General features: G+C 39.4%; 2 protein-coding genes across 5 annotated transcripts; both read left to right on the top strand.

Moving 5' to 3' along the window:
• Positions 1–22,992: 22,992 nt before the first annotated feature.
• CHST9 (carbohydrate sulfotransferase 9) lies at positions 22,993–110,346 on the top strand. Of its 3 annotated transcripts, none has more exons than XM_090138335.1 (5): positions 22,993–23,144; positions 24,059–24,106; positions 29,776–29,982; positions 92,924–92,961; positions 108,857–110,346. In XM_090138335.1, exons 3-5 carry the CDS (start codon positions 29,883–29,885, stop codon positions 109,952–109,954), a joined length of 1,236 nt encoding a protein of 411 aa, XP_089994461.1. In that variant the 5' UTR covers positions 22,993–23,144; positions 24,059–24,106; positions 29,776–29,882; the 3' UTR covers positions 109,955–110,346. The 3 variants fall into 3 exon arrangements, with proteins under 3 accessions (XP_089994461.1, XP_089994460.1, XP_089994462.1); XM_090138334.1 differs by lacking the exon at positions 22,993–23,144 and adding an exon at positions 23,237–23,368; XM_090138336.1 differs by lacking the exons at positions 22,993–23,144; positions 24,059–24,106; positions 92,924–92,961 and having other exon boundaries at positions 29,880–29,982.
• Positions 110,347–127,062: 16,716 nt separating this feature from the next.
• AQP4 (aquaporin 4) lies at positions 127,063–137,019 on the top strand. Of its 2 annotated transcripts, none has more exons than XM_090137497.1 (5): positions 127,063–127,272; positions 131,580–131,994; positions 132,903–133,067; positions 133,954–134,034; positions 136,520–137,019. In XM_090137497.1, exons 1-5 carry the CDS (start codon positions 127,205–127,207, stop codon positions 136,796–136,798), a joined length of 1,008 nt encoding a protein of 335 aa, XP_089993623.1. In that variant the 5' UTR covers positions 127,063–127,204; the 3' UTR covers positions 136,799–137,019. The 2 variants fall into 2 exon arrangements, with proteins under 2 accessions (XP_089993623.1, XP_089993624.1); XM_090137498.1 differs by lacking the exon at positions 127,063–127,272 and adding an exon at positions 127,323–127,441.
• The last annotated feature ends 7,160 nt before the right edge of the window (positions 137,020–144,179 follow it).

Raw genomic sequence — 144,179 nt, 5'->3', positions numbered from 1 at the left:
TGACTCTCTATTGCTTTTGGGACAAACCAGTGTGCCTAAGGGAGCCTTCTCAACATAAATTACAAGAAATTAAAGACTTGCATACACCCCAGTAGAAACAACATCTCATAAACTTTACCAAGTGCTCTCTGATCATTTTCCTTTAGGCAGATAGGAGGTCAAGCTGATATCAGTTAATCTTAGACTGCAGCTGTATGTTGGGTAGTGTTCGTGAAACCCTTGAAATTCCTCTTTCTTTTTCTAGCTGCAGCCATTCATCCTTAACAGCTGACATGTAATGCTAATGAAATAATGCTGGGAAAATGGATTAGGAAATATTCAGATTTTTATTTATGGAGACTTATTATAGCAGGTAGGTCAAAATACTGGTTAACCAATAAATTAAAAAAAAAAAAAATCCAATGGTTGAAACTATCAGGGAGTGATGGTTTTGTAGATTGAGTCATTTGCTGGAAGTATTATTGTGGTTGGCTTCCGTTTTATGCTAGACAGTGTAATTGGTAGAAAATAAAACTATATATATACACAAACATACATATATAGAGAGTTGGGTTTTTTTGCCTCCAGCAAGTAAGAATTTGGCCAGTCCTGTTGCTACCTGAGAGAAAAGTTTCACTGATATCACTGTAGCGTGACTTTCCTGTGATTTGTACTGAGCTAGAATATAACAAATGTATGTTCAGCATGGTGCACAAAAGGAGTATGCACACAGAAAAAAAAAGGTTAATTTTTCATATGTATTGCAAAATTCAAAGCAAAATTAACCTTAAAAACTCAGGCAATGGCATTCCCTAAACCTCTCACTGTTCCTGTGTACAGCAAGCAGAGGCTCTGAAATAATTTTATTTTCCAACACTCACAATTCATTCTGACTATAAAATGCATACCCAAAAAATACTGTTAACAGGACCTAATTTCAGTTGCAGAGTTAAAAAACAGTAGCTTTAGAAATGCTCAGACAACCATATTTCTGGTTCCTGCAATGGACAGTAGGAAAGGAAAAGCGATGGTATGGACAACAGAAACTATGTTTTGGATTCAGGAGGTGAGTATTTTGAGGTACGTCTTCTCCAGCACTTTGCTCGTGATCAGTGCAGAACAGCAGTGCCACACCAGCATTTGTGTGAACACAGAATGTTTGTTTCCTTATTCTTCTGACATGCAGTCAAGACCTGAAGAACATTAAATTATTTATTTATGTATTTTAAGATGATAGATAACCTGGCAAACTTAAAACCAGAATTTTTCAGTCACCAGAGCTCATTTCCTCTGCCTCACTGTGTGTCAATCCTACTTTGTCACCAGGACCTGATCAAAGCCATGGGGGTCAGAGAGCTTTGTGAGGAACAGTTGTTTCTGGACACCTAAGGATAGGCTGGACGCTAGGTGTATTAAATCCTGTAAATAAACATTGCAAGTGATAGCTCATCTACTATGAACTGAATAAACAAGATGGAGAAGAGCTAATAATACTGTCCTCATGCAGACTTGTAGAGCTGAGATACACTAATGACTAAATGACTTCCCTCAAGACACAGCAGTTAGAAACTGAATTTCAACATCCTCAACCTCCTTTCTGTCTTTTAACACCCTGTCTTGCAGAAGAATCAACAGTTTATGGGCTGGTTCAACCCAGTTCCATGAGTAATGGGGTGGAGGGATTTCGCAAATCTGCGCCTCCAGAAAAGGGAAAGAGGGACCCCAAAAATAACTAAAAACTTTAACTCCCAGTGCACTACGTGATGTTATGTTGTGGAATACCGATAACCAAAAATCATAAAACCATGACAGAATCACCGACTTACTCCTGCGGTGGTGATGTGGCATGTTGACACGTGAGGCCTGACGGGCCAATCTTCCTGAGGACAGGTACTGCACTGGTGCACTGCGAGGGAAGGTGGGTTGGGGCTCTGACAGAGTGGGTGCTGATAAAAGGGATTGGATTGAAAGCTTCATGGCAGCTATGAGGTGAGGAGAAAAGGGAAAGTTTATAACTGGGGAGAGGGGAGGGTGGAACTCAGTTGATAAATATAAATTTAAGGCATATTTAAAAGCTGAGTAAGCAAGCTGAACTTTCCCTGGGGCTAATTGCTATAATGGCATGTTAAATAAAACCTTTCTAAACTTGGCTGTACCATAGGAACACTATTTAATAATGAAGTGCTCATGGACAAGTTCTCCCAAATATCAGGCAGAAACAGGCTTTTATTTAACATGAACTGCAGTATACATTTTTTTCTAACTAGGTTGTGTGGCCATCACAAACCAGATCATTTCTTTTCCTGCCACCCTCACAGCTGCCTTCTCCTTTTGCTGTTCTGGTTAGCAATGAATAAAAACCCTGTTTCTTCTCTTCACTTTTTTGTATAGTTCTCTGATAGATACAGAGATGTTCTTTGTCCTTTACTGAGCAGTTGGTAACTCAGGATGTTTCTTTTCCAATATGCATGTGCTGAAGAAAAAGCAAAGCTGCTGGAAAATTGAAGATATGAAACAGTAGTTTCCACTGTCAAGCCTCTCAAACAAATGTATTTCAGCTGATGAGCTTGTACCTCAAATAAGTCTGAGCAAAAGAAGAAGAAAAACAGCGACAGAAGAGTACAAGATCTTTCTAAAATTAAAACATTTATGTCTGAGAAGTTTCTCCCAGACTTTGTATATAGAAACAGCTAGATATAGCCATGGATTTCCTGGTATGCTTATGATACAGGCAAGTGACTCTGAAAAGTAGTTCAAGGATTCAATTGGATTGCAATTGGAAAATATTTCAGAATGTCATCTAGGTGTTTGACAGTTTCTGCCCCCAGATAGGCTGGAAACAGTGCCAGTATCCATTCTATTTCTGCAGTACTTGGAGCATTCCTCCTTCTTTTTCCATTAACTAGGAAAAATGACCTCATAGATGACTGAAAGACTAGTAGTAAAATTCTGAAATCTTTCTAAATGTTTCCCTTTTGAAGGAAAAGAAAATGATGGACTTTATGAGAAACCTCTATGTGTGAGTTGCAGATACACTCCAGTAGAAGGAGGTTTGTTGTATCTGATTCATCCCTATTCCACTTCTCTTCTGTGCTTTTTGTGCTAGTGTAGAGCAATAGAGTGTAGACCAAGGAGATCTGCTTTTGAAATGCAACCTCACAACAGCACATGATGTTATCATACTGGTGTAACCTTGCACCATTTAATGTTTAAAGATGCTCATTCTTCAAGTATTACGCAAAATTAGGAATATATATATCCACTGTGTGAAAAGGTGACTTATATATCGGTAGGTTTTTCAAGAAGCATACACAACACTTTATTTTCATAAAACATTTATTTTGAGTGTCTTCAGTACAGAAATAAAAGTATAAGATTCTTCTAAGTCTTAGAATAATGAGTTTACATATTAGGGAATCTATTTGGTAGAAATCAATATCTTTTCATTTCATCTAGGGAGGAATAATATTAGACACTTGTTGGTTCTTGGCATTCGTAACACTCTGCTTGTAAAGGGAAACAAAAAATTTTACAGCGACTTCCAAGGCAATGTATTATTAGATCTTAATACTTAACTGCATTTCCTCGCAAACATTGATTTATTGTTGTTATTGCTATGACTGCATCCAGGTGGTCTTATAGTTTAAAACAAATGTTCAATTAAACTGATATTAAAAAATAATACTTTGTTTATTTGTGTCTGCCTAGGTCCTGGACTCAGATGCAAGTCATTTGTTTTTTCTTCAGAAATGGAAAACTCAACTTCCTCTTATGAACTCAGCTGCTAATGACCACAGAGTGATAGAACGTGAATCTTCTTCTAGCCAAGAGGTTTTGCTGAGAGTGATGCTTAAGGTCTTTGGTATCTGCTCAGTGGCATGGGAGACATCCTATTTTACACTGCCATGCACATCCCAGAAAAGTGCCATAACTACCAAGCTTTGTTTGGGGTGGGCTGGGGAACAAGAAAGGAGAATAAAGCAGAGGAGCTGGAGTAAGATGTCCAACTCTAAATGTTCTCAAAATGTCACACACTGTTGCCCAGTAGTTTGAATGTTCCTTTCTGAGTTGAATTGATGAGAATTAAGGTATTAAGACTTTCTGTTCCTCCTGCCAGCAGGGGCTATAGCCAATGGATAATTGGTTCTACATGTACTCCAACCAGAAATTCTTTCCACTTTGAAACTGTAGATATGCTATTGTTGAGAGCTTTTTTTAACAAACCGATTCTTCTTTTTGAGAAATGGTTCCTCCTAAACATTCCTAGCCAGCCCCACTCTATATTTGCTAAAGACAGGACTTCAAATACATTTTTACATCATTATTGTTGTCTTCTTTTTTATTTTTCTGTTGACCTTTTATTCTGTCTGTTCCAATGCCAGAATTACAAAGGCCATGTGATCTGAGTGTAACAGTGTCCCACCTAGGACATATTTAGAGAACATCAGGTCCATGGTTTCCCAGTATCAAATATATGCAGATTTTTTGCTGTCCATTTTGGCTCTTGGGAATTAGTCATTCTACACATTTTTTACAGCTGATGATCATGAGCAGGAGCTTTGTCCAAGAAATGATCAGTTAAGCTCGCTTTGGATATGTAGTCTTTGAATGACAACACTGCTCAGGTATACATTTACTGCATGCTGTGTTTTATCTGCTAGTGCATCTCCACTAACATTGAAGGGCAGTGGGAGCCTTTGCAGAATGAAACTGTGCAAACTGTGTATTTTGTTCTTACTGTGGGGATATCCTCTGCTTATAGACTGCATCCTGTAGTACCACAGCTGGACACTTAGTGGTCCATGAGCAGGGATGGGTTGTACAGAACTGGACTGATCCTTCCCGCTGCCTCATGGGCAGCCCCATCAGTCACTCCCGCTCATAGGTCTGGGGCCAAGCTTGCAGATGGCTGGAGTACATTGTTCTGCCTGGAAGGGACTTGCAGAGTTAACTTTACTCAAGAGAAAATTATGCCAGATCCTTGCCTTTGAAGATTTCGGTAAACTTCTTTTTCAGGGAAAAAGAGTTGCCAACTGGGATTTTTTGTGAGTTTTCTGTTTTTCAAAGATCTTTGTGAGAGGGGCTTGGTTAAGGGCATTGCTAGGGGAAACCAATTATAATTTTCAAATAAGTTAGACTTAAATAAACATTTAATTAAACTGAGACCAGCTCTTTCAGCCATTGCCTATCTTCTCCTTTTTATAGAGTTGGGGAGTTCTGGGAAATTCCTGATGCTACACATTTTTTGACAGTGTCAGCTAACTCTTCAAACCAACTTTGAGTACCTCCTTTTCCTTTCCCTTCCTTCCCTCCTCACTCCTTTTTGTAGACACCTTAATCTACATTTTAGTCAATTTATTTTCCATTTTCCCTCCATTTCTTGCAATCTACAATTTTCTTCTAAGTTCTCCTTCTTTGCTCTTTACTCCATGGTCTCTTTTCATTGCTTTTCTTTTCCACTCCCTCTTTTCCCTACTCAGCTGAAACTCATTCACGAACTGGGTTATCTCCCCAGGATCCTCTCCCTAGTGATGGATAGGAATATTCAAAATCTTAGCAGCTGTCAGTCAGATGGGCTGACTATCCCCTTCCTGATTTGCATCATCCTTCTCCAAAGGTCTTTTCACCTTTGATGGCAGCAGAAGCTGTATGTGGGCTGGAAAGAGGTGAAATGAAAAAGGAAGATATTTTTGTCACTTGTTGAGAAGCACAAAATGGCTGCAGGGTGTGGGGAGGTGGCAGAGGAGGGGGCCACATTCCAGGTGACATACAGCATACAATGATGTGTTCCTATTGAGGTACTGTAATGCTGGTTTTATGGCATTGTCAGCATTACAGCCACGATAGAGCAGGCGGCATTATATGCTGAGTATGAATCTTTGCAGTTATTAAAAACTATAAATATCTTCTATAAAAGTGAAGGGAAAATATTGGCCACATGATGTTTTTCTTTCAAAAACATCCAACCAATCCTAGTTTGCCCGGGTTTAAAGTTCCTTTTTCCTCCAATATATTTTGATTTCACATTATCTTGCTTTTCCTTTGCCTTTTTCTTTTCCTCAAGGGCTTCCAAAGGTTAAGTGTACTTGCATGGCATGACATGATTAAGGAGCACAATATTGCACTGAGATAAAGTAAATGTAAACAGTACTATCATCTTTATTTTGCAGAGGGACAAAGAAGGTACTGCACAGTAACTTGTGATGTTGGCTGATATTAGGCATGCATTAATACACTAAACTGACTTTTTTTTATAGATCTTCAACCATACAAGTTTAACAGACGTGGGCAGCAAATACACAGGCCTACTAACTACAAACAAATGAGCTAGGCATAACTTTGTTCATTCCTATAGCTTTGTGAAAATTATGGCATTATTTGCAAAATAAAAAATAATAATTAAAATAACTCAGCAAAAAAAAAAAAAAAGTGTTAAAAAAAATGTGACCAGATTCTTACACACAACTCCTCTGCAGGCTTTTGCTCAGACATATTTTTCTCTTGCTCTATGCCAAACATAAAACATGATTTTTCTTTTCTATTTCAAAGTATGCAAGTTGTTAAACAAAATCCTGTAAACTTGGCCTGTCAGCTTTAACTTCTAGGCTTTATAACTTATAAATTTAGTTTGTCATAAATCTCAACATTCACTGTTCTTTTACTGTAATTAAAGTCTTGAAGGCATTTTGCTTTGCGTCTTCAGGTATTCTGTGAAGACCTACCACTTTTTCCCCTACCAATTCATTCTCAAGTGTAGAGGGTCTTTTAAAATTTTCACAATGTAGAAAAGTTATTCCAGCAAGATTCAGCAGACTGAGGATTCAGTGACAGTCTATATTAATTTGGTTCAGGTGAGAAGGTGTTTTCATGATAGCCAGCCTGCTTATAAATTCTGTTTCAGCCATGAGCAGACTTTTTAGACTAGAGGCATTTCAAAAGTGAAGAAAATATTTAGATCTTACTGAAAATAAACAATTTCTAGACTTCAAGACAAAAATGTAAAAGCATCTTCAAAGCAGTGGTAGATTTCTCTTCTGGTTAATGTTCTTGGATAGAACTGGAAAGATAAGACATACTAGAGATAACACTCAATGTCTGTCAATTAGTGGATTTGATAACGATGCTCTGAATTTTGGAAAGCAAACAGTTGCTTTGTTAGAGATTTGGTTGCAAAAACCTTTCTCTTCATTTTCATACAGACACAAAGGTTCTTAAAAAAAAACAAATTGATGATATATCAGTATGATAATATATGTTTAGTTATAAAGAAAACAAAACACAATACTCTTCATGAATCTTCACACCACTGCTCCTATATATCTCCCATCCTTTTGACAAGGACTAAATTCCACTGTCTGTTAAAATACAAAAGGTAATGTGGTTTAAAAACTTTATAAAGAACAAGACACAGAGCATAACTTGTGTTTCTCAGTTTCAAAAGTAAATTGATCTACAATCAGTGTGGGGATTTCAGTCACATTCACAGCTTGTCAATTGAATGAAAGCAATTATTTCAATTTTCTCTGCTTTCTAGATACTATTAAAGTACAGATTCAGTGTTCTGTAAATGGAATCAAATTATTTATTATACCTATTAATATACATATGAATTATCTTGAATTGCACACATCGGTTATTGAGCAGTTTAAATGAATCACTAAATACATAATAAATTGCATTATTTTCCTGCCTATGGAAAATAATCCAGTGCTCAACATTTACCAAACTACAGAAATTTGACACACTAAGCATGTCTGAAAGCATCTCTCCTGTCTGATCAAATCACGACAGTAGTGATGCAATCATGTAAAACATTTCCTCCTAGTTCAAATTTTCATAATATCCTGCTAGATATTGTATACGTCATGTCCATCATTTGGAGGGGATGATTTCCTTGCAGGACATGAACAAAAGACATTTCTTCTGTATTTAGTGATAAAGGTATTCTCACAAAATCTACTTCTTGCTATTAGGATTTCACGTGTGCGAGTAAAGAGTAGTAACCTTAAAGTATTTCTAAAACTCTAAATGACTTCCCCAGTGTAAGGAATTAACAGCTAATGGGATTTGCTATGTCTTACAATATGAATAAATATATGGAGCTTTTTCTGGGGAATTAGATCTTGTAAGCCATGTGTTTCTCTGATTTTTATATCTTTCATGCTTGTCATAAAAACTCAGAGAATATTATACCTACCTCTGAGGACAGGTTTTCTTTATCTCTTAAATATCTACATTCATATTTCACTTACAGCACTTTTGAAAAACATTGCCTTCAGCTATCTGAGAGCTGAAGCCTTCTTTGCAGCTACAGCAGAGGAGCAGCTGCAATAGCAGTAGTAGAAGTTTGCATTCCAATCCTCCTCATCAGAAAAACCATACGCCAAAGCCCCCCACCCTATTCCTTAATTTTGATGTGCCTTCCAAATATGTTAATGATACTGTTATTTCCGGAAACAGTGGTTTTAGACTATGAGCACTGTTAATTTGTTTTTACAAACTGTTTTTATCTAATAACAACTTCACTAGTTGCCGAACTGCACTATATTTGCACTGAGTTCTGATGACCAACCGCAAAGCATCTCAGATGATGCTCACATGACTCTAAGTCTCTGTCCTTAAAAGAAAAAGGTAATGTTGTCTAAGTTCTGGCTTAAGCACGTGTGTTGGTGGCAGATGTTCTTGGCAATTGTTAAATGAGCTCCAGATGGCAGCTTAGAAGTTTGACCTTAAACATTTTCTAACCTTCAGCTGTAATTTTTAAATGAAGAAAAGTGTAGATGCATAGCTTGTTCAGTTTTTCTCCTGGAGTCAGACAGAAGATAGGATGATGAGGTTCATCAAGAAGATGGATGATGATATTATCTTGTCTTGAATTCATCGCAAGTGAAGTTTGAAGGAATCATCTGTTCACCATTACTGAAAAAAAAAAAAAAAAAAAAAAAGATTTTAAGGGGAAAGAAACAGTCCAGTAATAGTGTTTTTTTTAGTTCCCATAAAAAATAAAGCAAAACAACTTTCTGTTTGAATCTTTTTCTCACTGTCTGATAAAATATTATCTACTTATGCAGATTGCTTTCTTTCAGGCTGTCCAGAGTAAACCCTAACTCAGTGTGTTTATCCTAAAAGGGAAAAAACCATTCAGCTTTCAGGTTTCAATAACTCTTTTAATTTGCTTTCTCCTTCAAGAGATGATGTACATATCTTTAGATCATTTACTACTCTTGGTAGAGAGCAGTAAATTTACTACTTTTATCGGACAGTTTGCCGGAGACCATAAGGAAGTTCATCTTCATGAAAAGCTTTATAATTTAGAAAATAACATACAGAATCATCCTTCTTGCTCACTGGAATTGTTCTCTACAAATGCAGAGAAAAAGAAGGATAACTCATTATTCACTTCCCAATCGGAAAAGAAAATGACCTGTTGTTGCAGTAAAACTTAGGCTTGCCACTTCCAGAATGGGTATTTGTGTAAGTGGATGATTTTGAATGCACAGTAGAAATGTGCAGTGAAATCACGGTTCATTTTTTTCTCCATTTCTTTCTTTTTGTTCATGCACACCCACCACTGTACCATTTACTCTGAAAATTATACCTCTGAAGGTGCATTCCTTTCACCAGAGAGCAGGTACAAGCTTGCCTTGAAGGTCCAGCAGTGCAGGGCAGGAGCCAGACACCTTTGCAGCATGAGGTGAGGACGCAGCACATCGCGGCTGGGCTCTGCACATCCTGCTTCTCTCTCATGGCAGAGAAGGTGGGAGAGGACAGGACCATGCCTATGTCTCACCCTGACACCAGCTTGAAACTACTGTGTCCAGAAACTTAGATATAGTTACAATAATAAAAGCAACAGATATGATCTGCACCTCTAGAGACCTTGTCACTTCAACCAAATTTAACACCAGAACTGCTGCACCCAAAATAATGCCCTGTAGATGAAAGATAATGAAACCTAAAGAAGGCCTGCAAGTAGGGCTTGAGCTTTCAGTTGTAAAAGCTTCTTTTGAATGAAAAGATCTCTAAAAATATTATTATGGGAATATTTGAAGGTTGCCATTGATCATATATTTGATCTATTGATAATTCAAGAAAATAAGATCTAATAACATATCTTATTAAAGCTGATGAATGTAATCAACAGCTTTCAGCCTGACTGGATATTGAATGCTCTTTTATATAGCAATAACTCAAAGCAGTAGGAAGCCATTTCTCTGAGGAAATGCAAATAAAATGGTGAAACCAAATAGGATTCCCTCGAGCTAATTGTAAACCAGTTGGGCTGCGATATTGATTTATGCAAATACCTATATCCATATCAGGCAGAAAGAATGACAAATAGAGAGACCCTGGGAACAGCAGGAAGGCTTGGTGACAGTCAAGACATTGTCACACTGGGCAGCACTACTATGTGGAGCATCACTGAATGTGAGGGGGATTCTGCCTCATTTTGCTGGTTGGTATAACCAGTACTAATATGACTTGGCATGTATTACATATATTTTGGAGAGGGCAGATGCAAGATTTTCTTGACTTTGGTGTAATATACAGAAGTGATTGAATTTCTGCTTGAAAATACTAACTTTTGTAATTTGAACAATGCTTACAGGCACAGGGTTTAGTTAGATGGTCCTGTGTGGAGCCAGGAGTTGGACTTGATGATCCTTGTGGGTCTCTTCCAACTCAGGATATACTATGATTCTATGATTCTAATGGATTTAATCACAGTTTGCTACAGATAGACTCACAACTGTGTTTAAACAAACTAAACCAACCGACCTTTTCTTCCTGTTCTCCAAGAGCTGTCATGAAGCAGAATCCATGGCCAGTTGCTTGCTCTGGGTGAGTGCAATATGAGCTGAGGGCAAGCACTGCCTGTGCAATAGGAAGAAAGAAGTTTCTTTCTATTTCAGTATGCTGAAATACTGATGGGAGTTTTTGCATTGATAGTCATGATGAATTCATTAAGTGTAATTTGAAACCAGCCTGGTACAAAATTGTCCAGAAGTCTGTTAAAATCGATGTAATTATGGAGTGAGTAATTAGAATTCAATCAGCGGGGAAAGCTGCTGATTCCTAAGACAGAGAAATCAATATATAGTTTGGCAGAAATCATAAATCGTGATGGTTACATTCTGTAAAATTAGGAGGCAACTTGTTTTATACTTTCAAGATTACCAATTAATTACATCTTTCACTTACATTCCCTCTTTGCGTCTCTACCCAGCACACACAGATCTCCCATAGCTATAATAATTCTGAGGTTTTTTATATGTTGACCATGGAAATTTGGATCATGTAAGCAATTTTTATGTTCTGATCAATTTGGGAAAAATGTCAATTTAAAACAAAGAGGTAGAGATGGAGGCAAATTTCTTCATGCAAACTGAAAATTCAGGCACAGTGTTCTAATACTTATGATAACCTTTAAAGTAAATATAAAGACTTAGTCTGAGGATGTCATCTCACAAAAGTCATTCCATTGGCATTTCAGGGACTCGGAGTCTGGCATATACTAAAACTGCATAAGGTTCTGTAACTGACTTAGTAGTGTGGAGGCAATATCTAAAATGCTTACCACCCCATGGTAGGAAATAGGGTGAAAGAAAGGCATTCAAAATTAAGTATGAAGTATGCAACTTGCATATGGCCATCTGAGGTTTCAGGGAAACATTGTTGAGAAACATATGACAGAGTAAAGTTTTGGCACAAAAATCTTTTTTTTTTTTTTTTAATAAGAATCCTACTTAAAAGCAAAGCAAAAATATGAAATTATGGGCAAATATATTGTACTGCCTGTCTTGAACCACCTCATCAAAGATGAGCATTAACAACTATAATGAAGGTATTAAAGGAAACATGAAATAATGTGCAAACAATTTGTGCTACCTATCTTAAGCCATTTCATCAAAGAAGAGTGTTAATAATTTGAGGAGGCATTCTGAGTAAGGCCTGACAATTTTAGCTTCTGAAATTCAGCTCTTGAGCATTATAGAAAACAAGCAAGCAAACAACTTTCTGGAAAAAATAAGCAGAAAAGAGATGAGAAAAGAGAGGGACAGGCTGCATGTTGACCTAAAAAAAAAAACAACACTAAATAATAGATTTTATTTCTGTGATCTAAAGGCGATCCTCAGTTCATCTGCACACAGTCTTGGTGATAGAGCAAAATATCCATTTCTCAATTCTGCAAGCTGAGTTTAGTGGCTTCTCCATCTATTGAGCTATAGAAGCAGGCAGAGGCCATGCATACTCTGCTGCTGAGTATTACTCCAATCCCACGTAGAGTGCAAGGTTGCAATTGCAAGCAGTAACCTTGTTTTCAGCTGCCTGCCTGGAGATTTGTAGCAGGGACCCCCAGAGCAAGGCAATATTTTGTAGCTGGGCACTACCATCACTGCACACAAAGAAAAGGGAAACAAAGCAACGGTGACAAGTGGGTTCAGTGTTTCTGTCTTGGGCAGGCCCCAGTCTTGCTTTTCTTTATGCCAGAGTATTGAGCATCACTTTGCAGCTCATCGGTCTCCCGTTCAGGTCGACTGGGTGACTGGGCGCTGGTCTGGGGAATCACAGGAAGTTATTGCTGATCCCAGGGTGCTCTGACTTGGCATTAAAAGTAAAGCATTTTAATAATCTAGTGAAAGTCTCAGTCTTACACATTTCTTCAGCTCTGCAGAGAAGCTCTTAAACACTTTATGAGTCTCTGCCATTTAATATTATGCTAGATAGGCTCAGCTTGCAAAAGAGAAGGTACATTGGCACCAGACTTTCTTTTCTTTATCACTGCTAAATATCAGGCTGACAAGACTGATCGTCTTCCCTGATTGCTTCCTTCATGTTTTATTAGAACATGTTCCTGCATTCATTCAGATATTTAATTTCACTATTGATGGTTGCTTCCTAACACATAAACAATTCTGTCTTGGGTTGAAAAAAGTTTATACGATGTCCAATAATTGCCTTAAGTGAAAGCAACCACAGTTACTAGCTCAATGCATTCCTCGAGGTTACTGGACTCAAGAGCATTTTCAACTACTAATTGTTTTTCTGCTTGTTCCTTTGTTTTTCCCTTGGTCTGATAATTAATTTCTTCATTCCTTCCTCAGGTTTTCATGTTCACACACTAATTTTCTTCCTCAAGCTCCTGAAATGCTTTTATGTTCCTTGGCCTCAGGATAGAACCACTACCCTCCTGAGCATACACCAGCCTCTTAGGTGGGGCTCTGCTAAACGAGCTGACCCTGGAGCTGCCCCATCAGCTTCAGCAGAATCCTGGCAGAGATATACAGTTGTGGGGTTGGCTCTCACACTATTTACAGATAAAATATCCTTCCCCCACACATTACTTGATCAAGGTCTGATATGTGTAATGGGAAACTCTAGGCTCATTAACACCATCTTCCAGACAGCTTCTGCTCCTTCAGAGACAGCCTGAGGAACTGCTTTTTTTTTTTGCTTTTTTCTTTTTTTTCTTTCTTTTTTTTTTTTTTTCTTCTGTTTGAACAAGGGACTGACAACAGCCAAAGGTTATTTCTAAATAATCATAGCATCACCAGGACTTACACTCCTCCTGAGAAACAGTCCTGGAAGAAACAGATAAAGATCTAGATGTGCTCAAATGGAAGAAAATAGTGGCTGTTGGATGCTCTGTGAAAACAATGTGACCCAGCTTCTATGAATATGGAATAGGATGCTGGATGGGGTGGTGAGTGTGAACCACAGCCATCATTGCCTCCACGATTCTCAGTCCAAAGTTTTTGGCAGTATGACCATGAGAGTTACTCATGCTCATGCAGGAGAACATGGACACACCAGAACAAAACCTACTACTGTCATATGATTACCCACAGTCATCTCTCACTCTCCCAGTAAACTGCTACTACTACTGTCATGTTCCCCATGTTTCGCAACAGCCATATGTAAATACTTGATTTACAGTGGAAATCACAATTGTGACATTTGTTGATCCACATTAGTATAAGATTAATATTTCAAATTCAAGTGTGTATATTGGTTTTCCTGGAAAACAGGTTATTTCTTATCTCATTTAGAGGAAAATTTCATGTTCTGAAGTACCAGTCTTCATGGGCCTGTTGACAAGAAGAGAGCAATCCTGTGTGAATATTCAACTTGCCCATTTATCCGGAGCTACTGTACATGAAATGGATGGAGAACTAATTTTGTCTGTATACATGGAGATATTAAAATCCCTGTAGTTGATATTGAAGATTTCCTGTTAAATTATTCCATCTTCTGGTGATGGAGACGCTAGAGGTAATGGTGGCAGTTCTGGCTCACTAATACTAGGACTGGGTAAAAAAAAAGAGCTTCCTGAAGCAGAAAGCGTGATTGTAACAGTGCAGAAATGAAAAAGGATGCTCAGGGACAAGTGTAATACCTGAAAGGTGTTGTAATTCACTTACTGAAAATGACCAGGTTTCATACTACCAACATCTTCTTAAAGGATTGCATTTAGTCTTCTTTGACAGCTTAAGGTCTCTTTTTCTATATAATGTAATCTTTACAGGCAGCTGCCAGAGAATGCAGGATAATGAAGGCAGGTGCTGAATACAAGATACATTTCTGTCATAAGGTGAATTCCATACATATTTTTGAAGTTGATTCAACCTTTGCAAAACATGATCTGATGTAGCTAAATGAGAAGCCCCATTTTGCTGGTAGGGTGGCAGAAAGGAAACTTAATCTATAGCCTGCAGCCGCAGCATTGTATTGGAGCATAAGCATACACTTGCTAGGGACAAGGTGACCCGAACAAATGCTTATAAGTCTTTTCCTCCAGTCTTCAGTGGGGAACATCTTACCTTATATTCAAAACCATATGTTAGAATTATGTTTGCAAGCAGTCAGAAAGAAAAGACGAACTGAAATCAAACTACCCCGATTCATTTGGTAACTGTCACTAATTCCTTTAAAAAACTTCTGTTCCCTACACAAACTCACACACACCACATAAATTGGCAGTTGGTGCGAGTAAGACTGGTGATTCAGTGGGAGCCTGAATTGTTCTCTCTTCTTAGTCCCTGCTGATGATTTTGGGAGAGTTCTCTGTAAAATCTGTTGTCTCACAGCTGGCAGCTGGCTGGCTACTCCACTGGGGCAAGAGGATGTAACAGTTATTTTTCTTGAAGTCCTATGGTGCAGGAGGAGCAATCACAGGTGCAAATTCCAAAGTGGCCCAGGCTGTGGATACAACAGGAGCCAAGTTTCATGTTGTGGAGCTCTGGGCTTTTAGGTTAATAAATCCAAACTGCAAACAGAGAATGTATTTGGTTCTGAAATTTAAAATGAATGGACCTTCTGACAGCAAGGTACCAGTGGGATTTGCCAATAAAGCTTTCCCTGTGAGCTACTTATCAAATGGGATTTTTTACAACAGACAATTGTGAAAATCCTGATTATTTCCATTTGTTTTGTTTTGAACTCACAGCTTGGCAGTCAGTCTTATGACATTGACAGAAGCAGCAAGTGGATACCTAGCATGAGTTTGAAGTTAGTGAAGGAGAGTAGGAAAAATAAATAAAAATTCCTGATATTTTAATTCACTCCTATAAATTCAAATTGTTGATGTAATCTCAGTTCTCTTTGGTTGACCTTCAAATTCAAAACAGATTCACAGACAAATACAAATAAGTAGAAAGTGTATGCAACATCATGTATATATATAGAAAACATGTTGATCTTAATATGTATGATTAAAAACAGGTGTAAGGTAGATGTAGTTGGAAAACATGGACAGTGGTAATATACAAATCACAGAATGGCTTGGGCTGGAAAGGATCTTAAAGATCATCTGGTTCCAACTCTCAGATATTTGGTTAAGGATGCTAAGTGTATGTGGGGCCCAATTTTCTTGTCTAACACTCAAATAAAAAATCTTCAACCTCTACTCAACAGAAACTTTGCAGTTTATAAACAATACAGTAAATAATTGCATCTGGTTTAGTTCTACATGTACTGTCAAATATTTGCCACTATGAATGTAAAGCTTTCTTAAACAATGTGTTTTGTACCTAAGCATTTAGCTTTAAAGGGATAATTATGAAGCAGGGCATTTGTTTGTAAAACAAACAACAGAATAACAGACTGCTTTGTTTATTCTTTAGCTGTTTTCTCATAGTAATTATGATAATCCTGAAAATAACAAACTAACAAAAATACTTATGCTTTTCCATTTCCAAAATCAATGAAATTTCCAAGCATGTTTAATAAAATAGATAAAATAAACAAAACCGATCATTGCATTTCAGATCTGGTGTCTACTAGGAAAGTCAGTCAAGAACATGCTACAGTTCCACTGATAGCTAGCAAATGTTTAATTGTGCACATGGGTATTTTTCCTTCATAAAGATGAATGCTAAAATTATTTTAGATTCTCTTGTGAATAGGATTATAAATCGTGTTTTCCTTTCCAGATGTGACACAACAGTCTGTAGCAATGGAGAATGCTCCTGTGGAAGGTCATGATGTTTCAAGTTAATTATCACGTATTCTTAAATTTCATTCCAAAGACATTAGAAACAAAATCTTACGATATTGACTGGAAAAGGTAAGCTCAGTAATCAGAAGTCTGAAGAAAAACTTGACTAGGAGAATGGGTCATTGAAAACATCCTTGGCAAAACCACATTTGTTCAGTAGGTGACAATGAGACAAAATCAGAAAGACGGTGGCTTGCACTGAATTCATTAATAAGACAAATCCATTGCAGAATTCAACCATAGGCTAAAGGATGACTGCTTCTCCATTAGAGAAACAATCTGGAGAAACTATGCAGTGGTTTCCTTCATAAGAAGCAGTATTTCAACATGCAGTAGATTACCACAAAGAAGCTAATGTGCTTTCTGTGTCCTTTGGAGACAGAATGAGAAGAAAAGGACATGAAATCAGTATGGGAAAATTATGTTAGTTGCAAATAAAATTTTCCTTTTTAGGAAAAGCCTTCCTCAAAAACTTAATTAGTAGAGAGAGAGATAAGCTACAACCTGGAGAGCATTATTTATATACAGCTGATCTGAACTGAGCCAAGGGAAATTACCAGGAAACCTGTGAGATCTACTAAGATTTTATGATCCTTGAGCATCAGCATGTTGTTCACTTGTGCTTTCTTTCACAGCATTCTGCAGCAGTGGAGCCCAGAGGCAGGAAATATGGCTATGAATACATGTCAGGAGGGAAACTCCTGAGGTTAGAGAACTTTCTGCCATCATCCCTGCTTCCAGAATAGCTCCAACCCAGTTCCCAATCTGAGCTGAAACAGCTCTTTCCAGATCTCCTCCACTCCTAAGAGCGCAACATTAGAAGCATATTTAGTTCTCTCTGACTTCTCTTCCTTAGAGTGCACAAAGTTATGGAAAGCTTGATTAAACTACTATGAAGCTACAGAGCTTAATTGCCCATGCATGCTGCTGACACTCTAATCCATCTAGTCTCCCACTCTTAACTAAAAGCATTCTCAGAACCAGGAGCACACATAATTCCAAACAACGATTCAGCTAGGAGGAGAGATAAGAATACGAGACACGCAGCTTTATTCAGCACCACATGGTGGTCAACCCCACCAAATACTGCCAACAGACCGAGCAACGTTAGCATAGTAATTAGTCCAAAAGATTATAGCTATAAGAAAATGGCCCACCAGAGCAATCACTGTTGTCTCAGAGTAATATCTCCATCTAACAAAGCCAGCTGTGAGAATATTTTTGGCAGAATTCAGACAACAATAGGTCCCTCTAGGTTATACCCTCTCAAAACCATTTTTTCTGTTTGTTTGTTTAATACTTATCCCAATTTAGAGCAAAAAGGTAGCCTGTGATGAGTAATTACATTGCTTCCAAATCTTAGGCTAGCATGTATCCTACTCTAGTACAGTATATTTGCTCTAGTTTTCCCTAGGTAGCTCCTCTTTGAGAAGGTGCAAAAGCATAGGACGGTACTGACACTTGATCACATATGATTCAGTATATTATATACATATATACATATATATTTTTAATATACATATATATACATATATATAAAACCTGTAGTTCTCTTTCTGTCCCTCTCTTACTATACAGTATCTGGTTGTCAATCTACCTAGTCTTTGTTCTACTTTCCAACTTCATTTGCCCCAGAACTTCTCAGTGACTTTTTTTCCCTGACATGTGAATAGTGTAATGTCATAGTTTGTGCAATGCTTGAATCCAGGCTGTCAGAATGAGTTCAGAATCTGTCCATTGGTCCGAATGAGCAATGCAAACTTTCAACATATGATACAATGCCAACATTGGTTAAGTAAATTATATAGTGTTTTATTTCATTCAATCTTCCTTTATCAATGCTTCAGCTGCCAGACTGTCATGTCACTGTACTTATTATTATCCCAGGTATTCTAGGAGGCTTAGGATGAAAAAGGAACAATAACATGGGAATTACATGTCTGATGTCGTGGTGTCCTGTTTCAACAGACTGTGAATCACTTTGGAGACATACTTAGCTGCATGTATCAGTTTGCTTCTCTGTCGATTTATGTAGACAGCTTGTCAACAGATGTTGAATCAGTGCAGAACTTTCTACTACCAAAAATGCTGTTGGGAGATACAGAATTTCGTCTGTCTCACATTTAGGCCATGTCAAGTGACCAGAGCTTAATATTTAGATTTTACTTCTCCGATATTAGGTAATTATGGAGAAGATAATGAAATATTCCTAAGAGGGTTTTTTTTTAAATCTGCGTAATATCTAAGAACAGCCACTTGTAGCTAAGAAATATAGATTCCACAGTGAAGATGGTCACTAACTTTTACTGTTCCATCAGCCAAAATTTAAAGAAAAGCATGAAGAATATATATTTTAAGATCTTTACAAAGGCACTTAAATCAAACAGTTTAAAAATTCCCTATTAATTATGCGTGAACACCAAAATACCAATAACTGAAACACCACAGTCACTGTCCAAAAGGCCTGGAAAAGCTGCTGTCTCTTGGAATCCCCTCACAAAAGTGATGCTTTTCAGAGGAACTTCCTCCTTTTACAAACTTCATTTGAACAGAAAACCTTCTGATGCTTGATTAAGGACTTTATTCCTTCATTTGTAGTCTGTGGTTCAGTAGTAGGGAGAAGTAATTTTTACTGAAACCTGACCTCCTGATTTTCAGATGGGATATCCAACAATACCGCATAAAATAGCTCAAGTAGGATTGGACCACAGGAAGTCTGTAATTCAACCTCCAGCACAAGACTGGGTCAGCTATGAGGTCAGGCCAGGCTGCTCAGGGCTTTATCTAGTCTTGACTTGAAAACTTGCAAGGATAGAGCCTGCAAAACTGGATATACTTTGATCTGAATTGTAAATGTATCATATAACACGAAAACATATGCACACCCTGCTCACCAGTGCTAGCACAAGGGGAGTAAAAAAATGGGAGCTACTCTTAACTTTCCTAGACATGCCTGTAACTGGAAGCCTTCAGTAGCTTTTTAAATACAGAACACATTTCCTTTTTATTAAAAAAAATAAAAAAATTAAAAAAAAAAAATCAATTTTCAGGACATCCCGAAGCATTTTCCAGCTGTGCAGCACTTGGCAGGGTAGTAGCTGCCATTTGAAGAACATTTTAGAATTAGGGTAAGGTAATGGACTAACCTTCAATAAAAAGATTGCGACTACTGTTTTCTTTTGGCCTTTGAGGCAGGAGCCCATCATACTTAAAGAGTTTCTCTGGTAACTCACTTTAGTGTTTAAGTAGAGACATTTTTGGTTTCCAGAGACTTCAAAAAAATCAAACTTTTTTAATAGCTGAAGAACAGGCAATTTGAATTGCCTAGTATTTTGAATGAGCACACAACTTGCTTTGAAAGGTTTTATTAATTGCCCCAGTATAGCAGTTATGAGCAAATGAATTTTATACCAAGCTGCTATCAGGTTTTTGGTTTTTTCTAAAGAAACAAGTAGATGTCCCATTGTAATACTTTGCAGAGGCAAATTTTAGTCTCATAACCAAGAAATAAAGAATGTTGTAGGTGGTATATTTCTAGCTAATTAGTTGAAAATTAAAACAGCTCAAAGAATTAAAATAGAACTACTTGCAGGACGGCTTGTGCCCCAGAGCAAAAGACACCTTCATTATGATAAAATGCTTTTAATCTTCAAACGTTTCTCTAATCAGCTCAGTGTTGATATACAGCCCACACCACTGAAACAGACAGTGCTGACGTGGCATACCCTGAAATTCACTGTGGTAAGTGATAGTGGTACTTGGAACGAATTTGCCTAATCTAGAAATCTCCAAAGGTCTAATCCTTCCTCTTAGGAAAAAGATCAGGCCAAACAGGCACAAATTTTTTCACATCTGCTGCCTAAGTAATGGATTTTATATTAAAGTCTTCTTAAAAATAAGAATCAGTGACTTCTGACTCTTTGAAATTTGTATATCTGGGAGGCTGAGTTGGCTTTGCTGAAAACTTCGAAAAATGCCAACTGGAAAACTGGGCTGCATGGAAGGCTGAGTTAGAGTGAAGGTTTGCTCGGCAGCTCACAGCAGTGGAACACCTAGTTTCTGTTCCACATGGCAGTGGGATATGTCCCAAATACCCACAAGGGATTTGGGGCAGCTCCTGAAGTGTGGGAAGGATGTGTAACTGTAAGCTGACCCCACACCAAGCTTTCCTCCACGGCTGTCACTGCTGAGCTGAAAACATGGAAAATGTGCTTAAAGAGCCTAAATTGGTCTTACTGTAAAGATGCTTTTATTTCAGCAACAGGACTTGTAATTTTCAGCAGGTTTCATTTTCAGTTCAGGACCTGTTATTTCTTTTCTGTAACTGCGCTGACTACTCACGTTACTGTGAGTAAGCACCACCACCCCGCCACCATCTCACTGCTATCAGAAGATGACTTTGCTACTTTAACCACTGAGCTCCTGAGTGCAGGAAACGTGCCTAGAAGAAGCATGCAGAAGCCTGACAAGAGTAGGTTTTCTGATGCAGGTGCTGGCTCCGTACCAGCTCAACTGACTCAGACAGACAGCCGCCACCCTTTTGTGATTCCTTTCTTTTTTGCTATGCGTCAGGCTTCAGAAGGTGCCGATTACATTTATGTAGTTAATGAGTTTCCTAATCCAGTGTCTAATTTCACCTGCATGTTGAATTTTTAATCTTGTAAAGATGCTTCAATCCACAGTTGGAATATGCCCTCTGTACTGGAAGAACCTGTAGTGGAAAAAGTCATATATAAAGTAAACATACTTTTTTTTTTTTTTTTTTTTACTGAGTTGTAAAATGAGATTTGGATTTATCCCAAGGCATTTAATTTATTCCTTTAACTGAAAAAAAAACCCAAAAACACCACCAAGACATCCGATACTTTCAGTGTTATATATAACTTTAATCGGTTGATGGGTACAGCCAATCTGATCAACTTGAAGAAATATGCTTTCAGTGTGTATTTATTGAGTGAAATTAAATCTACAACACTCAGAAGACTAATCTGTATATCCTTATGAGAAGCTTCAGTGACCTTTATTGCAACCTTCGGAGCATATTACCTCAGGAAACTAAAATTCAGGAGGCATGTTGTTTTTCTCTAAAATCTTGCTGGCCACAAGAGACTAACAGGTGTAGAATTTTAATCCGAGGTTGTATTTTTTGTCAGGGCATGTGCTTGCCGTTGTGTTGCATTCCTGCCAGGCTGTCTAAAAGGGGAAATGTGCTCTACTTATGGGAATTAGCAAGAAATGAGCATTTTATGCCATTAAATTAATTTCCATTCCTTCTTCTCTGTTTATCTGTACCAGGGAGAGAGGCAGGCTGCAGGTGTGGCAGTGTAAGCAACTGTCTTTACTCAACACAACTTTAATACTGGATCCATGGCCGCCTTTAAAGAATAAGAAGGAAATATCATTGCTCTCTGGGTTTGCTCTCAGCTGCTAACCTCTATAATGAACCCAAACTGGGCAGATCCTTAAGTTAAATAAAAATGTACAGTATCTCAAGTGAGGCTTTATGTAATCACACCATCCAGACTAAGCAGAAGCAGGCTGGTTTACTGTCTGGATTGGAAACCCATAAGGAATAACTCACCGCACAGGTCTTGGCTGCCTTTGGCTGCTTCAGATTCTGGAGCACTTTTCTATGAACATGTGTTATCCCCAGTGTCTGAGCTCTGGTTTGGGGTAATTACACTCTGCTTAGTTTAGTGCCTCCTGGATACAAGAGCAGCATGCAGCTCTTTCTTTACTGCCCCTTCTGAACCACTGTCTTGAGCTGGTTGGCAAAGTTCAGCTTTCACACCAAAGGGTGTGCTTGGCTGGTTAGAAAAGTCATTACGAGATGGTTTGCTATCTGTTAGGATAAAAGGTGCTGTGTAAAAATGTGAAATTATGTGACTGTTAAACCAAGAAAGGGCTTATGCAGTAAGAAAATGGTGGGGCAGTAACTCAAGGAGCGTTCCAGAGGCAAACACTGGAGTAATTCTAGATAGCACTGCAGCAAAAAGCCTAAAAGGGAGAGAGATGGATAAAAGTGGTTTGAGAACAGCTCTGGAAAGCCAAAGCTCCTCTGTGCTTACCCAATTGCTAGCAGGAACTAGAGAATGTCCTTAAAGAAATGTAAGCAAAGCAGTGCATCTGTTAAATACACAACATTATTGATCTACACGTCTGGACTACTGCAACAATAAGCTGATAATGTTTGCAAAGCACAAAGTGTTAGTAAACTCAATTATTTTTCTCTGTCACCCTGTTTCCCATAGGTGACAGTAAAGTTTGTATGTCGGAATCCTTCCTGCTTCGGTAGCTAATTCCAGCTATGACTTGCCTCTGCCTGGCAGTGTATTTGCTGGCACTGGGAGAGTCTACCTCTGGATGTGTAACAGCAAACAAAACCTGTTAGCAAACCGCTTAATCTCATAGGCGTTCTGAGGCTGGAAAGATGAGAAGCTCTCCGCGTAATGACACGGGCTTTGCAGACACTGGCAGCAGGGCAGGCGGACGAGCAAACGCTAAATTTACCTGCCCCCGCACGGATCAACCGCAAAGCGCTTTTGAGTTTCCCCTTTAGGCGAGGACCGGAGTCCACCCAGCCCCAAAGTTTGGAGGTGAAACTTCACGCCTCGCTGCAGACACACCTCCAAGAACTCCCATCCCGCGGCACCGCTGAGGCGGGCAGGTAAGGGGTTGCCGCGGGGGCGGGCCGGCCGGGGAGTGGCGGGGCGGGGCGGGGCGGGCGGCGGCCTCCGCCCCGGGCGGTGGCGCGGGTGGACTTGTTGGGGGTTTTACTCCCAGCCCCAGCGAGCGGTGGCTCTTCTCTCGCGTTGCTTTCGCTGCCGCCCAGCCCCGGGGTGTTGGGCGTTTCACCGACGGGTGCGGGAGGAGTGTGGCGGTCGGAGCTCGGTATGTTTTTACCTGGGGGGATTGCGGTGGCCCGGGGCAGACGGCTTGTTTCATCCGCTACTGGTTTTTTCGTGGAATGCCGTCTTTCCGTAGCGAGGGCTCTCGCTCGCGGGACCAGCCGCCGTGGGCTGTCTCTTCACGGGGAGAGGGAGGGTTGCGGATCGCTGTAGGAGCCCGAAGCTCTGGAGCGTACCCTGAAGTTTAGCGGAAACCTATTACTCTTCAACGGAGCGTTCTGCAGGAGAAGCAACTTTTCTGCTGACTCCTTTTCCTCCCCGCAGTGGTCACACAACAAAAAATAGGGAATTCAGGGCATATCTGTTACATTAAAAAAAAAAAAAAAAAAAAAAGTCTGTTATGTCGTCTGTGCGTTTTCAAGGAGTGAATTGAGTGATTGGGACAGACAGGCTGCAAGTCTCTTTGGCACGCTGGTAACACTTTGGTTCACTGCAGTCAATAAATAAGAATTCATAATTTCATTGCATGAGAGTGGGGGCGGGGGGGGGAAGAAAGAAAAAAGAAAGAAAAAAGGAAAAAAAAAAAAAGAAAGAAAGAAAGATTGTTGAAACAAGATCAATTTTATCTTCCCCATCTTAAGAGGGGAGGAAAAAGTTCATCTTGAGCCCTTCTAGAATCCCTGGAGTCATCAAGTTGCTGCCTCACAAGCCCTGATTCTGTTTAACTTTCCAGGTGACTTTCATGGGTCTGTGCACTGACTTCAGGCTGTACGGGTAAGAGGTAAGTGTGCCAAACTTGTCTTTGTGTGCTCAGGAATAGTTGTGTCCCCCAGTCTTGACTGGGAGCTGTTAGGAAAAACAAGCTCTTTTCTTTTTTTGCAAGGAGAAAGTGTCCTGATCTATAGAATGAAACCACTGACAGTGAACGTTTGGTAAACTGGTAAAATTCCAAACCCACTGTTATCAATACTACTGGAGTATCTTCTCTGTTCTTCATAAGCAAACAAAATGTTTCATGAAGCCAGTAAGCTAATCTACACGCTCGCAGGTAGGACAGGTTATCTGTCATAAACAAAAAGCTTTGTGTTAGTTTCCTGTATGAAGAAAATTAATACAACTGCAGTAAAATAACCTGCAAAGGAGCTATCTGCATAGTTACTTTGTGGGTTAAATTGGTATGGTCTGAAGTTCAAGAGGACTTATGATTGATGAGTAGGACCAGTAAGTAACTGTATTGCTGCGTGAGCTCAGAAGTAGTGCAGGTACCATGGACTGGTTTCAGTCACCTGATGTTATTACCGTGGAGCAATTTAATGGCTTCAGAAACCAATACATGCCCTGGTAGTTAAAATGAGACATGTTATATGCACTGCTTTGTTAAGAGATTTTTCTTTGGCAAAATATTAAAGAGGTAATGAGAAAATGGTTTAAATACACTAAGATGGCCAAATCAAATGCAGAACTTATTTACTGTGCCATGTTCCTCATTTTGTATAACATTCTATTCTATAAAATGCATTAATAAAATGTAATTACTATAACAGCACTGAAGTTTGCTATGTAACAAGGGAGAATGAAGTAGAAAAATGTTAAATATGTGTGGCTTGAGTGGTGGGAAGTAGCTCTGGTGATGCTGATTTTTGGAATTGCTGATTGTTCTTGAAACTTCAGTTGTAAAGGTTTCCTTTCTGTTTTTTAGAAGGGCTTTATTGTTTCTGGATTTTCGGTGGGTGAGGGAAGGATGCACACTTTAAGCAGTTTTCATCTTTGATAAGAAGTCCCTATGCATTCTTATGCAGAAGATTTCATTATATACATTTCAGAGGCATATTTTATATGACAGATTCCATTATTTTTCTTGTGGCACTCGATAACAAAATTATCTTAACCTGATTTGTGAGGTTGCTAGGTAGTAATCTTCTGTTATTGCTAGTTGTAAAGTCGTGCAGGCCAGATGGTGTCTTCAGTTACACTTAGACACAGCCTTCCTATCAGTGGCTCTGGAAGTTAAGGGGTTGCTGAAGTGTCAGCAGTACCAGTGGGCCTAGGCAGAGCGTCTCCCTCTGCAATGCCAGTCACTGAAACACAGGCTGCCATGAGGGGAGAGAGAAATTCATTGCTGCACTGCCCCTCTGTTTAGACCCTGTAATGAGGCCTGCTGGATATTTAACCTTTTTCTGTTTCCCAGCAGATTCCTATGGATCGGAAGGGCAACGTTATGGATTTTTTTCATTCCTGCACATTTGCCCAGTAGCACTGAGTTTTATTGTCTTGATCTGGTTACACAGTTAATCCAAGCTTCTGTAAAGACTTCGACTTCACCCAGCTATAATACTCTGCGTAACTTCTTGGAGAGAGAGAGAAGAGCAAATGCTGAATATTTATTCCTAGTAGCCTCTGGGATAAACTAAAATTGAGGAGTAGTGCTGCCTGATACAAGGAACTATGCAAGCATTGTCAAGAGCTGAGGCTGTACCTTGTGTTGTGAAGCCAGATGAATGGGGTGTGGGGAGTGGAAAGGTGATCCTAGAGGATGTGTGTGAAGTACACACACAAGTTAACATGAGAAGTGAGGGAGGAGGGGGAGCAGTGAAGTGAGAAGATACCCTCATCTCCTTTTGCTGACTGTGCTGAAAGCAGCCTGGGCGGGTGTCCAGCAGGAAGTTCCTTGGTGCAAAATTTTCCTGTCACGATGCTCCATGGAAAAGTGTTGCTGTTTGGGGGTGGAAAGGAAAGAGGAAAGAAGAAAATGTGGGTGGGCTGTGAAGGGTTGTGCCTTTGTGTGCTCTTTCTTGTTTTCCTTTTATTAATTCAGGTGTGCCTAAGGAGATGCTGAGTGGGTGGGAATTTGTGGTAACCCGCAGTAGTATAAATGCTTTGACCACAAAAAGGAGCATCTAGCTTTTTACCAGTTTTTGGCTGGTTAACTAGCCACTGATTTGATGATCTTTTTCAGGTGAAGGGAAAAAGAAAATGGAGGGGAATTAAAAAAGATAAATCATTTGTGAGGCAATCTATTATTTCTGTGTCTCTGATTTCAGAACCATGTGATGGTGGGTGGAATAGTGGCCAGGTAGTACTAAGTTAGCCAAATGTACTGTGACCAATGCTGCTGGCATTGATCTGGAATAGCAGAGAGCTACTTGAGTGCTGGAGATGCCTCACTTCATCTACAGGCGTTTGCTTGCCAGGTGGAGCAAAGTGGATGATGTAAGAAGCATGCCAAAACAGGGAAATGAACTCTTCCTCTTTTTTGAGTGTTTGTGTTGGCCACATACAGGAATTTGTACCTTTCAGCTGGACTTGAAACATGAAAGGGAAAAGTGCAGAGATCTTACATTAAGGGTTTCAGGAATCCAACTTCCATTAAATTTGACAATAGAAGTAAGAAATTCAGCCTCAGAAGTGATTGCCTATAAGCTTACCAATTTTATTTTTTTTTTAATTTTTGCTGCAAAGAAATGTGTTGCCACCAGAGATGTGTAGTTGCTGTGCTGCCTTCCCTGTCTCTGTACAGCAATTAAAAAGGGTATGTATCAAGTTATCTCAAACAGTCAGAACATCCATAAAATGTTGCCCTGTGGAAATTCAAGCTAAGAGGTAGTACGTACATTGGGGTCCACACTTCCAAAAGAGGTAGGAAGTGACTAAGCTAAAGTAAGAGTCAATGTTAGCATAGGAGAAAAGGACACAGCTGTTTCTTAGGCTGGAGTAAGCATCCTACCCACCAGGTCAAGCTGTCATCCAGTAGAGCCAGGACTAGGAGTGAAGGAAGTAAGATCTACAGCCTCACTGGGATACCAGAGCTTCTTGTGGACAGGACTAATCTCTTTTGAAAATACTTATGTTGAAAGTAATTGTTTGTTGCTCTCTTACAGCCACAGGGGAGCATTCATCTTGATGAAAGAATATTTGCAGATATTCTCTCTTTGCCAGGATGCTGGGGAGTGTTATCCATGACCGTGGTTTTTTAATTCTGAAGGAGCAAATTTGTCAGAGATGTGTGGCCATTTTTCAAGTTCTACTAGTAGACTTTTAGATACAGCCTTCTTTAATGCTGCTATAATTTTTTCACGTATGAGTTACAAATCACTGTATTAAATAAATTAAACTGCTTATTCAAGCTGAAAGACCTTCGAAATACTGTGAGGTAGCAGAATAGCTTTAAATTGTGTGGATTTGATATGTTTCTAACCAATGCTGAAATAAGTATTCTTATTTAAAGGTAGTCTTAAAACTTAGACAATGTGAACCAATTCTACAGTTTTATATAAATAAATTGAACTAATTGCAAATAGCATGAAAACTTGATACAAAGATAATTACAATGACTGATAGTGGAGTAAACTATCTACAGAGTGATTTCTTTTTCTTTCTGTGCTTACCTTTCCTTTGTAGTGTGTATGTGTATATACACAATATATAGAGATAGTTACATATAAAAGTGTTTTACAAATTTTTATCCTCTAAAAACAGAAACTACCCTAGACGAAAAACATCTATTTTTATTTTTAACAGATTAATAGTTTGGTACTGCTCCTGATTTTTTTTTTTTTTTTACGGTGCATCCAAATGTTAATAATGCATGGTTTGCAGGTGGTGCTGCATTCAGCTGTGATTGTAGTGGATTTCCACTTTTAGGTACCTGCAGTCTATTTTTTCTTTCAAAGACACTCATTCAGACCTACAGGTCCTACTTCTTCTCCCCCCCCCCCCCCTCCCCATCCAGATGCTGTCAATGTCCTGTTACAGGAACAACACATTTCTTGTCTATAGAAAAACAGAAGGGTTTTGTATTTCTTGTTCTTTTAACTGAAGGCTCTTAAAGCATTGCTTATTGCTGGGAAATCACTTCCTCATCAGCAGAGTGATTTCTGAAGGTGTGTAAGCAGTGTAGTTGCTACAGGACTGATACCAGGTAGAAAAGTTGGGAGTAAAGACCTGGGTAAACCTAAATGAGGATGACTGCAGGTCTGAGAATGCTGAGGGTGCTGTAGGAAGAGGTCAGAGTGGTACCAGCTAAAGAAGAGTGGATTGGAAGGAGGCTCCACTACTACCACTTTTTCCAAAAGCATTTGACAAATAATTCCCTAAAGAATTTTCTTTGCTTTTGCCCAGTTTTCATTACTTCCTTCAAATACATATGTGTATTGTAATAGTTGCAAACCAGTTTATTATGTGGAGAAAATTGCATCTCTGCAGAAGGAAGATGGAAAGAACTGTATGGAATAAAGCAACTATGAACTTGCCTGCAATGTCCCAGGTTCAAACAAAGTACTGTGACTATACAAAAAAAAAAAACAAACAACCTTCATACAGAGCATTTATGTTCTCTTAATGCCTAGCTATCTGTCTTATACAGGAAAATCGTATGTAAAGTGATATATACTTGGGGCTTTGATTTACTTTCTGCAGGCATGTTTCTGCTTTGCAAAATACTGTATAATTTTAATGGCAGAATTGGAAGGAGAGGAAATACTCTGTGAAGTTGTGAATGCTGTTTTGCTCTTTCTGAAATCCTTTGTCTCTAAGAAAACATAGTTAACCATCTTTATTCAGCAGCCATTTTTAATGGGAGGCCCAGCCATTATAGACGTGACAGTGCTGAGTAACTTAGAACTAGGAACTTTTTTTTTTGTGGAATGCACCATACTCTTACATTTCAGAATAACTATTAAGTGCCCATATTTTATTTTTCTGTTTATTTGAATGTACTTGTGCTTTAGTTCTTTTAATATTTGTCTATTTCCAGTATTTTTTCAGTATCTCATCTTCATTTAGAAGCTCTAGGTTTTTCATTATGTTATTTGTAATTTACTGCATACTTCTATCAGATATTTACATTACAAGAGTGTCCTATTGTGTTGAATTTCAATTTATTTTTACTTCCTGCTTTGCAGCCTAATTTTAACAACTGCTCTTGAGCTTCTAGTAACCTGTTTTCAAACTAAACATGTTCTGATTCAAGTTAATGAGTTGCCTCTGATATTCTGCAGTGCCTTCTATATTCTATTATAAAACTGAGTTTATGGCCCTTTTGTATCAGGCATACAGGATTAGCTAAATTACTTCTTCTTGGCAAGATCATGTTTCCAATGAAGTGAGTGGCAAGAATCGGGTACCTGAGTCTTCTGTATGTCATATAATATAGCTGGGTGAAAAGCTAATCAATTAATTTCCCAGGCATCTCATCAGGGCATTAACTCCCTCCATTACAGCAACCGATGATGACGAGCAGTGTGGAGGTGGAACGGTGGCCGCAGGCACTTTGAGAATTCTGCTTGAATCCCATATGGGGTAGAAATATTGTCAGGAACATCAACAAAAACCTACGTGTTGGAAATAATAGTTTGTAAGAGCTGCAGCTTGTATACAGTGTGCTGTTTACAGAGTCTTTGGTGGAGAATGACGGTGTAACATAAGAACTGACTGCATATGTTATTATTCCAGGTCAGAGTCTGGAGAAGGCACTGAAGAAGATGCAGGCACACTGAGGACTGCAGAAAAATGAGCCATGCATTTTTCTGAAAGCTGAGAAGTAGCCCTCTGTTAGGGTCATGAACCTACGACAAGTCTTTGTGTCGCTACTGATGTTTGGAGTAGCTGGTCTACTCCTCTTCATGTATCTGCAGGCCTGGACTGAAGAACAGAATACAGGTACAGTAAGCTTCTGGGTTGTGGGTTTCTTGTGGTGTTTTTTTTTGGTTTGTTTGTTTGTTTGATTGTTTTTGATAAAGTGATTGCATCCATGGCTTAAAAAGGTGTTTGGGAAGTCCGTTAAGTAAGTGTGGGCAACTCAAAGAAATCCCCCCTGTGTGGCAGTAGAATGACATTGACAGATTTGTTTTAATAACTGTATTTGATACATACATGATAAGAGGCCCTAGGAACCTAATCGTATCTGCTTCATTTGCAAAAAATAAGTGTTATGAAAGCACATTGTGTGTATTTGAAGCCAAGCAAGTCCACTTCTGAAGTAGTTTTATTTAATGATTTTGTGGATGTGTGCTTTTTATACATTTATGTTGTGTGGAAAAGCACTACTCTAGTGTGAACAAAAATGGTAACAACATCCCAGCGTTGTTATTGCTAGAGATAGTTAGATCCTGGATTTGTGAGCTTTTGTCATATGTCACATCAGAGTCATGTTGCAACTTCAGCTAAATGTGTATTGGTACAGGATCTGCATTACGTTACTCTGTTGACTTTCTGTCAGCTTTCTCCTCAGCCTCCAGTACATGCTCAGTTAATCTAAAGTAAACACCCTTGAAGTGTATATAGGGTGGATATTTGTAACATCCTCATCACCCACTGTTTTGCTTTGCCAGTACACCTCTGTTGTAGCACAACATGATGTACTTGTTTTTCTTTCTTCTCCCTCCCTAAAAATGTGGTCTGTTCCCAGCTAGTTAAGAAGTACTGCTTATTATGTCCTCTTGCTTCTATTGCTTAACTTCTATTTCCTCTGTAAAAAAATCTTTCTTTAAAATATTCAGATAATATTGTGAAGAGAGATGTTCATAGAATCACATTAGTCTTTTGGTTTCATTGATCTGTTTTTTTATCCAGCATGAGCTGGTAGGCTCTGGTAAGGTAATTCTGCTTTAGTTCAGGGAAGGATAGCAGGGGATTTCTAGTGCATTATTCCTGCAGTTACTTGATGTTGATCTTGAGCATTTCAACTCAGTGCAGTAGTCACAATTTTGTTCACTTCTTAATGTTTCTGGGCTGATCATAAAACCATTAAATATCCTGAGTTGGAGGGAATTCTCATAGATCAGTGAGTCTGTGGAGGACCACCCAAAATTCAAACCCTATGTCTGAGAGCACTGTCCAAGCGCTTAAACTCTGGCAGCTTGGTGCTGTGACTACTGCCTTCAGGAGCCTGTTCCATGCTCACCACCCTGTTGGTGAAGAACCTTTTTCTAACCCCCATCCTAAACCTCCTCTGACACAGCTTCATGCCATTCCCTTGGGTCCAATTGCTGTCACCAGAGAGCAGAGCTGCCCCTCCATTCCGTTCATGAGGAGCAGCAGGTTTCGAAGAGGCTTCTCCTCAGCCTCCTCTTTCTAGACTGAACAAATCAGCCTCCACTTATCTTGCCCTCCAGACCCTTCAGCATCTTTGTGCCTTCCTTCAGATGTTCTGTAATAGTTTTATGTCCTTATACTGTGACATGCTGACCTGTACCCAGTGCTTGAAGTGAGGCCACGCAACACAGAGCTGAACAATGCTTTCCCTCACCCACTTGCGGTGCTGAGCCTAATGCACCCCAAGATGTGGTTGGCACTTTAGGCTGCTAGAGCACACTGCTGACTTGGGCTCAGCTTGCTGTCAGCCAGAACTCCTAGATCCCGTTCCATGCGGATGATCACCAACCTCTCATCCCCCAGTCTGTATGTAAATCCAGGATTGCCATGTCCCAGATGTAGAATCCAGCACTTGCTCTTACTGAACTTCATGCAGTTGGTGATTGCCCAACCCCCAAATCTGTCAAGTGCAGGGCCTCGCTACTCTGAGGAGAGTCTACATCTCCCAGTTCAGTATTGTCCACAAACTTACTTAGCATGCATGTTAGTCCTGCATCAAAATAATTGATGAAAAGTTAAAGAGATCTGGCCGCAGAAAAGAACCCTGTGAAACCCACTAGTGTATTTACAAGCTTATTTTAACAAGACTGTTAGAAGTAGTATGGGATCTCTTTGGAAACGCTCCCATGTAATCGAGTGTTGACAAGTGTTGACAGAAGCAGACCTTACGGAGCGAGTCTTCCTTGGAAAATCTGTGCTGTTCTTGAGAATGTTAATGGCAGACATCTTTGCTTTCAAGGTAGTTCAGGAATGTAGATGATGTCTGTAGATTATTGATTTATTTACTTGCTGACATTCTTTACATTCCTTCCATCTTTTGTCCTGTAGTTAACCTTTCTTTCTGTGGTGTGCTTGCTATTACTATTTCTGTTTTCCTCCCACACAAACTCACTTTCCTTTTCTCTGTACGTATGGACTGTTAAGAAGAAATAAAGGGGGAATTAGAAGATACTGTGTTCTTTGGAGCAAACAGATACTTTCTTTGAAAGTTTTCTCTTTGATTTGATTTTGAATTATTGCCATAATTTTCATAGAGAGACTTTTTCTTGTTTTCACATGGAAACTATGTATGTATATATTTCAATAATAAAATAGAAACTATCAGGAAAAAAAACAATCATTCATGAGCTTAAAATATGATTGCAGTTTTGTGCCTTTTTGTGTCAATGGACTGTTGTTTAGATTCTGACAAAGTGCTGTCAGAAGAAGGAATTTTGGCATTCTTTGCAGTGGATAGGTCAAGCACATCAGAAAGTACATGGAAAAAAAGTTGTTCTTTGGTGTCTGCTCTTGCTTGTTTCTCTTCCAATTTAGAATGTAAAGAGCTATTCTCATTTATTATTTCAAACACCTGTACCTCTTCTTAGCATTCTACAACACAATTCTCTAATGACTTTCTCCTCTTCCTTTCCTTGGTGCTGCTTAAATTTGCTATGAAATGAAATGTATTTCTGTATTCACATTATGCCTTGGTTTATGGGCACTTTCCACTCTTTTCTGCTGTGTTTTTCATGCTGACATTTTTTGTGCACTGTGGCATTTTTGGGGATGAGCTGTCTGGAGAAGCACAGATTGACAAGTATCTGTATAAGGATTTTATATTGTCTTTTAACTGTATCACTAGTTGCACAGCTGTAAGATAGCTGGAGTTTTAATCTGCAAGTATTTGATTTGATATTCAACTGAGAAATGGAAAATGTTCCTTGTTTCTCAGTTGCTATGCCATGAGTCTGTGTTGTAGTTGGAACTGTTTTCCATTTGTGTGGTGCCCTGCTCACGACAGATAACAATCATGTTTGTGTTTGGTTGGTGAAGCAGAAAGTAGTTAAGGTTTGACTCAGCACAGGAATGCCATGTCTTCTGCTCCCTCCTGCGATGCTTGTGCTCCCCAGGTTAATTCTAATCATGGTTGTCATCTTTATCCCTTAAAAAAAAAAATCATTCTGAAAAGCAGCTCCTAGCTTTATGATGGTCCATTCTGGCTTTTTAGAGAGACATTAGCGAACTGTGATAAGACAAGTATCTTGGTTTGGCTTTGTGCATGGAGTGCGTAGAGACAGGATGATAAATCCATACTTGGATGTCAGATCCCATTCTGCTGGATGTCATCAGTTCACCTCCTTGCATGGTAGGAAGCAGGAATGTCAAGGGCAGCTGGGGATATGGATATCCACACCTGCATATTTTACCAGGCTAATGTCACTGACATCAACGTTGATGTGTAAAATGTACTCGTGTGTTCTGCCTACAACACAAATGCAAATATTCATTTATATATGTTCATAGTCAGAAGTGAAATTGGTATGAAATCAACTAAGTGCTACTGCTTTACTGGACAGTTCTCCATACTGTCTTATGCTCTTCACTAGGAGCATTAAATACTGTGTCAACTGATTTAAAAAAAAAAAAAAAAAAAAAAAAAAAGCTATTTATTACATGCTTAATAATTTCCAGCAGTGTAATCTCAAATAGGGGAAGCAAACTAATGGGTCTTCCAGAACTGATGCTGAGTTTTGTATTATGAATCTCTTTAATTAGGACATGTGAGTGTGCACAGGACTCTTATGTTTTAACCCGGCTATGTTATAGATGTGAATTGTACTTTTAAGATAGGGTTTCAGATATTGTACTTTAAAAGCTTGTTTTTGGAGGCTAGTATGATTTACTGTGATTGGCTAGTACTAAATTATCATTGAATATTTTTGTGAGTAGACTTGTATGATGAGTGCTTTTATTTCTTTTTTCAGTAAATGTATTGGAATTCATTGTTGTGGAGTGTGCTTATTAACTTCATGCTTATCTGGAATTATTTCAATGTTTCATGTGGTGCGGTATGACTGGTAACTCATATGGAGAAATGCTACACTGTCCTTATCTTCCCATAGGTATCCAGCTCCTGAGGGTAGGAAAGTTTGCCTCTTCTTTTTCTCAGCAGCTGTTTTGCCTTAGATATTGGTTTACTTGTACATGCTTTCTTCTTCCTTTGCGGGGCATCAGTATTGTTACTTTTCTTTTGAATTTGCCTACAATTGTTTGCAGTACTATATGAGTGACTAGGCAGTCTTCAGCAGCCTGCTTGCTTTTCTGACACAGAAACATTTTGCCCTTTGAGCTGCTGAGTAGGCTCATCACTCTGACTGCATTCCCATTCCTTAGGCTGAGGCATTCATTTTTATGAAGAATCTGGAGAAGTTTTGCTCAAATCGTCATTAAAAAATCTCATTTTAAGAAAAAAAAATTGACATCCCATAAAACAGCATGAATTGTGTCAGTTCAGTCTGCTCTTGATAGCTATCCAGACCATATCTGCACTGCTCAGCATGAAAGTGGGCTTTTTTTTTTCCTTGCTTTCCTTCCTAGCCTTGGTAGCTCAAGATCTCATTTGGTAACTTGGTGAGATACTTTGTGTCTATGAAACTTCTTCCTTGTCTTGACATACTAAGTAGCAGATGTTTATGTGAATGTGTGCGATACATGGTATCATTTAGTCTCTGTGTGGCTGATTTTTTTTAAATCTTTTTGTTTAAACTTCACCCAAATGGAACAAGATTGTGGCTTAAAGGATAGTTCATATTTAATGACTTACAGAGGCAAACGTTTACAGACAAATCAAAGTTTTGTTGGAGAGTCTGACTGTAAATGAGAAAGCACTCAATAACAGGTATTAATCATGGATAATCTAGTTGCTTTAGTACCTTTGAAATGTTTGTTGTAGAAACCTTGCGTAGTCTTGGGTAGTTTGCATGACACATTAACATCATTAGAATGTCACCAGTATGACAAAGCAAATTTTCCTTGTTTACAGTGCTTAGCGATCAGTGAGACTGGGTATGGTCAGTATTTACCCTTATTAGAATACAATGTCTTTCCTCATTACTGGCTTGAAGAAAAAAAATAAAGATGGATTAGGATCAGTAAATGCTGGTTGGTGAATGATTTTATTGTTCTTGAAGTTTCTCATAAGAAAGTGGGAAGGGAGGACCTGGGGAACTACGGACTGGTGACCCTCACCTCTGCGCCTGGGAAGATCCAGGAATAGATCCTCCTGGAAGACATGTTAAGGCATGTGAAAGACGAGTGGGTTATCCAAGACAGCCTGGCTTCACCGAGAGAAGGTTGTGCCTGACCAAGGTGGTAGCTTTCTGTGATGGAGTGATGGTATTAGTGGATAAAAGGAGGGCAGCTGATGTCATCTACTTGGACTTCTGCAAGGTCAGGTCTTTTGACATGGACCCTCACCTCATCCTTCAACTGAGAAATTGGAGAGAGATGGATTTGAAAGATAGACTATTTGGTGGATAAGGAATTGATTAGATGGTCACAGACAGGGTTATGGTCAATGTCACCAATCTCCACCCAAACATAAAGACAAGCGGTGTCCACCAGGTGTCTGTCTTGGGACTGGTACTCTAACATCTTTATTGACAACACTGATGAGATTGAGTGCATCCTCAGCAAGTTTGCTGATGGCACTAAGCTGAGTGATGCAATTGATCAGCAGAAGGAAGGCATGCCATCCAGAAGGACCTTGATAGACTTGAAAGATAGGCCCCTGTGAACCTAATGAGGTTCAGCAAAGCATAACCTCATGGGTCAGGGTAATTCCAGACACATACAGACTGAGAGAAGAGCTGTGTGAGAGTAGCCCTGCTGAGGAGGACTAAGGGGTCCTGGTAGATGAAAAAATTAACATGAGCCAGCAGCGTGCACTTGTAGGCTGAAAGACCAATGGTGTCCTAGGTTCTATTAGAAGAGGGATGGCCAGCAGGGTGAGGGAGGGGATTGTCCATCTCTACTTTGCCTTCATGAGGCCCATCTGGAGTACTGCATCTGGGTCTGGGGCCCCCAGCACAGGAAAGAAAAGCTTTTGGAGAGGGTTCAGAGGAGGGCCATGAAGATGATCAGAAGGCTGGAGCACCTTTCCTCTGAAGACAGGCTGAGGAGCAGGGTTTGTCCTGTCTGGAGAAGAGAAGGCTGCGGATAGACCTCATTATGACCTTTCTGTGTTTAAAGGGAGTTTATAAACATGACAACTTTTTTTTTTCACGTGGATAGATAGTGATAGGACAAGGCAAAATAGTTTTAAAGTAAAGCAGAGAAGGTTTAGATTAGATGTTGGGAGAAGTTTTTCACTGAGAAGGTGGTGAGATGCTGGAACAGGCTGCCCAGAGAGGTTTTGGATGCCTCATCTCTGGAGGTGTTCAAAATCAGGTTGGATGGGGCCCTACACAACCTGATCTAGTAATTGGCAATCCTGCTTATGGAATAGTGTGTAGGAACCTGATGATCCTTGAGGTCCCTTCCAAACCAAACTATTACATGACTCTGATACTATGATAAGTCCAGAAATAAAACCAACCCCAAAATTCTGAAGTGCATTATTCTCTATAGAAAATCAGTGTTAGAGAGCAAATCAGCTTAAAGGCTCTAAGACTGGAAATAATCATTTAATTAAGGATTGCAGAATATGCTGTATTTAAAGTGTTGCTCTGTATAAAGATGATGTTATTTTCAGGCGCTCATCAGCTTAACTTCATAGAGGGTAAAATATGAGGCACATCATTCAGTATGGATTTGACTGATTTGATCCTGATTTAGTAAAGATGTGCAGTAGCAACCTTCCTGGAAAGCCTTAGCTGGCAGCAAGTGGCTATAGTGTTTTTCAGCTTGGAAAATATGATTTGTTTCAGTTGGTCTTTAAGAACTTTTACTCCTTCCAGTACAACTCATATCAACTAAAAATGACTTTTTTCACCATACTTCCCCATGATAGCAAAGTCCAAGACCGTCATTGATGTCTAGCAAAACTGTGTGATACCTGGAAGCAAATAGAATTTGTCCTTCACTGCTTTGTTGTTTCAGATGATTTTGTGTTGATATTGACCATGCAGCTTTCCATAACATGATCCTAGCTGAAATCCACAGTGAAGTTCACAGCTCTAGCAAATTCAGACTGAGTAAGCACATTTGTCTCTTAATCCTCTAGTTTCCTATGAGCCCACATCTGTACAGGACAATGACATGACAGTTATCAACACTGCTGGGAGATGGTAGAAGTTAGTGTGGGGACAGGGGAAAAACTCGCTGTTCTTTAGTCCCTGTTTAAAAAAAAAAAAAAAAAAAAAAAAGCACTTGTATGGATGAGTATAACTCTTCACTTTATTTGCTGATATTTCATCTAATGGCACATAAGGTGAAATTTACTGTTCCCAGAAGATTTCAACCCTCACCTTTCTTGTAGCTGAGCATTGTTACTCTGTGTCCAGATGTTGCTCAGCTATGGGAGAACCAGCAAGGTTGATTTTTTTGAATTCCTGTAGGCCAGTTGGATATAAGTGGTGGCTTAAGAAAAATTCAGAGGGATCTCCAGGCTTTTCTTGGTTCTGGGATTAAATGTTGCGTTAGTGTTCTTTTTTTTGCTTTCAAAACTTGCTTTAGTGGGTCAGAGAAAATTGTTTTATCCATTTGCATTTTTTCCCCCCTAATCTGAGTAGTCAAATATCAGTCTGGCACCTCAGGTCTGGCACTTCATCTTGCTAGGGATACTGTGACTTGTTTACTTCTCTCCTTACCCAGTTGATATTTGGTGTCTTGGAGCTTGGCTCTCAAGGGTGATCCTGAAGTTTTTCCTAGTAATTTTGTCTTTCCTTTGTGTGCTAACATAATTAGAATGCTTTGGCTTTTTGCATGTGGTTTCTGATGCCTTACCTATTGCTTTAATTTTTATGTGTATGTGTAAAGGAATCCATGGGTTTAGGAAAATTGAGTTTCTTCCTGACAAATGGAGATAGCAAGGGGAAGTACTTGTCTCTTGGCAAAGACTTTCATTGCTTTAGAATGTAATGGATGTTGGCCTAATAGCCACAAAACTTGACATGTACCTCAGGGGACTGCTTCTGTGTGTCATGGACGCTGAGAAACATACAGAAATGTAACTAAAGATAGCAGCCTGAGGTTAACAATAATCGGAATCAATATTAAATTTTGCTATGAGAAAATGCCAGGTGAAAGAAGAGGAGCTGTTAATTGGTTTTATACTTAATGTGATCAGAATGGACCAGGTCATTTCAGTACCAATTAGAATTTAGCAATAGGATAGCTCTTACAGCCGTATGTGTGTAAGGGCATAGATGAATAAGCAGTTAAGGATTTATAATACTTCCTATTACACATGAATTACAATCTCAATTTAGTTTCTCAGCTTGTACTCTGAAACAGCTCAAATGAACTGGGATTATCTGGAGTCATGTAGTTTTGAGCCCTAGGTATATGCTTATAACTTCTCAGTAAATTTGCAATGAAAAAGGGGGCTTGGGAGCTCTTGCTTTTGATGATCATCAGCCAGGGAGATCTGGTGCACGAGCTATGTTAGCTGCAGCTGGAAGCATTCATGTGTATTAAGTAGAAAAAGGGAAATATCAGTGTCTGATCACCATCGATCCATAAAATACTTTGGTTAGGGGAAGAAAATGCATTTAATGGGAAATAATAAACATAGTAAATATTGTGTACAAAGACAGTTTTATCTTTTGACCTTTGGTTGTATTTGATACTCTTGCTTAAACTTTGAAGAGGAGCAGACAGACACAAGGAAGAAGCACAATTATTCTGGAATGCTCTGTTGCCAAAGCCTTATTTTTTGTCATTCCTACTCACACACAGCTTCTGACCATTTTCAGACACACTTCTGCCTGGGCTGGCAGCCTGAGTGTGAACAAGGGTATTGCTTTGTTGGGTTAGGGTGGAGACCTTGGGTCTCCTACTAGGGGACTGCTTGCTGTGGCATATGAGTGGTGTTTCCCCTGCATAGCTGTGAGTCACAGTGTGATTCCCACTATCTTCAACTATGTGGGAAGCCAGCTTCTTTTTACAGTCTTTCAGGAAGACTGGAAATAGAGCGCTGTGTGTAATGCAAGCAGCGTGGGAGGGCCGGCTACTCTGCAGGAAGAGGCACAACATCAGGTCCATGTTCTTGAGAGAGACAGAGTGCAGTGCTGTAGAGCTCTTGGTGGTGGGGACTGACTGGGAAAGGCTATGTGCCTTGTAGATGGCTTTCAGGGCAATGGTGGAGTAAGAAAAGCTGGAGCTCTTAATTAAAGAATGGCTGTTTGGTGGAAGAAAGTAAAAGCTCCCACAGCCAATATCCTAGAGCCCTGTTGCTTCCCAGATTTCTTCCTGACCTTGGCCTCATTATGGTAGCAACTGTAAGAGAAACTTTAATAAAGTGAAGTCAATAGAATTTCACTTTTTGCTATGCTAATCTAAACTAAGTGATTTTATTATTCCTAAGGGAGAGGGGAGCAACACACTTAATGACAAACAGTACAGGGGAACCTGTGTTGCAAAAATACTATATTCATGGGAAACATTACAGTATAGTAAAGAATTACAATACACTGAAGCATGGCAAGGTGTGTGAAGAAAATGCACATTGATGCATTAGTTTTATTTTTGTTTATGCTTGTTTCTGGCTCTTTGTTTTTCTTCAAAGACTTGCTGATGCACAGTATGCTCTGTCCACTACTGAGAACTAATGGCTTTTGAACTGTTGACATTAGTCATGACACTTGAATTGTGTTAAAAATGCAGCCTGGTAGTACAACCATATCCTGCACGTAATTCATTAAATGTCATCGTCTTAAGATGATTCTGTAATTGTGGTCAGGAATTATGATGCATTTACCAGGAAGTGCTGCTCCTCTGTTCTTGATGTAGGGTCAAAGATCTGAGACTCTCCATGAACTTATACTTGATTTATAAGCCACTTAGACACACTCAAGCTGAGTAGCTCTGCGGAATGGTTCTTAACAAAAGCAAGAGAAAGTAGTTTTCCTTAAAAACTGAACTTTCCTTAGAAGTTTAAGATTCTCAAGATGTCTAACCTTTTCTACCTACTAGCAGTCCTCTAAGAGATCACTGTGAATGTGTAAAATACTGGTGCTGGAGAAAAAACAATTGTCATGTTCTGTGATGGTTCGGTGAAGGGGTGGGGGAGATTGGGAAGAGGAAGGGGGGAAGACAGGCAGTTTGGCAGAGAGACCAGAATTTAATTCTTGGCTTTTTTTAACTGTTCTTTTTGGAACTGCTGAATAATTGATGCAATAATACAAGCCCATTTGATATGAACAGAGTCCTAATCACTAAAGAAATTACTTGTAGTAGTAAATTCATTAGAGTGAGAGTTGGCTGACTGGCCCCCAATTAAGTGATATCCAATGAAGTACAAAAACATTTAGTTTATATTTTGTTGCAACAATTTTTGTTGTTTCCTTTTTCTTTCTATTTGATCTCATTGTCAGTTTTGAAAATGAGATGATACATGACTCAATCACTGTTTTTGCCCCTGACTTTCATGTTAATTTCATTGCTGAGGTGAAAGGGATTGCACAAAATGTATGTGAAATGTAAAAATGATATGGACAGTATCTTGTTTTTATTTGCCTTGCTCTTGCAGATGGCAAAATTAATTTTGCCCTATTTTTCTCTCCTAATTTTGCACTTCAGTGTGTCTGTTTTGAAGATGAACAGGCAGATGAGACTGAGCTTATGAAGGCTTAAGTAGTTGCAGTGAAGTATAAATACTTCATGATTTATTTAACCTTTGAGCAGAAATTCCTTTCTGGTAGAATTAATCTGCAAATAGCTGAGGTGTGCTACCTCTTAAGTTATGATTGATCATGCAGTATAATGAAGCTCCATTGGCATCAGGTTTAGGACTGATGTATATATAAATATAGCACAGATAAAGCTGCCAGATGCTGTGACTGATGGGTTGGTTCAAGGTACTCCAGGCAAGTCGAGTCATCCTTGTCTCTCCAGCTATCAAATGCCACATAGTGTGTGGCTGGCATTAATATGCTGTAAATAAAACTTAGTGTATATCACAGTTGGAAGTCAATTTAAAAAGAAAAGTTCTATAATGGCCATGCTGCAAATGTTTGCCTTTCTTGAATGCTAGAGGTTTATCTTGGTATTTAAAGTGGAGTAATCCATGTAGGCTGGTATCCATATAAGACATTCCTATTAATTACTAGGGCAGTCGTTTGTTTTGAAACTTCTGCTATCCTTTCACATTGTTTTCTTCTTGAAGACTAGATATTTCCTCTGGATAAGAGGACTCAGAATATCTAACTCCAGAGCTGCAGGAACATCTCTTCTCCTCCCTTACTTTTTCTTTCAAGATTGTCTTACTATCTTCTGCTGTCATTGTGTATTCCAAGAAAGGAAAAATAAAAACCTGCAAGGACCAAAGATCCATGGAAAAAAAATCAAAAAGAATTGCTAATCTTGTTCAATAGTAAGTTATTTGTTAGTAAATATGTCAAATATGACAAAAATGTCTTTTCTACCATACGTGTTAAACAATAAGAAAAATGAGATATTTCAAAAATGGCAGAGAAAAAAATATGAATGGTTTCTTACTCTTCAGTGATTGGAAATGAGGGCAAGTCAGTTAATAAAAGGTTGCTTTATTCTAACTTCTTTTATGACTACTATCAAGAGAGATGCACTAAACTTGTTTTATGCAATTGTATCTTATTGTACATGTTAATATTTTTCATGTCTATATATGACTTTCATCTGACTATTTCTTGGCAGTTCCTATCAATAAAATATTTCTAGCATTGGTTGTTTCTGACACACAGGTTATTAGTTAAATTTGCTATTATTAAATCATATTTCAGTGACTGAGGGCTGTCACTGAACAGGTAGCCATTCTGAGGGGTAGGAAATACAGAATTGATATTAGTCATGCATTATGACTAACCTGGTCAAAACTCTAGGTTGTTGGTTTTTTTTTGCTTTGACAAAACTTGTGATATTGCAGTTTTCTTCCAGGTTTTTCCTGCCTTGCAGATACCTGGAAGAAACTAATGCAAGAAACAATGTTTGACCAATTACAAGCACTTCAGCATATGCTCTTGCAAGTCCCCAACTTACTTTCTAAGTAGTCTTATTCTTTGACCTTTGTTTCATCGTACAAGTGATCATGACATGGACTTGATGTTTTGGGGTATTTATATTGCTAGAGGTAGTCATGTTTTGATCTTAAACAACAATAAAACAGAGCAAATAAACATGTTTGTATTTCATATAATACTAAATTATCTGAGCATTCATATGATCTTTTAAAACTGCGCTATCTGAATGCTTTCTAGATACTAATACAACATTTGTTGTGGGGGAAGGAGATCTAATCTGACACCAAATCATCTAATACAAACTAATGGTACGGATTTCTGTATGAAGCACTGCCTTGTAATGGTACTGTGATCAGGGGAAATAAAGGAATGGTGGAAGAGAGGAAAAGCAGGACAAGAAAAGGTGAAATACATTTGGTGGTGTGTAACTCAGCCCTTGGGATATAATGACAAACCAGACAGGTCAAAGATGAGCAAAAAAAGACTCCTAAACAGAACAGTGTAATCAAGGGGTCCATAAGTAAGCTTTTGAATGAGGAATGTATGTCACTTTTGGCTTCAAGTACCTCAACTAGCATTTTGATGAAACTAATTTTTCTTGGCAGATGTAGAAAAAAATCTAAACAAGGTGAAACCTTAACGATGCTCTTAGCTAAGTGTATAGTTCCTGCTTCAGTACCTAGAGTAGTCTGTATATATAAGGCAAGTTTTACAATGGTAATTCAGAATTTTCTTTGCCCTTTGTGATTCAGCAATTGGAGGCTTTCCGAACTGGAGATATGTTAAATAGCCCTGGATTATTCCTTCTTCAGTGAATGGCAGTGGTGCCCTTCTTCAGGCAGTGGTGTCTTGACCGACGCCTTTTCCCTGTGATTCCTGTGCTGAGGAGGTCCCAGCTTGAAAGTCTCGGAGATTCTTCATAGTGTTTTTTATTTGATGCTGTGTAATCTTACAGAAGTATTCACCAAAGTGTGACATCACTGGATTGCTAACAGTGGATTCTGCCTTCTTGTCTCATTATGAATGTGGTTTACCAATCTTGAAATGTTAAGGTGACTCAAGGGTGACTGATTCATCAGAAGATCCCAGTTACTCTGTTACTTCCCTTATTTTCTTTATGCTTTTCTCTAGCAAGAGCAGCAGGTCAAGAATGATAGGCTGTTTCATGTTGGATTTGAACCTATTGAGGAATTAATAGTAATGTACAGAATGTTGTTCTCACAGCTGTTCTGGAATTGAGTTCCTACCAGTGCCAATAAACTGTAAAAGAGATTTATACAAGAAAAGGTCAGATCTGATGGACGTTTGGGCAGGGAGGGAGCTGAGTGTTAGGCACTTCTTCCATAGAAAGATGATTAGCATTCTTAAAATATGAGTAACAGAATAACATTTCTCTGCCAATGGGATCAGTAGCAGGACTGAAATAATGATTAGTTTTTGATTAGATGGATTTTTCCATGATTCTGAGAAACTATGCATATTTAATGTGTAAGATTGAGAGGGAAAGAAATATGTGAGGATTTTTTAAAATATAAAACACCAAGTGTTCTGAATGCCACATCTGGTTAATGTTACTCATACAGTAATTAGAAATGAAGCTGACAGTCTAAATTAGGCGAAACATTTACTGGGCCTGGTAGTAGCATAGCTTTTTTTATTCATCATCTAGAATGAAATTTTAGCGTATCAATCAGCTGCAACACCTTTGGGAACAGAATAATGATTAAACAGTGTTTGTGAACCTCCTGCCATCACAGTTTCTGCTGCTTCAAGAAAGTGACCTACTGCCATTTCATCTGAAGAGCTGTCTGTCATTAGTGGGTACAGGTATGACAACTCACTACTTCGTCGTGGAGAAACTGAGCATCTGACAATAGCAAAAATGTTTGTAGAATGGAACTGCTGCCTAAACTTTAGCAACTGAAAACTGAGTTTTCCTGTCTTATCCAACAGTCAACAAGGAAAATGACAGTAGTGTCAAATGGTCAGTGTTGAATGCTATTTTGAGACGTGAAGGTGTGTGAACAGAAAGTAGCTGTAATAATCTGAGGCAACGTAGCATACTGTTGATAACCACAGGCAGAAAAACACAAGCCTGTGTAGGGCAGAGGAAGTCTCAAAGACATTATAGTTAAGAGGCAAGAGACTCATTTTCATAGACACTTTCACTTTTCTGCTTGTTGTTTTCCCCAAAGTATAAACACTTAAATTACATACTTTTAGAATTTTTAAGCATGTCTTTTTCTTTGCTTCCCCAAATAACACTTAGTGTATTAGTGTTCAGATTTCCTTTTCATTAGGATATTTTTGCTGGAAAAGACCATTTTATTAAAGTACAAGCTAAAATAAATAAGATTATTTCTCATCTTAATTCAGGGAAAAATGTAATAAATAAAAACTTGATTTTTTTAAATCCAAGTTTACCTTTTTATGAAACTTCTTGATTCAGAGCAAAATGTGATGTGTAGCTGAACACCAAGTCCTGTTAAATATGGAAAAATAAAATTGCTATGCCAGTGTTTCGTTCAAAAGAGTACTTGAGATTTTTACTGACTGTAACAAAGTCCCCTGAAACCATGTTGATACACGGGAGATCTTTATTATTGAATTTAAGGGTGAGAAGGCAAGTGATAATGTATCATGTAATTTATTTGACAAATGTACTTTGAATAGCTATTTCAGAGACTACTAGCAAATGTTTTGCAGACTGTCCTTTCTCACATGATTTCTGTAAGGAGTCCTTGTGACAGCAGTCTATTCAGTTTTCATTTAAGATGAAGACGGCTCAGAATTCTGTGAGTAAAATGTGTAGAGTCTATTGAAGCGTAAGTTGGAAATTCTGATAGTACAGATTCTTTTTGTCAATACTTAAATTCTTGTTTTCAGTTTATTCTACGAAGTTGCATTTTCTGATAGAAACTGTACTGTGTATGTTGTTTGAACTGTAAGATAGGGACTGAAGTTTTTTTTAACTCAGTTCCTGAAAGTAAGAAAAAGGCATTGTTCAGTCACTGATAAAATAATCAGCAAAGCTGATCAAGTATTCTGAAGCTTTTAGAAAGTAATATAAAACCTCTTCTCATTCATGTAGTTTTGATTTGAAGAAGTCTTTTACTTGTAACAAAATATATCCTTCTTTGAGAATTAATTTTCTTTTGGAAGAAGTCCTTGAAGTCTATTTTTAGTAACTGTCTGATTAAGAGTGCAAGGGAATGTATATGATTGCTGAATGTTTTCTTGAAGGAGCTCAAGCACTTTGTTTAGAGTAAATATCTCTCTGTATATGTGTGTATAAATATAAATATATCTATAGGAAAAAAGTGTGTGCATGGGTGTATATGTATACAATAATCCAATCTTTCTCATAGCACAGGCAGTTGTTTTGTGGATCAGTTTTAAGCAAATGGACCAGCTGGTAGAAACTATCTCATGGGTTCATAGTGAAACAATAATGGCTCACCATTGAATATAAAATAGCTTTTCAGAAGATGCTCATGCGTAATGCAAATGAATAAGAAGTGACACATGCAACTTGCTTTTCATTGATACAGTGACAAGCAGTAGATGGGACTACAGTCCTATGTATGTTTAGTACTCTTCTTGCCTGACAGTAGAAATGCCAGTATAAATTTGATTCCTCTCCCCCTTAAATTGCAAAATGTCTGTCAGCAGTTGCAGTGGTTTATGGAAATGAGGGTAATGTCAGCTTACTTCAGTGTTATGCTTTTCATGCTTTAAGCAAATAAGACCACTTTCATAGCTCATTTGTGGTCAGAAAAATTTGAGGTATTTTGCATGTGAGCGATAAAGCATTGTAACAGATGCTCAGTACCATGCAGGGCATGACGTGGCTGTTGTCACTAAGACATAATCAAGGTATTTGGGTGTAGTCCTGTAATGGATGGTTCTGTTTGCCTGCACCTGCTCTGGTATGTACTGTTACTCTTACAAACCCCCCCCCCCCAAAAAAAAAAAAATATATATATATATATAAGGAGTTTTTCTGTAGTTCTTATAGTCTGAAACTGCCTACTATGGTTGGGGACAGGGGTACACTTCTCTTTGCCTCACAGGACAATTTCAGGTCTCAGGCTCTTCTGCAGTAAACTGCCAGTGAGGTTAGTGTTGTGTAATGGTTTAGGCTAGGGCTGGGCCAGAGTTGGTAGTTCTTGGCATGCGTTAACTGTGAGGACTGAGAACATCTGTCTGAGTGAGGCTGAAAATGAGTTGAGAGCAGGCAGTTGGTTTAAAGTTTCAAAATAAGTGTTTTGCTTTTTTTTTTCTTGCTGGATTGCTGGCTGCAAATCCAGCTTAATTATCCTCTTCTGACCGCCTCATTTGGAGCTGCTGATTTTCCAATGGCTTGAGAGAGAGTCTGGAAAGAGGCTGTTTTCCTTTGCCTAAAATTAGCTTTGTGAGTACCCCCCAGAGATACTACGGTTTGCATGTTATGTAAACATTTTAAAGAACGTGTGCAAAGGAAATCTATCCAAGAATAGAAGGAAGGTTTCATGTTGCTAGGTTATATTGAACTGCAAAGGTTTGCTAGGTTCTTCCTTGGTTACTCAGCTTACTCAACTCTTTCTATGGTCTGTAGTTAATGATTTTTTTAAGATCATTTTCACATGCCAGCTCAAGTACTGAACCAGTGAAGTATAAATGCTCTTCTGTGAACAGTGAGGAAAAATAACGCATAATAAGTTTGCAATACAAAATGCTGTGGTGAGGGTTATGTAGAATGCCTGATCCTCTTTCAGCTGTTATACACTCAGGAAGCTTCTTCATGTTTTATGAGAGCATGTGACTTTCCTCCGATGGCTGAGCTTACCTGGTAAACAGCAAATTGAGAGATTTATGACCATACTATTTTTGCCTCCCCTTCATGTGGGAGAGAAGATGACTTCTTAACCAAGATACTAGATGAAGCGGGTGATAATACATTGTCTGACTTACCCTAGATCTATTAGAAAACCTTCAAAATATAGAACTTCTATGCCTCAATCCCCTGTCTACACACTTAGGGTTAATACCGATTCCTACTTTCTGGGGTTCCAGGGTATTTGAATCCTATACTACAAGGGGCATACCTTTTTATGTATGACCTGAGTGGAAATTTCTTTGTTTGGTGCTCTTGGCAACGCTTACTTACAAAGGGAGAACTTTGCTCACAGACAGATTAAATTCTGTTTATTATATTTCTTCTTGGTGACTCAGTATTTTTGAAGTTATTTTGAATAAACTTCTGAGATACATTTTTTTCCATTTATCAAGATTTAAACTATGCTTTGTTTTCATTGTTTACAAGGTTCTTACAACCAATTTGTTTATCTTATCAAAATGTCTAGTCAGATAAAATTATTTCTGCGCAGTGGTCGTTATCACTTACAAGTAGCTGGGGTTGAAAACTGATAGGTGGTGCATAAATGTGACTTGTATGTATCCTTTTCTTATTTATCCTACTTGAAGAACTGCCAGTCACTGGTATGTCAGCGTGAATATTTAGTTTACTGCATTTAGAAGCCAATTCTTTTTACTATCTCAAATTTCCTGTCTCAATATGTATTTGCACATCTAACTAATTAAAACCAAATTAAAAAACCTCAAACTTATTTTGCATTGCTCAAATATTAAACAGAAAAAAACTTGTCTAATATATTCTCAAACAGACTTTCAAAAAATAGTGTGTCAACATCTTTAAGGCTCTTATTTATTACTGGAGTATTCTCATATTTAAGGACCAAAAGGAGAAAAATACAATTGATTGTTTCCTCAACCATTTAAACTGGAAACATAGGCAAAAATTATAGTCTTGTATTCCAGTATCATATCCTGTCCTCCGAACAGAACAGTGTTTTTGGGAGAGTGGTGTAATATTAATCAACCTGATCCAAACTGCTTAAATATTAAGTCCTACCGGTGTATGAGTACTTCTTCATATAACAAGATTTTGCCCTGCTCCGTTTCCTTTTTTTTCCCCCAAAAAGCGAGTCGAGGTATTTTTGATGATTTGAAAGCCTGATGTAGAAAAATGCATGAGCTTGTTTGTGTCTTTTGCATACATAAGGCGTAAATTGATAACTTGGATGAAGGATTGTTCTAAAGGGATGAAGAGCAGAGCGAAGATAGTGAAAAATGTATATTGTTTCTGATTACCAAGAATATACCTTCTCAAGACAAAGCTCCTAAATTCTTCATGCAATATCCAAAGTCTCACCCATAATCTTATCTGTGTTTGACAGACTCACTCCTTCTTTTCATTCTCCCATTCCTCTTTCAATCCCTCAGGCAGAATGGTGGGTTTGTCTTTTTTTTATATATAATTTTCATTCCAGAAGCTATATATAATAAGGTATATTAAAGTGGGAGAAGAAAAATATTCAGAACCCAGCAACATCAATAAATAAAGAAGAGCAAGTTTGCTTAAGTGCATTCTAACTTCCTTTGCTTCTCTTATCTGCACCCAAGAGCCTCAAACTAGCTCTTGCTTTTACATAAGTGTAGTAATATTTTACTACTAGGATATTGCTTTCTACCAGAAATACTTTACAAAAAAGTATTCACCATACAAGCTAAAGTGAAAAAAGAGTGTAGCTATACCAATAATAAGACTAGGGAAAAAAACAGATACCAAAAATACAAAGCACAGCTATTTGTATGTGCCTTCTTTTGTTACCCTTTTGAAGTACTGTAGTCAAAAAGACCATGCTTATTGCAACAGCAATTCTGTTTGAACGGGACATCTCTCTAGCTCTGCATTTTCTGTACATTATCCTTGCACCACTCAGAGTGACCCCACGGAATGAGTCCCAGCCTTTTCTACAGTCTTTCGTATATTTTGTCTACAATATGAAGCAGAAGGGAAGCTAACTGTCCTAATTCAGAAAATGGGCAAACAGCTAATTTTGGCTGAGAGAAGAATTGTCAGCTGCTTGAAACAGCTGGGCTGTGCTTTGCTGCTCTTGGTATCAGTGCAGCTATGTGAAAATGTGTACACACGTGTGTATGTATGCTATCTTTTTGTACACAATTTGTTGTCCCTTTAGCCAGTAAACGTAGTACGATCTTAAAGCAGTGGAAGTAGATGGGATATGTTCTTTTTACTTTTTTTTTTGAATTTTTCTTTCCAGATCTCCATGAGTTCAGCACAAAATGCTTGTGGTTTATTTTATTTCTTAGGTTGTTTTTTTTTGGTACAGGTTGGTGTAGCTCACTGCGTTGTCATGCTTAGTGATGTGAAATGTGTATTCTTTATCAGAAGTTCCAGTCATGCTTTTGACTCTTAAAAAACTTTAACTTCCAAAGTATTACAAAAGTATTGTGAAACTGCAATGCTGTAGAAAGAGGGGGGGTGGCAGTAGGAGTTAAGTAACAGTGATAATATAACAATAAATTAGTGATCTGTGCTACTTTAATAAAATCTTGAAAATTTATAGACTATATCATGATCTTCATGTTTGCAATAAACAATAATTGAATCTAAAGCATGATTCAAAGTATACCCTAATACTTCTATGTTTGTACTGCACTCTAGAGATAATTAATTTTTTTTTGTATTTATTTTACTATTTTTTTTCTAATGGGGAAGAAATCTGTTATGGTCTGCTGCTTCTTAGTAACAAATATGCTTGTAGCTTAAATTAAAATAGTTGGTTCGTACTTCAGTTATTCTGGTATCAACAGTACATGGACATCAGAGACCAAATACAGTATCTTGAGGCCAGATTTTGGGAGCAAGGAGAACAGTGGTTCTTTGGACAAAAAAGTACAGAGCAATGCTGTCAGTTGGAACCAGAGTAGAATTCAGGTAGAGTGAGTTTTCTAAATGAAGAAAAGCATGAATATAACAAAGACTATGAAGGACAAACTAACTGAGAAAAACAGTTTTCAATTAAGATAGAGGAAAAGCTCATCTTTTCAAACTTAGATTATGTCAAGATCTGGACTATGTTATAAAATGGATATGGAAATGGTTATGGAAAATACACTGGTGTTATTAGCTTAAATCTTATTCCTGTCTGTAGGAACCTGGAACTCCTTGAGATACATCAAGTTGCATACAGAACTAGTAAGACAGGGACACTTTGAAGCCCCTCTGTATGCTCAGCAGACAGTGGGGGGAATGGACTGGAAGTCCATTATAGGAGAAACAAGAATCTTGTAAGCAAAGCCTGTACACAAAGAAAGAGCTTCACTGCATCTGTTATTATAGGAAACAGATATTATTTAATGTGCGGGAAAGTTATTTGGCTGGAGAGGAAATGATCTTTCTTCTGTTGTATCTGAGGATGCTGAGGCTGTGGCGAACATCCTTTACTGAACCTGTACTGTTCAGTAAAGTACTGTTTACTGATTCTGCATGCTTTTAGTTAGGGTTCCTTATAACAAAGTGCTGGTCTGAAACTGCTACCACAGTTCCTAATAGGAAAAAATAACCCAAACTATAAAACCTAATAACAATTGTTATGGATTTTTTTAATGTAGCTGGGGCCTTCAAAACCAGGATAAATTTATTCAGTTGTAAGCCTGTGAAGAATTTCCAGCTGTGAGATCAAACATGACACACTTCCTCTGAACTGGCTAAATATAATAGAACAGTTAGTAGAAATTAGTTAAGAGTTCTGGGTTGAGACAGCCTTGCGAATTGGTAGGCTTAGTGACTGAGCAGAAAGAAAAGAATCACTACAGAACAACAGAATATTAGCGGAGTTGTTTAGTAATTCGAAAACTGGTCTTAATATTTATAAAATAACTCTGTTGTGACAGAGTTAACGGCAGTGTTGACTTACAGTACTAAAAACATACTGAGACTTTATGTTAGTACAGGAAATACAGGAACAGATTTAAAAATTAACTTCAGGTCTCTCAAACTAATTTGAATTTGAAATTTATTTTGTGAAACTTATTGTTCTGTTAGGCAGTAGCAAAAAACTTGCATCGTTGTGTGTGTGTATTGTGTTCTTCATTTTAAGTAACAGAAAGTGCTGTAAGAATGTAATCTGTAATTTAGAGCACCTTCCTCCAAGACTCTGAGAGCATTCTGGAAAGAGCTGAAGTAATTCTTCAAAAGTCCTTGTTCTTGGACCAGTTCTTCTTGCAGGGTGGTGTGGGAGGCAGTATCTCTAAAACCCAGTAGTGTATTGACTCTAGCTCTGTTATTTGCTTGGCTGCCTTGCCCTGCTGAGAGTGCTGCCTACTGACAAGGCTATTCCTTTTTGGGAAAGCAGTTTGGGTATCACCTCTTTGAAATCTTCTCAGTCTCAGCCACTCTAATCTCTTACTGACAGCTACCAGCAACTATACCAGTATTTTAGTGAATAAATTAAAGATCTGTATGGAAACATAAGGGTACCTTTCTATAAACAAGTCAACCTATTCCCAATAAAAGCTGTATTTAGCTTTTCCTACTCATTCAGTATAGTGCTACTGAAGTGTGAGGATTGCCACTAACTTAGCATTGGAAAAAATTGCGAAGTTATAGCCTGTATCTGAGTAAATTGCCCACTGTTCTGGCAAATAGTCTTGAGTTATTTGGCTTTTCAAGACTCAACTTGACCTATCCAGTACAGACTATTGGGATTGATGGGTGAAGTAACTCAGGAAAGGAAGGACGGGATGAAAAGAGGGATGAGATATCGCATAGCCTTCTCTGAAAACAAGGTAACCTAAGGAAACCTGAGAGGAGGTGGTGAAATGAAACATTCTCTCTACTGTAAGGGTTTCTCATGTTGTGCAGAAGCATGCAGTGCTTGCCTCTTTGAATGGTACTACAACAGGTGTGATACGGTGTCTCAGTTCTCATGTTTCATAGCAGTAATCTCATGAAAAGTTTCTTTTGTTTTTCCTGAATAATGTCAGGCAACACTAGTACGCCTCCGCATTATTGCCTGCCTTTCTTATCCTAGAACCTTAATGATACTTCGGCCATCCTGCAACATGATATTCATTTATGCTCTTGATTAAGGCACCAGGATTGGTGGACAGCTACACTTCATGTGGTAACAGTGGCAGATGTGACTGCCAAGCCACCAGACATGGCAAGAATTTATTTTTTTTAGCCCGACTTTTTGTGAGGTGTGATTACCAGAATGATTTTATTACTGGCTTCAAAAATAAAATTAGCTTCTATATTCACAGCTATTCTTTTTAACTCTTAGAAGTTGGGTATTTTGATATAATTTTCCTGTATTACAACCAACTGTCATAAGTTAAAGATGAAAGCTCATGCCTGATTTTATCTCATCTGAAGAATGGTGGTTTCTTTCTTCTCTCTCACCCACCTGGAATCAAAAGTAAAAGAGAAAAGTATCTTGGGGTACAAAGTGGAGTAGTGCTACTACAAAACATTAATATCAAAGCAGAACTACCAAACCAGAAAGTGTTCTCCTGTAAACTTAAAGAAGTGCCTGGTTTGATCTAGGTGTTTTTCTCTCTGAAGAAATGTTTGATCTTCAAAACAAAACTGAACCTGTTCTTCCCTGAATGGATTTAAAAAATAATAATAAAATACTGTCAGTACCAGTTATTTGCAAGACTTCAAACCAAATAGATCTTCATGGATGGAATAGCTATTTCATAAAGCTAAGTTACCCTAACCACCGATGCCAGAGGTACAGGTCTTCATAAAATATGACTCTTTCTACACTTTCTACAGTGTCAGTGATGAAGTATGTAAAAATGTTTGGTTATTAAAGCATTTTGAAGTTAACAATTGTCAGGTTTAAAAACACTGAACTTAGGTTTTCTTTTACTCTAGTGATAAACATTATATAACAGTATGTAAAAGAGCTTTTATTTGGGATGAGTGATGTGAGTGAGTTTGTATATGCTTAAGTACCTTCCGCCTCCCAAACATTTGAATACATATGGAGGATTGTTTTGATTTAGATACTTGGCAACTACACTGTGATCTAGTTTGTATTTATAAATAGGCACTTGACTGTATTGGAGATAACCCAGCCTAGCTCCAAACTAGGTAAGTAGCAAATCTTTCTGCAGCATTATTACTCCCTAATAATTTAGGGCTCTTGAATATGTCTGACTTTCTTGATCATGTGCTAGACATCATTCAGTTCTCTTGTAATCTTTCAGTTCTTTAAAATTGCTGCTCCATCTGTGTTAACAACAACAACAACAACAACAACAAAATAAATAAAAAAAGATAAGCTGGTTATTTTTAACTATCTGGTTTCCTCCTCTAAAGTTTTAGGGCTTTTTTCCTGTTGGACAGTTGCTCAGCATGAAGGTATGGAGCCTGGAAGGGAAATAGTTCCTTGCTGTGTTTGTCAGGCAGCCAGTCGTAGCTTTTTACAGGTCTTGAATGTTTTCATTCGAAATTTGAATGTCAGTATCTAAAGTAAACATTCTACCTCTTTCTGTGTTTTCCGTGCTATTGATATTGGAGATTTTCATGGGATCATAAAAGTTGGAAAATACCACTAAGATCATTTAGTCCAATTATCAACCCATTGTTACCATGCCCACTATGTTCCTCAGTGCCACATCTCCTCATTTCTTGAACATTTCTCCAGGAACAATGACTCTACCATTCTGGGCAGTCTGTTCCAATACATCACCCTCTTTTGGAGAATAAGTGTTTCCTAATATCCAACCTGAAAATTCCCTGGCACATTTGCTCTCATCCTGTTATTGTTACCTGAGAAAAGTTGTCTATCCCCACCTCACCGCAACAACTTTTCAAGTAACTGTAGAGAGCGAAAAGGTCTCCTCTTCTCCAGACTGAACACCCCAGTTCCCTCAGTTGCTCCTCAAATTTTATTGTGCTCCCGACTCCTCACAGCTTCACTGCCATTCTCTGGATGCTTTCCAGAACTTCAACGTTTTCTTGTAGTGAGGGGCCTGAAAGTGAACACAGTACTTGAGATGTAGCTTCACCAAGGCTGAGTGTGAAGGGACAATCACCTCCCTGGTCCTCCTGACTACAGTATTTCTGATACAAGCCAGGATGCTGTTGACCTACTTGGCCCTGGGTTCACTGCTGGATCATGTTCAGTTGGCTTTTTTACAGATCCTTTTTCTCCATGCAGCTTTCTAGCTCCAAGCCTCCAGTGTTGCCTGGAATTTTTGTTGCCTAAGTGCAGGACCCAGCATTTGGTATTGTTGAAGATCATATAATTAGCCTCAGCCTATCAATCCAGCCTATCCAGATCCCTCTATAGGGCCTTTCTACCGTCGGGTAGATCAGCACTTTCTCCTATCTTGATGTCATCTGCAAACTCATTGAGAGTGCACTCAATCCCCTGGTCCAGATCATTAGTAAAGATGTTGGGGAATATCACTAATGTCCAATTGCCAGCTGAATATAACTTAATTCACCACCACTCTCTGGACCCAGCCCTCTAGCCAGTTTTTTACCCACTGAAGAATGCACTTATCCAAGCCACAGCCTGTCAGCTTCTCCAGGAGAATGCTGTGGGAGACAGAGTCAAAGACTGTACTAAAGTCTAGGTAGACTATAACCGCAGCTTTTTCCTCATTCAGTAGGCAGGTCAGAGAAGAAGGAGATCAGGCTGGTCAAGAAGGACCTGCCTTTCATGAACCCTTGCTGGCTAGGCCTGATCCCTTGATTGTCCTGCACATGCCTTGTGCTTGAACTCAGTATTATTTTCTGTGACCTTCCTGGTACTGAGGTCAGGCTGAAAGGCCTGAAGTTCCCCAGATCTCATTTGACTGTGAACTGAGGTGAATACTTCTCTAACTGTAGGCTCTGAACATAATCAAAGTCAGCAGCAAATGAGGTGCTATGAAAAAGGGTCCAGCCTTGTGCTTTTGATGCTGAATTTGGGTGCCTATAAGTTAGCTGGAGTTTTTAATGTTTGAAAGAGGACTTATGCTGTCACGTCCAGAAATGGTTCTGCATAATCTGCAGTCACACCTTGGATCTCTCCAATTACAAGTGGCAGAAGGATTCTGTTATGCTGAGTTCTCGGCAGCTGCAGTTAAAGTCATGAAGTCATTTATCCTTGATCAAACAACAAAATTTTCATGGTGATGTCACTGGCACTGACTTAGTCCCCAGCATTGCCTATCTGGCTTCATTTCAGGCTTCTTACAGAAAGGCATATCTGCAGTTAGGAATCTTAGACCAGAGATAGTGCCAGAAATATGTTGACGGGCTTTTTGTTTCTTTGTGTTGAACAATGTTTTGGTGTTTTTGTTTGGTTTATTTTTCCTTTAAGAATAATATGTAATTGAATGCTAATGAAAACAGGCTCTGCTTGCTTCAAACTAGTTGGTGGATTGTTCAAAATCCAAAAATGACATGAAGCCCACTTTTTAAAAACCTGCACTTAGACATTCAGCAATTCAGTGCTTAGCATTTCTGAAAACGCTGAATACAGATGTCTCTGCCTCTGTAAAGGTAAGGTCAAAATGAAAGTTAATTGGAAATAATGTGTTAAAAAACAAATGCAAAAAACTACAAATCAAAACTCTGAAAAAAACAGTTAATGTTCCAACTACAGAAATTTTTGTACTGTTTTTTTTGGAGAGAGACGAATGCCATACGGTAATGCCATACTTCCAGAAGCATTCAGCATCCATTTTTTAACATAAAGAATCAAGAAGAGAACAGCTTGCACTTTACTCCAGAGGGCACTCAAATTTAGAGTAGGAGAAGTAAGAATGGGTCTGGTGTCATTGAAGGTTATTTTTTGTTTCTTTATTCTATACAGTGCGAAGACTACTCTCGTACGATTTTGATGGTACTGTTTGCATGCAAGTGTGTTTCCTGTGATAATGACAGTACTAGCTTCTAACTCAGGAGTTTATATAAAAAATGCTGTAGCACTGGTTACTGTCATTTTTGTCCAAGTGCTAAATTCTCTTTCAGGTCAGAATGCACAGACAAAGGCTTATTTTCCCTAGAAATAGAAGAGTTTTGCAGGCCTGCTCTGACATTCAGAATTTTCTCATTTCAGCAGAACGCCGAATTAGGATGCTATGGATTTGTAATGTTGCACATGTACTGTGGCTCCTTGCCTGATTTTGAGGACTACAGCCCAAATTTCTAGATGTAAATATGCACTGAATATTGATAAACTCTAAATTAATCAATTATGTCATTAGCGATGGAAAGAGGTCCTAAAGGGGTGGAACCTATTCTCATCCAGCTGAATTGCAGTGGGTATCAGAACTCTAAAATTATTAGAAAGTTATTTAAGTAGGTCTTTTTTTTAAGTTAATCTACTCAGTAGGAATAGTATATTTCAGATATGCACATCAGGTTCACAGTGGAAGTTAAATTTGCCATTAATCCCATGTAGACAAACTGAAGCAGAGAGGAGGGAAATGTGGACTGTTGTTAATTTCATGCAGCAAAAATGAGACCTTTTGCAGTTTTGTAGATGAGGCAGAAGCTCCTATTAAAGACCTTAGGACAACTGAAAAATATCATCCTGCTGTCTCGCAGTAAAATAATGCATTGCCTTGTTTGTGTTACGACTTTTTTTCATGCTTTAAGTTCAGCTGAACTACTGATGCTCGTTAGGTAAAAAGAGCCATTTAAATTACATCTTGTAGGACTTTGTAGCCTGTCACTTAAACCCCCACTTCAAGTCATTAGTAACTTTTCCTAGATGTGACAGATATATGAGTAGGATGTCTATGACTATGTCTGTGTGCTACCCCTTCTGTGGGTGGTTGCCAAGTGGGCAGGTGAGTATTGAGTTGTTTTATTTGATAAAATGTGTGAAATGAATATCTTGAGGTATGACTGAGTAAAGCTGTAGAATAAGTATAGACTTCTACATAGAGGTATAAAGCTTATATCAGTAAACATAAACTATTCTAATTTTTTTAAACATATGCGGTATTTTTTTTTCTAATGTTGGAAGCTTTAGTTCACTACACTGAAAATTAGCTTATGTTCTCATTGTAAACTAATTCCAATAAAACACACTAGTGTCTTTAAAGCATCCCAGTAGCTATGTGGCTGAACCTTTCGCCTTGATTTTAATTCGTATTGTGTATCTGTTATCCAAAAGGTACATGTTGTGAATGAAGCTGTACTATGCAAACTGTAGACTGTGCTATTCTTATTTTTCTTGTTAATGCATATTCTGTTATGAGAGTCTTGATTTAAAAAAAAAAAAAATTCAGCTATCGCAAGGTGGCTTTCTTGTCTCAAATCTGTGTTCCTCTTGGCACTTTTTAACAAAGGGAAACATTAAGCATAAATGAACATCTCCAGGTAGCCTAGCAACAGGATATGATTAATAATACCTTTCACCTAACTGTATGCAGATAAATGTCTGAAAGTGAAAGCAAATTTAGAATTGCTTGGTCAGTGCCTGGTAGTGCAGTGAGAGAGAAAAGGTAAAATAGGATAATATCCTGTGATCTTCGGTAACAAAATAAAAGAGAAAGAGAAGATATATTTAATGGGTCAGATCTGCCTTAAGGAGTAAAATACAAAGCAAAATAGCTTTTTTATTTTTTTCTTCCTAACAATTAAATGGTATACCAAGAGAAAGAATAAATGCCCATGCTTCTTATTATTGGTTATCATCACTAATTTACCAGCCATGTTTTTTCATATGTGAGAGATCAGAAACAATCAGCAGTAATTACTAGGCCATTATGGCTAAAATTAAATGTAGTATAAATGAAATGTTGTATAATTTAATATACAGTTAATGGCTCTGTGGAAACGTACCAGTGCTTTTAGGTCTGAAATGATTATTTGTACTGTGTATTTGTACTTAAGTGCTGTACTTAAGAAAAAACAAAACAAAACAAAAACAAAAAACAAAAAAAAAAATTCTGTATCCAGTGATTTGTGTATTTATTTAAGCTTACAATGGAGGTTTTCTAGCTGAGGAATGAAGGAGGAGTTGCTGTGGACATTGAGCTAAATGTTAGTGCATTGTTCTTCTTATTTTGTTTGCAAAAACTCAAATGCCTTTTGTGTTTATGTATATGTGTATATAGACACATATATAAAACTGGAAATACTTTTCATGCACTCGAAATGTGTTGAATCTGAATTGGCCATGCACACCTAATTTTTTCCCAATTTGTATTCATTCTGTATAAAGAAAGGGCACAGTGGGAGTACAGTGAATATGGATTCATTTAAAGCTCGTCTTGTAATAGTGAGGAATCGGTATTTGTGTAGGAGTAAAATGGAGAAATGCACTTATTTATATGCTGAATGTAGAAGATCTAGTTATCTTGAGACAATCCCGTGGACTGGCATGAAATCATAAACACTTGCCTTTAGAGGAGAAACAACCTATTACAATGCAGAAGCACAAATTGCTGTCCTGCCCTACAAAACCTGCATAACCTGCATTTTCTATTTTCAAATTACTTAATTATAACAATCGTGCACTATCTTCTGTGTAAAATCGGTAGAGCTGTTTTTTCCCATTCATAAGATGGACTGTGTTTGTATTTGCTGTTCAATGGCACAGTGTTACAAAAGTTGTATGGAAAATATTTTGTAAAGTTAACTGCTGATAGTACTCCTTGCAGCTATCGTGGTGCGTTCATAGGCTGACAACCACCAGCAGTCATTTCAGTTTTCACTTATTTATCAAAGCTTGATTCTTTACTGTCCAGTGGGATCTCAGGTTATGTTACTGAAACAAGGAAAAGGGTTCCAGCATTTAACGAGGAATTTCCTTTTTTGTTCATCTTTGGTACCTACTGTCAAAATATGAAAATTGTTTTGAGTTAGGAAGCAGGTCTATTTAATAGAGTTCAGGCTATTTTTGAAGGAAGGTTGTTGTCTATTTCTGCAATAGCTGCCACCCTCAGTTACCATGCAAGGCGTAGTTGTGTAACAGTATTTCAGACACGCAGCCTTGTACCTCAGAGGGTTGCCCTAGCCTTTGGTAGCTAAAATGCCCTCCTGCAGCTGACTGTTGCATAGTAAGCATTCATTCTGTTGCCTGGTATTCGGTATAGCATAATTAAGTATGAGAGCTGGCAGCACACTGATGACACAAACATGAGATCAAGTCTAAAGTTTCGCTTTCCTCTAAACAGACTACAAATCTGTAATTTTGAGGGATTTTTCTGGCATGTCTTCTAGAATTGTTGGAGTGAACAGTTCCTAATTCTGATTAGGAAACAAATATCTTTAATCTTGAAGTCTGAGACTCCTCTTTTTGAAATTACTGTAAGTCATGCTACTAATTTACCCGAGATAAGATGGTGGCCTATTTTCTTGAATTCTGTTGAATGAAATCTCTTTGGATCTCTGCTTGTAACCTAGCCTAGCTATGGTTATGCAAAAAACTTTTGGTACTTCTTTGAAACAACATTCAACAAAGGCTTTCCACAGAACTAGTTTGACCTGTATCTCAGTTCATTACTTATTCTCCAAGAGTTACAGCTTCTGGTCAGTGAAAACTATTCATGCAGCAGTTTACCAGCTATATTGACCTTCTAGCTTGAGTCAACTGTTTTTGCTTGTATCTTCTTCCCTTAAATATGTTTGTAGAATTTGGTTGAAAACCACAGAACAAGAAAATAGTGTAACTACAAGCCCCCTTTCTGGGCTGTAGTTTCAGGAAAGCACTTAATTTGCTGGAGAATCACACTTCTAGGTCATGGAGGAGAGGCTTTTATATAGAATATGTAAACTGAGATGAGATTAAAAAAAAGTGATTGCTTTCAGACAAACTTTGTTTTCCAACCAGTCAGTTTTAAAATGGAGCATAAGTAACAGAACAGCTGCATGTACAGTTTTGGAAATCATAGTATTTTGTTGCATAACATAAGCAAAACAATTCTAAAAGGAGGAAATGGTTAATGCTGGGGGTAAAGAAGAGACACAGCATTAAAGTGACTACAGCCGGATATGAAAACTTTCCTATGCCATTCTTCCCCATAGCTCATTGTATTTGAATTGGTGGATGCAATAGTTCTCAATGAAACAGTAATAAAGTTCTATGTCCCCTGAGTAATGGCTCATGAAAGAGTAATTATGCATGTCTATTGCGCGTTATCTAGTCTAAATTTTCAGAAGTCATCTGTGACCTGGAATGCCTCAGTATATTTTGCAACCAAACTGAGACACCCTGTAGCAGCCTCTTTTTGAAAGTGCTGTAAATCTTCCCTGAATTCGAGGCGAAAGAGGTAACTGTATAATGCTGCAACATTTCAGGCTTTTATGTGGAGTATAGCTTGGGGTCTTTTTTTCTTTCAGAATTCAAAGGGATGAGGAAATCTGTTTGGCTGAGAAGTTAAGATGGAATTATGAATACTTCTGGCAATTTTAGAATGGATGTGTCTCTGTTTTTTGCTCCTTCTGCCCTCTACCTCAGCTGCCAAAACTTTAACATGCATCTCTGACTTGCAGTAATGTGCTTTGTAATTCCATCAGTGAAACTGGTGTCCCCATATTTCGATTGTAGATTTGGCCATCGTGTTGCAAAATGCCTTTTGGGTTTGATCTTGTTGAGAAGACACCACATCAACCGGGTGATCCAGTTTCTAAACTGAGTAGAATAACTAGCATGCTACATGTATCAAGTAGCAGGAGGCAAAATGAGAACAGCTTTCTTTAATATCCGTCTGCTAGATCTGTTTGGGGTAATGCTTACAATGCAATCATTAATCTTAATACTTTCATTCTTGTGGAGATCAGTGACGTTCACAGAAGTCTGAGCAAATCCATTTTATTCATTGAATTCTGTTCTGCATTCCCATGGTCTTGCTGTATGGCCTTGCAGAATTTCCAGTTTAATGGATGTCTGAAATGTTAAATATGTTTCTTTTTCTTGAACTAAGCAGGAGTGGTTTATTTAATACAAGAAAGAGGGGAAAAAAGAGAGAGAGAAAGCAAATACAGTGATTGAAATTGCTTTTTTGTGCAATTCAGGCTGTTGTTTCTCTTTTATCATTACTTGTTCATCAGCTATTGTTTAGTGATCTTTTGTTTCAACTGTTTCTTGCACTGTACTCCCTTTTGTTTGGATGCATTTTCCTCTAGATCAATCTCTTTATCATGATTGTTAATATTACAATTTTTTAATTGTCTTAATATTGAGGGTCAAATCTCTTCAGGTTTCTTCATCACTTCAGCCTTTCTCCTCTTCCTCTCTCAGCAGTGTTCATACATTTCTTTTGCTGAAGACCTCCAATCATTTGCACTTGATGCTGACAATTTATTTCTTTGTTGGAGAGTGTAAGTGGTATATGACAGCATCATCCTTCCACTGCCAACAGAAGAGGATATTTAAATAGTTTCACATGAAACTGAATCAACAGATAAAAATTGATTCATTATCTTTTACTGTTCCTTTGCCATTTGAGAAACAGCATCACATTACCAGGGTATGATAATAGTATGTTGATGTTGTCCTTGACTCCTGGCAGTATATGGGGGTTTTTGCAAGGTTCTGAGGGATGGTTGGCTTTTTTTTTTATAGCTGGGGAGAGTTATTTTGACTCAGGGATAATACATTTAAGGAAAGATGTTCTAACTGTACTCAGTAGTGTAGTGGGACTTTCAGAATGACAGATGAAAAACAGTTCTTGGCTATCAGTCTTATTTGAGTGAGTAAAGATGCTGTGGGAAAAGTCTGACGTACCTATTAAAAACAGAGACCCCCCCAGTTCTTTTGCTTGATGAAGAGCTCCAACCTAGTCTGCAGTGTAGAGTGTAACATCTCCAGTAATTTCTGCCATTTGCAGGTGCACCCGGTGGATTATATGCCTGTCAATTTAGTAATCAGGGCTGAATACAAAAGAGAGGTCCCATGATAGGGTGTCCTTTTAGGGAATGGTAACAACAAAGCTCAGGAACCCAGCAACAAATAATAAAGAGAATGAGGAAAATGAATGAGTGCTGACCAAGAGGGATAACAAAAAAAGGCATGAGAAGAACTTGCTGATGCAGAGCCAAGTGTAGACCAAGGAGCTCAGTGGCAACGGTGTTCTTGCCTCATCTGTCTAAAGGATATAGGTTCTCAGAGCTAGTAAATAAGGCTTGTGAATTGCTGTAGTTGATTTTTTCCTTCTGTAAATTTTGTGCTTAGTTTGTGATACTTCAGTAGACCTTGAAGCCAAGAGGGATTTTTCATGTGGTTAAAGTTAAAGGAATACTGAAGTACTTTGGTTGGTTGATTTGTGTTTCTTGCTGCAGAATTGAGTTTTAGCACATGCAATGTACTAAGGTCAGAAGAGGCAGATTTAGGAACAAAATTTGCTGCACCTTGTCTTCTGTTTCTGGGCTTCTTTCCATTGTCCTTATCCCCACAGTGCAGACATTTCCTTTGCAAAGTCCATTTTTGGGAGTGTCTGGAAGAGTTAGTGAAGTTGGAACCATAAAAAGCAGGCAAATGGTAAATACAATGAGAGGTTGAGTAAAGAAGATTATTTTCCTTAGCTTTAATAATGGAATCATAAGCAAAAAGACAAAAAGGCTTAGAAAGGATAAATCTAGCCAGATTGCTTTTTTACTTTTCTGATAAGATTACAAAAATAAGCAGATGAAAGGCAAGTGATATAATATGTGCATTTTAGTAAACCTTCTGATACCATCTCGTGAATAACTAATACATGTTGCCTGGGATATAAACATGGGCATATGGACTCTGGATAAGTTGGAGGACTGTAAATAATGAGCAGTGATGGATTGAGTCAGGATGAATTGTACTAACGAGGCTCTGCAGGAGTTAAGATTTAAGCCCAAGTTTTCATTCTTTAACATCTTTATTACAGCATCTTTTCAGCATGTTATTGATTCACCCCTACCCTTGTCAAAAATGCCAGCAAGGCAGAGAAGTAAAATGTTGACACCTACTGAGATAAGTCCTAGGCCAAAGACAAATTCAAGTATATATTAGAAATGCTCAGACCTTAGAAGTGAAGAAATAACTTTTTTTTAGAGGCAGTAGAGAAATTGCTACTAATGCTTGTCGTCATGGAAAGCTGTAGTGGATGGTAGTTTAAATGACTGGATGACTGAGGAGTAGTTGTAGTGTTCAGCTGAGTGCCAGGAATACTTAAATTGAAGGGAGCTTAGTTTTCTATCAGGGATGTTTAGCAAGTTATTGAACACCTTCCTTAAGAAAGTAACTGAATGTCTTGCTGCTTGAGACATCCCATGCTGCACTGGTAGAAAGCAATCAAATGTGCTGAGTGCAGGAAGATAATCTGAGTAACTTCCATCACTCTAAAGTCTTTGTCTACAGGTCTAGCCCTCAAAACAGCTGGCTGGAAGCATCATATATAGCAAGTGCTACCCAAGTTCCTACCCACAAAACAGTCCTGTCCTCATGGGCTCCTGGGCCACCATGTGTGCTACCCTACAGCAGAGCCAGACGTCTGGTGGTCTTCCCCATGCGCCTACACCTATTTTCTTGAACAGCTACAGTGAAAGGGGAAGTGTCAGCAGGTAGTTAGCATTTTATGCATGCTCTCTGCAACACAGTGAAAATGCTCAGCTTTGTTATGAGGAATGACCAGAAAATAGCTTAGGCTGAATAACTGGTTCTGGAGAGCTGTTACTTAGAGATGTTAATAATAATAAAGCAGAATATCTGCAGAATGTTCCCATACTAAATGCCATCAGAGCAGGCAGGGATGGATTAGGTTTGCTCAGAAGTCTTTTGTCAGGATATTTTCAGTGAATACTGCTTTTCTTGTTAAAATCGTAACTCCTGGAAGAATGATTTTTTGACAGATTGCCACTTAATGTTGAAATAATGATTTCAATTCTTCTGGAATTTGTATCTTCAAAATACTATTAGTCAGAGGCTAATAATTCTCTTATAAATCATACAGTGCATAACATGAGTTGAATGCATACCATAGCATTAAAAGTGGCTTAGAAAAAAAGCCTACGTGAGTCTGTGGTACAATAATCAACATAGAACTGATTTTTTAAAAAATATGTTTTGGGAACATAATTCTGTCGCCACTGCTGAAACACACTCTCAGACTGCCTTACTGTGCTCGTATCCACTGGTTGGTCTCCAGAAATGTTCAGCAAGCATCAATGAATGTCAGTGGGTGCCATTTTTTCCATGTTCAGGAATTCAGTGACACACCTTTGCTCCATATGTACTTCCATGTCAGATGCCATTCAGTCAGACAGCAACAAAATGTAGCAGGATATTGGTGCGAAAGTTCAACCTATAGTGCCATACCACCAACCACCACCTCTGACAATGTGGGCCAACTTCATAAAATAGGAGCCATTACTTTCCTAGAGCCCTTGTTCGTATCAACCTGAATAGAAAATACCACAGACAGACAGCAATTAATAGCATTTCTATACTGAAAGTTTGGCAAACATGGTTAATAATTTTTCTCTTTTGAGGAAATGTTGCAGGTTCTTTCTGCCATTTCTAGTAATTAAGCCTACATGACATGTAATTAAGCTCTATTATATATGTCTTACACTGGTGCTGCTTCTTGTCTTCTTAAATCTAAATCTAAGCCGAAACAAAAGCAAAACTATTTTCTTGCACATCTTTTAGATTGAGCTGTAGCAGATTGAAAACAAATAAAGTTAATCCAATGTGAAAATATAGTTCTAGTTTTGTGTGTAGCATGAATTTAGAAAAAAAAAAAAAAAGGAAGAAACAGTAAAATATGGGAATTGCTTACAGACTATCCATCATTTTCATGCCACAAGTAAAGTAATTAGTTGTAAAGACTTACGAACAGTTGTAAAGACTTCCAAATAGCTCTTTTCTATTTGAAGTATACCTAGTAATAGCATATACTTCCACAATTTCAGTTGTGAAACATAAGATTTGTTTGTGATAGTCTCCATTGGCACCAGCAGAAGCAGTTGTTCAAGGACAATGCAAACAACTAGGTGTCTAACGTAGTAACTTAGTGTGAACATTTTCCCTTATTTTTCAGATCTTTAAGCCAGTTATCATCCACTGTTGCATCAACAGTACTGTAACTGATGTAGTCCAGCTCAGTATCCAACTCTAGCATACATTTGAATTCTGGAGGAAATTACTGCCATGTCTTATGAATTTGGTACTGCAGTGTGTTGTCTGTTGAAGTTTGGATGAAGTTCAGAAAATGTTGGGCTTTTCTAGCTTCTTAAGAAACTGATGCATACATTAATGCATGGACTAGTTTTTTATTTCTCTACGGCTGGAAAGGCTACTGAATGAGACTCTATTTAAGATCAAATGGAGTTCTGACATACAGCTGCCAATGGTCAGTGACTGCCCTGAAAGTGCTTTGAAAAAAGTCCTTCCTGTTCACTATTAAGTAAAAGGGACTGTTTGTATTCATTTTGATCATGGCTATTCAATGAGAGGTTGGGACATTCAAGAGAAGAGCAATCCCCCTTCTTGAACTGACACTAAGCGAGCAGATGAAATAAAGATTTTGTTAGTGCAGAGCTGAGCTTAGCCTAGGGTCAGGATCCTAATAAAGGCCATGGCTCCCATGTTCTTCTTTCCTCTAATCAGCCCTTGACCAAATGGAAGGTGCTTTATTCCCTGAACATCCTCCAGGTAGCTCTTTTCCTGCAGAGTCCTGACTAGAGACAGCATTGTCAACTCAGCCATGAAAACTGCACTCTCCTGTCTAATCATCTCTGGGACCTGGATTGCATGGTGTTGATCTGTCCTTCTGTTTGTCTTTTTCCATCTTCTCTGCTAGTAAATTGGCTTTGGAAATGACTGGTTTACCTGGTGACAAGTTGGATTCCTAAAGCAAAAGAGAGTTTATTCAGGAAAGAATCACTAAAGAAAAATACGTTGTAACTGAACTACATGTATGGTTAGTGAAGAGCCATCACCTGTCTTTCACAGTAGGGGAACTGCTTAGCATGTGTTCAATGGCATGTGTCCTTATTGTCGACTACTCTGTTGGGTATGGTAGAGGATGTACCTTTTTTGGTGTCCGTTTCCCCAACCTTCACCTATGACTTGTTCCTGCAGGAACTTATCTCCTCTAACAATTTGGGCAGCACCACAATCATTAACAAGCCCATGTGGATATGTATAACACTTGGAAAATTAGTGTAGTAATCTTCAAGCATTTGGTGATTCCATAACATCTGTCACATAGTGCTTTTAGCCACATTGTATTGTAAAGAGCTTAAAAATAATACTGAAAATCTGTATATCATTAAGCCACTAGATGTACAGACTTACCATAATTCATTCCAAGCAATGAAATGTGGATATAGGATAGATCATGCAGTAAAATATGAGAATGATCAGATAAGATTAGACCCTTGATACTTAAAAGCATAGAGGAAAAATTATTTGAGGATAATACTAAGCACTGTTTTATTTTTCATATATAGTGTATATCTGCTTTAGCAATGGAAAAGGAATTAAAATTATACAAATGAACAAATACTTTAGATCACAATTAAGCTTCCATTTCAGTCGATTATCTTTTCTATTTTGTGCATTGCCTTTTTAAATACTCATTTGTTCAAGAAATTGAAGGACATAAAGAATCAGTTAAGATGCTGCATTTTTTCCAACCCCTAGATGCTTACTATCTTTTCATGTCAGTGTTTTTTCTGTTGCATCCTGTGATGGCAGCCATCCACAGCTCAACCTCTGTCTGCAGTTTTGCCATTCTTATCTTGCACAGCTCTAGCTTGCACGCTTTCTCACATCCTTTTCTCACAACTTAGCAGTTTTCTTAGAAGTTTGAGCCAAGGTAACACAGCTGTGCGATTTCAGTACTGGGCCTGGGATCACAGGCAGCAGGACCCCAAGGAAGATGGTTACGGTACTTGGGATAGAAAAACATCTTTTCAGGCTTCAGTTCTCCTGTTGCTAAAATACAAGTAAAAACAGAGCCCTAGAGCAAGTCAGGGATCTTTCTGACAGAATATTCTCCTTTGGAAAGAAATGCTGAGCCTGTGCAACCATAAAACTGAGTGTGGAAAAGAAGTTTCACATGAATTTTCTATTGAAATTCATTTCTTTGGAGAACTGTGTTGACATTACTGTTTTGACAACTTCTGAATAAAAGGATCCTTTTTATTCTGAATACGTCAGAGTCCACAGCCTATGAAAAATGCCAGAATGTTTTGAAATTATTTGAGAATTTCAGCTGCTCACGATTGCTTTCTTGTTAAAAAATTATTGTAATCTTAATCGCTTCTTTGTATTTTGGAGCAAAAAAATTTGAAAAATCCCTAATATTTTCCAGGATACCTGAAGTATTTTCTACTTAGCTCTCATTCAACTGAAAAGTAGGAAGATTCTTGATAATACATCAATTTTCTGAAATAAACAAAGACAATCTGAATTTTGTCTAGCAGATGGGAAGGTATTTAGCGACAAAATTTTCTGCTACCTTAAGGAGAAAGGAAAAAGTTAAGGCATGTATATGCAAACTCTGTGTCCAGAAAGGCAGCAGTCTTTCTACTTCCTGTATTGGAAAGACAAAAAGCTGTGCTCATTTTCATTGTCAGCTTTATCCCATAGCATTTCTGCCCAACATCTTATGTATTTGTTTTCTTAATAATTTTGAGTATTTGTTTGCTTTTTGCAAGTTGAATTATGCTTTCAGGCTTACTTAGATAAGGAAAAAGAAGAGTACAGAGAAACAGGACACCATGAGTGTTTGTCATAGAAAGCCTAAATTTTTAGGAGATGGAAATGGGCAAAAAGAATTGGCACATTTGGGTCTGAAGTCAAGTCCTGTATTTCACATCCAGGATTTCGGAACTGCCTGTGCTAGTCAGACTCAGCAAGGCCATAGGGGTCCAAACTGGTATTTGCAAAAAGAACTGATTGTCTGTGGTAGAACTGGAGATGTGCTGGTGAAATCAATTAGCACAATGCCTAAAGCTGACATCTGTTCAGAACAAAAACAAACCTTTTGGGTCTACGTGAATGCAATGTGATCTATTCTGGATTATGAATCAATTCAATGTAGGCTGCAGTTGAGATCTTAGGCAGGACTGTGGTAAAGATAAGGTACCATATACCTTTCCCAAGCAAGTCAAAATAGGTTATTCCAGACATCTTCAAAATCAATTAATTACTTTTTTAGTCTCCAGAAGCTGGTAAGGTGCATGATGGAAAAATACACTCAGTTGACTTCTTCTAGAAGTGCTGCCAACCCAATTGGAATCTAGGCAAGTTTGGAAACTGGTTTCAAAGTCATCCTCGTGTTTTTGTAATCCATCTGCATTGAAAGCAACATGTCTTGAAGTCTGCCTCTTTAAGATCAAGGCGTTTTTCTGCTCATTGACTTACATAAAATAACAATCATTATTCTTAATTTTTGCTTTTGGTTTAATAGGAGTATTTTCGTGGAAAGCTAGACATTGATAGTCAAGTGCTAGAGTTGATATAAAACAAACCAGACCATTTGCATTAACATCTAAGCAGTTTCTTACAGTAACTTCTTTGCTCTTTGCACTCTTTTTGAGGTCAACTACTTGGCAAAGGCATTTACTCCTGATACTAATTCATCAAATTTCTGATCCTGTCCTAACAAATTATATGCTCAGGGTAGTGTTGGAGAACATTAGTTAGGCTCTCAGCCCCATTCCATAGGGGACAAGCTCTCCTTAGTGGAGAGCTCTTCTTGCTGAGATTTTCTTCCCCGTCACACAAGCTCTGAGGATGGTTTGATGGCTCTTTTTTTTTTTTTTTTTTTTTCTCTTGGCTTTCTGACAGGTAAAGATTTAGATGTATGTGTGTTTTGGGTTGGCAGTAATAAACAGGGTGAAATTGTCATGTGAGTGTTGCTGGAAGAGGCCCACGACTTTTGTGGCTGTTGCCCTGTTAACAGAGTTCAGGAGGACACAGGCCAACCTGATAGTGGGGCACAGACCTTCAAACTCCTTTGCCTACACTTCTCTTCATCTGGTCTTGGTAATTCAAACACAGTGTTGCTGAGCTGAACAACCTTTCAACCATAACAGGCTCAGTGTCTGGGTAGCCCAACTTGCTAGGAGGTTCTGAGCAGCCTCTCCTGTCTTGTCTATGAGGTGTTAAGGATGGATGCCACCCTGTATAACACATTATATTCCCTTAGAGAAAATCATGAAACTGTTCAAGCCAGGCCCGGAGTTGAGCCCATCAATATTCACTTTAAAAACTCTGTTAGGAAGTTGCTGAGACCATCTGTTTGTGTTTGTTTTGTTTTGTTTTGTTTTGTTTTGTTTTGTTTTCTTTCAATTTTATTTTTTTATTATTATTATTTTGAATGGTGGTGGTGTTGATTTAATAGCTTCATTTCTTCTTATCAGAAGGAAAACTTGGTATTGCTTTTTTCTGATAGTTGTACGGTGGACTTATAAAACACTGCACCTCTAATAGCTAAAACACATGAGTTTGTACATACACTTTTAAGTAACAAAGCTGAGTATATTTAAATATGGCTCTAGAATACCAGATCATGCATCAGATTCACCTTATTGATGGGCTGTCCCTAGCACCACATTGGAGAAATGACATCCAAGAACTCTTGCATTGGATGAAGAATTTCTGTATCAGTCTAGCAAAAATGACAGCATTCTTCCCCCTCATCAATTTGACCTCTTTCTTCTGTACCTAAATATAACTCCTCTTTTTTTTTTTTTTTTTTTGAGTTAAATTATGCACAATTACAGCAAAACGCTATTCTGAATTTTGTCATGCATAGTAATTTCATGATTAGTACCTAGGATATCTTAGTACTTGGGTATTTACAAGTTGATTAAATACTTTGGCTACCTACTCAGGTAACAGGTTTTATAAAGTTATAGCATTTTAGGGGAATAGGGGAAGAGGTGGGGATGGGCTGATGGCTGGAGTAGATAATCTTAGTGGTCTTTGCCAATCTTAATGACTGTATGATTCAGTGAACGTGGAAACCTTGGCTGCAGTGATGTACCAGGGAACCAATGCAGCCCGGTGCTTTACTTCTCAGCACTGCAGTCTGACACAGCAATGCCCCCTTTAGACATGGCTTCTTCTGCTTTTCAGTGTCTGGGCTGTGGTTGTGCTAGGCAGTGTTGCTGCTTAGCAGTGTCTCTATCTTACTGTAGTATAGATTTGATGAGTGATATGGTGTCAGTGTTCATTCTTCTGCTATCAGAGCTCTGGGGTGCTGTGGCTCTTTCTTCCATATCACGATATGGGAAGGTCTGGAGAGACCTTGGTGGGAGAATTTAAACAACGAGTCCGCCTGGATTTAGAAAAATGTACGGTGCTGTGGCAGTGCCAGGTCAGTTATCTGCCCTGAACTATGGCATCTAGAAGTGAAATCCTGGTTTTAGAAACTTCTGCTGTCCTTACCAGTGGCTGCAGTTTAGCTTCAAGAACTTCCCAGCCTTCCTGCCTACCAGCCCCAGGGATTCCACACATGCTTTCTTAGTAAAGTGTCTTGCCTTCACATAGAAATATCAGTTCTTCTTAAACAGTCGTTGCTGTTTAAAAAGAATATATATATATATATATATACTATATATTTTATATATATATATATTCTTTTTAAACAGCATATATATATATATATATATATATATATATATATATATATATTTGAAATAACAGTCTCAAATTTGAGAGATTTATTTTTGTTGGGTGCTATATAGGGCTGATCTGTGACTGTGTATGTGTGCTTCCACGTAATCTTCAAAAACAAATAGCCTATAAAGATTCTGATTTGTTAAATTTCTGTCTTTCAATAGAACAAGTGTTCTTTCCACTACCTATACTGATCAGCATCAATTTTCTGTACCTTATTGCATTTACAAATAGTTTGCTGTTGCTGAAGAGGGAAATTCTCGAAGTGTTACTACTCCCCTTGCTGGTGTGTTGTAGTAATGGCACTTATTTCTGGCTTACCAAAGGTAAGCTGCTATTTGAATAGATGAGGGTGATTTTATGGGGCCAAAGAACAAGACTTCGAAGTTTTTGTCTAGTTTCTTATCCCATATGAATATTAAATTAATAGAATAACTTTCACTTGTTTTTTTGATTATTGATGCTCTCATGGACCTTGGGTATGTATAAACTTCTCAGTGTGTTTTTCTTGGAGCTGAAACTATTTAAACGGTGACATGGCAACTATTTTAACTGGCTTATTTTCCAGAAAAAATGTATTTTCCTGAATGAAAAGTCAAAAAGGTTTGTAGAAATGTTGGTAAATATTTCCTGGTGTTGCTGTCTTTGCGGTGATAATAGTAGTAATAATTAGTTTTCCTAGGGTTAAGAGATGGAGCTTTTTAACAGAGTGGCAGTATTTTCGTGCCACCATCTGACTGATACACATCACCTACAACCCCACTCTTAGGTAAACTAGGTAAACTCAATTCTTTGTCATGATAAAAATCTGTGCGTTTGTTTTGCCTCGTTGTGCAAACCATGAAAATGTTACTGTGTAATGATATATAGTGATAAGACTGTATAGAAGTTAGACCAGGTTGTTAGGGAAACTGGGATCTTCAGAAGGAAGTTAATGTTTGTTTACAGGTGGTTTTTGTTTGTTTGATTGGTTGTTTTTTTTAATACTTTGAAGTAACCTAACAGAAATAAAGCAGAATTATGTTTCAGGAATTCATCACATACAGCCCAGAATAATGTTCTACTGCCTCATCTGACATTGTGCTGGAATAGCTTTCACACGATCTTATATAAGCAGGACATAATTTGGTTGCTTATTTGCCCAACAATAACAAGCAGCATGTGGTCAGACAGAAAATCTGCTGAGTGCAGTTGTCTGCTCTCCAGCAGCCATCCAAAAGCGGATGGCAAAGGAACAACAGTTAAATTAAAGAAGAGCATGTGATCCCATCTCTGAGTTCTCAAATAATTTTATTTTGGTAATGCTGTAAAAAGATTTCAAAATTACTTTAAAAAATTAGTAGTCTTATCTTCATTTTTTAGAGGGCAAAAAGGAGGAGCAGCTCTGTGTGCAAAGCACGTGGAAGATGAGAGGTAATGGCATTAAGTTGCACCAAGGGAGGTTCAGGTTGGATATTAGGAGAAATTTCTTCTCAGAAGGAGCAGTGAGGAAGTGGCACAGGCTGCCCAGGAAGGTGGTACAGTCACTGTCCCTGCAGATGTTCATGAACCGTGTGGATGTGGCACTGAGGGACACAGTGGGGGTGGGTTGATGGTTGGACTAGATGATCTTAGAGGTCTCTTCCAACCTTAATGAGTCTGTGATTCATGTGTTACCTGGTCAGCAGTATAGCCCGTGTAGTGGATTGGGACTCATGGCTCCTAAGTGTAGCCTAATCTCATAAGATGTGCACATGTGGGGTCTTGTATGTATTGCTGTGACTTGTCATTTTAAAGGTGGAATTTGTGTTGGGTGAGTCACTACAACAGACCAGGAGTAGGGACCTGCACTTTCCCTTCCCTCATTTCTGCGAACAAAACCATTTCATGCTATGTGTAGAGTAACAAGGGGACTAGGGTCAGAACTTGTGATTATACCTGTGACTTGTGAACATCTAGCCTGTGATGAGAGATCTAAATCTGAGTCCTTTCATTTATGATATAATGAAATAATCCATGCTATTAGGAGTGCTCTGTCACCTTTTGTGTAGAACGTCCTGAGACTGGGAGGTGCCAGAACCACGTCAAGGCTGTGAAAGTGCCTGGCAGGGACCTGTACAGGGTCAGAGCATTTGATGAAGTTTTTTGGATAAGGATAGTTCTTCCATTTGCCCAGCATGAAGGAGGAGGCACAGTAGGACAGTGAAGGATGGACCATCACACCCATTCTGTCTCCTTAGCAAAGTATGTCATGCAGAGTACACTGTGCTTACCATGCTTCTTGCTGCAAGCAAAGCATTTCTCTCTGAGGACCTGTTAGGTGATAGAGTCTGTTGCCTATTTAATGGAAGAAAGTACGTTTTCAAGGCATATGGTTGAAATACAAGTTGTGACTTCTTTTTGTTTGTTTGCTTGAGGAAAAAAAAATGTTTGAAATCTGTCCACAAAGCTATCTGCCCATTCAAAACCCAGAGCTCTCCTCAAACACACTTGTTTTTTTTTTAATGAAACCCTTCGAGGCTGGATATGGCTAGTAGGAGGCACTGTGGGATTGTAATCCAGAAACACAGGACTAATTTCCTTGTTTTACTTTTAAATTAGTTTATTTCTGTTAACTAAAATTGGAATGTTTCAATTATGAGTAACACCAGGAAGAACCTGCACACTTGAGTGGATTTAATGAATTGCATGTGTTCTCACTGCTCTGTGAGCGCGTGCATGGTGGTGGAGCTTCTGAGACCTGTCACTTAATATATACTGAAAGGCATGTTTTATTTATGATGTATTAATTTTAACTATCCCAGCTTTTTCTTCTTTCGGTTTTATGAGCAGGGTTTCTGTAGAGCCCTAAGATCATTTTAATATGTTCAGAAGAAATTTTCATAGCCACTGAGTTGGAGAGCTTTGTCTCATGAAAGAGTAAGAGTAGCGTGTTTCTTGTCTGCTTTTATTAGCCTTAAGAAGGCACTGGATTTTCTGGCATGATTGAGAATACTAAAGGGCGATTTATTCCTTTCCTTGGGTAGGCAGCTAGTCTGCATTTACAGCCCATGGTATTACAGTCTATACTATCCATATTAGCCAGTGTTGAATCTGAATGAATAGCAATGTAAGTACTCTGCTAAAATTTGTGATAGGTACTAACAATAAAAGCATACCCTATTTGATGGTAATCTAAGAGGTTACATTGTATTTTACGGCATCCTTGTTCTAGTTTCTGTTGTTTTTAATTAGGCACAATTTCCTTAGGAGTTTTGAACTTACTTCAGTGCATTTTTATGTTGTCTGCATTTGAACAATTTGTCTCTTTTGCCATATGTCTTTTTTCTCCATGTATGTTTTATGAGCTGTATTCTGTAAGAAATTGCTTATTGAAAAGCTGTATTTTAAGGCTACAATTTAATGTTCTAGAAGAATATAGGAGTTGTGTGCTTTTTGTTTTTTGTTTTGTGTTTTGTTTTGTTTTGTTTTTACGAAAACCCCAGTGTTACAGTAACTTGTGAGCACACGAGAACTGCTTTTCTTGCTAACACCATGGACTAAAGTAGCACAAAGACAGTAAGTGCAGCAAACCAAATTAATATGGTAAGGTTATTACTTCATTAGAAGAAGAGAAAAATGTATTCCATGCTTTTTTTTTTTTTTAATATATGAAAGCATACCATAAAACAGAATTACTTAAGGCAATTAATAGACTCATAGAATGGCTTAGGTTGGAAGGGAACTCAGAGCCCACCCAGTCCCACCCTATGCCATGGGCAGGGCTGCCATCCAGCAGCTCAGCTGCCCAGGGCCCCATCCAACTTGGCCTTGAGCGCCTCCAGGGATGGGGCACCACAGCTTCTCTGGACAGCTGTGCCAGCATCTCACTGCCCTTGGAATGAAAAATTTCCTCCTAACATCTAACCTGAATTTCCTTTCTCTTAGTTTTAAGTCAGTCTCCCTTGTCCTGCCATTATCAGACTGTGTACAATGTCAGTCTCCCTCTTTCTAAGTTCCCTTCAAGTACTGGAAGGCCACAATGAGGTCTTCCCAGAGCCTTCTCTTCTCCGGGCTGAACAAGCCCAGCTCGCTCTGCCTGTCTTCATAGGAGAGGTGCTTCAGCATTATGATAAACTTTATGACCCTCTGGACCCACTCCAGCAGCCCTGCATGCCTCCTGTGCTGGGGGCCACCGGCCTGGATTCAGTACTCCAGATGGGGCTTTATGAAGGAGGGGGACAGTCACTTACTTCACTCTGCTGTTGGTGGTGGTGATCAGTTCAAAAATTGCTCAGAGCTGTTTTACAAACTGAACTGTAATTATCATTGTGAGAGTCTTCATGTTGAAAACAAACAAAAAAAAAACACCAACAAAAACAAACTAAAAAAAACAACCACCAAACAATGGCAACATTTGAAAAAAAATGGGAGAACTCTTACATACGGAATAGCAACGAATAGTTTTGAAGCAGCATCTCCAGATCTGGTTGCCTATGTGTTTTAATTCTGCATTAAGAACACTTAATGAACCTTCAGCTTCCACCTTCATAAACAGCAGTACAGAGCAAAGCCCTTGGTGTGGGGCTGCACTATGGGCAGCTGTTTTGGGCTGAGGCGTGCCTGGGTGCAGGGTGAAGGATTTGCATCCAGTGCCAAGACTTGCAGGGCTGGCCCAGAGGTCATTTTTCCTTTTGCTTTTGCAGCAGCACTCAGTGGGACAGCACATAGGAGCAACAGAAGCATATCAGTTCATTGAACACTGAAACTGAGCTCACCACTTAACATTTTCAGTTGTAGGAATATTTGCATTGACTTTGATGCTACCCGTGCAAGAAAGGTCTGATTGAAGCATTTGAAGTAATGCTTTGAATAATTTTTTTTTTTTTTTTTTTTTTTTTTTTTTTGAGACAGGGCTGATTTTCTTCATTTTCTGGTTTAAAATAAAGTTTGAAACAGTGATCATCAGGACTCTCTAAAGCTTGGAAGTGGCTGAGAGTTATTTGGGATTGGACTTTGTCACTAGGGGGCAGTTAGTCACAGAATTAGCTGTGGGATTTCAGTCTTGTTTGTACAAGTTTCGTTCTTCAAAGTATCTTTAAAAATACCTGTTGATTTTTGTGTTGATTCAACAGTGTGAACATATATCATATAAATATCTGCCACTGCCAACACAGCTGAGTTTCATGACAGGCATCTGCATTTCCTCCTGGTTGGGGGATAAAGTGTAAGGCTAAGGAGAGGCTGCAGTGTGCAGGATTTAGCACGTACATAATAAGCTCAGGCTAAAAATACACCAAAAGGCTGCTCAATTAGTATTAATTTAATTATTAAAAACTGAAGTGGAGCAAATAATCATATTTAGCAGCAGGGGAGAAAATAATCACAAATGCAGTTACTTTTCTTGTGAGCACCAAAATCTTTCTGCTTTGAGATGCAAAACCTCCTCTTGTTGAAAACAAAGAAAATCAGAGCTCTTATTTTTTACACGTACCCATTGGGAAGCATGCCAACTGGAGTGCACGGGGGTTTACAGTACTTGGTGCTTCATGCTATTGCCCAGGTTCGCCCCATCCCCACGGCTACTGATGGGATGCTCAATACGTGCTGGCAGCCCAGCCACACGTGAGCACTTTGGCAGCTCCCCGTATGCCAGTAAAGCTGTGTTTGTGTCAAGAAATGACACGTTTTACCTACCAGTTGCATGCCTGTATGAATTTGCCATGGGACTGCTTTTCTCCATTCTCCTCTGATAGATAAACAATCACAGAGAGCTGGAAAGTACTCTGAGGGGTGTTCCAAGCTGATGGGCTTTGCTGTACTTTTCTGGCTGTCACTGCCAATCACAAAGAATGAAGAACTCGGGAACCGCGTTGGCCAGGCGTTGCAGTGCTGAGGCGTGCAGAATGCAAGGATTGGTTTACACATGCTTTCAGCAAGCATGCCATGCAGTCCTATTGCTGTGCTGTAGGGCTTGTTTGTCAGCGTTGTCCTCAACTTCTGACTGGAGCTGGCCATAGAAGGCCTCAGTTGGGTGTTACTTGTTTTTGCTTTAGCTGCTGTTGGCAATCTAATAAGTTAGTTATGTAATGAATCTGCTGTAGTGAGAGGGTGGAGTCAGAGGTGCTTGTTACAGGTGTGAACCTGAGTGGGACTGGAATCAGAATAGGACAGAAATGGAAGACTATTGGTGACAGAGCTCTGGGAAGGGGAGAAAGCAATGACAAAGACCTACCATGCTGGAAGTGTGACTTATTTATTCACTTTGTTTATTTTAAACTAAACTGCCTCAAATAAAGTCTCTGGAAACATGCTTTCAATAAAACATGGAGATGTAGGTGGTTTCAGAAGTTTCAAAAATACTTTGCTAAATATCTGTGTGGGTATTTCCCTGCATCTCCTATCTCCTTTGAGGCAATGCTCTTGTCGTACATTTTGTAAGACTTGTAGGTGGGATATTAAAATTACAACAGACAGAAAAGATGGAGGAAATAATGACTATTGTAGAACTATTTCTTACAAGTAAAGGACATGAATCCTGATTCAGGATTATGATTAAGGGACATCTTGTGCATTGCCTTCTGCAGACATGGACTCAAGATCAGGTCTTTCTGCGTGGGTTTTGTCCCTTCGCATACTCGCACATTCTGTTTCATAGCTCAGAGGGAACCACCATTAAAACTCAGTGGTTAGCATCTAAAAAGAAAAGAGATTTCATACAGATTCTCTATAGTTAAGGAATTTAAAATGATTATCTTGAGCACGGTTTACAATCAAAAAGGTAAGTCAGCCATGGTAATTATGAATTTTGATAGCATTGCTTTGGCTGAATGATAGGTCAAGGCCACCCAGGGAAATTTTTCCCAAGTATCCATTCACGGTGCTGGATGTCTGCTCATTGAAACTTTGTCTTTTATGGTGCCGACTTATCTGTGCAGGCATCAAGATCTGCTTGTCTGTAGTATATGCCAGGAGCTCGGATGACCATATAAGTGTTTCAGTGCAGGGATTAGATTACAGGACCAGGATTTATGAGCTGAAATTCTTTTTTCTATGCCTGTCATGATGAACTTCACTGCAGCATGGCTTCTGCTATGTTTCCTGGAAAGATAAGGTGGGCATCTGAATTCACAGTCACAGTGATTGAATGCTATTAGAGGAAACTTAAAACTAAGTTTTACAAAAACAAGATAAAAGTATTCAAGAAAAAAAATATCAGCACCTTTTGAAATTGCATTCTTTCGTGTAGCTTGCAGTCTAAAAGGGAATAGCATTTCTGACTCTAGTAATTGACAAAATTGACTGTGGTCAGCTTAATTATGAGGCTGAAAGAATTTTGAACAATTACAAAGTGAATTTTTCTGGCTTTGCTTCTCATGCATTTTAAGTGAAGCAGGTAGAGGGCACTAGGTGCTAACATTCAGGATACTGCTCCATTGTGCTGATTCCTGGCAAATTTAATAGCTGGTCTTCAGCTGCAATAGCAGGGTACCTGTACTTTATGTTAGAATGGTCTGGTAGCACTCACACAATCCATTAACACAACTTAGCATTTGGAGTTGTAACATCTTACACTGCTAAAAGTGGGCCTCCTTGAGAATCAGCATGTAAATAATACAGGCACTGATTTGGAAACTTTCCATGCAGGTGAAGTTTAGAGCTGACATTGCTGACGTTACGTAAGACAACTGAGATATTTAGTGTTTTGTATGTATTGTATTTTTCACTTTTCTAAATAAATGGAGAGGCATTATTTGCCATGAAAATGAAATTCTACAGCAAAAAACTCAATTTCTCTTCTAGACAGTGGAAAACCATCAGAGCAGTACTGTAGGAACAGCTTAATTAAGATATACTTGTATTTAATCAATGCTGTATAATTGGAAGCAGTGTTTAACAGTTTGTTACGCTGACGAGCTATTTGCAATCTTTAAATGGATGTCTGTTTTATGAACAAAAAAACAACACCTCTCAGTTCTCAAAAAGGCTCATTTGTTTTTCTCTATTTATTTTAGTCCACTTCCAGGATAGCAAAACCAGAAAAACAGCAATTTGACAAGTGGTAAATATAAATATTCCTGTAATACTTCCTAAACACTCAACATCTCTAGAATGTAACCTAGAAGAATGATCTGGTGTATGTGTGTGGCTTAGGGTACTGCAGTTCAACCCCTTGCTCTCAATATCTTTCTATGTAATTTTGGAAATAGCTGTGTATCACTAAGCTTTGCACACAGATCATAATGCTTTTAATACTCAATCTATCTTTCCTTCTTTTCTGTTGGAAACTTGTCTTTGGAACTTTGCTGTTACCAGGCTTCTCCACTGCTTAGCACCGCTAGAATTTTGGTGTCCAGAAGACAACTTATACAAGTGCAGAGAATCTAAGTGGTGGAAAGCAGCACAATAATTATTTTAGTGGTTGTCCAATGTGCCCCCACTGTGAGCTGTGTGAGATAAGGAAAATGACTTCCCCCTCCCGTTGCCAGGCTGACACCACCTGGGCATGTGGTGGGCCCTACCAACCACATTTTGAAAGTTGGAGATCTCCAGACTCTGAAGTATTTGAAACTAGGGTCTTTACAATTTTTTTTTTTTTTTTAATTTTCTGTTGTGGTACATAAATACAGCAATACTAAATCAGACCTGAGCTCCACCTTGCTCAATTTCCTAGCAGCAGATTGAAATCTCTCCATGTTGCCTTCCCAAACTCTGGCAATTCGTGTTTCAGGGACTTCCTGTGCCAGAGGTGGTTTCTGTTTGCTTATCAACCCTCAAAGGATTTCTCATCTCTCAGCTTGTTCAGTCATCCCCTGAATCCATGTAAAGTTTCAGCAGCCACAGCATCCCCTGGTGAAGAGTTCCTGAGTTTCCTTTCCTGGTTGAGTGGAGAGCTGCTTCCTTGCGTTTGTTCTGAACCTGCCATCTGCCTGCTGCACTGGGTGCCCCCGGCCCTGTGTTTAGAAGAGGCAGTAAATAGTCAGCTCTGCTTCACCCCTTCCATGTCACTTGTGATTTTATAGATCTCTATCATATCTCCTCTGGATTGCTGCTTTTCCAGGTTTTGCTCCTTGTAACCCAACCTGTCCTTTTAATCCACCATCTTACCTTCTTTTTTTCTTTTCCATTTCTGTTGCATTCTTCTTCACGAGTGGAAGGATCAGAATTGCTTAAACTACTTAAACTGCAACTGTGTACATACACTGTAACACAACACTTCCTTTTTGTTTTTCCTGTAGTCTTCAATTTGGGAACAAGAATTATCCAATCTGGAGAACAGGAGGCTCAGTGGAGACCTTAACTGCTCTCTACAACTCATTAAAAGGAGGTTGTGGCAGGGTAGGGGTCAACCTCTTCCTCCAGGTAACAGTGATAGGATAAGAGGGAATTGCCTCAAGTTGTGCCAGGAGAGGTTCAGGTTGGATATCAGGTAACATTTCTTCTCGGAAAGACTAGTGGAGTATTGGAACAGGCTGCCCAGGGAGGTAGTGGAGTTGCTGTCCCTGGAGGTGTTCAAGAACCGTGTGGATGTGGCACTGAGGGACATGGTCAGTGGGCATGGTGGGCATTGGCTGATGGTTGGACTGGATAATCTTAGTCGTTTTTTCCAACCTTAATGATTCTTTGAACTTGCTATCTAACTTTTGAGCATCACAAACTCACAGAATATCAGGGATTGGAAGGGACCTTGAAAGATCGTCTAGTCCAATCCCCCTGCCGGAGCAGGAACACCTAGATCAGGTCACATAGGAACGCGTCCATGGATCTGATGTTTATACAGGAGTCTCACCACCCCAATATCTTGTTCCTGAGTAGCAGAGTTTCACGCTCAGTTCAGCACCCACTACTTTTAAGTAAAAATGTTTTTCTCTACTTAGCATCACTTCGCAGAAATTTTATTTCATGTGAAACCTGACTACCTGCTTACATTTGTCCAAAGTTCTTTAATCTCCATTGTTTCTACCCCTTATTTAAGGGTGGAATTAATATCATCGGCAAATGTTGTCATCTCCCTTCCTCAGATGATTTTAAGAACATACTGAACAGTTTTTTTTCCTTTCTTAGCTGCCTGTAGGGCTCTGTTGGTGCCTTTCTTTTGCAGTGAGATGGTTATTAATGTCCATGCTCTGTTTCCTATCTTCTCTAAATCCACACAGAGATGTTCTCTCTAATTCCATGCCTGTTAGGTTTCTGTAAGAAATCTTATGTGAGAGATTATCAAATACCTTTTGGAAATCCAAATAGACAGTGTGTCTGAGTAGGAGAAGAAAGATATGGAGTCCCATACAATGCAGTGCCTGGAGGAAAATAGCAGGCAGTCAAGAGACTTGTTATTGTTGCTCATCTGAACTGTTCAGTCATTTGTGACAAATATCAGTATTCCGGATGATTCAGTAGCAGCTGAACAGATGAGGGCTCTGAGGATGTGGATTTACAGTGGATTTATGCTGATCCATGCGTAAGCTTCCTCAGAAGGGGACTTCTCCTTGCTCCCTCTGCTATCCCTAGCCACGCATTTCCATCCATAGAGCTGATGGGGCTGATCATAGCTGATATGATGGAAAATCAACCAATTAAGCAAGATGAGGGTTTTTAGCTGATGTCTTTACCACATGAAGTGAGGCACCAGTACTGTCACAGTGGAGCAAGAGAAGCACACCACAGCACTCTCCATTCTTGGCAGAGTTTGAGCAGCTAACGCTAGTCATGGAACCAAACCTTGAGCAAAGCTGTGGGTCTGTAGCTTGTCTGGAGTGGTAATTTTTGCTGAGATCATTTGTATGTCGAGTGTGAAGAGGTAGTGGTGTGTTACTATTTGATTTTCTTTTTCCAGCATTGAGGCCACAATGTGTTAATGGAATTGATTTATTATCAGAAAAGAAAAAAAAGTTGAAGGATTACCTCATGACTGGCTCTGTTTGTGTCTGTGTGGCATCTTCCCATGATCAGTTAGCCCAGCTTCCAGTATTCCCGTGATCTTTTTTGTTTTTATTTTTACTGTATTTAACTTAACTTTCATGCTATGCAATAGGAACCATACGTGTTTCCTTTTTTTTTTTTTTTTTTTCCCTTTTCCTCCTTTCTCCTCTCTCCCCCTCCAGTGACTTTTGTAGCTAGTTATGTGTAATTCAAGGAGTTTAAAAAAACTTACAGGAATAAAGACATCACTGATATGTTTACATGCACAGAAGAAATCTGAAACTCTCGAGTTGTTTGCAGCTCTGTTATTCCAGAGTCTCCAGTTATACATCTAATTAACCATCTATTTAAAAATGCTGTTCACTGGTTTCACTCCCTGCCAGCAACGTAAGGATGCAAAATTAATGTGTTCCTCATTACGCTTGCAGTACTTGAACCTAGTCTTAATATTGTAAACAATCCAAAGTACACAAATCACTTTAATTATAGCAAAAGGTTAATGTGTTCACAATATCCAAAAGTTACGTGTGGGTGTGTGGGTGTGGATGCTCAATTATCACATTTTCTTTTTTAGATCCCTTAGAAGGCAGGAAATTCAGTCCTGTCAAATCGAGTATTTTACCCTTCGCTAATTATTTAAGTAATTAGAATTTGAGTGACTTTAGTCCAGTATATTTTCTAATATGAAGAGAATTTTTCCACATTGCCTTTGTTTGTTTTTTACATTCTTTATTTAGGTATTATAGAATCATAGAATATCCTGAGTTGATAGGGACCCATTCTTATAATAAACTAAATAGAAATATGCCTTTTTCCCTTCATCTTTGGAAACACATGAAGACCTTGCCCCTGCAGTTAGCAATAAGCCAATAACATACTAGGTTTTCTTAATAATCAAATGCAATGTTGGCTGTGTTCTTGAGCCAGAAGGAAAGAAAAATGTCTCATCCTGAGTGCTCAGTTCAGTAGAAATAAGTAATTTGTATGTGAATAATGGCATCGTATTATAAATATGTGACTTAGTACTTGCTTGTCAGTAATTCACATGTTGATTCGTGTCAGGCACAAAGGATTGTTTTATAAAGCCTGAAGAAGAATAGAGTCCTTTGGAGAAAATAGACATGGGAAATTTTTCATTCATAAAATGAATGAAAGTTTAGTTTAGTTACGTGGTATAAAGAACTTTTTTGTAATTCCTTTCTCACCCTTGCAGAAGACACATTAATGTTGCGCTCAGATTTGGGCTGTCATCTTCACTATCCATATTAATGCACACCCAGGATAGATTACACTTAAAGTAGTCTGTCAGCCATTGTGATTTCAGTTCTGCCTCTCTTGGTTGTGCCTGGAATGTGGCATCCTACAGTGACAAACAGGAAGACTTGATAGTTCGTTTTCTGAGGACATGTTGGCCCATGATGTCAGAGGTGGATGTCGGTGGTACAGCAGTAGAGGTTGAACCTTCCCACCAGTATTCCATTACATGCAGTCACCATGTGACAGATGGCAGCAAGGGGTTGTCTGACAAAATGGCATCTGACATGGAAGTGTGTATGAAGCAAAGGTGCATCACTGAATTCCTACACATGGGAAGATGACACCTACTGACATTAATTGGTGTTTGCTGTACATTTCTGGAGACCAACCAGCAGGTGTGAGCGCAGTGGGACAATGGGTGTTGCGTTTCAGGAGTGGTGGAGAGACATGAGAGACAAATCACATTCTAGATGGCCATGAAGATTTTTACAAGTGTGGCATGCAGGCTTTTGGTCATTGCAGATGAAAATGCATAGCTAGTCGTGGTCACTGTGTTGAAAAACTGTGTTCTGTAGATGAGAATTTCCTCTATCAAACGATATTATTGTACTTTTCGTATCTGATGTAATCTCCACGCGAATAAACAGGAGGCACTACTTTTGGAGTGATTGCATGAATACCAGCGTGCTTTATGGTTATATTCTACTTGTAGATCTCCATAAAACTGCACCTGCACATTTTATTGATGTGAATTGTACTAGGTACTAGCTTTTGGGTATGTACATATGGTCCTTTGCAAGCAGCAGTAATACATTCTGAGGGCAGAAAATGTTTGTGTGTGCAAAACCTGCAGGTGTGGTTTTAAAGCCTGCCTAACGATTTACCTTCTGTGTGTGAAAAGGGTAGGCTCTGCCTTAGAACACCTCCTTAGCCTCTTCCTGAGTGATGGAGTTGATAGAGTGCATCATTTGGGCTTTTGCCATTAGGGTACTTGCAGTTTTCAGGGAGGTGGGTGCCACCATACTGCCATTATTTCAGTCTGTTTAATTAACCATGTTTTCAGTGACATACATGAGATCAGTTCTCATAATTACTTCTCCAACTGAACTTGCTTCATCACCCCTGCCGCTACCTGCTTCTGAGTGCTGCCAATACCAGAGTTGGCAGAGCAAGGATGGCACACAGAGGGGGTTTAGTAAGGATTTCTGAAGCAAGCAAAAGGCTCCTGCCAGGCTTGGAGAATCAGGGTGCTGCACCTGTGGGTACAGAGGCAGTTGCAATTAGTGCCAGTACATGCAGTATACACTCCATTGCTGCTCAGTTAGCAAAAGCTAGTGGTGGATTGAATTACAACCCTGAGGTGCAGGTTTCTCTTTAAAGGCAGTAGGCATAGAGGATTTATTTATTTATTTACTTGTTCGAAAGCTTAAATGTGCTGTCATGTAGCACTAGTGTACCCTTTGCAGCCTGGCCTTCAAAGTTTATTTGGGATTTTTAGGGCAATCATCTCATAAGATCCATAAGACTAAATAATTGCTGTCAGGTCTCTCTCACAATTTTTCTTCGATTTCTACCCATGGATTATTATTATTTATTCCCTAGTCCGCTGTCTTTCCAATATGGAGGGGGTACAGTTTGAGAAAGTGGAAAGAAGAGATTTTACAGTGCTCGTCATCAGCAATTGATTCAAATTGCAATAAGCAATAAGTAGTATTATTTGTTAATATAATCTTATTTGGTAATGTTTCTTGTAGCATAGTTATGAGTGGCAAGCGCTAAACCTGCGCATTCTCTAATAATTCACATATGAGAAATCAACTACGTTGTTTTCAAGCTGTCCAGATCCATCTGAGAACCAAATCTGCAGCAGTGGTTGAGCTTCCTGCCCTCCTGCTCTCTCCCCAACTTCTTCTGACTAGCACTAACCTGAATCTGTGTGCATCCTGGATTCGTATTATGTGCTCAGTCATGGGTGACCTTTAACAAATGACTTTCAATAACTATAGCTAAATTCAAGCACTAGAGTTGGTCGCAAAAGGTCATACTCTAGTTATACAAAACATAGATAAATTTGTACTCCCTGCAGCAACTGATTGCTGTAGGTTTTTGTTTTGTATCTGACCAATCTTAATGCAGAGCCGTGCATTTGGAAAGGTTATATTCAAGCTTTGTTTCTCTTTGCCTTTCTCCTCCTAGTTTTCTTTCTAAATTTCTAAAATTATCCTGTAAAGAATATTTTTTGTTCTCCAGTTGTTAAGGTTCTGTTTCAAAGGGTTTCTCTCATTTTTTCCTCTGAGTTCGTCACTCGTTAGTTAATTGCTAGTTCTCATGCCTGTAATCCTTCTTGCAAATGTGAGCACTGTCTTTCTGTGAGTGTTAGATTCTCATCAGGGAATGTTTTACTTTGAAATTGAATGATTTCAATGAAGTTATTTGGGGCCAGCATACTAAGAGCATGCCTTATGGTGGCACATTTAGACCTTAAACAAAAAAACGTGGCAGATTCTAACAAGTACAATTTATTTATGTAGGCATAACTTAGAATGGGTAATAAATTGAAGCAATATTTGCTCTCAGCTGGTCACTTCCTGGCCTTATGTTGTATAGACAATTCATCTCTTTTTTATTCCTAAAATACAGAAACCGTAGACTAGGGCTTCCCATTGAGATTTTGCTGTGGGATTCTACTTTGTAATTAGTGCCAAAGAGCTGGATTTTCCCATTCCTGTTTGGGCTTGCTCATCTTGCTTGCCACTGCTTCCGATTCAGATCAGGGATGCTCTGTAGCTCTGTTTATGGTATAGTTGTCCTAGAAGGTGAGTCAAAAAAAAAAAAAAGACTATGTATATAATCCTATGGGAGCTTGTGTGTTGTTCATCTTTGGTACTGATGTCCTCATCTTCATATGCCATTTCCAGGCCATTCTAATTAAGATTAGGTGGGCACCATGAGCTTCACAGCTGGATATCCACTCATTTTCACTGCAACTGAAAAAGCAGCAGCTAATCTTCTCTAGGATATGCCACAATGGATTTCATGAGGCCTCCTGTCTTTGCCACAAAATAGTTAATCTGACTGCAAATTCCAGCTTCAGTCACATTCCTCATCTGGGTGGGGACTGCCATATGTTCTTAATGTGGACAAAAATGAAACAGGACTCAAAACCAAAGCCAGTCTAATGTCTCAGCCGTGCTGTCAGTGCAGTGCAAAGCTTCAGCTGTCTAGCATTGAAACAGGGTGTATTAGAGACTAAGATGTCCATGGCTCTTACTTCTGTGTGTGGGGACCATGAGTACACAGATGCATGCACTAGTTGCCCTCCATGATCTTTTCCTTTGTGACAGCTCCTACCTGCCTGCTCACATAGTAAAACGTCAGATAGTTTCCCTTCAGTGGGAAGAAGTCACCTATCCCTCATTTAACACGAAGAGCCTTAATATAGGAAAGTGGAAAAACACCAGCTGACAGGAGGAAGTAGCTTCTTTTCTATCAAAGCCCAGGAACCTACTTTGTGGAAGGTAACCGCAGCAGCAGTTGAGCTCAACACTGTAGCATAGTCGGAGACATTTTAACAGATTGTGATCTATACTTTAGATAATCACTGTATAATAAAGCTCTGTGTGTAGCTAGCAACATGGAAGTAAAGGCTGGTGATCCATCTAATTTGAAACAGGAGTCTAGCAGCCCTTGCAGTGTGAGAACTAAGGCAATTTCTACCTTAGTATCTGGAACGTGTTGTGATGAAGTTTGAGGAAATGTGCCTTCTAAGCCATAATTATCTTTGCCTGCATAATTGCGGATGAGTAGGAATCTATGATTTGCTCCATTTGCTTTCTTAGGAGAGCAGGAATCTGAGTAACTCATGAAGTGGCTAGATAAAAGAGAAAACATTTCAAAGCAGTTGCACAGTAAGCTGTGAAACAAAACAGAAACCAGCTATTCTTATTGTTACATACAAGATGAATGCCAAACATGCAATGAAAACATACACAGCACTGACTTTGAAACCATCCAAAGCATGTTATCAATATTTTGTTGGTGGTAAAAACAAATATGTTGCCTGGCATGTTTCCATCATGTCAAATCTTCCATCCTTAACACGTGTCAAACGTTTGTTTTCTCATTTCTTAGAAATATAGAATATAATCAGCTAGAAGAAAACTGATAAATATGCCTGCCTACTAATTACATTGGTGACCATACTGACAATTTTGTATTATTTGAAAATTTTTGTCATTGTTGATGAGATAAAGGGTAGGTAAAACTCACATTTTTTATTAACTTACATTCTAACATCTCCATCTCCTTGCTGTAAGTATAGTTACATGATGTTAGCTAATGCAGAATTTGGCTGAAGAATAGATTTGAATTGCACAACAGAACTAATGAATTAAGGCCCTCAAATCTTATTAACACTTTATTGTTAATAACTTGTTGTTAATAAATTAATGTTTCTTAGCCAGGCCAGGAACTTTTTTTTTTTTTTTCCCCTTTGAGGTTTCTTTTTGATAGGACTTTTTTAGGTGGAAACTGAACAGTGTATGGTAATAAGCATAAGACATTGGACTGCTGGGGCTTTTGTAAATGTTTAGTTTCCTTAGGTCCTCTGAACCTCCCAGAGAACAGTTCTGCATCCTTATTAGAGACTGACAAAGATCTGTTTTTATATCATTATTTATATCATTATTCCCCCTGACATCCAACCTAAGTCTTCCCTCCCTCAACTTAAAACCATTTCCCCTTGTCCTGTAGTAATCTACCCTTTCAAAGAGTTGATTCCCCTCCTGTTTGTAGGCTCCCTTTAGGTACTAAAAGGCTGCAATGAGGTCATCCCACAGCTTTCTTTTCTGCAGGCTGAACAAGCCCAGCTCCCTCAGCCTGTCTTCATATGGGAGGTGCTCCAGCCCCCTGACCATCTTTGTATCTCTCCTCTGGAATTTCTTCTTATGTTTCTCACTGCCAGGACAACTTATGAGTTGGCCTTGTGACAGCTGAGAAGGGATTATGCAATACCATGAAGATGTGATTAATACAGTTTAGGCCACTGTAACCATAGTCAGTTGCATAATTACCACAGGTGCAAGACTAAGCTAACCAATGTTTTAAAAGCAGTGCTGTAACAAAACAGTTTTGCATTTCTGAATTCTGTATTAGGAGGAAAATGTGATGCCTGTCTGAAGGAGCTGTGCAGCTTGCATGTCTTAGAGAACCAACAGTTAAATTGTAGGAAAATGCATGTTTCTGTCCTGAGTATTTTAATATTTGTGTGCCAAGTTACAGGTATGTTCAGAAGGTAATCTGTTAGGGTCACATCTTCTCAGTTACAAGTCTCAAAAATAAATCCAAGTGTTTTTTTTCTCAGGCTCCGGTGCCATTGGAAGTTTCTTCAAAAGTTTTGCAAATGCATGGTTTGGTTTCCTTTCATTGCTCTAGCAGGTTACGAAACCAGTAATGGAAGTAGAGAGAATCATAACCAAATACACTGCATATGCATTTATTTAAATCTATAAAAATAAAGCAAAATCCAAAGCTGCTAGTGTTTTTATCATGAGCTGGGAAAAAAATATATAAATAAATAAAAATATATATATTAGGATATTGAATTATCTCCTTAAAACTGATTTCCTTTAATGCCATTCCCCTCATAGCTAAATGAATATGGCTGCTCTAGATTATGAATGTGGATGTTTCAAGGCAAGGCTGAGGGTCCCCTCTTGTTTAAAGAACAAATTTGATTGGGGGAAAAAAAAAAAAAGAAAAGAAACTATATCCTTTGTTGCCAGGACTTGCAGCAGTCACGTCATATAAATTGGCAGATCTGTGTATTTCAGGGATTTTACACTAATTAAATGCAGTTGTACTCTTTTGCCTTTTGAAATGAAACTTTTTTTTCCCTTCGCTATATACTTAGGGAACAAACATGCTGTAAAAATCCTTAATGTATCCAACTATTTGAACATAAGAAATAGCATCGAGCTGTTGTTTGTTCTGTTGGAGTGTACTCATATTTCCAATCAATCTTTTCTACCTGGTGATGTTAATTATATTTGAGCTGGAAGAAGTTTAACATTGAAAGGAATTACTGCAGATTAATCTGTAAACCTGCACAAATATCACATTCCTTTGTATGAAGGTAAGCAGGGCACAGTGTGCATAATTATGTGTTGTTCCTTGTTTAGATTGGGCACATAAAGCTGAGGAGTCTGTGTTGCAGTTCCTCATGGCAGCATTGGTTCGGACATGCTCCTGTGTCTTGAAGTGGTCACTTGCATTACAAAATGTACATTGTTCCTTTCTGTAAGATACTATTCTACCATTCTGTTTAAGAACAAGTAAGCAAAAAAAAAAAAAAAAAAAAAAAAAAAAAAAAAAAAAAAAAAAAGAAGAAAAAAAAAAAGAAAACCAGAAAAACCCAACTTGCCCTGGAAACAGGAATTAGTGTACTAATTAGTGGTTGAAAATACACAGAAATCTTTTAAAGAATGTTTGCTGTAATTTTTTTTTTTTCCTGAAGTGATACAGCTTGAGGTTAGCCCAAGAAAGCTATTTGTCTCAATCACCCCAAACCATGTAAAGGTACTGTTTTATGTTTTTTGTGATTAGTAAGACAAAAGAAAATCACTAAAAATGAATTTAGGGAGATTTGTTTTTCCACTTCCAGGTTTCAACAAGTGTTTTGTCTCAGTTGCACCAGTTTCTCCTCAGTTAGTGTGACAAGAGAGCAGAACCTCAGCAAATAAGAACTGCAGTTTGTACTGGTGAATACAGATCTTTTGACTCAGTAAACAGTGGAGTGTAGTCATCTATGATTTGCTTATATTGTCAAATCTGGTCACGTAGCTCTACTGAGCTGAGTTAGGAGCATTTTGCTAGAAAAAAAAAAAAATTTCAGGAGAAACATGGGAGAATGATGACCCATTTGTGCTGTAGAAGATGTGTCTCTATGGACTACGTGGACTGTCTGCTGGACAACTTTTGTATAAATTTCCAAATAGCTGTAAATTGCCCAGTTGTCTGTAGTGGCTGTAGAAAAGCTGTTGTAAATTTTGAACTTAGCATCTGAAAGCCTATGGGTAATGAAATGTCTGGCAAATCTCAAGAATTTGTGTCATGTACACAATGTACGTCATGACAGTAATGCAGGTGTTGCCTCTGGGACTGATTGGCATATTCTGATGGTTCCGGTTCTATCAGTGTGTGGTTGCACTGTCCTTTCAATATGGACCTTGTTCTCTAATGGAACTTGTTGAATCATTCAAGTGAATAATGGCCATCACCACAAGTGATCATAAGGCACTTGAACAGAAACATCCTTGTAAAAGTTGAGGGTGCCATAAGTTAAACCCATGTTAGTGTGACTAGTCATCCTAAAGAAGTCTGTGGACTTGAAAAAATTAAAAGAAAATGAAAAGTGGGACGGACAAAATGCTGGTTATTTCAATGGCCGAACTTCCTCCTGCCTTGCTAAAAGCTGTAGGGCTAATGTTCTTTTTCTTTGTAAAAAACTTATTTTTTTAAAAAAAGCTGAATAGTGGATGGGCTTTTCTATTTAGTAGTTGTTGTTCTTTAAAGAATCTCTCTTAAGCTTAGCGATCATCTATTACAGTGAGGAAGAGGGATATAAGAGATTATTCATGCTAAGTGAATTGAAGATAGTGTTTATTGTACTTGTGTTCTTTCACATTTATTTATTTATTTATTTATTTATTTATTTATTTATTTATTTATTTTAGATTATCTCCATAAAACAAAAGTGACTTTGCAGCCTTCCTGAAATAATGGTGCCAATGTATTTCCACCTTAATTTGCAGCATCTCTGTTACTAGAGATCTTAGCCTCTTCTGAGCGTAACTGCTGACTGTTCCAAATTCACAGTTGTTCCATGATGACGACAGGGATCATCTGTTGAATAAATGGGAAACACAATATTCAATTTGCTGGTGACCTTGAATTTGATCTCTCTGTTGTCCTTAGCAGCCTAGTCAATCTCTGTCCTGTTCATCCCAAGTCATCATTGCTATTGTATCATACAGAGATACTGGCAACTTTCTTCTCCTTGTAACTGTGGTATTTAAACTGATGAAAAAGAGCTAAGAATGAATAAAGAACTGCATAAATTCTTCTTCACTTTTTCCTTAGCCATGTCAAAAGAGGCCACAGAGGGCTTCCCCAGTCTTTCTGTTCATTTTTGTATTTGTTTGAGGTAGAAACCACAAGTTTGATTGAAAATGCAATTTGCATCTTGAGGCATCACTGGCAATAATGCAGTGGCATGAAAGGCTACTCTTTGCGGAACGCACTTTTCCCTCTGGGCTGACTTTAGAAACTCATTGATGTCACTTCCTTCCTCACTCAGCAAGTGAATTTTCACTAATTCTCAAGACCAGCTGTCCATGTTGTCAATAGAAAGTTATTAAAATTCCTTTAAAGTGAATCAAAATAGCCTAAAAACAAATGTACTGGGAAACAGGAAAGCATCAGTATTCAAAGTCCACAAACCTTTGAGCAAAATAGTGTTGATCTAACCAGAGATTTCAAGCACTGTGCTTTCCTAGCAACTTGTATATCATTACAGAATGCTAAAAACAAATACTCCTTCTATTACCAACAATCTATTTGGTTAAAAATGAATTACAAGAATCAATTTTGTTACTTCCAGAGATGATCTCATTGAAAATACATTTGGGGAATTCTCCCCAAAACAGTGTTTTTTTGGGTGGTATTTTTTGTTTGATGATGAAAAAAAATGCATTGTTTTTATATTTAGCAAACAAAAGCAGAACAGAAGCATGCAGGAAATAATTATCATGACAATCTTACAACATAGCCTGAAGTAATTATTTCTATCTGAGTTATCTGTATTGCTTTCCTTGAAAATAGGAGGATTCTCAGCAAGCAGAAGTGAAGAACATTTTCCTTTAGATATGAGTGTGTTTTAATACTTGAAATATTTTCATTTCATTTTAAAGCTTCTGTCTTGTGCCAGACACATCAGCACAAAGAAATTCTGTTGAAATGGAACATCATTTCTCGTGCTGAAGGAGGCAGCCATCCATGTTAGGTGGAAACAGACTCTCCTGGCAGTTAATTGTGTTACTAATGTGTTGTAAACAGTGTCCTGTCATTATTACTTAAAAACAAACAAAACCAAAAACCACTCTGGTGTATGTGTGACTTAGCTGGATAGGTCAGTGTGAAATTCCTGACTTTTCCCAATATGTGTGGATGGTCTCCTGTAGCAGAGGGAGAGTAATTGATACCAGCTGCCTTTTTGACAGCTAGTGCATGGGAACAGTAAATTAAGCAAAATCACTGTCCCTTTTGATCTGAAAGGAAAGAATAGGTCTGAGATGTCATTGCTGCTAGGGTCACAGATGGCTGTAGGAGAGCAATGTTCTGTCTTCAGTTTGCTCACATCGTCAGGAGCACATTGAAGAATGCTGCAGAAGGCCAGGATAAGAGAGCAAGAACATAATTCAGCTCACCACTTTGTGGATATTATCAGAATAGAATTTCTCCCTTGAGCCAGTTGGTGCCTAACCTCAGTCGTGACACAGGCGCATAATTTTATTGTAGGTTAACAACAGAATCTGCTTTTCTCCTCTGATGTTCAAATCCTGAGCTGGATGCTGCCAGTCTCTCAGGCATGTATACGTGCAGCAGTGCATCTCATGGTGTTAATTAAGATATTTCATAGCATGTGTTTGAAATGTATTGTCTTCATTTTGTATGTTGTAATTCCTTGTAGGGTACAGGATTAGCAAAATTGGATACCTGCATCAGTCTCATTTTTATGACATTTTGATTACGAGGAGCTCGTTTTTTCCTTTTACTTAAGATGGATTTCCATTTAGAAGTTACAAGTTGTTTGTACATGTTAAACTCTATTTCTTAATTAAAACATTCAATTTTTTTTCCTTCGTTGCTTCTGACTGCAGTGTTTCTTGTGTGTGTATGTTATATTCATTAAAATATGTCAGACTAATTATTTTCTTTGTCTTTCAGTGTCTGGAGAAAAATTGCAGCAGCAAATAACTGTGCAGGTACTTTGACACTTCCGTATTTTTTGTTATTTAATTTTTCATGTAGAGGAATTGTAGGAATTACAGAGAGGAGAACTTCACAGGATGGGCTGATATTAACTACATAGTTATGTTAGAAAATCATGGATCAGACAATTTCCTGACTCTTGCAGAGATGTCACATTCACAAGAGTAGCCATCTTTTCTGATTTAAACCTAAGCCTTACCATTTAAACAGTTTAGTGCATCTACTTATTGTGCTAATGATGAGTTCAGAGGCTATAGATAATTTGTCTACTATTGTCAAATTTTGTAGCACAGTTTTTTTTGTTTTTTTTTTTTTCAAATAAGCAATACTTTTCTAGTACTTCTTAAAAAAAAAAAAAAAAAAAAAGCCAGAAAACTATTGGTATGAAATTTGTTGCATGTAAATGGTGTCTTTGTTTAGGTTTTCTTTTCTGCTGTGAATTTGCCTGAGACCTCACTAAACTGTGACAGTATTTGGGGAGGTGGTTTATATATTGTCCTTCTTACTGCATCACCTATGAGTAACTTTTTAGAAGAGCATTGTTATATTTGACAGCTAGTGCATAGGAACAGTAAATTAAGCAAAATCACTGTCCCTTTTGATCTCAAAGGAAAGAATAGGTCTGAGATGTCACTGTTGCTAGGATCACACTTGACTTGTAAAGAAATGGCGTGTTATAATTTCATAGGTCCATGTTTTCTTACTGCATGCTGTTGTCTGAATGTATATAAATGGGTATTTGTATTGTTTATGAAATTTATTTATAAGTAGCTTAAAAAGCAATCACTAAAATGTTAGTATTTGTGCAATAGCCCTCCATTAAGTAATCTTCCTTCTGAGCCATCAATTGAGGCATTGGAATCATACCTGGCCATTATATGATGATCTAGGTGGAGGACTAACCCAGTAGGTGACTGACAGTCTAAGGTAGCTGTGCACATCTTGGCTTTGACAAGTGTTTCCCCTGTCATGGCACAGCACTGCACAAATGTCACTCACTTGCAGTGTCTTGAGCTGGCATGGCTTCTGATCAAGTAAGGACCTGCCGATCTGGAAGCTTGTGGGAAGCCTAGTCCTGCAACATCAAATAATAACCATAGTTTTGTTCCATCAGAAGCTGTTGGAAGCTTCCTGTTGTCTCAAATAATTGAAGAATGGATGTACATAGCCCCAAACTTAGCATTCCATCAAGAAGAAAATAATCTTTGTTTTTTTCCTAAATAAATGTAAAAATGTTCTGTAAGTTAGTGGAAGTTGTGTGCTTTGGCTGGGAGTTTATATCCTAAAACGAGCCTAATTAACATTTATAAACTAAATTGCATTTGAAAATTAGCCTGAAATACCTTGCAAAACAGTTTGGGATGTCTTTATCGGCCAGAAGGGGGGGCAGTTGTATTCTTAAAACACAACTTGAGGCAACGTTGACAGGGTTGCGGTTGGCTGTGTAGAGATCTAACTCTGTACTGTTCCCCTGTGACAGAATCAGCTCAGTTAAGGGCATTGCCCTTCACTGAGGAAGAGTGGATTGTGATAAACAGGATGGTTGTTGACGTTGCAAAAAGTGGGCTAGGCCCCATGCTTTGTGTACCTGATCTCAGTCTTCTCCTGCATGCCACTGCCTTCTCCTCACACTACTGAGCCACTCTGTCTCTTTGCAGTTTGCTAACAAACATCTAATTTTTCAGAAAAATTCCATTACTGTCATATGTGAAGACTATACCCAAATAAACCTACAAAAAGCTTTATAAAAAGGAACAGATGGTAGATGCGCATTTTTAAATGGATACCAGTGAAGTTGGTGATGCTCAAGTCCAAACTTCCTTTGAACTTCCAGGAAATGGAAAAATGTTTTAGAAAGTAATTTTATTTCCAAGTCTCTAACTTTGAATGCCGTTGCAGAGGCACTGCATGTATGATTTGAATTATTATTATTTCAATAAAAAGGTTTAAATTAAAGTTGATCTTACTGGAGTACCTCCCCTGAGAAGGTTCTTTTTATTCCCTGCACTGAACTAGATATTTTATATGCAGATAAGTTACTTTCCCCGCTTAAAGTTTTGTAGTTGTCTTTCATGCCAGTGAAGCAGCACTGAGTTAAACTGGCTGCCAGAAATCTCAGTGAGGTTCTGCAAAAGATGAATGGTGTTACAACTCAGCAGGAGTGAGAAGGGGAGATATCTTGTTGAGAACTGAGTGAGACAGGGTAGGGATGGGAAATAGATAACGATGGGGGTTTGGGACTTCAGACATCTTAAAGATCATGGCTTTTTCTTTGTGGTTCTTAGCTCCTTCTAAAGTCTGAACAAGTTTGGAAAAATATAAACATATTATGATGATAGTATCTGTTTCCAAACCCCACTGTTCACAGTTACTGCTTTTATTGTCTCTTGTTCGCTTTCATCATGAGGCATTTGTTGGTTTTCCTTGAGTACCCTTTTGTGGTTTAAATGTTGCATGTTCGTGTAACAGCAGTAGTCATCTACTGCTCTACCTGAGCAGGGCCATCCAGTCTTTGTAACTACCTTTGCAACTTCAGGGTAAATCCTGGCACCAATCTACAGCCTGATTAACTGTAATGTGTTAATTACTGCTATAGGAAATGCAAGGAAGCAAGAACAGACATTGTGCTTCTAACTGTGTGAGCATCTCAGCTATAAAACGCATTGCAGACAGCAGTCAAAATGTGTCTGAAGGCAGAGCTTTGTTTTGTCCTTGCCATTCAGATTGCTCTGCATTGTGGTCGTCTTATATACTTCTATGTGTGGTTTTGCCTAGTGCTTCCTAGAAACTCTGGAGCACTATCAATATTCATACTTGCATTTTGAAGCTGAAGTTGTTTGCGTGGTCAGACTTTTGGGTAAAAATTTCAGCTGTTTGTCTCTTTTGTGGTGAAATAATTGGTTGGGTCAGGAGGCTGTTGGAAGGGTTTCATAATATGTCTTAGCATTTTTGTCCCTTAAGAACTCTTTCCTCAAAGCGAACAGTCTTGCATGTTGTATCATTCTCTTAATCTTTGAACGTCTCTGTCACAGAGGATTTCCCATTCTATACATGGGGTTGAGGAGATACAATATCTCAGAAAATGCTGTAATGTAGCAGCGTACCTGATAGACCTAGGCTTGAATGAGGAGTAACTGTACATCTGCCAAAGTAAAGAGGTGGGGAAAAAAAAAACAACTCCTCTTAAATGTCAGTGTAAGATTATTGTGCCATGTTGGGGAATTACTTCTGCATTCTTCAGGTATCGGGTATCAATATGGTATAATAAACTCATGTCAAGATGGAAAAAGACAGTTCAGTCCAATTTCTTTTCCTTATTCAGTGCTGTGGTCTACTGCAGTACTCCTCCCTCTCCTCTTCGTCTCCTTAGATGACCTAGCTAGGATGTACAGTGGCTTCCAAGTACATGTTCTTTCCTGCTTTGATGTCATATTTTTCGTTACTTTGTTCCCCCAAACTTAGGATGTTGAAAGGATTCAAAAGAGCTGCTGCATTTTATCCCACTAAACAAGGGGAATGCTTCCATATTCTTTATAGAATTTCATAATAGTTGAGGCTGGAAGGTATCTCTGGTGGTCATATGATCCAACCTCCCCCTTACTCAAAGCAGGGTTAGCATGAGCAGGTTGCCCAGAACAGTGTCTGTGTTTTGAGTATTTCCAAGAATGGAGACTGCACAGCCTCTTTGGGAATCTGTCTGTGTTCAGTACCCTTGCAGAGGAAGAGCGTTTTTTTTTTTTTTAAATGCAGTTGAAATTTCCTATGGTATAATTACTGCCCACTGACTTGTTTTCTGTCTGTCTTGTGTCTTCCTCACCAATGGGAGGAGCCTGGCTCCACCTTGATTATATCCTTGTCTCTTTTTTGCTGGGGAGCACAGAACTGAACCCTACACTCCAGATGTCTTTCCAGGATTGAGCAAAATGGAAGAATCACCTCCCCCCAGTCTGCTTGCAGTGCACTGCCTGATGCTGCACAGGATGCTGTTGGCATTCTTTGCCATGAAGGCACACTGCTGGCCCATGATCGGGACCAGAACCCCCAGGTCCTATTCCAGGCAGTCAGCCTCCAGCTTGTCATGGGGCATGGAGTTCATAAAATCATAGAATTGCTCAGGTTGGAAAAGATCTTGAGGATCATCAAGTCCAGCCACAACCTAACCATACTACCCTAACTCTAACAACCCTCCACTAAATCATGTCCCTGAGCACCACATCCAAACGGTTTTTAAACACATCCAGGGATGGTGACTCAACCACCTCCCTGAGGAGCCTATTCCAGTGCTTAACAACCTTTTCTGTAAGGAAGTTTTTCTTGATATCCAACCTAAACCTTTCCTGGTGCAACTTCCGGCCATTTCCCCTCGTCCTGTCACCTGTTACCAGTGAGAAGAGACCAACCCTGCTCTCGCTGCAATCACCTTTCAGGTATTTGAAGAATGCAGTAAGGTCTCCTCCTCAGCCTCCTCTTCCTCAAACTAAACAGCCATGGGGCTGTTCTCCCCAAGACGTGCACTTTGTGTTTCCTACTGCTGAATTTCATGAGGTTCTATTTAACCGCTTTCACAAGTATGTTGAGGTCTCCATGAATGGCAGCACAACCCTCTGGTGATATCTTGTATGTGATCAAATCCAAAAACTGAATAGGGAAACTTGTTCAGGTTTGCAGTGCACTTAATGCTTTTTTTCTTCCAAGCTGATTGGATCTGATTCTGATACCAGTATCTTCAAGTTCAGATAGCATGATAATCATTCACTTATGAAGTATTGCATAGTACCGAGATGGTGAATCTCAGAAAAATGAGGGAAGAATATTACTCAAACAAGAACAGCAGACACTTTTATTTGAGAACGTTTTCAGTATACTGTTAGAGGAAAACATTCTATGACTCTATTAAGCTGTTGCTTGGGCTGTATAAACAGGAATATATATGCAGCGTGTGTAGATAAGAATATATTTTATTGAGGATGATTCTTGTGATAAAAGCAAGGATTAGAGTATGCAGCAGGCTAAGAAGAAGTTGAACACTGAGCACAAGTAATGAAAGAAGTCACATGAGATTTGAGGAATGAAAGGCAGAAGGGCTGAGAAGTTGGGTTGCAGTCCTGACTCTCGGCTTTCTGGCAGTCCCCTCTCACTCTGTAAAAAGGCATGGGTTTTTTTACCAGTGTTAATCAGAAATTGGAAATCACAATATTCACATGGGGTAGGCAATTATTATCTTTTCTTGTTTTGCAGACATTGAAAAATGAAGTGTGAAGGTCAAAAACTTTCTCCAAGTTACAAACCAAACACTGTGGTTCTGGCCCATGCATCTGCCCTTAATTGCAGCACAGTCCTTTCTAATCATTCTTCTGCTTCAAAGAAGGACAGTGGTTGAACTAGTTAGTGTTTTGATGATCTGTAACACTACTGACCCGCATACCAACAGGACAGCCAGACCAAAAAACTTCCACAGAATAAACAAGAGTATTTTCTCTTACCTGTGATAAACATGAATTTGTTCCCTCCTGTGAAAACAGGATATATTACCTTCCATTTAGTGTCAAGAGGGAGTATGCAGCAAATAATTCCCTTTGTAAATTCACAGCCTATTTTGTTCCACCGTAATTTATGATTGTAATCAATTCTCAAGTATTAATGGTTATTTTTGTAAAATTGAACACATGAATTTATTTAAAAGTGTATGAATGTAGACAAATACAGATTTGAGATATCTGGCAATGTAGAGTGCTATATACATTTATATTTATTTTTTGTTTACCAATAAAGTCATCTAATTTGAATAAAATGATAATTGTGATTGAATAGAGAGTGTTTTAAGACCTCTAGAGATCTTACCATCTCTTCCAAAGCAATTTTGGGGAAATTGAATTCTTCATGCCTGAATATACATTAATATTCTTTGACTGAACCTAGTTTCATTTGAAAGCTTTCTTACTGTTTCTAAAAGAGCACAATGTCTTGTTTATGTTGGAAGATAAGTGTGTTTACCTGCAGACAAGATGGAAATGGATTCTGTTTACCAGCAAAAAATCCCTGTGGATCTTACCACAGCCACTAATGTGAGAAATATTGCCATATATGCAGAAGTAAAGAGCTAAATTAAAAGGCTTTTTTTTTTTTTTTTTTTTTTGGGGGGGGGGGGGGGGAGGGTGTCTGTGGGGAGGAGTACACTTATTTATTCATCTTCATTTTTACATGTCTCTGCTAGTAAATGCCCCTGGTTCCATGAGGAGACCTCTCCAGTCACACTGCCAGGCTCTCTCCTTGTCAATCCTCCTGAGATAAGGCTTGAAAACAAGGCCAATTTTAGCTAACTTTGACACAGTTACAAAAGAAGAGGGGAAAATTTGTCCTTTCTGAAAGAAAGACAGAAGGCCATATCCCATATCCATTTCATGAGAGGGCAGAGGGTTGGCCAGCAAGCAGGAGTACAGCTGGTGAACCACTGCATTCACATTGACCACTTCTACCAGTTGGAAATAGGCAGAAAGTGCAAGTGTTGGCCTGGGAGACAGGGTAGAGAAATGTGACTGAAGCCCCTGCAGAACTAGGTCACTGCTTGTCTTGCTGCTTATGAGAACGCCTTGGTGAACAGCTTGCTTGTAGCTTGATGTCTGCAGCTAAAGTAATTCCCTTAAGTAATTGGTGGAAATGATTTGGTACCCAACTTGAAGCCTTTTGGGCTTACAATCACATTGTTTCATGGTATAGCATACGCTCTCTGTCCTTTTATTGTTCCAGATAATCTTAATAGGCATCCAAACTCTGCATTTGGCTACTCAAAACAAACATCTAAGCAACTCTTTAAGTAGCTGTCTTCACTGTAGCTTGTGGGGGGCAGGTTAGGAAGGAAACTGATGTATTGAAATTGTACCATCAAGTCCAGGTCTGCAGTAACCACTGCTCATTCATCACCTTACAGGTAGCTGTGCCCTGTAGGATTGTTGCTCTGTGGGTACAGATGTGTCCCAGTGTTGGCAGCACTGAGCCAGTCTGTTCACTTGTATTGGTGTGGTGGGAACCCAGAAATGACCAACTTGTTGGGAAAACTCACATCTGCCAGATTGGACTTCATGAGGTATGGGTATACTGAGAGGTCTTAAAATGCTGTTGGGATATCTGTGAAAACTGAGTCAGTGATGCTGGAGATAAGGAAGTCCATGTTCTGTCTTCTGTTAAAAGCCCAGAACTTCTGCTACTTCTAAGACCCCCACTGTATCCCTCCTGCAGATGAAAGTGAACTATAGAGGGAGGCTTACCCACCTGGTGATTACAGCACTTCCTGGAGCCAATGTTTTGGTCTGATCTTGCAGATTTAATAAACCTCTACAGTTAATGCCCAGCAGTTAGATCAACTTCTGGAGAAGTGCATAGTGAATCTTTTCATAGAAGTGGTGCCCAGGAAAATGAGATTTTCCTGATGCAGTGTTGGTGCTGGTCACCAAGTGCCAAGACAAGGACCCTAATTCCTCTGGATTAATAGATGTTGGTATCTGGCCTCCAGTATCAACCCCTTTATTTTAAACAACAGATATTGTTTAAAATATCAAGTGTACTCAAAATTCCTATCTGGCTAGAGCTGTGAATGTGCAAGAGACATTATTTATTTTCCTCTTTATAAAATGACTGTATAGATGAGTTATCTTGTACTTGGAAGTAATGATTTTTAGAATTACATGTCAACAGAGGATACTGTTTAGATTATTTGACTTGCTTCTGTGCTTTAAATTATGAGAAACTAGGTGCTTTAACATTATTTAATGAGCTTAAATAAGAGACCCATATGTAATATTTTGTGATTACCTGAAAGTGTCATCATCAAATTTAAACTTTCCGTATGCTAATAGTAAACCTACCAGTCAGTGAAACCCTAAAGTATTTTTTATAATGTTCTTCATTGAACAAGTATCATTTTAGTCTGAGTCAATTCTGAATTTCAGGTTATTTAAGCTGCTTTAGCACAACATTGTTCTTTCTGGTCACTGACTGCAGTGGCTGATTTAGATTTTATTAAGAGGATGCACAGGAGGAGGACTGAGCTAAGAATTAAATACTGGTTGAACACACTGAACAACCTGTTCCCAAAATGAATGTGACTGCATAGGAATGAGTTAAGGCTAAATATAGTGATGTAAATAGTCTGTGATCTGAAATTTGTCCTTTAGTAGCAGTGCATTTTAGCTACACAACTAGAGAGAAGTGCTCCATGCAAATTGGCTGCGGCTCCTGTCTAAACACAGGCAGTCTGGGTTGTAACGTCTCTACTTATTTACAAGTCTGTAAATTACTCTGTGAAGGACAAGTCCCATTAAACTGTTGTCAGAAAGCTAGTGGAGTAGCATCAGCATTGCATTATCCACAAATCAATTCATCATCACCATTGATCAACCTTGACAGTGGTTTCTCTGTTATTAATAAGGTAGGGCATTTGTTTTTGTTTTCAGTACTTCCTTGCAACTGTCCTGGTAAATTTTTAATCTATCACTCAAACTGTGTTAGTTTCTGATAACTATGGCATCTTAATTGGGACTTTTTCTATTAACAGTGCCTTGATCTTTCTTATCTGTCCCATTTTGAACATGTTTTGAAGAAACCATGTTTTGACTGTTAGGGTGGAAACTGGGGGGAATTAATTCCAGATTTGAAGTAGAATTGGCAAGTCAAATTAGAGATTAATTTCCTTCATCCAAGCTGCTGACCATATAAATCAGCTTGTTGAAGTGGCTCGTGCAGACTGTCTTGCCTCATTAGCACAGGTGACTTTGTGCTTTCTACACTTGGAGGGAGGGAGGGGAGGGGAGGGAAGCCAGCCAGTATCTCGTAGGCTTCTTGGACACAGACAAATGGGTTCCTTCTGTCCCCTTACTAAGAAGGGAGACAATTACTACTGTGTCCCTGATAATGCTGCTGTTTATCTTGCCTTTCTAGACCTCTCTTCTTTCCCAATGACCCATAGATCTGGGTTGTTTTCCAAAACTAGCTCTAGGCTAGTGGTTCTCTCCACATTTTTTCCATACCAACATACTATAAGAAAGATGGTCAAGATGCAGGATGATGTCCAGAGAGGGGCAAGGAAGCTGAGCACATGTCTTATGAGGAGCGACTGAAGGAACTGGGATGGTTCAGTTTGGAGAAGTGAAGACTCGAGGGAGACCTTATCACTCTTTACAGCTTCCTGAAATGAGGCTGTAGTGTTTTTAGGGTCTACCTCTTCTCCCACTTGACAGCAGTAGGATGAGAGGGAATGACCTCAAGTTGTGCCAGGGGAGGTTCAAGTTGGATATTTGGAAAAATTTCTTCTCAGAAAGGGTGGTGAGGTGTTGGAACAGGCTGTGCAAGGAGTCACCATCCCTGGAGGTGTTCAAGAACAGGATAGATGTGACACTGAGGGACATGGCTAGTGGTCATGGTGGTGATGGGCTGATGGATGATCTTAGAGATCTTTTCTAGCCTTAGCGATTCTGTGATTCACTGACATTGGGCCATGCTACATTTAAAACAAAAGCAAACAGTAACAAAACACAAACAAACAGAGTAATTAAGAAAGAAAGAAAAAAAAGCCTCTTTCCCTCTTACCTTTTCTTCCTCACTCACTTTTTCTGTGCCCTTGGCATAACTCTCAATCATGCTGCAGTGAGATGCCTAGCTTTCTGCTGATAGATTCAAGGGGCAGTAGTCACTGATTCACAAAACTGTTCTGTAGAACAGCACTCAAAATGTCTGGTATCTGTTAATTAAAACTTACCTGCAGTATTTTTTTTTCTTACTTTAATAAGCTTTTCTTGTTTGTGTTCACAAGTATCTCCCTTGGACCTGATTGTGTTTCAACTACAAAATACAAAGTTTGCCTGTTCATTAGTCTCTGCAGGAAACTCTGAGCACCTCATATACTCATTTTTTTAATTTATTTTTCCCCAAGCTAATTTAGTAATATTAATGGTGTTTCGTACAAGTACATTTAGGAGTATGTATCTCATAGGAATGTGTTGTATGTATTGTTATTGACTGTTGGGCTTGCAACTGGTAGCTCTACATAACAAATATTCCTAGAGCTTAATCCAGGGGAAACATTAAGCCTGCTGCTACTTTTTTTGATCTTTTGAGAATTTCAGGGCTGGAAAGAACTGTGAAAAGTTCAAAGTACAGTTGTTTCATTCCATAATGGAATTGCATATAAACCACATAGCAACATTATACATCTCTGATAGAAGCACTTCCACTGTACTTGCACTGTTCACAAGGAGTACCTCTGGCTTACGAGGAATGTAGTGATCTGCCTGAAATAAGTAAGACAAAAACTTGCAGTGGAGTAACTGCAAGGAAAGAAGTTACTGGTGCCTGTCTCTGGAACAGCTGTTTTAAGCACAAGTGATGAATCCTAGGGTTTATCTGCATTGCACAGAAGTCAAAGCACCTCATCAGAGTTATCTGTCACTTGTGGCCAGTCTCTTCATTGGGAGATCATGTAGGATATTCCTTTACAATGTTAAACTATGCAGCTTCTATGATATGAGAAAGTTGTAGGCATGTTTACTTATTAGCTGTGTTAGCATTGCAGCAGAGGATTCTGATCGCTCTGAATTATGATTTGCAAATGCTTTTCTAACACACACGCAGAAAAAGCTGAAGATGTTCTATTCTTCTGGCAGGCTTAAGGAAACTTGAGCATACATGAATATAGCAAATATACACATTTTTACACTTAAAGTAGTAATGGTTCCAGGCTTCACTGGCATACTAGAGGTTGAGTCATTCCAAATTTTTACAGAATCACAGAATTGCAGGGGTTAGAAGGGATCTCAAGAAATCATCGAGGCCAACCCCCCTGCTAAAGTCAGTACCCTACAGTAGGTTGCATAGGTAGGTGTCCAAATGGGTCTTGAATATCTCCATAGAAGGAGATTCCATAACTTCTTTGGGCAGCCTGTTCCAGTGCTCTGTCACCCTTACTGTGAAGAAGGTAAGGAAATTCCTGTGTTCAAGTTTTAGGCCATTATTCCCTCTCCTATCCCTGTGCTACACTGAGAAGAGCCTGACCTCATCCATTTGCCTCCCATCTCCCTCTAGACATTTATAAACATTTATCAGATCCTCTCTCAGTCTTCTTTTCCCCAGGCTGAACAGACCCTCGTGTTTTCCTCATATTTCAAATAGAATTTGAATCATCTGCTGTAATTCTGGAAGAATCCTTCTTAACTGTTCAATTAGGTGGAAGGCTTGTTAGTTTGAACCTTAATCTAATTTATTTAAAATATGTATGACCTTTTCAAAGACTCACACCCACCTCCAATCCAAGTAAGAGGATATTTCCTTTAAGTCCTTTGGTACTGAAGCTGCCAGCATCTAAAGATCTAGCTCAAGGTGTTCTCCCTGCGCTCACTTATCAGGGAGTCACAGAGTAAATTTAAAAAATGAGATGTCCCAGAAGAGACTCTTTCTGCATCTGCTTTCTACATAGAAAGAAGCACAATAGAATAGAGTCTTTCTTTCTGCCTTTGTTCTCTGTCCTATGTTTTCTGTTAGGATCACTTAATTTTATTACTCTTGTTTGTAAAAGTAAGATCCAGCACTAAAACATTTAGGAAACACTGCATTGTCTGCACTGCAGGCCATTAAATCTTTGCAAATCAGCCCTGCAATATCATCCTTTTCAATACATTATTATCTTTTTTGCATGGCAGGATGCTCTAATTGCAAACTGTCTAGATGAGATCCCACAAGTGCATTGTAAAACCACTACAAAGCGTAATTGGATGAGTCTTAAGCATTCTTGGCAGTAGTCAGTCTTTTCTACCTCAGTGGCTTGTGAAAGTATTAAAGGAAAGGATGATTTCGATGTGTGTAAGAGAAAGTACTGGCTACTTATTTTTACAGCGAGGAAAATCATTTTGTGGATGGAGGAGAGGAAGGGAATCTTCAGCAATAAAAATGACAGAACAAATCCGTTAATGACCTAAAAAAAATGCCTTATGTTTTAGCAGCTTCACTGGATTGCCTGCCAGTAGCCAAGCATTAAACTAACACTCTTAATAAATTCCTTTTTTCTTTGTTTTCGAAAGAATACAAATTTTAAATATATCTTCTGCTCCTGCCCAACTAAAGCAAAACAGATGTCATGTGCATACCCATCTAAATTAGACTCCTGGCCATTTCTTAACTTTCTTTCAAATGTGTTAATGCAAACAAAGGAGGCAGCACTCCACATAAGAGTGCAATACTTCACTGGATTTTAATTCTTGGATGAAATATGTGCAGCCTGTTGCACAGACTGTCAAGTGTCTCAAGTCAAACTTGCTTCTATCCAAGGTGACCATTGTGTTCATCTCCCATGCCAAGTGACTGGTTCCCAAACTTAGCTTTTCTTTAGAAAGCCATGAATGGCCATCCCTGCATTTGAACACGTGGCTGGAAGAGTTTGGTAGGACCATTTGCATTGGAAGGTCTGGACCAGATTTAGTAACTGCTAGAGGATTATCTGCTTGTTGACTGTTGGTTCAGGCATGTTCCAAAATGGTGATGCCCATCAGTTTGTGGGCTGCTGCACTGTTAAGAAGGTAAATGTAATAGACATTCTTTTTTTTTTTTTTTTTTTTTTTTTTTTTAATGGTTATTGGTTTGGAATTTTCTTATTTTCACATTCCTTCTTCAAAATAAAGTCAGCATAGCATGGGGAAGTTCAGATCTCTACAGTATCAGAAAATGAGCGCTGAAAAAACCACTGGTGCCAGAAGGAAGACAAAGAAAGCACCCAACTTCATGTAAGCCTGGTATTATAAAACATTAAAATCCTTTCCCAGCATTTCAGAATTGTATTAGGTAGTTTTGCTTATTCAACATGTAGCTGAACAGGTAATTTCCCCAAAAACTTTCTATTTAAATGTTTCTCATCAAATGCAAAGCCTGATCCAACTCTTCATTCATCTTACCCTCACAGGTTACTAGCCTAGTTACTCAGGCAAGTGTATAAACAGTTTTTGTTTTTTTTATTTCAGTTGAAACAGCTGGCAGTGGAATAGCTATGCATGCCTTTGAAAATTACTATTATCTGCTATCTGTTCCTATTCTTAAATACAGCGAGTTAGAGTTGGCATTTACTGCAAGCACACAACCCTCATGAAGCTTATAAAAATGTTTATTAGTCACTACTGTTGTATTAACTTTGGGAAATGTATTTGAATAAGAAGGGAAAGTGGAGAGGGGAAGCAAATAACAGTATTTTGCCTACTTAGATAGTTTTTTTTCCCCCTCAGTACTTCCATTGTTTTTCCCGAGGTCCTTTTTTTTCCCTTGTTTGGGGCTCTTTTTTCCCCGATTCTTCTTTTGCCTTATCTTGCTGAGAGGGAGCCTCTTTCGAGTGACTCCCACAGTGCACGTTGTCCCTTTAGGGTGTTTCCTGAGTTTTCCCTGAATAGTTCTGCCCATCTTTCTATGAAGTCTTCTAATCCTTTGAAAAATCCTTCAGTAGTGGTTCCTACAGCTGCATTCACAGTTTCTGAGGCTGAAATACAGTCCTCTTCTGATATCTCCTCAGGTGGGTCCTGTACCACAGGTGGGCTGTTTGAAATGGAATGAAATCATGCCACCCATCTTTCAGTCTTTATTCTTCCATCCTGGCTTAGTGGAACCAAAGTATCTTCCATTAGCTTTGGATGACAGACTTAATTCAGGAAGTTGAACTCTCCCTTTGAAGAATTGGGCTGATTTTAGCAGCTTTAGTTTGAAATTCTGGTTGTTAAGTGTCTTTGTACTGAAATGTCCTCAGAAATAGACTGCTAAACTAGGATTACATAGCATTGGAAGTCATTGTGTACTTCTGCCTTCTCCTGAATTTTCTCTGCATTGGGGTACCGCAATCCAGTCACAGTTTTGGGGGACTGTCTTCTGTTTTATAAAATACCCCAGATCTGCGCTGATTAATTTAAGAACTTTGATTACGTTGTTCCTGTCTCTGCTGAGCCCGGTATTGAGTGCTCAGTTTCTCTGTAGCCCATATTTTTCATTTTCATCTTTTAAAGTTACTTATAAGGTCAAAAAATTCAAATAGTTTGTAGGTCTGTAGTTCTACGGTAGCATTTGTAAGTCGCCGTTGTTATCCCCTCTCTTAGTACCTGCACTACCATCTGTTATTATACATCAACCACACACCTGAACTCCTTCTATCCTAGAGCAAAAGGGATAGATCTCTAAGCACACGTGTTTCTTCTGTTTAAATAATGAAATATTAAATCACAAAAATTAGATGATATGAGGAAGATCAGATCAGGCCAAACTGAAAGAACTGTTATCCTTTTGCAACTCTGAAAACATTTACACAGGAGAGCTCCCTTAGATGTACAGGTCCTTCATGGCTCTCTTCTTTTATTGCTTTCACCAGTACAAAAAATCATTTTACTTCATTCAGTGAAAGCAAATGTCTGCAGCTTGTCTTGGCTTGTGGCAGTACCCAATGGCCTTACCCCCCAGATTAGTTTTTCTCGTTGGAAATTAATAAGTGTTAAGATAGGCTAACTTTTCTTCAAACTGACAGTTTTTTCTATAGGCTTTATGTCAAACTGGAATTCAAGTTGTGTTGAATGCATTACCATTTCTTACGTTATTTCTCTGAATTGTTAACAGCTTTATTTGAGTTGGTCTGTGAACTTTCCTATCCTCTGAAAACCACACTTAGGGTCTGCTAGTCCACAAATCAACTTTCCAATAAATGTTTAATCACTTTATGGCAGAAGAATCTTTCTGTGTGGGTTTCCAAAAAAGTTAGGCCTATGAAATCAGATGGTCTGTGTCCATCTGTCTATCTGGTGTTTCCTATGGGATATTTAAAAACATATTGACCAATATCCTCCCTTTCAGAAATGCTAAGAAACAGGCAGTTTATTGTTGTCCCAGTGCTGCAGGCTTGCCTGCAGAAAGGACTCAAAAGTGTACAAGCCATAGTAAACACAATAGAATCCACTCAAGAAGAGAGAACAAGAATAGTTAAGATGCAAGAATGTCTTCAGTCGACTTGCATGATAATTTGGAGAATTTGACCGCAAAACACAGACTTGAGCTTTGCTGTTCCTGCAGTTTGTGGATTTCATGGAAGCTGGCGACACTAGAAGAAATGTTTGGGAGGAAAGTCTCATCTTCTTACATTCTTGGCAGGGTCACTAGTTGATGTTTAGTTAATTGGTGACATTAATGTTGATGTTTAAATAAGTCAGATGGAATAAGCTTTGAAAACACTTATTTTTGCTCTATTGGCTGTGACTGCAGCTAGCTGAGGTTCTGTATGGCAAACGCTTTATCTGCATGCAGTCCAATGTTTGCATCTTCCGTGACCTACCCATAGGGATCAGGAAGAGGGACTGTTTGGAGGGGGGTCAGCTGTCACTCTGCCCTATCTAAAGGCACTGATGTCACCTATTCAGGAGCCTTCATTTGGTTCCCTACTACCAGCACTGGCTGTGCAGCCGCTGGGGGGCAGGGATTCCAGCTCACAGTGGTAAAAGCAGGTTCACTCAACAGTTGTCTCAGTTGGCTCAGTTTAGAAAGCTGTTAGCAGCACTGTAATTCAACCAGTGCTATCATGGAGGGTAAAGGTATGGAGTAGGCTGGCCATCCCTGTTGGGAATATTGGCATCCCCCTGTGTCTTGAAAGATTTAGTATAAGCTATTTATTTTTGTAGGAAGACCTGCTATGCACTGCCAAGTATGTATGTATTACAGTAATTAGCTCAGCCTGTTGCTAAAGTAGATGTATTGATCAAGTGGTTCAAAATAGGGTTTGTAGTACTTAAGGCACCTTGCTTGCACACCACTGTCTGTGCCACTGTTGGAATGTGATAGGGCTTGGCTGTGCTGTGGCTGCATTTTAAGGTCTGTTTTTTTCCATGTTTGCAGGATTTCATGCTCCCACCTCCAGAGACACAGAGGAAAGCAGCGCAGAACAGGCACATTTCTCCTGAACTTGGTAGGCAGGAGGTGGCCATGATGGACAGTCGGCAATGGCAGGGTAAGGCTGACCCTTTTGGTGCAGTAGCTGTCTCCTTGGTGAGTAGACTCTCTGACCAGCAGAAGATCAGCAAGTCACCCTTCAGCCAGTTCAAAGAGGTATATTTGTCCCCTGTACTGCACCCTTTGAACAAGACTTTGGTTACGGGCGACCAGTGGAAGGATGTTGATAGCATCCAGGAAAAGCGCAGGTCCTTCCTATATGAGTTCTGCAAGAAATACAACAGTATGAAGAAGTTGAGAACTCACCTGGTGCACGTGGTGTCAAGAATTTACGTGGAGGACAGGCACAAGGTCCTGTACTGCGAGGTGCCAAAAGCAGGCTGCTCCAATTGGAAAAGGGTCCTCATGGTGCTCAATGGACTTGCCACTTCGGTACACAATATTTCCCATGATGATGTGCACTATGGAAAGCACCTAAGGAAACTGGACAGTTATGACCTAAAAGGAATATACACACGTTTGAACACATACACCAAGACTATATTTGTACGTGATCCTTTGGAAAGACTGGTATCTGCCTTCAGGGATAAGTTTGAACATCCAAATAGTTATTACCATCCAGTGTTTGGGAAGGCAATAATTAAGAAGTATAGACATAATGCAAATGAGGAAGCATTGGAAACAGGATCAGGAGTTAAGTTCAAGGAGTTTATCCAGTATCTTTTAGATTCCCATCGTCCAGTAGGAATGGACATTCACTGGGAGCAAGTCAGTAAGCTCTGCTATCCCTGCCTCATCAACTATGATTTTATAGGAAAGTTTGAGACTCTGGAAGAAGACGCCAATTACTTTTTGCAGCTGGTAGGTGCTCCAGCTGAGCTAAAGTTTCCTAGATTCAAAGACAGACATTCCTCCGATGAGAGAACAAGTGCAGAAGTAGTGAGGCAATACTTAAAGGAATTGTCTAAGGAGGAGAGACGGCTGACCTACGACTTCTATTACTTGGATTATTTAATGTTCAATTATACATCACCAATTGTATAGCATCGGGATAGCTTCAGGCTTCTATTAGATATTTATCATGTTGGGATTCAGAACAACTACTTTGATGCTACCCCTGAAAGGAAACAGAGTAGCTGCTAAGTGGAGCTGTGTTGACTTAGTGCAGGTTTTATAAACTAAAGTGACATAAAGTTACAAGAAAATGCACCAAAAAAGAAAGACCCATAAACAGCATAAATTGCAGTGAAATGCCTGAAAAAGCTGCTTTTACCATTATTGTGGCAGAGGTAGCACAGCCAGATGTTACATTAGCTTACCTGAAGTTCTTTTAACGGTTAAGAAAAAATCATTTGGAGTAGCATGATTCCTTTTGGTGTGTCTGCTTCATAAATTGGTTTTGAAACTATTTTTTTGAATGTATTTTTTACTTTCTGTCTCTTATTAATAAAGAAGCATTGGCTAATTTTCTAAAGATGTTTGCAGCATTCTCAGTTGTATGAGTTGGCTGTTTGATTACCATTAGACTCTAGCTGCTTTTAGATCTGAGTGTTTGATATTGGAGGATGGTCATGAGTACAGATGTGTAACACTGCAAATGACACAGCAACTCAGCTGTTGAGCAGAATAAGTTTGGATAAGCCTGCAACCTGAAATCACTGTCCACTACCCTATTTTGACTGATGTACTATAGATAATGCATAACCCTCCTTTCAGAGAATTGATGTGTGTGTGGAAATTAACATTTTAATTTTACACTGGAATCAACCAAATGATGAATACTGTGGCACCAGTATTTAAAATAGTCTTCATATTTAGCGTTAAGGCAAATTCTTAGAGTGGTGGCTATGGGACATGGCAGTGTCTGTATCAAGAAGCAGTTTCATTGCAACTGCTGTGATTGCTCGTGGTCTGTCAGTTTCCGATCATCAGCCCAAGCCCTGGCAATTTATTGCACAAATAGGACCAGGATGTCCCAGGAAGAGAAGAAATCTCTACAAAATGGATAGAGGGAAATCAGGGGACAAGTAAGTGAAATATCCTTTTCCTTTGTTCCCAAAAACTGTTCATGACCAGAACTGTTGCCGTCCTTTCCTTTATCTCGTGTGTATATATGGCATTATTCCTTCCACAGGAGTAATTATGGGTTCCTGTGACCCACAGGGAGAGAGAACATTTTCCTCACATACCCTCATTGCTTGTTTCTCCCTTAGTTTTCTCCCCAGAAGAGGAGAAAATCTATTTACTTCCTTTATGGTACTGGTGCATAGCCCAGCAGGCTCTTCCCATCTCTTCTTAAGGCAGGATGAACTGCTCTGAGAAAAAAAGATAAGAGCAGACTGGGCAGCCAAAGGCAGAGATGGTACCAGATGGGAATACTGGCACCCGTGGCAAAGCCAGCCCATTCCCTGGGCTGTGGAGCAAAGACAAGAATGAAAAAGCCCACAGGCCATCAGCAGCAGGAGGCTTGGAGGGGTGCAGATGTTCAGCACCAACAAGGAGGTACATGGATGCCTTAGGGAAGTGAGCACAGTACTGCTTTGTGACCCATCATCGTGCATAGATACACCAGGGGTATTAACACCAGAAGTGTTTGGGATGGGACTGTCCAGATGCCTTTCTTCAGGTAAGTGCCTCAAATTCTGGTTGCTTCTCTCTTGCTATGAAGTGAGTTCTTCCGTGTCATCAGGGAAGTTGAATAAAAAATGAATGTACACCAACCTTTTGATTTCCATATATTTGCTTTGTCTTGTCTGCTGTAGGTGTTTGTTAATTAATTACTAATTTACAGACAAAAAAGGAAAGGTTTATATACCAATTTGTTCCCCAAATCATATGCAAATGAAAAGTTTAGCATGCTAATAAAGAATGGAGATGAATTAATGCATGTTTTGAATTATTTTTTTAATAAAGAGAAATACTTATTAGTACATTACAAAGCACAAGGTCTTTGGAGACTTAATGTTGAGCTTGCCTCAGTGATAAGCTTTCAGCCTATCTGACCAGAGAATGAAAGAGATTTGGGAGTGGAGAGGGATGTAATTGTATTGAAAAAGCTGTACAGTTTCATAAGATTTCATCTACTAGCTGTTCTCAGATAAAGCCATTGTTTGAGTTGAGAGGGTGAAAGAAGTTATTAGCAAATATTTGGTTTCTGCAAATGAGAGGGAAAATGACACTGATTTGCAAGCATCCATGGACATAGGCACCAAGTCCCTGGGCTGTCATCTTGAAAATCTGGTATGGTTTGCATTTGTGATTTAAAAAGGGAGGATGCTACTTAAGGCTTCTGAAGTGTGTGTGCACAGAAGTGAAATGATTTTAGCTGCACTGTTGTTCTATGGCTCTAGTGAAAGTAATTCAACTTCTTTGTATGCTCAACTTAAAATTTCATAGCCCCTCACTGCACTTAAAAATTCATTTTTTGAAAATCTAACCCTGACTTTTGCAAAGAAGAGCCTCTCCACAGTCATCTTCAGTGACCTAAGGGATTCAGATGATCTCAGTAGCAGAATCTAGATTGTACTTTGCCTCATTAACCACATTTTGAAAATCACCAGCCTGCTTTGCCAGGAATTAAGTTACATGATTTAAAATTAACATAAGAGTTTAGCATAATTGAAGTGGGACTGTGATATCTGACTTGTGGGATTATACAAGATGAAGGCATAATTTGCAGCATAAAAGATAACCTCTATTTTTAAAAGTAAATTTTAAAAGGTCAAAGTGTGAGAATGAGTTGTAGCTTAGCTTATATTTTGTGAGAGAGTGAGGCAAAAAACAAAAGCTGAAGGTCATCCATTGTAACTACATAAAATCCCATCTCCAGTACTATGCACAAATGTTTTACTCGGAAAAAGAATGTATGCAAAAGCAGAATGAGATTACACTCCACAACATTCAGTGCAATTGCATATACAGTAAAGAACTTGTTTTATGGGACTCGATTATACTAAATGCTTTTTAGTTACTAACATCTCTTCATTGGAAGGTCTCAAAGATCTTCTATAATGCAGATCAGTTGTAAGGATAAGCTGTGTCCTGTAAAGCCATCAGAGTGAGTCTGTGGCAGGGCTCAAGGAGGAGGAGAGCACTCCATTGGCTGTTTGGTCTGTTCTGAACATCACCATTGTGCTTTCCATTTGAAGAAAAAATTTTGGGAAGATAACATTCCATATTTGCTTTTCTTCTTGAGTGAATCAGTATTGATATGAAAATAAACTAGATTTTATAGATGCACCTTCTTCTTTTCTTGCTATTTTTGCCCAAATAAGGTAACTGCATCTCTCCATGTAGGATTTGGCTTGCAGAGCCATCATTCCTGCCTCTTCCAAAGCTGAACTGTTGCTAAGTGGCAGTCAGAGGTGTGCAGACACAGTGCAATCAAATGCGGCACAGCCCCCTGAAATGTCCTCTGGTGCAGCTCCCCCAAAAGGCTGAAATTATTGGAGCTACTCTTGCCTCAGGCTGGTCTATCTCAGTGATGGGTCATTGGAGATCACCACTTTAATTTTAAATGTAGTTTAAATTTAAATGAAAATTACAATATGACACTTTTCAGAAGTCTGAGAGGAAAATATTTTAATAGAGCTCCGTATTGTGTATGTGGGTTATATAAAAAAAGTCTTTGTTGTACATGCCTTCAGGCTAGCAATGCATCAGATAAGTATTTTTAACTGTTATGTTAAAACTAGTTTATCAGCCATGTAACCTGCTGTGATGCTTTCAGAACTAAATGTATCTGGCTTTGGAACCTGATGTCTGAAATCAAGCCATAAACTGTTACACTTCATAAAAAATACAGATGTACTTGTCCTGTATCTATAAATTCATTTATAGTCCAGAGACAGGGGTAGGGATGCTTAGTAATAGGAAATGTAACTGACTTAGCAAAGGAAAGCTGCCCATAGCCATGGATACATGCAACTGATCTGCCATCTGAAATGTTGGTCTGGGGAACAGGAAGCTCAGGTGGAGACCTTGTCGCTCTCTACAGTTATCTGAAAGGAGGTGGTAGCGAGATAGTGGTTGGCCTCTTCTTCCAGGTAACAGCAATAGAATGAGAGGTAATGGCCTGAAGTTGCTCCAGGGGAGGTTCAGGTTGGGTATTAGAAGAAATTTCTTCTCACAAATAGCGGTGAGGCAGTGGCACAGGCTGCCCAGGGAGGTGGTACAGTCATCATCACTGGAGGTGTTCACAAACTGTGTGGATGTGGCAGTGAGGGACGTGGGTTAGTGGGCAGAGTGGGTGTGGACTGATGGTTGGACTATGTGATTTTAGAGGTCTTTTCCAACCTTAATGAATCTATGATCATATGATTTTCTATTTAGTTTATTGAGAATGTTTTCAGTGAAATTAGGTGTTCATAAATGTATCCGATTGAGGAGAGAATGGCTAAGCTCTTTGCTCTGTAGCTAATTGCAGGGATAGATAGCTCAGATGTAGCTCTGCTTATATCTACAATGTCAGGTGTGGACTTCAGACACCTGGATTCTCTCTAAGCTTTGTAACTTCACGTGCTTGTTGAGCAACATGTCCTGCTCTCTGCCTCAGTTTCCCCATTGGCAAAATTAGCCTGTAAAGGATGGTAATTACAACACATGGCTTTCTGCTAAAGGCTTTGTACTCTGCGCATAAATAGCTGTGTTTTGAAGTAAGGTCTTAGTATGGAACTTATCTCATAGGATGTTCATGCCCTTTTTTTATATTTTATTTCCAATTGAATGGAAGAAGCCAGGGACTTCCCAGTTTTGTTCCAGCCAAAAACTGCACCATTCAGCTCTGTTCTGTGCAGTTGGCAGCCTTAAGAATGCATGCTCTGTTTCAAAACACTGTGCATCTGTCAAGCCTGCCCAGGCATTGCCTCAGCATAAAACCAGTGCCAGGTTGTCTGACCTGGGGAGAGTGCCCCTCCGGTTCCTTTGTACAGATGAGAGCAGACAGAGACAGGCTGAGAATCTTGTCTTCGTATTATATTCCGAGCCCAGCTTTGGTGCCACAGCTCTAAATAAAATGATTATTAACTTGCACACTCTGCAGAAGCAGGAGGGAGATTTAAGTGACATTAATGGATTCCACCCATGAAGGCAAACCCCTGCCTTCTCTAAGACGGCAGAGCTGCATCACCTGGTGCATTACTCTGCTCCTCCTGAGGTCCTGGCAATCCTTGAGATAATCCCTGCTTTCCCAGCTCTCAGGATGTAGCTCCCACTAACAGCCAGTTTCTTGATAGCTGTATGGGAGCTACTGATAAAATGGAGACTGCATTGGTACAGAGTATGTATATTTGTCTTTAGATAGAGATGCAATTAAGAAACCTGATGGAGAAGAAACAGCCTCCTTTCCTTACTAAAGAGACAAAGAAAAAACTATCATCACTTATATATATATATATGCATACATATATGTTTGTATATATAATTATTGTTTCCTTTACTCTGCCTTCTCACAATTTCCTGCCTTCTTAAGTATGTCAGCACAAACAGGTGCAACCAATTGCTGATTCTCTCTCAGCTGTCAAGTGTCAGCCAGCTCCAGCCCAGCACATCTATGTTATCGTGGCACTGAGGCTGCACTAATCAGCCTGCCTGAGAGTATGGTACTGTCAGTCACCATCTGTGCACACGTAGTTCTTTTGGCCTTTTCATGTAGAAATTCCTCCTACTTTCTCAAATTCCTTCCAGAAAGCAAAGTTTCCTCAGAACCTCTTGATACTGCTCATTTCCCAAGACTTCCAAATTTGAAGCATCCCATATAATTTGTATTCAAGAAACAACGTTCTGATAAATCATGGGTAGGAGCTAAGCATTTATTTTTTTCTCCAGGCATCTCATAGAGCACTTGGTGGACTGTAAATCATAGAATCGTAGAATGGCCTGGGTTGAAAAGGACTTCAAAGACCACCTAGTTTTAAGCCCCCTGCTCTGTGCAGGGTCACCAGCCACTAGACCAGGCTGCCCAGAGCCACATCCAGCCTGGCCTTGAATGCCTGCAGGGATGGGGCATCCACAACCTCCCTGGGCACTCTGTTCCAGTGTGTCACCACCCTCTGGGTGAAAAACCAAATGTATATGAGTAGAATATTAGTGAATGAACGAGTTATCATTCATCTGAGGAACACTATGTTCAGAGAGCTGAGTTCTGCAACTAAAAACTTCCCTTCCGACAAACTTGCATGCATACGTGTATTTATGCATGTGTGTTTTTTAATAAATGTTCAAATATGTACATGAACATTTAGTCAAACGCTGCTCACTGATGGTAGTGGAAGCTACTCAACTTAAGTCCTGTATTTGACCCAAACAATCTTAAGTCTGTGCTAGGAGATACGCTCTCTACTGAAAAATAGTTCTCATCTATTGGCTCAGGATGTGCTGTCAGAATCATAGAATCATAAAATCATTAAGATTGGAAAAGATCTTTAGGAACATCCAGTTCAATTGTCAGCCCATCACCACCCTGCCCACTAGCCCATGTCCTTAAGAACTTAATTAACTCTATTCTCATCTCAAACTGTAGCAGGAAAGGATCACAGTAGTGCTGCATGTGCAACAGTATTGTATGCTATGTAGGCATAGTGAGTGCAACTGCACCTGATTCTTACCTATGGGTCGGATTCTGGGGAGAGGTCGTTTGGTGGGGTACTTGGGAGGAGGGGAATTAGACAGTAGTATCCACATCTCTGCTTTCAGGAGCGTTATGGAGTTACTAGCTATAATGCACTCCAAGCAGCTGTCACCTTTTCTGCTATTGTTTCAAAAAAAGAGACAAAGTAAAGGGACAGAAGAAAAGCCTCTAATGAAAAGGGGAGATGTTAACTGTGGCTGGAGGTGTCAGTGCACAGTAAGGAATTGCTGCTGTACTACTGTATCTCTGATGAAAGTACCCTAAGACTGCAGCGCAGCAAAAGCTTAGTTCCAAGGGAGAGTGGCATTTCCAGAAATCACCATGAAACGCAAGCACAGATCTGAGGTTGGACATAACTGTTGCGTCTCAGCCATGCTGCCAGCAGGTGCTCTTATGTTTCTTCCTGAATCTTTGTGGCTGCCTTCAGATAAGTGTCCATGATAGGTCCATGGTCCTGCACCACTTGTGCACACAGAGGCTTCTAATGAAGGTGTTGCTACTAGGTAGCAGTAGAGGCTGCTTTGCCAAAGCCATACCTTTCAGAGTAAGCTGTGGAAAAGAAAGGGGAAAAAGTCAGGACATTCCGAAATATTCTTTTTAGTGTTTTCAGTTTTTCTTTTTTTTTTTTTCCCCCTATTTTTTTTTCTCCTCCTGCAAGCTCTCAGGCATTTCTTTAATTTATTGCAATTTACCAAAGGAAAACAAGCTCTCCTGCTGACATCTTTATGGCTGAAATCTGTTCTCTGTTCTGTCTTGGTTGCAAAACTGGGCACACACTGAATGGGAGAAGTGAGAGAAGCTGGGAACTCGTTATGTAAAATCTACAGTAACCAAGCTTTTCTAGTGCTATTATGCCCTGACCCCTTATTTTGGAGCAGTAACAAAACCACTGAGACTGCACAATTAGAGGGTTTCCCAGGCTCTTTTTTTTTCCCCTTCTTTCTTTTTTTTTTTTTTTTCCTTCTTTCTGGCCTCATCACAAAATCCAAGGAAACCAGTGATATGCCCAAACTTCTGACATGGTCAAGGACTTTCAGTATCTGCCATACACAAAGGACAAGTGGGGACATATCTCTATTTTATTTATTATCTATTTAGAACGGTCTCCTGTCTACAAATTCCTTGCTATCACTGAAGAAATCTCTCACATTTTCTAATGGAATTTTCTAACTGCTTGATATTTGGGCTACACTATGATCCCTATTGCCTTACTTTCAGTATGTTTTCAGTATAAGTTCTTCATTTTTTCCAACTAATAACACTCACGTATAACTCAAGTGATTATTCCCCCCTCTAAGACCTGGTATTTTTCCATTTCAGCATCCTCACTTGAATAAGAGATAGAAGAGTTTTCTTGGCTGTGGGCTACATGCATTTTCTAACTCTTCACAGTGTTGGAAACTGAGTCATCTATAATTTGACAGTGACACTATCAGTACTTTGAGACAATGCAGTCAGGATCAGGATGAGCCGAAACTTTTAAGGATAAATTACAATTTTCAGAAACTGGACAGCAAAAATTGCATGGTGAGACTGTGTGGAAGTTCCTCTTGTGCCTTTTTTTCCCAAATTTGCTCAGTGAAAAAGTCTAAAGCCATGTTCCAAGAGTCCGTTCTGCAAACTCCGGCCTGCAGAACTGAGGAATGGGATGTATGGCTGTCTGTCCCCTTTTCACCCCTAGAAAGTACAGCACAGAAGTCTCACCAATGCCAGTGCTGATGAAGCGTGTAGCTGAAAAGAATCCCTTTCACTGGCATGTTGGTTCTGCTGTGATGCTGGAAGAACAATCTGCTCAGGTCAGTTAAGCATGGTGAAACTGAAAATCTGATGGGTATTGGAGATGTTAAGCTTAAATAAAAAGGGACACATGAAACCATAAACGGGAAATTTCCCTTTCTCTGAATGCATTCTTATAAAAGTGTATCTATTTTTAACTGAAGTTTTTGGTGTGTATCCTTGAAGAGGTAGGATTAACCATATCTGCATCCTTTTTAACACTGATTTAATACAATAGATGGCTTCACCAAAACAACTGTCTCCTCAAAACTCACCCAAGTCCACTGTAAACAGTTTGTAGCAGGGCTATAAAGGCTACTCAAAGTATGGATGCAGGAAAAGAGAAGACTGATGATTCTAGATAAGTAAACCTTGCGGACCTGTGTCAGACTAGTTGCTCTGTATTAATGTCTGCAAACAAGTCAACAAAATATTTATTATCCCCAAAGTCTACTGGAAAAAAAATGTATTTTGATATTTTTTTTAACTATTCTCACAGCTCACTGCTTTTTTTCCTCAGTTAGCTTTGCAAAAGAGCAGCTTGTCCTTCTTGGGTGCCCACAGAAGGTGGTAGTGAAGGTTACACTGGAAAATGTTGCTTAGAAGGAAACATGAATTTCTTTCAAAGAAATACAAGCCCCCTTGTGCTTGATTTAATCCAGCTTTTGTAGACTACATCCACCCATCCACCACTCTCCCCCCACCAGGAAACACGCAAATACTGGAGTAGAGATACGGGTCTCAAAGGACAGTTTCTTATGGCTGCATGAGCTTCCAGAGCACATTCACTGCAATTCAGCAGCTGAAGGCAGAATATTGTTAAGTGATCAATTTTCATATGTTGGCCATCCATTCATCCATCCATCCATGCATCCATCCATCCATCCATGCATCCATTCATCCATCCATCCATCCATTTCGAGTCTCTAAACTGATATCAGTAAAGCTTAAGGGAGCAGCAAGAAGTATTAGGTTTGGTAATCAAACCTAACACAAGAATCTTCAAAAGCTGTACAGCTTCCATCATAAAAGAGATCGAATAACTCCTGTTGCCATTCCTGATTTTTAAAACCTTTCTATTAGTCTAATAAAAATGCAGCATCTTATCACAAAGTTAGTAGGATTCACCTCCTTTCTTTTTTCAAGCTGTAAACATATGAAACTGTCAGAAATGAAACTAATGTTCTACAAAGGATTTCAAGAAAAACATGCTGTCAGATTTTCTTCAGAAGCTTATGGACAAAACTTGAACTTCTAAATATTCATGGTCAGACCTGTTTCTTACTTTGTTCAGTAAATGAAGAACCTTTGCATAGAGGAAAGATCAACATCACTTGGCCCAGAGGGTAGCTTTTAGAAGATATTTGAAGTGTTGAGAGGGAAGGAAAAGAATATATAAAATACTTAGTATTAAGAAGACAGTTACTGTTGTAATCTACAAAGACAGCCAGAATGATCTGAAGCAAAATTGTCTTTTTCAGGGTATGCTGCATAAACCCATTCATGGCATGTAATTCCAGTGAGTATATAGATCCTGTGAATATCAGAATCATAGAATCATAGAATGGCCTGGATTGAAAAGGACCTCAAAGACCACCTAGTTTTAAGCCCCCTGCTATGTGCAGGGTCACCAACCAGCAGACCAGGCTGCCCAGAGCCACATCCAGCATGGCCTTGAATGCCTCCAAGGATGGGGCATCCATAACCTCCTTAGGCAACCTGTTCCAGTGTGTCACCACCCTCTGTGTGAAAAACTTCCTCCTGATATTTAACCTAAACCTTTCCTGTCATAGTTTAAAATAATTCCCCCTTGTCCTATCACTATCCACCCACATAAACTGTCATTCCCCCTCCTGTTGCTACACTCTTTTCAATACTGGAGTATGAAGCTGTATGTATGTGTGGTACGTATGTGTAGTACATATGTATAAGTACTGGGATATGAAGCTATATGTATGTTTTATGTTATCATTACATTACATATGGCAGATAGTTTGGACAATGGACAAATTCCTAGCATTGGAGCACACGTCAACTATCTAATGCCATTGAGACTCAGTCTTGCCTCCCAGAAAAGCCAACACAGGACAGACTTCAGTTTTGAAATTACACAATGGTTGACAGTGGTTGCTGCACTGAACACTGTTTATGTGTTTCCAGAGGCTTTACCACAATACTAAGAGACATTTGTTTAAAACATTACTGCCAAACATTAGCCATGGAGCATTAAATGGGTGAACACATGGGTAACAGATCTCTGAAAGTACTTAATGGACTGGTAATGGTAGCTGTTGGCTGGGATCTGAAAGATTGCTGTAGGGCCTTGTGTACTTCTGAGGGTTCCTCAGGAAGTAAATCTGAAGGTAAATATAGAATAATTGCCAATATAGTTTGAACATGCCTTAATTAGTAGGCTGAGAAAAGGATGGCCAAGCAGAGTGGAGTAGATTGTTCTCCAGTGTGTTCCTTGTCTCGACAAGATGTTTTCTAATACCAGGAAATACAAAATTTCATTTCTGAGAGTGAAACAAGCCTTATCTACAGAATGGATGCTATGTCCTGAGAAGGACTGAGGTGCCTTGAGGAGGGGTAAGGAAGAATGCTTCCTCAGTGCGGTGCTGTGGTAAGACTAGCTAGAAAAATTCCTAAGTGTGCTGCAAGGCACACTTCAGGATATGCCTGCTGGAGTTCAGTATTAAAAAAGTACTTTTAAAAGCATGTTGGAAAAGTGGTGAAGGCAAAAACAAGACCTGAAAAGAATTTCTTTAGGGTGAGAGACTTTGAAAGCTCAGCCTATTTAGCTTATCAAAAGGATGATGAAGAGATGAGTTACTTGCATTATATAAGTATTGTCATGGGAACAAAGTAGAAGAGGCTTTTTAATCTGGGAGAGAACAGCATAACAAGCTTCACACAAACTCATTTTAGAAAGACCATTTCTGGTGATGAAAATGATTATTCTGGTGAATAAACTACCAAAGAATGGGTGGATTTTCTGTCCTGTGAGTTTTTAAATTAAGCAAAGACACTTCTTGTAAAACATATTTAACCAAACATAAATTATTGAAACAATGAAATGTGTAATGATATGAAAAGTCTGTAAGTTAACTAGAAAATGTTATGTTGTAATCCAGTCTTATAGTCCATGATTCTTTGAGCATCGTGAATACAGCCTTTCAGTTGCAGCATCATTAGGTAGAGGCGGAACTAATATAAGAACCACAACAAAATGTACCTTCAGATAAGACATCCTCTGCTGTTGGCAAGCAAACTTCTCTCCTGGAAACCAAGTTCATGCTTGAGAGCACTTCTTGCAGCACAAACATTGGGATTAGGTGTCATAAAAAGTCTTTATGATACAGGTCTTTATGATACAATCTTTTTGATATAGGTCTTCTGGTTAGGTGTAACTTTTTTTTTAAGTAGTAATCTTCATTTTTAACTCTAGGTGGAAAAAAAAAGCTGAATACACAAAGTACTTCACCACTGTCATGAGTCAACAGATGATAGAATCAAAAATTATTGAAGATAATAGGTGCACAGAGAAAAAGATGTGGGCTCCATTTCTGAAGGGGACCAAAGGTCCCAGTGGTGCAGAGGAAAGAAGCTGAGCATTTGGAGGTGAGGAGCTGCTAAGGAGAGCAGCTGTGATCACTTAGGAAAGCACAGCTGCCTGTTAAAGAACATACACCAGTGGGATATACAATGTGGAATACTTCTTTTTCTGTGCTGATAAAAATCCGTGAGAGCTCAATCAAATATCAGTGTCTTACCTATCAAAGTTAGACAGATCCTTCTCCCCACTTTAGTTCTCTTTGTTGGGATGCTTCCCCCATTGCTGATTTCATAAAGTGCCTGGGGCTCCTTCCTGATCTTCCCCTCCAGTCAGTCCCTGGTTCTGCATCTGCCATCGATGCAGCTTTTTGCAACAGTTTGTGATAGGAGAGGAGAAAAAGGGCTTTTATTTTCACATATTCTTGGCAAGGGGCTTGTCCATGCCATGATGAAATTAAACTATTTCTAAAGACAAAAAGCCTCCAGGTTGTTCCCATGCTACCTGGATCACAGTTTTGCTTTTCCAGCTGTAATTGCTGTCTATTGGGCTGGGGGGAAGAGCAAAGAAAAAGCAGTCAGTCCAAATTGTCTCATGAGGAAGGCAATGGAGCAGGACTAAGGAAACTCAGCAGTCATCCAAGTGCACAAATTCTTGTAAAACCATTATGAGCAGCCTGAATGGATCCCGAGTGAATGGCCATTTTGTCCCTTGCAGTTCTCCTTCTTCAGCATAGGACTCAATGTACAGCCTTTGGACAGACAGATTCCACAATAAATAGAGGGGGAGAGTAAAACTAAACCCTCTGGAGCCAGGCCAGAAGCAATGTCAAATCTCTTGACTGATTTCCCAAGGAATTCTTGCTCTAAATGTCAGGAGAACACAGCCCCACAGACAAATCTGGACCAGGCTGATACCAGGGCGTGACAAAATGAATGACCTAAGTAACAAGATTACACTGAAGGAAAACTGAAACTTCAGAAATATGCAAAGATCACATTTCAGTAAGTGGTGTTTTATGTAAGATCCTTTTAGTACGCAAAGATTAGCCCAAACTTATAAACCATAAGCTGGTGAAAGGTGGGTGGTTCATTAGTGGCAACAGAACGAAACTCTCAGCCAGGCAGTACAGAAAGTCAGAGAGTTTCTGCAAGCGCCAATCATTTCTGAAAGGCTTGCAGCCTGCTTTCAAGGTCTCTTGTTGACAGCAGCCAAGGAAGGTCAAAGGAATTTGGTCTCCCAGGAGTCCGTGCCACCACGAAAACAGAAGCCAAATCCCTCCATCACTTCGGGTACTTATGAAAATTCTTCTGGAGGTTCTCCTAAGATTGGCTGCGGTTACCTTTCACTGCTGCCCAGTGTTGTTGTAGGGCTGGTATAGAACTGAGTAGTCTCTGGTCTCCCTCTGTAGCCAAAGGAATCTTGGGTTGCACAACCCATTGGAAAGGGCAGGAACACTCAGAGAAGGTGGGGGAAGAGAATATGGCCAGTAAATCTCATTAATTTTGGAAACTGAAAGCCTGAGGAGGTGCTGACAGAATAGAGGGCAAGCTGAAGATCTTAATAGTGGCAGCTTAGAGACAGCAGCCCTTGTCCTCTGAGTAAAAGTGGAAAAAGACTACGGCCACTGAGAAAACACTCAGTGCTTCTAAATTATTTCATCTAGTTTTTGTTTTGGTATTTTTTTCTCTGTCTCAGCTCTAGCTGACCAGACCACAAGGCAGATCTGACAGCATTGCCCCATGGCTCTTCATACAACTTACTGTAGAGTGGTGGGACTCTTCCCACTGCAGTTCAGAATCCAGTCCTGTAAGATTTTCTGCCTCTCTCCCTTGCATTATGTTAGCTGGAATTAGCTGTTAGTACATTCCTATCCAACTTTGGCAGAGTGCCCTCTCTTCCATAACAGATCAAACTGAAACCCCAGACCCAGCACGCTTCAGCTGTCTGAGAAGTCCTTGTGCAGAAGGTGGATGTGCCTTACGTGTTGCAGCATCTTCTCACCATGGCTTACTATCCTAGGGAGATCTTTAATTCATGATGCCCTAAAAACAAGTGTAGGAAGTTGGCTGTGCTGTTCAGTGAAGGAGAAGCAGAGGCATGGTGAGATTGTGCTGCATATTCACCCCCTTAGACAGGCATGGAGCATTAACACCACTTTTACATTTTTCATATATGTTCTTTTATAAGGTATTTCCTTAACTGTGTCAAGCACAGCAGCAGGAGGAACATCTTGTCCTTGAGCAGAGGTCCAAAATGAATTAAGTCAGGTTTCATAACAGAGAATTAATGTGGTCCCAAATCCCAAGAATGACCAATTCACCCCCAAACTGGTTTTGCTTTTCTCTGTGCTTCAGTGCCACCTCAAAGGATGGCTTTATTGCCTCCTATGCTCTCAGTGGAGCAGCCTGTCTGTTTAATCAGGGTTGGCACAGCAAGATTTGCTCCAGGTTTGTGCCTAAAGCATTGCCTTTGTCTGTTTCTGTGGCTGCAGCCTGATCACCAGAAGCTCTGTTGCAATGAGAATGGCAGCAGTGACAGAAGGTGTTCGTGTTCCTACTTCACCGCGTGGCACTGATCTGCTCTGCAGACCACAAAGAGCAGATATGTGCTATCTGCAAGGAAAGGAAAAGCAATTATTTGTTTTACTAAGAGAGTGTTGTTTGTGAACAACCAAATGGGAGCTGAGTCTGCAAGGTGCCAACAAACACGTGTGTTGCCAGGGCAAAGCTGTGAAAGCAGCCTCTGTCCTGATTTGAGACAACCAGCTCCACAACTGAGGAGAAAATGGAGATCTCTGTGTGCACCTTTTGAAGTAAAAGAAAAAATGATGTATTGGGCAGAAGCAGCTGTGGTGCAAAAGGCTGAAATAATCACAGAATCACAGAATGGCTTGGGTTGGAGGAGACCTCAAAGGCCACCCAGTTGCAAGCACCTGCAGTGGGCAGAGCTACTTCCATCAGATCAGGCTGTCTTTATCAAATGCAGGTGAAGAAAGACCTCCCATTCAAGCAAGGGAACCCACAGGTGTGTGAAACAGAGCACTGAAGGTGGCTTCTTGTACAGTAATGGCTGGGAGAGGGGGAAAAAACAATAGGGGTGGAAAAGAGAACACACAGAGGAACTTCCTGACTGATGTCCTTACACTGTGGGGAGCTCCTCCCACAGCCCTTCTGTCAAAACTTAGTCTGTGAGTATATGAATTGTAAGTGGACTTTTGTACCTGTAGGTCATTTTTACGATTTGGAGTTTCTGGAATCACAGTAATGGGTTGTGAAGGGCAAAAGCTGAGAGACCGAATGCAGCCAGTGAAGGAGTGGGGTTGTGCGCTGGTGATTCCCTCTTGATTTCCTCTCTTCCTGAGATTGAGACATAAGCAAATGAAGCAAAGATTGAAAACAAGAATGCCAAGCATCCAGCCAGCTGTTTTTCTTCTGTCATAACGTTGGGATATCTTTTGGTATCCATATGACCATGCTTTAAAGAAGGGAAGAGCAGGCAAACATGAGAGGAACATCCACAACTGTACTTTATGATCACCTTGTACGTACCATTAACTCCAATTAGTAAGCAATTAACACACGGGCATTACTCCTTTATTGCCTTGTGTGCAAATTTGTTTACAGCATCCTGAATTGATAGTATTATACTTACACTTGCTCTTTACTGTTGTGAAGTACTACCTACAAAATCCCAACAGAATCTACGGAAGGTTTTCCATGATTTTCCATGGTTTCTGTGCCCTAAGTAGTTCTCCATCTCTTGTACTCTCTACTAATGCTCAGAAAGATCACCCAGCACAGCATGCACAGAACAGGCTGCCTGATTGCCACAATACACTTTGGTTGTTTCTGTTGCCACATGGGTGTGTGGTAGGTTCTCTGTGCATGTTTTATACTGGTTTAACATTTGGACAACGTATCCTTTAAAATATTTTCCATATAGCATTTTCCATATAAGTTATGCACCGATTGTTTTGCTGCATCCAAAGGTCAAAACCACCTAGGAAAAAAAAAATAAAAAAAAATTCTAGATAATTTGTTCCATGTTCATGCCTGCCTCCTACAAGTGTCAGTTTCTACACACTCTCTAACAAAATAATCCTGCCTGGAACTTTGGTGACTCTGCTTCAGTCTTACTGCCTAAAGGGCTGTCTTTTCATCAGATTTTTGTTTAGTAGATTCATTGGGTTTCTCTCAAGGTGAGAAGTGCAAGGTCTTGCACCTGGGTCCTGGCAACCTCCACTATAATTGCAAGCTGGGAGATGTAAGGATGGTTCACGGCCTTGCTGAAAAGGGCTTGGGGGTACTGATGCATGGTAAGCTGGACATGAGCTAGCAGTGTGCCCTCGCAGCCCAGAAAGCAAATACTAACCTGGGCTGCCTCAAAAGAAGCATGGCCAACGGGGTGAGGGAGGTGATCCTGCACCTCTGCTCTATGCTGATGAGACTGCATCCAGATGTGGGGTTTTGAGCATGAGAGAGACACAGATCTGTTGGATTGCACCCAGAGGAGGGCCACAAAAATGATGCAAGGGATGGAACACCTCTCCTACCAGAACTCTCAGAAGACTGAGAGCGTTGGGGCTGTTCAGCCTGGAGAAGAGAAGGGAGACCTGAGAGTAGGCTTTCAGTATCTAAAGAGGGGCTATATAAGAAGGAAGAGGACAGGAATTTTAGCAGAGTCTGCTGTGGTAGGACAATGGGAAATGGTTTCAAACTAGAAGAAGGGAGATTTAGATTGGATAAATGGAAGAACTTTTTTACAATGAAGGTGGTGAGGCACTGGAACAGGTTGCCCAGAGGTGGTTAAAGTCCTGTCCTTGGAGAAACTCAAGGTCAGGCTGGATGGGGCTCTGAGCAGCCTGACTGAGCTGCAGATGTCCCTGTTCACTGCAGGGGAGTTGGACAAGATCTTTAAGGGTCCCTTCTAACTCAAATGATTGTATAGGAAAAATACTAAATCCATAGAACCCAATGGGGCAGCACCACAGCATAGTTTCATCAGTTCTTTACAGTGGCCTACATTAATTTCCCACAGTAGGCAAAACTTTGCTGAACGCTGCAAAGGGGAACAAGCTGAACACTACGTTATGCAACATATAGTGTTGCTGGTGAGGTACCAATAGGTACGAGAGATGGACGAAGTTCCCCGCTTGCAGAGTGCCTTACACTTTATTTCCGTGAGCCCAGCGCTCAGCTGGAAGAAGCAGAGCGCTCTTTGAGCTTTTCCCCATGCCGCGCAGCCCCCACTTCGGGATCTCGGCGGTTTCCCTTCGGCCCCGGCTCCCTCTTTTCGCCAGCAGCTTCGAACCCCCCGCACCAATCTGCATATTCACATGATCGCAAATGACCCGCGGCTCCGGCGGCAGCGTCTCAAGCGCCCTCCGCCCTCCCGCAGCAGCAGGTAGGGGCCCGCCGCTCGGCAGCCGCCCGCTCGGGAGCCGCGCCCCCCCCCCCGCGCCCCGCGCCCACCCCGCGCCCACCCGGTGAGCGCCGCTGCTCCGCGCCCGCGCTGCCGCGGCTCCGCGCTGCCGGACAGGCATGAGCGACCGGGCGGCCGCGCCGCGCCGCGGGTGAGTGCGCTCCGCGGAAGGAGGGAGGGAGAGAAAGAATGAGGGGTGGCCCGGCTCGGGGGAGAAGGTGACTCCCGGGGAGCGGGGAGCTCGGGGTGCGGTGGCTCGCAGGGTTTGCCCGGCAGCACGAAGGCGATACGTTTCTGTCGCCCGTGGGTGCGCAGAGGGGGGACGGAGGGCTCGCAGAGCGTCTCCGTTCCGCGCCCGAAAAGTTTGATTCTCTGCTTGCGGTCTTAAAGTGAGGTGCGTGTGCGGAGCTCCGGTCCCGCAGAAAGCGGTGGTGCTGGGCTTCCCTGCCTTCCCCTCCCACCTGCCGCGGGTACCCTTCTCAGCCGCTCGCTCACATCGTAACGGAAAATGAGACGGTGTGCCAAAGGGTGCCCAGCGTCCGTCTGAGATGCCTGCGCGTACAGCTGCCGCACGCACACGGCTGCCGTGCAGTGCGGGGCTGTGCCTCTGCCCTCTGAAGTGTCATCAGCCGGGAAGAAAGAATATTAAAAGTGCCGTTTGGGATTTGCTGGGAAGCCTTTGTTATTATTTATATTGTTACGGCTTCAGAGCCGTAACAGTCACTGCAGACAATGCGTGAGCCCAGAATAAGGCTGCTCCATACCCCAGACTCTTTAGACCATGACGGCAACTTGAGCTGTGGCACCCACCCCGTGTCCCATCACACACTGTCTGCTGTGTGATTCTAGAGCAGAGAGCTCCAAGTGTGGCCACGTGAAATGAATGTGTGACCGTAACCTGAAAGCGCCGCTCTGTTTTTCTGTTATATTTTGTATTTGTGGAAGGCAACCACAAGCAGCAACTTCTCCAAAAACTGCTTTGCAACTTTGGTGGCAAATCTTAGATGCTGGGATGTCTCTTAGCAGCTTCAGACCTGTCAGTCATTTCTGTTTCCCATCTCAAGCCTTGAAGTTAACTGTGTGCAGATGGGACAGTGGGCGTTGGAGACGATATTGATATCTAAGTTGCTGTGAGCCTTTGGATTTAAGTGAGAACCTGGACTCCAAGACAAAAAAAAAAAAAAAAAAAAGAGAGAGAGAGAGAGAAGTGATATTAAGCTTGTATTATTAAGCTTGTATTAACCTTTTTTATGTGAGTGGTTGGGAGGGAGCTAGATTTGTTGTGGGGAATAAAGTTGTGCAGCTTGAAAGAAAACTTCTGCTGTGACAGCTGGGTGTTTCATTGGGTGTTAATATCATAGAAAAGCAGGCTGCTTCAGAGGAAAAAAAACAGCATTAAAATAGGTGTTTAGGTCATTAACTATCAAAGTATGACTAGCAGTAGAGTTCTACCATTTGGGATGTTTTGTTTGTTTGTTTGTTTTCCATGCAGTATGCTATTTCGGATAAGTATAAACTTCATTTATGTTGATGAACAAACTTTTCTGCTTGAGTTACATACAAAAATGCATGTAGCATTTTTGCATTTTGAGGGCTGTAACTGACATTGGCTGAATGGATGGCATGTGATCTCAGTTGGTGCAGCAGCATGAGGTTTGCTCTCCGTCATGGGTGCCTGGCTGGGCACATCTGCAGTTGTCTGTGTACAGAAAGTGGTGGTCAAGCACGCTGGGACAAAGTCATGAGTCCCCATATCCCTCTCTCCCATGTTCCAAATACATCTGGTGCCCTCCTTGTGTCTTCAGCAGTAGTAAATTTTGCAGAAGTGATAAAATCATTTAAGTTGGAACAGACTGCTAAGATCATCTAGTCCAAACATCAAGTCTGGAATATAATATTGGGGCTTGTGTTTTGTACCTCACAAAAGTAGGTGTAAGCTAGAGCTGGGAAAACTAATGTTGCATCTCAATGAAGATAGGTGTGAAGATGAGTGCTGCTTCCAGTGATGTTCATCCAGTGAGCACCCAGGTTTATTTTCACGGGTTCAGAATATGACTCATCCCTACACGATCTGTTCATCTGGGACGTGTTCTGGGACACTGAGCTCTTCTCAGTACAGTTACTGCTCCTGTGACCTACTCAGGTCACTGAACTGAATCGTTGGTGAAGATGTAGCAAGAGAGTAAGAATAGCTATGGCTTCATTTGGAGCCTCTTTGAACAAACAGTTGGATCTTGATAGCTGGTCATTAACTGACTGTTAATATAAGATCTTACAAAAACTATTTCAGTTTGTCTTAACACAAAATCAGATTTGGGTATTGATTTTTTTCACTTTTGACATACTGGTTTCTATTCTCCTTGAGTGAAACAAATCCTGCTCAAAGTTTTGAGTCTGCCAGATCACTTCACAAGTGTTTTACAACAACCATTTGCAGGAAGTAATGTAATTCTTGTTCTCATCTGAGAGTCCGAAGAACTGAGATAGAATGCAAATGGCCTATCCAAAACACACAGTAAATTAGCATAAGAAATGAGGCAGGGAAACAAATTATTTGCTCCAGTCAGAGTTAAATTGCTATTCCCTAATTTTCCACAACTGTTAAGAAATTCATGGCCCATTCCTCTTGCTGTAACTTGAAATGACTAGACATGCATTTTATGCTTCTTCCTGATGTAAGTGGTATTAAATATGCATTGCGGCTCGGTTACCTTAGATAACTGAACATAAATTCACCCATCTTCCACTTGAAATTCTGCTCCCAAAGCAGCAGTATTCTTTCTTTTGTTTTCTGTTGGTTGTTTTTTGTTGTTGTTGTTGTTGTTTTGTTTTGTTGGTTTGTTTGTTTTTTTGTTTTTTGGAGGGGCTTGAGGTTTTATTTGCTTTTGTTTTTAAAGAAGAATCTTGTTAGCATTCCTTAGAAACTAATTAAAATGCTTCCCTTTTGGCTCATTCTCCTAATTTATTAATACCACAAATAACTTTTCTTTGGTGACCCACTTTCATAGGTATCTGAGCATCTAGCAAGACTGTAACTCATCAGGAAGGGTGTGCAGACTAATAAATAGCATTTCCAGACAGTGAAAAATCCAAGACACTTCTTTCTTTGCCACACACAATTATACACAACAAATGTGCAGAAAATGTTGTTCTGTTCTACTACTTGTTCTGCACACTTAGCCTAACAGAAAAGATTTTATTGACTGCATGGTTCATGTAAAAGTCAAAATTTAGGACTGCATCCATTCTCCTGGCTGGTTTCAATCTTAACCCTATGTCCAGAAAGGAGAAACTGCACTTTGTATAAGTACAAATTGAAATATTTGTTTGTGTATGTGTTCAGAAAAACAAACTTTCTCTTATAGATCCCAAGGCAACCTTCCATCACTACTCTATTGTAAAAATAAATAGGTTTTGACTACAGTATGGGTTTAGGCTTGTTTGACTATGACTTGGGCTTGTTTAGCTTGGAGAAGAGAAGGCTTTGGGGAGACCTCCTTGCAGTTTTCAGTACATGAAGGGAGCTTACAAGCAGAAGGGGAACCAACTTTTTTTTCTGATAGTGATAGGAAACAGGGGAACTGCTTTAAACTAAATGACAGACGATTTAGATTAGATATCAGGAAAAAATCATTACTTAGAGGGTGGTGAGATACTGGCACAGCAGCCCAGAGAAGCTGTGGTGCCCCATCCTGGAGGCACTCTAGGCCAGGTTGGATGGGGCCCTGAGCAGCTGAGCTGCTGGATGGCAGCCCTGCCCATGGCACGGGGTGGGACTGGGTAGATTTCAAGGTCTCTTCCAACCCAAGACATTCTGTGATTCTGTAATGTTGCTTTTCACTGAACTGTTGCACGTGCCTTGTGAAAAGTTCACATTTGATTAGAGAAAGAAGTTACCACCAATTTAATGGGCATGCTGCTTAACAGACCATTGAAAGTGTTAGGGCTAGGAGTGGTAGGACTCCTAGTTAGACAGAGGACAGCTAGGATAGAAGAATACATTTATTTTCACACTTAAGAAAAAATAAAGGGTCTGTTTTGCATGAACCGAAGCAACAGGGACAGACTTATCACAGGGGATGACTGATTACCCCACATCCTGCAAACTGTTGAGCTTCAACAATGTTTTAAAGGCAGTCAGCTCTGACAGCAAATCTGTTCAGTGTTGCCCCCTTCCAAGGGTACTCTGCCTTGAGCCTCCCCTCCAAGCTTTCCAAATAACAACCCTCTTACAGGAGAGAATTAGGCTTATTTGGTGATTTCTGATGAAGATTTGTTTTCCTTTCCAGTAAGTGTGGACGACTGTGCAAGTGCGAGAGCATCATGGTAGCATTCAAAGGAGTCTGGACTCAGCCCTTCTGGAAAGCCGTTTCAGCAGAATTTTTGGCCATGTTGATTTTTGTCCTCCTCAGCCTTGGCTCTACAATCAACTGGGGTGGATCAGAGAAGCCACTGCCCGTAGACATGGTCCTTATCTCTCTCTGCTTTGGACTCAGCATTGCAACCATGGTGCAGTGCTTTGGACACATCAGCGGTGGCCACATCAACCCTGCTGTGACCGTAGCCATGGTCTGCACAAGAAAGATCAGCCTCGCCAAGTCGGTCTTCTACATTCTTGCCCAGTGCCTGGGAGCCATCGTGGGAGCTGGCATCCTCTACCTCATCACACCACCGAGTGTGGTGGGAGGCCTGGGAGTCACTGCGGTAATCACTTCTGCTCCAGCGCGTGCAGTAGAGTAACTCAGAGCCTAAGAACATAGAATCAGCATCACACAGAATAAAGAGAGCTCGAGTAGAGGTTTTAGGAGCTTGCTGGTTTATTTACAACATCCAGAAAGGGTTTTAAGCTCTCCCCGGGATGGCTTTATGCAACACTATATCTAAGCTATTCTTTTTATAGAAGTACGCTTTTCTAGAACTTCCCTAAATCTGATGACAGCAGGTAATGTTAATTTACGTGCAGAATTTAAATAATATATGCATGAAATGCCATTTTCTTATGGACTGGGGAGGGGAAATTAATTCTCTGCTGTTATGATGGGGATTGAAAAAACATCAATTTAAAATGACATACTTTTGAAATAGATTGTGGCTTAGATTTCAGCTTTGTTCTAAACTAATAAGAAATGCCATCAGTTAGCCCTGTTGCAGGACTTATTAAAAATGCACTTGAGCTGCACACTGCTTAAATTTTAATTGAAATTTAAATTAATTAAGTCAGGGCTAATTAATGAATTTATAATTGAATAGTAAATTACAGCACTCCCAAGAAAAAAAAAAAAAAAACAGTGAAGGGGAAGTGCAGCCTTTGCAAATCCCCATGTAAAAATAATGGATACTTCTGCAGTCTAACTTTGAAGTTCCCATTGGGTGTTACTGGCAAGCTGTCTGTTGTCAGTCCAGCAGTAATTTTCCATGGCTCTCAAATTAAAAAAAAAAAAAGAAAGGGAAGGGGAGGAGAGGGTTGGGAATGTGTGCCTTTATTTGTTTGTTGTTGTCTTTCACTGCGTACCACTTTGAAATACCATTCACTGAAATGTAATTAATGTAGGTGGTGTCTTTCTGATTTACAAAATCACCTTTGCTTCATCTCCTGTGTTTCCTTCCTCCAGGTACATGGGGATCTTTCCGCTGGCCATGGACTCCTGGTGGAGCTGATAATTACATTCCAGCTGGTTTTTACTATTTTTGCCAGCTGTGATTCAAAACGAAGTGATGTCACTGGTTCAGTAGCTTTAGCAATTGGATTTTCTGTTGCAATTGGACATTTATTTGCTGTAAGTTAATGCCTTCTTTTTGAAAAATAGAGCTTTTGTCCCTTTATGCTTACTTCAGAAGCAAATGGAAACTTCTGTAGACTTTATAGCTGCTGTAGCTATATAACTGCTGTATTATAGAATCATAAAAGCCTAGAATCACCAAGGTTGAAAAAGACCTCCAAGATTATCCAATCCAACTGGCCACCTACCACCAGTATTTCTCACTAAACCATGTTCCTTAGTACATCATCTAAATGCTTCTGGTACACCTCCATAAACGGTGACTTCACCACCTCCCTCGGCAGCCCATTCCAATGCATCACCACTCTTTTGGAGAAGAAATGTTTCCTAATATCCAATTTGAACCTCCCCTGAGGCACCTTGAGGCCATTCTCTCTTGTCCTGTCACTGCTACCTAGGAAAAGAGCTCAACCCCAACAGCACTACAACTTCCTATCAGGCTGTTGTTGAAAGTGACAAGGTCTCCCTGAGCCTCCTCTTCTCCAGACTGAGCAATCCCAGTTCCCTCAGCTGTTCCCCATAAGATTTGTGCTCCAGACTCCTCACAGCTTTGTTGCCTTTCTCTGAATGAATTCCAGAACCTCAATGTCTTTCTTGTAGTGAGGGGCCTAAAACATGTTATTCATATTTTGTATGGATCCACGTCAAAAAAGTTTGAAAACAGCAGGAGGATCTTCTTGGGTAGGGTGCTGGATCTGAGATTTTCTGCCTGTTCATGTGATAGCTTTGTTAATTTTGTAATAAGACTCCGGAGAGTAATAATACCCATTGTTAGGATTAGACACCAGGCAATACCAGATTTTCCCACAGTAAAAGGACTGAAAGACACTGAATGACTACCCTTGAGGTTCTAATAACATGCAACATTTTGTCCCTGTTTTAGATCAATTACACTGGTGCCAGTATGAACCCTGCTCGCTCATTTGGACCTGCTGTCATCATGGGAAAATGGGAAAACCAATGGGTAACTCTGTTTTCATACTTCCTTCCTCTTAGCAGCAAACATCCATCACATTTTTTCATAAAGCACTCAATTTTTTTCGCATCCCATCAAGACCATCACCGGGAAGACAGGTACTGACCTGCCACACTCTGTAGTACAGTCCTGGTTCACATCTAGGACTGCAGTGTGGTAGGCAGCATGCTAGATAGCATCTAGCTACTTGGGGGCCATTTTGTGGAGGGAGTAACTTGGGTAGAAGAAAATCATACCAAAAGAGCAAAACAAGCAAACAAACAAACAACAACAAAACAATCCAGTGACATGGGAAGAATTGAACTGCGAGACACAAAAAGTCCTCCAAAGCAGATTGCAAACTCTCAGGTCATGCTGGTGAGAAGTTATGGAAGTAATTCTGTTGGCTTCGCGTTTCACCTGGTTCTATGGCAAATTGGGGCAGACACAATATGAGAGCAGGGACTCCCTGTGATCTGGTTCCAGAGGGAGAGCCTGCCAAATCAAATGCCCACAGAGAGAGATGAAGGGGTTGCAACCTGGTCTTTATGAGCTGGACCAGATGTTATCTGCTTTGATTAGAAAGCAGATTGGCTTAACTAGGAGTGTTTGTGCAGGAAACAATTTAATAAACAGACCGTGAGTGTTGCAGTTTCTGTAGCATCCCACTACTAAACTTATGAACATTTTATAGGGAGAGATGGATCACAGCTCAGCCTCACCTAATTAAACATAGGGAAAGCACTTCCAGGGATGCTTTTAGTACTAACTGTGGGAGCTGAGTATTGCAGAACATGTAAGGATTTCCTTGATTTTTAAAGTATGGAGCCCACATTGCTCCCACTGAAGCTAATAACAGAAATAGCATTGTTTTCAGGCCCTGAGGCTCCAATTCTGCAAACACGATACCATGTGTAATTTTGTTCCCAAGAGTTATCCTATTGAGGCAGATTTACCCAGTTATCAGTGAGTGGCTTGTTCCTATGAAAAATCTGCTGTAGTTTTTCACAAGATTAATTATCCATACTCTGAGGGAGCCTGTAATTTGTGACTAAAGCTGTAAACAATAAACAAATTTACTATGTTGAAAGTTTTAGGAGAAGCTTAGCTTTCTCTGCTGGTCATTTGGGAATCAGGCCTTTTTCTCCTCCTTCAAAGCAGTGACATTAGTATGAGAGGCCTTTGCACCTACTAATATTACAGAACTGCTGCATGTCATACTAAAATAGATAGGTACCCTCCAAAGTTGTGTGTGTCAGTCGTATTTGTTTATCAGATCAGATAATAAGATAGCTGCCTGCCTGTTGGAGTCTTCTGGATCAAAAGTCAAATTTGGACTCTTTGGAAATGTGAGTCTGAAATATTGAAGTAGAACTGCTTGTATGTATGTACTAGGATAGGCATTGCTTCCTTACAGTTTTATAATCATTCTGGAGTAAAAATGCAGAAAGATCAGTTTTCTACATTGGTATTTATTTTGTGTGGCATCTTGCAAACAGCACAAGTATGTTATCTACAGCTGGTAAATAAACAATGAAAATTTAGAGAAGGCTTCTTGGAAAGAGGTCAGAAGTTGACAAACCCATTTTGCTTTGAGGATATGGGGCTGCTTCTCAATCACCTTACTCTTAGTAGTCTAGAAAAAAACTGTGCCAGAGCAACTCTATGTTGTACATAACTATAGAGTAGTATTTCACAAGTCATACCCAAACCCACAAAGATCTGTGGCCTTTTTTTTCTCAAGAAATGTTGTATATATGATTGATCCAACTAAAGATGATGAAGAACCTGAACTTTAGTTTTGTTGGGTATAGTTAGTAAGTTGCAGAACCCAACAAGCTATTCAACCTGTCCACTACAGGAGGTTGCTAACCAGATATGTAGAGTGAAATCTTTCTCAGACATCAAGGAAGCAACATCCCTACCTTACTGATATGTCATCATAGTTCCCTCTTCTCCTCTGCTTCATATGGTACGTGATCTGGTGGTTCCCTCAGTGCTGGTGTGAGAGGAATTTTTAGGGAAGATCTGCACCCAAAAGGTGTGAGGCGATTTAGATGATTACATGCAAGGTGAATAGAGAGTATTTCTGAAGTGGACAAAATGCATGTGAGAGATGGGAGACTGAGAGGAAGCAGAGAGGTAAGAAAAATGCATGGAACTAATACCATTAACTGCCTAAGAGACTGCCTTTTGACCAATTTCCTGCCTCAATTTAGAGAATTCACTTCACTGCTAAGCTCCACATCACCTTATGTGAAACCTTGGGTAGACTTCTCTGCCTTGTAAACTGATATGATGTCAGATTTTATCCCAGTTCATGAAATCCAATGAACTGTGTGAACAAGCATTTCTGGAAAACAGAGTTGGTTTAAATGATTGGCCGGGAAGTTTTCTGAATGAAGTCTGCAGTGACATGCTCTTCTCTGAGATTCTGGCTTCTTTATTTGCTCTGGAACCTAATGCCAATGTTTTTTTCCACCTCTCTTTGTAGGTTTATTGGGTGGGACCAATAATAGGAGCAGTCCTTGCTGGTGCTCTTTATGAATATGTCTATTGCCCAGATGTGGAGCTCAAGCGCCGTTTTAAAGATGTCTTCAGTAAAGCTGCCCAGCCATCCAAAGGGAAATACATAGAAGTGGATGACACCAGGAGCCATGTAGAGTCCGACGACCTGATCTTGAAGCCTGGCGTTGTCCATGTGATTGATATTGACAGGAGTGAGGACAAGAAGGGAAGAGATCCATCAAGTGAGGTGCTGTCTTCTGTATGACTAGCAAGGAGCACTGAAAGCAGAGAGCAGCCTGCCAGCGAGTCCACAGATATCCTTCCACCTATTAAAGAAACAGATCTCCTCTAAACTGAGCATCTACCATTTCTTAAAAGGTGTGGTGAAGGCAGCTGTGTGGTACCATCAACAAACCATACATCTGCTCAACTGGAATATTAGGACTTCATTATAATTAGGATTCCCCATGAATTATTCCAAATTAGGAGTTGTTCCTACTATTTTCCTTCCTTTCTTTCTGGAACAACCCCAAAGTCAAAAAGAGATGAAAGCATTCTTCTTTAATAAATCAGTCAATAATGAGACGAAGATAGAGATGTTTAACATTCAGATTGACAGATGAGACGTATCAGGAAATGCCTATAGACATGAAGACCTACTTATCAGATTGTTCTTCTGACACTTAATTGACTGTTGTCAGCTTTGATTAGAACATCTTATCCATTAAGCATTCTCTGTGAGGTTCAGGGACAGCACCAACAGTATTTAAGAATTTTATCCAAAGTCAAGCGAAGGAGTATTGTTTCCACTCACGTATGTCACTACTACCTTGCAAACTACCTCTGAAATAAATTATATTTTAATAGGCTCCAGAAAAAATTCGATCAACCCATCAAATTTCACTCATATGATTTGCTGTATAAATGTATTACCTTCATCTCTTCCCAGGAGTAAATATGCTGAAATTGAATGTTGAAGTCTACCGTAATAAGGCTAGAAAGTGTTTAACTGTACTTCATGCTCACTTCTGACATTGTCTATCTGGTGAAACATTCTCCTGGGGTTTGACTATTGACCACTTCTTGTTAGCAGACTCTCAAGGTCATGCAAAGAATATAATGGCTTTCCTGTTACATAATAACTCAAATAAGACCTATCAGAAGAAAAGAAGGCATATCTGTTTTCAGTGCACTTGTTTAAATACAGATTTCTGTGCGAATTTATGTAAACTAAAAGTTTAAATTACTTACCTTCTTCCTTACAAGATGGTCGGAGATTTGGGGTTTATAATTTATTAGTAATGTAGAGAGTTTTTAAATTTTAACTGTATTGAAATACTGATGGAGAAGTATTTTTTATAACAGAGCATAAAAATATGACTGATTCTGCCTTTTTGTTGTAACTGATGCCTAACTAGTTGAACAGGATCCTCTCTTGTTCCACAGCTCATCTAGTCTTAATTACATCTCCAGTAAAGGCTGCTTTATTTGTTGTTAGGAAAAGATGCAAAAGCTTCAAGGGTTTTTGAGGGAAGGGGACATGAAATCAGTAATCAGGCTTTCCCCCATATAAGTATTTTGATAGACATAATCATCTCACCAGAACATTTCTGTAAAGCTGTTACTTACTGCTTTTGCTTCTGATCAGTGGCTTTGAGTTTTACAACATGCAGCTGCCAAACAGTCAGGAGCATTATGTTATTACTGTAATTGTATAGTTTTTATTTTGAAATTGAAAAGCTATTCCTGCTTACTTAAGAATAAGAGGGAAAAAAAGCATTAGTCCTGGCTGTGGGCTGTAATAGACTTGTCTCCTCTTTGTCGTGCTCTACATGCAATCTTTATTACAGGGAATTAGATGCTTCTAGTGAGATAATAAACCACTGCTAAACTCAAATCTGTGCACTGTGATCCAAGGGCAATTCTGCTATTCCAACTCATAGCACTGTATAGCTCCAGCATGTCCTGCTGTACTCATTCTCCTACTTTCACACTTTTCTTGCCTTAAAAACCCTGTTAGGGAGTGGCACAAGCTCCCTGCGTCAAGCGCTAGAGTTGTGATTCCTTGTGATTCCTCCACCATTTGCATTTGGGCCCTGCTCCTGCCTCTGCTGTGCGGGCACAGCACATGGCACACATGGGCTTCCTGGGGTGATCCAGTGACAGCCCTGCTCCTGGCCAGACGTACTCCTGTCATGTACCTGCGGAGCATGGTAAAAGAGCTGATGGTTGTCCCTATCTGTACTTCTCAGGACAGCACTGTGGTTCAAAGGCAGGAACGTGGCTAGGAACCTGCTGGTATTTGACCTGCTGTATGAAATCAGAGATAAGAGCCAAGCAAGAGCCAAGGATCACAGATAAGAGTTAAGCCACAGCAGGAACTGAGTCTCCTGGGGATGAGCAACATAGTTGTGGCGTTTGGATTCCTGTATGCCTTTTTTTAAATGGGTAAGATTCATCCTAAATAGATTCAATTAGAAAGAGTAAAAGTAGTGGGTTTTTTTTCTGTTTGTTTGTTTGTCCTGTACTTTATTTTTCTCTAGACATTTGTTCTGGCTTTTTTTTTTTTCCTTCAAACACTGTGTTTGTTAAAGGGACATTTTGATTAAACCTTTTTCATGGCTTAAGCAGGTAAAGTGAAGAGCGTTATATTCACAGCACTGGTGGATTGTTAAAATTTTTGCATTTTTGTATTTAAAAGCACTCCTTAGGAACTCATAATATGCAGATTTTACATGGTGCTGTATTATTTGAATAAGAAGCTGTGATTTGCTTTATGCTTAAGGGTCCTTTACACAAATGGTGTGGTATTTGTTTTCTTCACATAGTCTGATTCTGCTGCAGAGGTGAGCATAGCTTGAGCATGGTACTGGCCAACTCAATTAGAAGATTTTTTTCCTTGAAACACAGTTTACTAATGAATTGTGGCAAACACTCAGAACCAGACCTAGAAGAACTCCTTACTCAACAAGAGTATTGGAGATAAGATGCTGAGGCTCCTGAAAAGATCAAGAGAAAGAAGAGAAGATAAAGTAAAGAGACCATTAGCCAATAAAGGATGCAGTCATGCATGGGCCAGTTTAGGAAGGTGAGAACTGTTAGGTTTGCTCCTGCTTCCATGGAATCAAACTCATGGAGAAGTTTTTTTTAGCTGCAAAGAAAATGATGCTGAGCTTTTTGGGGAGCTGATGGCTCCTCTCATGCACTTCACTGTAGTTTTTCCAAAATAAGCACTTTTAAGCAAGATAGTAAATTATGGAAGGAGATACATTCGACTTGAGGTTTATGACTCACCCTAAAGTAAATCCTTAGGTATAACTGCCACCAAAGCCCATTGTACCCCACAACAGATCACCATTCGTGGTGTTCAAGGTATATTAAAGTAACATCACACCTCAGCACCCCTTAGGACTCGGCTTTAAACTTCAAGGGTATGTGCTTCTCTAAGTTGCTTTGCAGTGGCATCATTATAAAAACAATTATTTAACAGCTTGTTACATAATAGACTGGTATCACCTTCTTATGGGTTGAGAACACTTAGCATATGTATTGGTTAATGTTGGTTAATGTTGGTGGTTATATATCAATCACAGTAAGCTTGACAGGCGTTTCACCATTATTCTGGAAAAAATTGTGGATGAGTCTCATACCCCTCCATGATGGCACAGGTGTTTCCAACACTGCATTTGCACATTAACGAGCATACTCAGAATATTTAATCCCTGAACTTCAGAAAAGAAAGGATGAAAGCTGAAGGTGGTTACACAAAGGCACACAAATACCTTTCAGGTTGCCTAAATCCTGAGGAGTTTATCAGCCAAATCCTAACTATTCTCGTGGGAAAGAAAGAAAAAAGATTCCTGCAGCATTTGAGAGTCATAACCCTTCTCTTGTTGAAGTATATGGGAGTTTTTTCATTCAGTGGAAGCAGGAGAAAGACTCATATGCAGCATTTAGGCTTGTCACATGTATTTACACATGAGTTTTTCAAAATGTGTTTTATTTTTAATTATTAATTATTGGGCATGATAGATGCCTAAAAAGATAAATAGCCTTCAGATAGGGCTTTCACCTTTCTAATGCTAGTTAACAGCAGATGCATCTGAAATCTGCAACATTTTAGTCTAATTCTGCATAGCACATGCAGAATGTTATACACCACCCACTATTTATATTCTAAATAAAATATGTGAGAATTTACATTGTGAACCTTTCTGTCCAAGATGAGAGATGTGAATGCCACACATTCTGACTCTCAAATCAACCTGTGTGTATCTGAGTTTCTCAGTGACTTACAAATAGACATGATGCAAATACAGACTGAATTATTTGTTACTTATTCAATTTAAATCATGCTGATGCAGTCTTTGTAATTGAGGACAAATGAGGTAGAGCAAACTGTGTTTGATGATTTTTCCACAATACTGCTTAATGTGGAGATGTTTAGTCACCATCATATCAGAACTAATGTTATAGGACTTAAACTTTCCATGTGTTACGTTTGGAATAATCTACTGAAGAATACACTATGAAATAATACATGATTTTCTGGTTCCCACTTGTATTCTACTGTATCTCACACTTCTATTGCAAATAAATTGTCTGTTCCAAAAAAAGAGAAGGCATCATTTGTTCACTGAAAACATTCAACAGTCCCGAAGCTCATGACCAAAATACACAGAAAATAAACAATCCAGAAAATAGCAGATCTGAGGAGTTCGGAAATGTGCACTTACTTAGATGTACTGCAGAAGTTGCGTATCAGGAAAGAGATGTGATTGCAAAAGATGTAATATCTTCATGGAAAAAAACAAAACCAAGTAGAGCAAAAGTTATGCCACTGAACTCAACCCTGATTTTGCTCAATGGGTTTAAAATACATATAGAATAGTAGGGAGCTAAAATTTTATATAAGTGATAGAATGGATGCAGGCATTTCAGAGTCCTTTTGCTAATGCTGAGTTGTGAGACCCAGCTCCCATGGAAAATTTCAGCATCAAAATTGGCTCCAGTAGCAATAATATTTTTTGATGCCTGGCTCCTTACTTGGAATGCAAAGTTTAGCTCCTAAAACATGCATGACAATCAGACAAGTAGGGATGTAGCTGTATCTGGGGTTAGGATGCAGGAAGGTCCTGGGAGGTACAGGAAAGCAACAGTGTGGCAAGGGAGAGTTCTATAGTTAGCTCTTACTGGCACTGTGGTGTCACTTATGTGATAAGGACATGGTCATACGAGGACATGCACGTAGGCTTGTGGAAACACACTGGAGACACATAACAGGACGAATTGCAGCACAGCAGGAGGGTGATGTCCTCATACTAAGCTCCAACAGTGACACCCACTTCAGCTGCAACAATTGCAAACTGTGGCTCAATTGTCTTCTTAAAAAGAGAACTGAGGGTGTAAATATTCCCGATATCAGCTTCCTCTTGAACCCTCCTTTGTGTTTAGACTCCTTTATCTGTCGCAGATTGTGATATATTGTAAGCTTTATAACTTTATTTGTATCAGACTGATGGTTCTTATCTTGGCTATTAATTTCTTTTGACTTCTCTTACCTCATTAGAAAAGCAATCCTTAAAACTACAAAGACTGTGGAATAATCTATCTAACAGAGCTATCTCAAGGTTCTTTTGAAAGGCAAAGGGAACTTATACTGTTTGTCATGCCTGGCCAAGAGTTCCCAGCCTCTCACCACAGCAATGGTCTTCCTCTGATGTTTCATCTCTACATCCCTTTTGATAGGAATCTTCCTAAAACAAAACTTATGGTTTGTATAAATGCCCATATCAGTATACTCTGTGCTGTGTGCATGTGTATCTGAAAGTGAGCTGCACAAAAATGAGCAACAGGATTTACTCCTCTGAAGGGACAAGATTGGTAGGTAAACCTTTGGGAAACTGGGAGATTGGCTGCCACTTGAGATTGCTGCATGATCCACTGGGATTCCAGCATCTCATTTATTTCCACTTATGTCTGAGCCATTTGGATTTCAGCCTGGAATGCTGTTACGACCATCCCCTACTGACATGAAACTCATTTGGGATCTGCTGCTCTTCCTTACAAGGATCATTTGCCATGAGTTTTTTCTTTCCACACACGAGCAATGCAAGTGCTGCTTGCCTTACACATTTTGGAACCTTCTAGCATTAGAAATATTTTGTTATTATCCAACTGTACCTTAGGTTAGCTTCATTTCTTCTGTGGCTATTATTGCTTAACTTTGGAACTGCAGATCCAACAGCACTGGAGATGCACTTGTTTTTTCTCAAAATTTCCTTTCATAATGGTTTGATTTAGTTTGGCTTGGTTTGGTTTAGTTCCCTGCCTTCCCAGCAAGATGGACTCATTGGATATGTAGTGAGACATTTTAGTTTCCCAAGCACACTTCCCCAAGCTTCAAGAGGATGTGCCATATCTTGCCACTTTGCCCTTATGGCCAGGCAGCAGCAGAGATATCCTAAGGGGCACTTCTCATTTGCCTTGACTTGCCAGAGCTCCACAGTACTCAAGATAAATCCTGCCTTCTCTTCACAGAAAAGGCAAAGTCATTTTGCACCAATTTGAACCCAGCCTTAGAGAACTGCAGTAGAGTAAACAGGGATCCAGCAAGGAAGTAATCAGTTTTGAAAGACTGGAGCTTGTAGCAAGTCCCTGGGCTCTGATTAGAAAGAAAAACATCAATAGGAAAACTGGAACAATAGTAGATTGGCCTTGTAAGTTCTGAACATATGCACATGAATATCCAGTAAGAAAAAGCTTAATGCTTCATGATTAAACATGACAGGGTAGGGACAAAATGAACTCTGGAGATTGGGAAGATGTACATAGATGTTGGACTCTGCTGCTGCTTGCCCACAGGTATAGCTCCAGAGGAACAGCTGCATGGCATCTTCAGAGCTGAGTCAGACCAGCTGTACAGGCGAGGATGCACACAAACACAAATGTTTCAGACACAGGCTTTTTTGTTTTTTGCCTTTCTTCCACAGCTGCCCAGTGCAGTTCAGATTTACTGGAGGCAAACATCAGTAGGGCATAGATGCAGAAGATTCTGTGGCCTGAAGACTAAAATGTGAGAAGAAAGCTTTGTGTTCTCCACCCTCTTAGCTTGAAAAAGCCCAACAAATACCACGGAGTTCAAAAAGTTCATATGGATCCCTCAGCATCCTCATCATGCTATACTTAGAGTAGTTATCCTTAGGTTAATTTACCACTGCGTAAATTAACATCCCCCAACTCCGTTCACCACTGACCTTTCTAAGTTAGAATATAATTCCTTTCACTGAGTGTGACTGAAGAACATCTAAAGTTTATGTATAGCAGCTATTGCTATTGTGTCTGAGTGTTGAAGAGAAGATCAAATTGAAATGATCTTTTCCCCAGACAGAAAAAATCACTCATCTGTTTGTTTTTGTGTGGGAGTTCAGTCTTTTTCCCTCTTGTACATCTCTGTTCCTTTCCTTGCTTTATTTTATCTTTTCTACATGTTGAATCCTCAAACATTTTACGGAGTTAAGTAGAACACTTCATTTTCTCATTGAGAGAGGCCTTTTGCTGTCCTTTTTTCATTTTTTTTCTTTGTCAAAGAATGAAATTTTAGAATGCTTTAACTTTTTGTGCTTTCTGAGATCTTCGTTCTGCAG

This window comes from Phasianus colchicus, chromosome 3 (assembly GCF_987193195.1).
Source record: "Phasianus colchicus chromosome 3, bPhaCol1.hap1.1, whole genome shotgun sequence".
NCBI classification, from domain to species: domain Eukaryota; kingdom Metazoa; phylum Chordata; class Aves; order Galliformes; family Phasianidae; genus Phasianus; species Phasianus colchicus.
The sequence above is the reverse complement of the archived record's forward strand: the minus strand, read 5'-3'. Positions and strand labels throughout refer to the sequence as shown.

What these genes read in the sequence shown, in the direction of transcription:
- AQP4 (XM_090137497.1), top strand. Translation starts at nt 127,205, where the DNA reads ATGATCGCAAATGACCCGCGGCTCCGGCGGCAGCGTCTCAAGCGCCCT. An exon ending in CCGCCCTCCCGCAGCAGCAG is followed by an intron (nt 127,273 to 131,579) that starts GTAGGGGCCCGC and finishes TTTCCTTTCCAG; the next exon opens with TAAGTGTGGACGACTGTGCA. An exon ending in GAAAATGGGAAAACCAATGG is followed by an intron (nt 134,035 to 136,519) that starts GTAACTCTGTTT and finishes CTCTCTTTGTAG; the next exon opens with GTTTATTGGGTGGGACCAAT.
- CHST9 (XM_090138335.1), top strand. Translation starts at nt 29,883, where the DNA reads ATGAACCTACGACAAGTCTTTGTGTCGCTACTGATGTTTGGAGTAGCT. An exon ending in GACTGAAGAACAGAATACAG is followed by an intron (nt 29,983 to 92,923) that starts GTACAGTAAGCT and finishes TTTGTCTTTCAG; the next exon opens with TGTCTGGAGAAAAATTGCAG. An exon ending in AGCAGCAAATAACTGTGCAG is followed by an intron (nt 92,962 to 108,856) that starts GTACTTTGACAC and finishes CCATGTTTGCAG; the next exon opens with GATTTCATGCTCCCACCTCC.